The sequence below is a fragment of the Talpa europaea genome (assembly GCF_964194135.1).
Source record: "Talpa europaea genome assembly, chromosome: 7".
In the NCBI taxonomy this organism is placed as follows: Eukaryota; Metazoa; Chordata; class Mammalia; order Eulipotyphla; family Talpidae; genus Talpa; species Talpa europaea.
In genome coordinates this window covers 64,999,178-65,143,356 of record NC_140074.1, presented here as the reverse complement: position 1 = coordinate 65,143,356, position 144,179 = coordinate 64,999,178, and the positions used below count along the sequence as shown (strand labels likewise).

At 45.0% G+C, this 144,179-nt stretch overlaps 1 protein-coding gene across 5 annotated transcripts; it reads left to right on the top strand.

Annotated features, from left to right (window-relative positions):
* Positions 1 to 46,499: 46,499 nt before the first annotated feature.
* TNC (tenascin C) lies at positions 46,500 to 110,606 on the top strand (the record flags this gene model as incomplete). Of its 5 annotated transcripts, XM_084236976.1 has the most annotated exons (27): positions 46,500 to 46,956; positions 49,233 to 50,642; positions 51,874 to 52,137; positions 53,194 to 53,309; positions 54,067 to 54,223; positions 57,504 to 57,773; positions 58,797 to 58,982; positions 59,226 to 59,315; positions 60,871 to 61,134; positions 68,751 to 69,023; positions 69,552 to 69,824; positions 70,384 to 70,656; positions 73,061 to 73,333; positions 75,576 to 75,848; positions 83,870 to 84,142; positions 85,637 to 85,909; positions 91,354 to 91,476; positions 93,121 to 93,264; positions 95,353 to 95,472; positions 97,587 to 97,730; positions 98,438 to 98,568; positions 102,960 to 103,092; positions 104,740 to 104,891; positions 105,553 to 105,649; positions 106,465 to 106,626; positions 108,839 to 109,002; positions 110,496 to 110,606. In XM_084236976.1, the coding sequence occupies 27 exons, from the start codon at positions 46,500 to 46,502 to the stop codon at positions 110,604 to 110,606; spliced, it is 6,606 nt and encodes a 2,201-aa protein (XP_084093102.1). The 5 variants fall into 5 exon arrangements, with proteins under 5 accessions (XP_084093102.1, XP_084093103.1, XP_084093104.1 ...); XM_084236977.1 differs by lacking the exon at positions 70,384 to 70,656; XM_084236978.1 differs by lacking the exons at positions 70,384 to 70,656; positions 83,870 to 84,142.
* Between the last annotated feature and the right edge of the window lie 33,573 nt (positions 110,607 to 144,179).

Here is a 144,179-nt window from a genome sequence, read left to right as displayed (position 1 = left end):
GCATATGACCCAGACATTTGAAGAAAGGATATTATAGCTAAAACAGAGGGTAAAATCAACATTTAGGAGATGGGGGCAGAAGATAAAGGTCAAGAACTTGATTCTTCAAGTATGACCCAATAAGGATTTTAGATTGATAATTCTGGGTGGCCATTGTTAGAAAATGTGAAAAATTTCCAGCCCAGCAATGAATTTAAACACTCTCAAAAAAAATCTTAATTGACCTCTCATTACCTTTCCTCCTTAAAAAAAAATAAAACAAGAGTTCTGAATCTGTGAAATATACCCAGAGAATGTCTTATAATGAGAAGAAACAGAAATGAGCCAAGCATAAGGTAAAAATTATTCATTCTTTTTTTTTTCAACATTTATCAGGTGTTTACTCTGTACCAGTGGTTCTTCACATTTATTATTTATTTTAGCATTTATTGTTACATTTATTATTACATTTTTATTTCTTGATTTTGTTGAGGTGTACTGGTTCACAGCACTGTATATGATGCAGAGATATAGGATCAATCACACCTCTTCAGATGTATGTTATCACATACAACTACCGTCAAAGTACCATAGTCTTCCACCACAGTCCACTGGGTCCCTTCCAGACTCTGCTGTAAACTCTCCTCCTCTCTCTTTGGTAGCCTCAATTCTGTAGTCAGACTTCTTGGGTTTGATATTGGTTCAGATCTCTCTGACCCTTTGTTTTGTTTCTCTATATTCCACTAGTAAATGAAACCATCTAGTATTTGTCCCTTTCCTTCTGACTTAATCATTTAGCATTATCCCACTTGTTCCATCCAGGCTGTTGCAAATGGGAAATGTTGATCTTTTTTATGCCTGAATGGTATTCCACTGTGTATACACACCACGTTTTCTTAATTTGCTCCTCTGTTTTTGGGCACTTGGGTTGTTTCCATAACTTAAATATTGTAAATAGTACTTTAAGAAACATAGGAGTACATATATCCCTTTGAATTAGTGTTTTTGCATCCTTAGGGTAGATACCTAGGTGTGAAACTGCTGTTTCATATGGCAGATCTATGTTTAATATTCTGAGGATCTATGTTTAATAGTTTAAAATTTCCGTAGGGGCTTGACCAGTCTACATTCCCACCGACAGTGTATGAACTTTCCTTTTTATTCACCTGGCCAACATTTATTTTCTGTCTTTTTGATATGGGTTAGAAAAAATTAATATTGTTAAAATTATCATCTTCCCCAAAGCAATATGCATATTCAGTGCAATCCCTGTCAAGGCTCAATGGCATCCTTCAAAGAAATGAACAAATATTACTGAAATTCATATAGAATCACAGACGACCTCAAATAGCCAAAACTATCCTGACAAAAAAGGGAAAGTGGTGGTATCACACTCTCAAACTTCAAACTACACTACAAGCCGTAGCAATCAAAACAGTAAGGTACTAGAACAAAAATAGACATATAGACCAATAAAATAGAATCGAGAGCCCAGAAACAAACCTACACCTCCTGCCCCTACAAGCCAAGAGAACACATTGGAGAAAGGAGAGTCTCTTCAACAAATGCCATTGGGAAAACTGGACAGCCACATCTAAAAAATTTAACTAAATCACCATCTCTCCCCTTACACAAAAATTATCTCAAAATGCATTAAGTGCTTGACCTGAAACTATAAAATACATTGAAGAAAGCATAGTAAAACACTCCAGGACATTGGTTTCAGTGATGTCTTTGTGGATTCGTCTCCAACGCCAAGAGAGACAAAAGTAAATATAAACAAGTTTGTGCCTAAACAACCTAGTCCTTCTGAGGCCAGAATCACAGAGGAATCCTGTTGCTACCATCACCTCTATTCTTGAAATCAAACTCCTGGATCCAAGTGGTGGTCACCCTCAATCTCCCCTAATCCTGTTTCAGTGAGTGGCATTACTATCCACTAGCCCCATCCAGAATGCTGCTCCCTCTGCTACGATACCCACACCCAATCAGTCACCAAACCCTGGCAGGCTGGTTTTCCATATCACTAAAATCTTTCCATTTCCTCCAGTCCCACAGCTCTCACTCTGGTCCAAAACACAATCATTTTTTGCTTAAATAACCATGACAGCCTGACTTCAGTTTGCCTTCTGCACAGTGCTTCACACTGAAGCCTGTATATTTCCAAAGCTTGAGTTTATGCTTGTCCCTGCTTTGTGGATACCTAGAGTGCCTTCTGTCACTTATCTCTTGGAGAAGAGCTTGAAATCCTTCCCCAGGCGCTCAAGATCCTACAATGAGAACCTGCCAATCTTGCCTCTCTCCCCAGCCACCCCCACCCCAGCATTCTCTCTTCCCTCAACCTCCCTCCTCTGACATTCCAAAAATGCAGTGAGCAGTTAGTCCTTGCCACGCTCTGGTAGTGGAAGATCCCTGTACTTCTCTCCCACTCCCTCCCTTCCCTTCCCTTCCAGGTCTGGAAGTCACATTCAAGATTCTGTTCAGGCATAACCCTCTTTAGCAAGCCTTTCCCTTTTCTTCACCCACCTGGATCCATTACTGGCTCTGTTGTGGCACTGATAGATTGGATAAAATAAGTTCTTTACTTGTCTGTCTCTTCTGGGCTATAAGTATCTTAATGGCAAAGCCACAGTTCACTTATTTTTTTCCCAATGCCCAGAACAATGCTAAATACACAGCAAATGATCAGTAAATATGTATTAAGTAAATGAGTAAATATGCTCTCTTAATAGATCTGTGTGTTTGTACACAGGGTGATTGCAAAAGTTAAATGAACTTGAATATTGCTAATAACTCATTAGGGCCATCCTCAGCCTGCCTCACCATACGCTGGTAAAGATGGCTTCATCAGGGCCTCCCTGGTGGTGCAAGGGATTGAGCACCAGACTGTGAAGCTTTCTGTAGCCTTTATGGCACAAGTTCGATCCCCGGCCAGCCAGGGAGCTACCCACATGGCACAGCAGACCTCTCCTGTCTCACCCTCTGCTCCTCTCAGCAGTGTGTTTCCGTCAGTCTGCCTGTTCTGTTTCCCACTCTGTCTCTGGTGAATCCTCTCACCCCTGCACCTCTGGCCTGTGTCCCAGTTCTTGTATGCATAAATAAATAGATTTGTGTAAAAAAAAAAAAAAGATGGTGTTGTCATCTCCCTGAGACTGAATCCCCTCTAGCAGGGGAACAAACTTATCCAGCTCATTGCAAACAGGGGCAAAAAAGATACCCCTTCTGCAATTTTAAAGGTTTGAACAGGTCTTCTGACTTCAGAGAACACTGGATTTTTCACACCTGCTTTTTCAAAACCAGAAAGGAATCCAGTTCAAGCTTTGCAAAAGAAGAGCCCTTGTAACCTTTTCTTTTGGAAGGAAAATATCAATATAGCAGGTCTCAGGCTACTGAGTGGAAATCATTTCCCCACTCATGTCTCCTTTCCCCAAGTATGCACTCATGAGCATGCACACACACACACAAACTCTTCGAAGCAGATGTTTGAAGATGTTCTGCAATCAAAGATTAACCAAGAAAGCGTTGCATTTCATTAGCTGTTTCATCAAGGGGAAGCGACATCGGGGTTGCTAAAGGCCACGAAAGAAGATGAAAGAGGGCAGAAGACCAGGTGGTCCACATGCCACATCATGACACACAGCTGCTTGGAAAGAGAAGTTTTGCAAACCGGATCTTAAAATATATCACATCACTCCACACTCTAGTATGATGAAGCACAGAACAAGATATGTCCAGTGGTAAAGGCCATTGGCAGAAATCTGACATATTTAGTGCTCTGACTCCTTGGTTATGCCATTGTTAAGCTTTCCTGGTAATTTTTTTTTCTAGTATATAATGAGCCTCGGATGGATATTCCACTACTTGGATAGAAAAAAGAAGAATTCCTATGATTTCAGTAAAATTTATTTTGTTGCTACCATTTTCCAGGAGCTGTTGTGCCATGCTGGGAGAGCGCACAAAACTCGATAAAGACATATTTTTAAGTCTTCCAGGAGCTTAACATCAAAGAACCTCCCTTTACTTACTTTAAACTGGAACTAGTAACATCTGCCTACAGTCAACTTGAGAAAATTCCATGAAATAGAACATGTAAAACAAGTATCCCAGGGCTTGGCATATGAAGGCTCATAATAAATGTTACTTTCGTTATTTTATATCTCATGAGAAGGGCACATCTGGAAGCAATTATTTAGGCAAAGATGGCAATCAAAGAATAAAGACATACATAAAGTAGAGAGAATCATTCTGAGTTAAATATTGAGGAATGATTTACAGGACAGGTGGCATTTGGGTTGAGCATCAGAAGATGGAAAGCATTTTGGGTAGGATTAGAAGACGTCTTCCCAGAAGCCTGTGTTCAGTTCATCTTTCCAGTAGAGTGTAGAAAGAAAGTAACACTTCTTGGCTCAGTTACTATTGTATCCTTTGTTAACATTGTCACATCTTTTCCATGTGTCTCTGCTTCCTGTCCAAAAATAGATTACACATCAGAAACTGAGACGTCATTTCCCGGAGCATCTTCCTGATGTGTCTCCTCCAGGAATGCTGGTGGCAGAGGGCAACAAGTCTCGGTGTACTCGCTATACAGAAAATGGAAACAGAAAATGGAAACAGCCATCATCTTCCTGGAGATGGCAAGAGGAAGGACATCATTGTGTTGGAGCATCCCTGGGAGAACAGGCAGTGGTTCCTAAGCGGGTAGAGAATCAATGGCCATTCTGACATGCACCATTGCTATGAGACTAGAATTTGTAACAGAGATTGTGTACACACTACAGTGCCGAGGGAACATAATAAGAGAAAGTTCTTAGCCTAGTGACATGCACACAGGAGTGTTGGTAGTGCCCAGGTCATTGTGGGTAAGCAGCGAATTCTCATCAGGCCAGCTGTGGGAGTTCCATTTAGTCCCATTAGAAGTCTGATTCCCAGTGGATATTGTCTTTTGGGGAGATAAGAAAAGGTAAATAAATTCATACCCCTAGGTGAACACACAGTACACTTCAGGAATTAATTTAACAATGATTCTCCCTTCCTCATGGATTTACTCCCCATCACTCCTAACCCACTCATCACTCGAGTGCCTTTCCGTGCCTCCTTGTCTTTGCACATGTTGCTCCTCTACCCAACTGTCCTCCAGCCTGGGTTAGATGAACCTCATCTGGCCTGTGCCAGTCTCCATCACAGCACTCAGGCCACTGGATTGTAGCTGTTCTGCTCCTTGTCTTTTTCACACTTGGCCTAAACTCTTCAAGAGCAGAGACTGATGTTTAGGTCCCTTGCCTGGCATTAACTAAGTGAATCAATGAATTAGTTACAACTTGGGCAGATTCACATGGAACAGTGATAAGAGGACCCCACTGACTCTTCTTCCCACAGGTTTTACTTTCACCCTATGGGGATATAGCTCAGTCACCTTGTCCTGAGCCCATCACAGTTACCAGGATGGAGGGCTGTAATAGAATTAGCCAACTGAATGATGTGATCTTGGGGTACCACCATATCTGTTACTTATCAAAACTTCCCCCAAATTCCTGACCATCTCTTCCAAGTTCAAGAACAAACTTCAGAGATCCCCCTGTAACAGAGAGAGTCTATACATAATACTCACTTCCTCATCTTCCCAGGACAACAGGGGAGCTACATTTCCCAGCTTTCCTTGCAGCTAAGTGTGGCTCTGTGATTGGGCTCCAGCCAATGGAATGTTACTACTTGAATACACTGCTGCATCAAGTCCCTAAAGCCACCCATGTTTTCGTCCTTGCTTTTCCTGCTCCTGCTGGCTTACTGCCGTTAATCACAGTCTCCACAGAAGCCAAGACATTAAAGCTGTAGGTTGAATCTGGTATCACTGCATGAAAGAGTGCCAACCCCCTAACAGGTCTGTAAATGAGCGAGATACAAATTTCCATTTTGTTAAGCCACTGAATTTGTGTGTCTTCTCTTTTTGTTATAGCAGCTGTCCTTACCCCAATAAATATATTTTGTCTCTGCACAGGTGCATCCTGGAGTCTTGGCACTATTCATCAGATAACCATGACCGCAGGGACACTGAGAGCATGGGCCGCGCTGAGGACTGGTAACACCTGGAAATACCACAGGGGCAGCAGCGGTGGCAAGGCCAGGTGAGAGAGGGCAGTTACTTGGCACTCACTTCACCTTCTTCCCCTGTGCGCTGAAGAGCACTGTCCTAAATTCTTCCATGGCAGTGGTGGGAGGTTTTGGATTAGCCAAGCTTTATGCAAAAGTTAGCTCCCTCCTTACTAGTGAGAAGCACCTAAGTCCCGGGTAAGACCCAAGTCTTGAATGAAGTGAAGCTTGGGTTGGAATCCTGCTTTGCCACTCTGTAGTTCTTGCCTGTGGGTGAACCTCTTTCCTTTACTTTCCAGTATGTCAGCATCCAAGGGCACACGCAGACCTACTCAGTGCTGTTTTAGGATTACATGAGAAAATATTGGCCCAACATCACACAGTAACTGCTCAGTAATTAGTGCCCCCTCTTATTCTTTCACATGAAATATAAACTCTGAGACATCTAATTAGTTATAGATTTCTATTTTAAAAATTACAGACTCCTGGTACCGACCATGAAAAGCACAAGAAATAAACAGCCAGAAATATCCAGTGCCTGCCCTGAAAAGAGGACATTGATGTTCATTTCAGATTTTTTCTATTCTTAGCTTTCTTCTTTTTGATTGCCAGAACTGCCAGAGCACCCCTCTCCTTGCCTGTCTGGGGGTGAGTTTGGGTCGTGAAGGTGAAAGGCCTGCCCAGAGAGTACCAGGCAATCTTGGGTCTTCAGAGCCAGTGCTGCTGTCAATGTAATCCGATCTGGCCACAGAGAATGTGGCTAAGTGAAACCCCATCTGCTGTGAGGTTTCCCTGAACTCCCCTGGGGGACCAGAGCAGGATATGAGGCGGCGGCGACGCCGAGGTGCCGGGGTCTGCCCGGAAATGATGAGATCCCCCACGTGTGATGTGTCTCACCGCAGGCCTGTGTGGGTCTCCCCCAGCATGACATCATTCTGGAACTCACCCCTGGCTCTGCACACACTGCTCCCTCCATGTGTGCTGGGGGATTGGGGGGGGGGGTGAGCTCATATGTGTGTGTGCGCGCCGCCGGAAGCTATAAACCAGGTTCCTCAGTCTCAACATTATTGCCATATTTGTGCTGGATAATTCTTTGTTTGAGGAGGCTCTCCTGCCATTGGAAAATGTTCCAAGGCATCCCTGGCCTCCACCCACCAGTTGCCGGTAGCACTACCCCCCAAGTCGTGACAGCCAGAAATGTCTCCAGTCACTTCCAATTGCCCCCTGAGGTAGCAAAACACTGGCATAAACCAAAGGGTGAAACAAATCAGACCTCCTCTTAGTAAAGGCAGGGGAAAGAATTCAGGGAGAAATAAAATACTACCGTAAGTCTCCAACTCCTTTTTTAGCTTTCGAAATGAAGTAAAAGCTGCAGAGGAAACTGTGTTTGATAGTTCAGATGATTTTTTCTTCAGTAAAGAAGAAAATCTGGAAATAATCATAATGACCAACTGTCTTGTACTTTCAATATTGTAGGCCTGCTCCCAAGTGCTTTGTCTCACTGACTCCTAACAACTGACTGGAGGTGGGTGTTCTAGTCTCCATTTCATGCATAAAGATGCAGAGATTCAGCGGGTGGACAGCCCTTCCCAGGAACATACAGCCCGTAAGTAGCTGAGCTGGGATTTGAACCCAGGTCTGCATGATTTCAAGCCCCAACTCAGCACCACTGGGTTATCTTAGTCCATTATTTTGTAATCTGTTTGCAACACCATAAAAACTTCAAACTTAATGACTTAAATGGATGAATATTTAATAAGGTCTTCCACAATCAGCATCAGCCTAGACAGGAGTGGGTGGGAGTGGGTGGAAGTCAGACTTTCCATGTCCTCTCTTAAGCAAGACTAGCCCACATTCATAAATTAACATGAGATAGTATAGATCAACTCCTCAGTTGGCAGTACATGCTAAAGATATACAAGTAAACAAACACTGAAGAGAAGGAATTTGCTGAATGACTGTTTTTCTAAGACTCTGTCCCTGATTGGGGTGCTCTTAGACCAGGGACTCCTAGTGAACAGTTTGGAGTTGGAAGCATGTGTGGTTCTAGGTTCTAATCCGAGTCCTGACACTTACCAGTCATGTGGATTTGGGCAAAGAACTTCACCACTGGGAACCTCAGCTGACTCTTCAGCAAAATGGAGATGAAAATTCTCATGTCTCAGGAATGAACTTAGACCAGGTAGTGGGAACAAAGACAGTGTCTCACAGTTACTTGGCCTTTTTTTCATCACACTCGTTACTGTAATTGTGTGCCTGTTTGTGTGATTATGTATTTATTAGCTGTCTCTTCCATGAGTCTAAAAGTTCTGTGAGGGGGCACTGCACCCCCTTTACTCACTGTCTTACATAGTAATTAGCACATAGTAGATACTCATTCACGATACAATGAAGAGGAAGATGTGGTATATATACACAGTGGAATACTGCTCAGCTATCCAAAAAAAAAAAAAATTCTTGATATTGTGCCAACGTGGGTAGACCGGGAGGGGATTATGCTAAGTGAAGAAAGTCAGAAGGAGAAAGACAAATACCAGGTGGTGTCACCTGTATGTAGGATATGGAGAAACCAAGCTAAGAACTAACCCTAGAAAGCTGGCTATAGACTGAGCCCATGGGATGGGGATGGGGGCAGACAGGGGAGGTCGGGAATAAGCACAATGGACTATGGTTATCGTGGTGGTGGTGTGGTGTGGTAATAACACCTTCAGGGCAAAGTCCTGTACTTCCAATACACAAACAATGATGTAGACCAATGTTACCTCAAAAAAAAAAAAAAAAAGAAAAAGATACACAGAAGAATAGACAGTTTCAATGTATTTTTTCTCCCTGCCTTTTCTCCTGAGTTTCCTGAGGGTCAAAGTATTCAAGCAGTTCTATTCGCTGTCCCTCTGTGTCCCTGCCTTAACCTTTTATGGACACTTGCATGACAGCAGCTCAGTTTTGCAGTGACCTCTTTCTGCTCCTTTCTCCCCCATGGCCTATTAGTTCCTTCAGATCTGGATAGAACACCTTCAAATGCCCACGACATGCTCCCATTACCTATACCCAAGGTGTGACATGTGCCCAAGCCCAATAAATGTTTGCAGAATAAAGGCATGGATGCTTTAGAACTCATCTTGTTGACCAAATCAGATCTCAAACAAAAACTACCATTCTGTCTTCCAGTTCATCCATTCTCGGTTACAGCAGCTCTCACTGTCGCCAACTCTGCTACAGAACAAAAGATTAGGGTTGTTATTTGTATTGCAATAGGTAAACACAAACCATCAATAATTCATACTGAATTAAATTGGCTGTCTTTACAAGGAAATTTGTGAGCAGGATTTTCTAAATCCAGGTTTGCCCTTCAAAGACGATTAGATTCAACTATAAATAAAATAAATGCCTATTGAGTGCTTACTACATAACAGCCACTGTTCAGGTACTGGTCAAATCCTGTTGGCTCATTCAATACCTAGAAAATGGTGTTGATATTGGACAATCTCATCACCCAGAGGAAACCTGTTTGAGTTAGACAGCAAAAAAGCATTTAGAGGTCTGGGAGACAAACTCTTTATCCTCTGATCTCAGCATCTTTGGAGAAAGGAACATCTGATACACAAAGGAAATAGTTAATTAGCCACAGCTACATCCTCCAAAACAGGTAGTCGCCAATACAGATTGCTTAGGTATTGGAAAGTTTGGCATACCTGTCGGTCTCATCTCTAACCATCATGTAACTTCCCTAAAAACAGGAAAATCTGTTCATTTGTGATTGTTCTCCGTAAGAAGGGGGAAGGAAACCAGCACTTTCTGGTTAGTCATAGCTGGTATTTTTATGTCTGTAGCCTATTAGTAGATGTTGGAGTAGAAGAAACATCCCGTTCCTTATTTCTCTCAACCATGCCATTCTTTTCAAAGTCTTCACCCAACTAGTAGGAAATTTAATGATCTGTGTTGGGGAACTGTTCTCTTTGCCCACCTGTGTATTCAGAAGTCAGGATCTTTCGTGGCCCAGAATATGGGAAAGAGTTGTATGCCTCATTCTTCTCTACCCATGGCCAGTAATGTCATTCAAGACTGCACCCATTAATGCATGTGACTGGCTCTGTGCCTTCTGTACCCACCTGTGGTGCTTGGCTCTTGGCAAGGCCTGGGAGACCACTCAGGGCACAGTCCATGGCTCTGATGTACTGAGGTCTCCTCACTTCCTGGGGCTGTGTTTGGGGAGATGGCTGTCCTCACATCTCACTAAACCTACAACTTCTCACACACACAGTCCCATTGCATGTCTTTTGGGTTAGTTCTCCCCATAGTAATGAATGTTACACAGTGATTTTTTGGGTCTAAGTGCAGGTCTCACACAGTAGGTAATTGTCATGGTCCCCAAATCTCTACATTCTCACTAGATCAGCATTATTCAAACTCAGCATTGTTAACATTTTGGGCCAAGTCATTGTTGCAAGGGACTATTCTAGAATAGATGTATTATAGATTGGATGTCTCCCTGCTCCACCGAGATTTTACGTGGAGCTTAGATATAAATACACACACATGGCAGAAAGGAGTCCATTGGCCAACCATGGTTCACAGAATTAGAGGGCTAAGTTACTCCCTGCCTTCAGAAAGATTATCCCCTACACCAACCTGGCCTATTTTCCTATGACAAAGCTACTTTATAGTCATCCAAGGTCTGCTCTGGAATTTGTCTTTGTCACAGCTTTGGAGATATAACTTGGAACATATTCAGTTGATTTAACATGAAGTGCCCTATTTGTAGGTCAAATGTAGCTGAATACCAGCAACTTCCTATAAATTACTTAATAGATTAACTGTGCAAACAAAATTGCAATTCGCTAAAAAGCTAAAATATTTGCACTTCCTGTAAAAGCAACCACTGACTATTGACTTTTGCTCATTAAACCAGGCCCCCAGAGGAGCTCTCCTTGGCAAAACTTTACTGGCTTAGATAAGCTACTAGCAGAATACAGTTCAAAGCGAGATTCCCCTCAGCTGGTCTTCTACAAGGCAGCTGTCTCGCTGATTCATCCTGGCCCCCACCTCCTCCTGCCCATAGGGATTATCAAGTCTTCACCGTAATTTCCTTATAAAGTATTTCCATGGGGGAAATCCTAAACCATCTGCCTTATGGATGAGTCATCTATCTCTACTCACTGGAGAGCACTCCCCATATAATATTCATCCACAAGTCAAGTCCAATCCTGGCCTAGGCAGGTGTTCCAAAGAATTAAGAAAGACTTTGAACTTTCCCTACAGAGGCTGTTCTCTGAGACATTGTCTGGAAGACTTAGTGTCTCACTAAGGGGCTCCTTCAGTCCCCAGATACCGCAGCTCCACATGATGAGCTCACTGAGCGAAAAGGAAGCCAGAGGGAAGCTGAGGAGAGAGTTAGGACTTGAGAATCGTGCGCAGAAGCACAGAAGGGAGTTGGGAGACTGGCATGTGTCCACTTCCTCCTCTCAACTCCTCTTTTATGTCTTTTCTCTCTGAATAGAAGAACCTCAATGTGTGTGGAAGATTTTTGAAGCAATAAAATCCTCTGGGGTTTGTGGGTCTTCCAGAAATCTAGACAAGTGGCTTCCTCCATGTGAAACATTATGCCAAGAAGAGATCTGGATGTGAGCCTCAGCTCACCACAGCTCACACTGTGTGGGCAGAGCAGACAACTGCCCAGGGCCTCCGTTCCTTGTCTCTCCCTGGAGCACATGCTCTCTTAGCTCTTTTCAACTTGACAAAGTGTGCGGAGGACGAGTCCACAGAGTTATAGATGAGCAGCTACAGATAAGCCTGACACTTATTAGGGTCAGGCTGACTCTGGAATGATAAGGATGTAATGTTTGAGTCCAGTTTTGCTCCTTTCTCTGGGCTAAATCACTCAGCACTGCCAAGCTCCCACATCAAGAGGCCACTTCAAAACTGTCAAGTAAATGATGGGGTTGCTGCTCCCTCTGATTTCTCTTTCTTTCCATGTCTTCCAGCCAATACCTAAAAAACATGTTAGTGGAGCAGTAACAAGAGGTATTTGAAAATCCACTGAAATGGAATTACTATTTTTTGAGGTCCAGTTACACACTGGGCACTTGAAGCATTCCATTTAGTTCTCCTGTTTGTTTCTTAGGATTGCTGTAAGAAATAACTAGAAACTTAGTGGTTTAAAACAACAAATACAGGGCCTCCCTGGTGGCACAGAGGTTAAAGTCTCAGCACTATCAAGCTATCACCAGCCATTGCAGCATGAGTTCGATCCCCGGCCAGGGAGCTGACACACATGGCGCAGCAGACCTCTCTGTTTCGTCTGCTGCTCCCCTCAGCAGTGTATTTCAGTAGATCTGCCTGTCCTTCTCCCCACTCTGTTTCTGGGGAATCCTCTCACTGCCCCCCAGAGGCCAGAGGGCCTACACCACAATTTTTGTATTTATAAATAAATAAATAATAAATCTTTTAAAAAAGGCACCCTCTTACAATTCTGGAGGCAGAGTCCCAAATGAGTTTTATTGGGCTAAAATCAGGTTGCCCATGGGGCTGGTCCCTTCTGGAGGCTCCAGGAGAGAATCTGTTCCTTCCTTCTTTTATTCCTTGCTTCTATTGTCTTCCAGTAACTGCCAGCATCCCTTGATTAGTGGCCACATTACTTTAATCTCCGGCCCCTGCCTTCCCTCCCATTAATCACATCTCCTTCTGCCTTTGTCTCTCCTCATGTCACAACCTTAACTTTGTCATGTCTGCAAAGTTCCTTTTGCCATGTAACATTCACGGGTTCTGGGAATTAGGGCCTGGCCATCTTGAGGGGTTATTATTCAGTCTACTGCTGTCTTTCTGTTCACTGGGTGAAGTGAATAACTTCACTCACATTTTCCAGACAATAATACAGAGGGGGGCTCACAGGAGTGAAGGAATTTCAAATATTTCACACATTAATCAATGCCAGAGCTGGGCCAAAACGCTCATCTATCTCGTTTGAAATACAGGCATCCACTATACCACTGTACCTCATAAAACTGATTAAATCATGTTCTTTATCAATGGCTTCTGCAGTGGAAACCAAAGACCCCAGTATTTTGCAGGTAGGGACTTTCTGTCAAACCACATACTGGGTATGTCAATTTAAGCAAATCTCTTGACCTTTTCTCACCTCAGTTTCCCCCTGAAATATGGGGGCAGTGTAGGTGTGAGGACTGAAATAATGTTAATGCTTCATAATGTTACTAGGAAATACAAGCTGTTGTTACCAGTGCTACAGTTGAAAAGCTGTGGGGCAGGGAGGGAACGGAGGTAAGATGAGCCAGTCAGGACAGAGGGCCAGCCCAGGGGACCCTCCAAGGGAGATACTGACTCGCATAACAGCACATAAATGGCTGGATCTTGCTGAGAAGGCTTCTAGCTCTGAGGGAAGTTATGTTGTCCAGCTGATTCTCAATAGGGGAGGATTTTCCAGCATCACCTGAAGAAATGGATTGTGTAAAGCCTTGGAAAACAATGGGAGAACGGGACTCTAAAGGCTGTTGTTGAATGAATAAGCAAATGTAGTTCCACCTTTCAAAGGAAGTTAATACTGTTTCTCCCAGGCAAGTAATCTCTCAGAACAACACTAACCTCCCTTCAGGAGAACACTCATTTCAGTGAGCTCATGCATGCATGTGCATGTGCATGTGCATGTGCATAGAGTGTGTGTGTGTGTGGTGGCGGGGGGTGGGGGTGGAGGAGGAGGGGGCATTTGCACAGCAGGTTGCTGAGAAAATTTATGAAAGACATTTGAGTAAATAGTGTAACCAGTAACTCAGTTTGGGAATCTCATGATCTATAACTAAAGAAGCTATATATTTTTTTATTTGCTCATACATTTTTTAAATTGGCATTCTTATTTTAGCGAGCACATTTCTGGAACATAGCTCTGAGATGATCTTTTTCATCATTTACACATGACAAAATAAATGCCCACAATAGAATAAGTGACTTGCCTATAACAGGCCATGGCTACTACTTTGAGGTGATAGAATGTGGCAAGTCTAAACATTTGACTGTCTCAGGATTTCCTATAATCCCAAGAATTACTCCAAGAAATATTGCATATTACTGTACCCATTCAAAAATGAGTGACCCATCACAGATGTAATTTTCCCAAGGTCCCACTCCTTTCCATAACTAGTTACTGCTTGAATTAGGGCAGGATACATTTTTTTAATTTTATTTTATTTATTTATTTTTTTTAATAGAGGCATGCTTTATTTATTTGTTTGCTGGTTTTGTTTTTTGTTTGTTTTGTTTATACATGCACTGGGTACAGTCAGAAGCGCGGGAGGGTGAGAGAATTCACCAGAGCCAGAGCAGGGAGCAGAGCAGGCAGAAGGACCGAAGTACACTGCTGAGGGGAGCAGCGGGCGGCAGGAGAGGTCTGCACGCCATGTGGGACCCTCCTCCGGTGGCCGGGGAGCAGCCGGGGATCGAACCGGTGCCGCAGAGGCCGCGTGCGCAGCTTCGCAACCCAGCGCTCAACCGCTGCGCCACCGGGGAGGCCCGGATACTTTTTTTTTTTTTTTTTTTTTTTAAAGCCAGATACTAAAATTCCATCATTAGCACAGACATGGTCTTTTCACTGCACTGCACTGCACCCAGCACCACAGGACTCAAGAAACATAACAAAAGCCCTTCTTACCTCATTGGATCTTTATGCACAAACTCCATGGTTAATCAACTGAGTCCAAGAATGCCATCTTTGCCTTCCAATGATTGTTAAATATATAAGGAAACTCCCCTCAAAATAGGAAATTTGGGTTAGAGGCTTAACCTGGGCTTGCTCTCATTTATTACTCATGTGTCTTGGCCAACTTTCTTGAACTTTCTGTACCTCATAACCCACATCTGCAAAATGGAAATAATGATGGCAGCTACCCAGAAGATACATTACAGAGAGTACAGGACTTAATACATGTAAACTGCTTAAATAGTGCCTACATCACAGGAACTACTCAATAACTGTGAGCGATTGCTATCCATCAGTGTCCATAAAGAAATCTAAGAAAACCAATGAGAGAAATAAGGGGCAAACTATACTTCTTCACAAGTACCTATCTCAGCTGTGGCAAATCAATCAAAGAAATTCAATCCGCATTGACTTCGAATCTGTGTGTTCCCTGTGACTTACATTAAACCAGAGATGCTTTGAATCACTTGTATTGGTCAGGGCAGCCTGGGCTCAGGTCAGTGAAGATGACAACAACCACCTCTCTAATCCTCTCCAGTGAACACAAGTCCAGCCTGTCCACTTATGCTGGTTTTTTCAACACTTCCACTTCAGCCTCCAGTGAAGAAGTGGTCTCTAGAAAGTCTTAGGAGACAAGACAGCACCAGGTGACTTCAACTCCCATTGCCCCCCGCCATTAATCCTTCCAAGAAGCCCAGAAATAGTTTAGATGATGTTGAAACAACGCAGCTATGCAATGTGCAAGCTTTGAACTGGGGTTTTTAGGGGGGAAATCATTCATCATCAGAAAACTTGCAAAGGACATTATAGTTCACCAAGCACTTTCTCTGTTACTCTTAGTTGGTCTTCACACCAACTGTGGGAGGTTCTTAAGGTCGGGATTTTTATCCAGCTCACTGAGGAATTTAAGTTTCAGAGAAGGGACATGATTTTCTCATTCATCTTGTAAATGATCAAGGTGATCAGAACTCAAAACTACGTGTACCAATATTTTGCCCTTTCCACATTTTCTATCACTCAGCCAGTCAGTCATTTCCTGGGAACATTCACTGACTTCCTGGGGCTTTGGGGTGGAAGGCAAAGTTCTTGCCTACATGGAGTTCTCATCATCCCCTTGGGAAATGGATGAATAAATTGGTGATAATAATACAGACCTAAGTCACCAAACAAATCATTTCAAGAAAATTTTTTGTTGGTTTTTACCTCCATAATCCATCACAGGCTATCATAGTCCTTCCTAAAACCATGGTTTGCAGGAATTACTAGATTTCAAATGGTATGGCATAGATGCCAATCCTTGAAATCTTTTTTTAAAGATTTATTTATTTATGCAAAAAAAAAACTGCGGTGTAGGCCAGAGGTACAAGTACAGGAGCTGAGAGGATTCACCAGAGACAGAGTAGGGAGCAGAACAGACAGATTGACTGAAATACACTGCTGAGGGTTGCAGTGGAAAAGACGGGAGAGGTCTGCTGTGCTATGTGAGTCAGCTCCCTGGCGGGGCTGCCAATAGCTTGATAGTGCTCTATCTTTAACCCCTGCAGTCCTTGAAATCTTCATCCTCTAATACAACCAGACAAGTGTGCAATTGCTGAAGATAAAACCTGGAAGTCTGGATGAACAGGGAGGAGGGGCACTTCTCCCTAAATAGAAGGTCATGGAAACTTTCTTTACTATGAAGTAAATCTTGAAAAATAATATAGGAATTTGTCTTGTGTGTTTGTGGGAGCAGGGTGGGGGGTGGGTGTTATCCCATGTATAGAATTGAATGTGCAAAGGCTCAAAGGACTCTGAATTATTTCTCCAATTTTTTTTATTTAAAACTTTAGTTAAGATACTTAATGATGGCTTGTTGGTAACCAGAACATGGAGGGTCAGAAAAAAGGAAGGATTTGCCCAATGTCGTGCAGGAAGTTGATCAGGACTGGAACCCACTCCAATCCAAAGCTCTTCCCATGCTGAGTGGACAGTCTACTTTTGGTTTATTATACAGCTCATTCACCCTATTCCATCAGTCAGGGAAGCTCTCCTTTATCTTGTCATTTATTCAAAGTTGTCTTTGAACTTTTTTGTGCTTTATTGTCTAAAAAAAAGTGAGGTAAGATAGAGAAGTGAGCACTAAACAAAGACATGCAGGCAGCAAGTTGGGAAACTAAATAAATCATTTCACTGAATGACTGGTCCATTGTGTTGGGCCAGAGCAGCTTCAGCGCTTCGGGAAAGTCTCTGGCAGTTTTAGAGTCATGTGGAACGTTTGGATGGGTGTTAGCACACTAGATGAATCCCAAGAAGAAGAAGAGGTGGTTGGGGCGGTGAAGGAGTGAGTGAGCAGGGGTAGGGAGTAAGAGGGTCATGTGGGAAGTAGATGGCAGAACTTAACAAATGGATGCTTGACTTCCTCACACAGCAGTAGTTCTGGCCAATATTCATTCGTTGATAGATCTGGAAAAAAATTGTATGGCATTTCACAGACCTTCAAGGAAATGAGAATGATCTCACCTAAGATGAACCCCCATGATGCCTCTAGTCTCCAAGCCACAGCCTCCACCAGCAACTGTGAATGAGGATTGCAAATGAACAATAACAAAATCATTCTTTGGCTGAGAATTTCGTGCAGAGGTGGTGTTTACAAGCATTCACTCTGCCTTCTCACGTGGAAAAAAGTGCTTACCCTACTGAGAAGGATGCAATAGTAAAAGATCAGATGCCAAGATGTACAGCCTCTGCCAAGGAAGATGAATGGTTATTAGTTCCATAAACATTCTCTGCGTAATATCTAGTGTGGTCCAGTTGATTTGTTCTAACTCTAAAGACCATGTCCATGACTTGGGTAGATCAGGGTCCCCTTTCCTCGTCTGTGTGATGGATGTGTCAGAAACAATAATCTAGTTTCCCTCCCACGTTCTGTGAATGCAAAAGAAAGAATTTACTTATAAAGCATAGTATGTCAAACATTCTCTCATTCCTCCATTACTTCATTCATTCAGTAAACATTTGCTGAGCTTCTACACTACCCCATAGTCTATGCCAGGCACAGAAAAGACAGGTATGATCACTGCCCTCAGAACTCCAGCATAATGGAGGAACAACTAAGTCAACGTACACAAAATTACACCAAGTAGAGGCATTGGTGCCTAACAGTTACAAATTGCTATGATGCACGGAAGCGTAGCCTGTGGGAGAAATCTAGGATACTCCTTGATTGCACTGGCTTAGTGGATGAGAGAAGGTGGGGGTAAGGGTTCTAGGAAGTAGCGCATTAGCAAAGGTTTGGGTAGCAGCGAGCACCTGGCTTATGCAGAGCCATCTGCCTGAAACAGACACTGCAAAAGGCCCATAGTTGGAAAACAAGTCCTCACTCAAAAGTCAAGATGTGGTTTAAGATTCCACATGGGTTTTTAGAGATAGCACCTTTCATAAGCACCTCTTCGAAGGTGCATAAATAAAATCAGTCATCTCTAGGTTATCAGAATACACTTCAGTGATAATTCTTCACTTAATGTTTAATAATATTCTTGTCTGTCTGTTTTACTGGTCTTCCTCCAGCTTCGAGGGCCAGTCTGGTCATTTGGGGCTTTGTTTTCACTGGCACTGGCTACACCATGTGTGTATGCCCTAATTATTGACTGTGGAATACAACCAGGACAGGCGGCCAGAGCTAGGACATCCCCAGAAGCCATATCTGTCATCTAGTTTTCAGCATGTTTTCTAGTCTCGTTTAAATGCACACACATACTTGCAAATATATTTTGATTATGTTATATGCCAATATGGTCGATATAGCACATGACATGTACTATACACTGTTCTAACATTTTGCTCCCTGACCCAAGAGATAAACTCAGTAGCCTTAGGGAAGCCAATAGGCATGGAAGCAGTTACTACTGGTTGAAAAACACAGTCTCAGGCTATCCCGTATGTGTTGGCTAAAACACAGTAGATGAGACTTCCAAAACAACATTTGTATCAGCCAAAATGGTTCAAAAGTTCAAATGAATTGTTTTATGACATGACTATTTATGGACTTTCTTGCTGTCTGGGAGGGTCACAGAGAATCCTAGAATGCCAGAGCCTGAGTGACTCTAAGGGTGACCTAATCTTTTCCCACTTCTTTCAAAAGGGGTAAACTGAGGCCCAGTGCAATAATGATAATAAATGTGATATCTTAATTGAAACTTCCATTATCAGTTGTGACTTAAAAAGCCAAAGATCTCCTTAAATACCTTTGTGGAACAAGGATATACTTCCAGACTCAAATATGACTGATTTTTAGACAAGTGGATCTATAATCAATTAAGATGGAAACATCATTTCAATATCATCTCACATTTATGGTGAGCACATGTGAAAGGAGAAACCCTATACTGTGAAAGAAAAATTAACAAGAATATAAAATAATGGCACCTCATTAAAAAAGAAAAAATAATATGGTCTCACATGTTCTGGGCAGCAATGTGTAATAGGAGGAGCGATGGGGCTCAGTGCAGTCACCCAAACTCTTGCCAGATGTATTCACATGGACAAGCGACATCACTTCTCTGAATCCCAGTTTCTTCATCTGTAAAATGGGGACAATACCCAGCCCTATTGCACTAAGAGAATGTGAGAATGCACTGAAAGAATGTTTGAGAGTACCTTACACAGCTCCTCATACAGACTTCACAGGGAGGGTCCCGTGGTAGCTACAGGTTATTTGGTCTCTCACTTTCCTCCACTACCACAAAACTATGTGCTGTGACAAGCTCAAGCGTGGGTGCCAGGCCCTGGCTTCTTCCCCGCTCCCTCAAATGCCTGTGTGTGCCCTGCGGATACTCTGAGCATGTTAACCACCTAACGAGTGGATGACTCAGAGCTTGGAAGGAATCCACAGCAGGCTGGAGAGCAAAAGCACAGTTTATGTCTCGAAGATTAAGTTGCTGCTTTTTTTTTTCCTTTTTTTCTTTCGTGGCGGACACCTTTCAGCACGGAAAAGAAACCCTATAGACTTTTTACCCAAAGAAGCAACTTAGAAGACAGAACCATGCAGAATGTTAAAAAATCCACAGGGACAGTGATACCCCAGGCAGCTGGACAGGGCTGGCTCCCACATTAGAGAAGCAGGACTGACTGATCTTTGCTGCCAGGGCTGTCCCACCTGCTGAGGTCTAATCCTGGGTTATCTCCCTGCTGGCGGAAAGAAACCCAAGACTCCCCAGGCTTTTGAAGGGCTTTATCTCCTCTTTCCAGGAACTCAGCTCAGTCCCTTTGCTTTCTCCGAAGTGCCACTGAGCAGCTGCTGCCCAGAGCCCAGGCAAGTCTCCTTTCCAGCCTGCCCAGTAACAGAGCCAGGGCTGCCGATCTGCTCCCTCTCTCCTGCCCGGCTTCTGTCTCACAATTACAAAATCCGTTTGGGGAGAAAAGCAAAAATCACACTTCACACAGCTGCACTGTGTTGAGGACAGGAGGCGAGGGAAGTGGGAATTCCTACTTTCGCCATAAATTGTATGCAAATGGGGTTCTCTTCCTGGCAGAGAGCAGGCAGTGAGTGTGTCTTTCATGAGCTAACCCCATTCCGCTGGGAGGGCTGTTCCTTTAATTCAGCAACTGAAAAAGTGGGAAAGGATGTCTGGAGGCGAGGCGTCCCATTACAGAGGAAGGAGCTTGCTATATAAGCCCGCCAAAGCTGGCTGCGCTGGCCACAGCCTGCCCACTGTCACACACTCTCCCCTCGCAGACTTACGCCTGCCTCTGCTCTGCCTCTGCTCCGCACAAAGACGGCGCGGGCTCTCCTGGCGCTGGGGTGACACGGAGGGGCGCGCACGTGGGAGTCCGCTGCTGCAAATCCAGGTAGTCACTCCATGGAGCCGGTTCGCTCAGGAATCTAGGTCTTTTCCAACTCCGGAAAGGTAAGTCTGTTTCACCCCCATCACCAAAGATCCTTGTGATACACTTGTTTGTATTCCTAATAACAGATGTATTGTGGTTTCCAAGCTATCACAACTTTTGCTTTTTAATCTTCGCCACTTTGATAATGTGAAAACTTTTTGCTGAATCGGCAATTGGCAAAATGGGGTGCTGCTTATGATTGGATGCACCTTGACTTTTCTGCCTGCCCCTTCATGGTTTTGCAGATTTGGGTCTGTTTTCGTTTTCTGGAAGGAACTTTTGGTGAGGTTTTTACCTCTTCTGCTCTTAGAGGAAAAGTAAAAATTTTCTCTTCCTGACTGATTCACCTGTGAATATTTCTGCGTGAGGATTAGAGAAGTAGTGTTTGAAGTTTGCTTATGACATTTTCTGGGACAAGTGAGAAAGAGATTGAGAGAGAACTGTAGAGAATGTAAGACAATTTTACGTCTGAATAGCCCTTACCTTACAGTTTACCAGAAGTTTTATATCCCTGCCTCATTCCACAGCATCCACCCGGTAGTCAGCCATGGAAAGGGATAGGGGGTGGGGGGCGGGCCGTTGGGGAAATGGGAAGCAAGGGGAGGCAAGAAAGAAGGGGACTCCTGAAGTCAGATGAATAACTATACGCCACAACAGTGGAGTGGTGGAAACATCAGCCATCAGCTTCCTTTCTGAAGGACAGGGGGACCCCCATGGGAACCTCCTAATTTACTATTTGTGTTGTGTATGTGTAAATGGGGTGCTCAGCACCAGCACCTTATCTTTGTAGGATCACCTCTCCCCTCCTTTCATTGCAGACTGCTATGGAGAAACAAATACCCCCAGGGGTGAGAAGCTCCCCTCGAAGACCGAGGGAGTGCCTGGGTCCAACTCTTCTCTCAACCTTGTTAGGGGCTTAAGACTTCAGGTGTTGAAGTCAGGGGTCACCTTGGTGTCCCTTTCACTACACATAACCCTGATGAAAATGTATAACCCCTCTGGAGCCTCAGTTTCCACTTCTTTAAAAGGGGGCAGTAACTCCTCTTGTAGTGAGGAGGAGGAGATGAGGTGTCCCAAAGGGCTTGGAAGAGGGTGTGCACAAGAACTGGAAGGTTGGATAATCAATGTCATTGCCAAAAAGTGCCATCAGGAAGTTAAAAGAGGCACTCAGCTGGGTTGTTTCTGTGTGCTTCTCCCCTCACCCCCACTTCCCGACAGCTTATCTCTCCAGGTCCGAGGGTGTCTCCCTTTTACAAGCAGGAGATTATGTAGGCACAAGTTGGGAGAAAAGGAAGCAGCCCAAGGCTGGATGTGATGTGTGGGGTTTTGAGTTCAGACATTGCAGATTCTAAAGCTGTTGTCTACAAAGTGCAATGCTGTGGGTGAGGGAGGGACTCTGGAAATGATTTCTGTCTAGAGGGAAATAGGACAGGGAATCCCAGTTAAAAAATGAATGACTCCGTGTTTTTGTGGACCCCCCCCCCTTTTTTAATGGAACTTTCCTCTATGTTGCTTTAGAAATAAAACCTGCTGCCCACCCAGTAGCTTCCTGCGCTGTCCTGCAAAATGGCAAGCCCAGTCCAGGACTGGGACGAGGTGTGTTCAGAGAAGCCGATGGAAAGTTATTGGCATCAGAGCGTCTGAGTCCTTTGCTCAGCTGATGTGAATGAATATACTTTGACCCAGTGTGTTTCGGGAAAGTGATGCTATTTGGGGGGAAGAGCACACAGTAAGAATATTCTCATGTGCTTGCTCGAACAGTGTGAATTGGATACGGGGTGATGGGGGTGATGTCAAGCTTTGCAGTCCTTAAAGATTTTGTTCTCTATACTTTGAAAACCTCAAGTTCCCTATGTCATTTCCCACTAACCACCTCTTTCCCCACTCCAAAACTTACCGACTTTCCAACCCTCAGTTTTGTCACCCCATGACAAACATGATCTAGATACAGAGAATAATCTAGATCCCATGGACTCCTGGGACATTCAAATAAGATATTGTGTAGCAAACTCTCGGCTCAGAAGCTGGCCAGTCAGTGGAGGTGTTTCTTGGTTTTCCTGCGTACCAATTTATAAGGACTTGTCCAAGTCTAATGTTCTAAATGGTTTTCAAACTTATTTTTAACAGTGGAAATACTCATTAAGTGAAATCGAGGGCAAAGCCCTCCCATCTGACAGGGAAATGTAGCCCTGCTATGGTTGAAATGGGGGGGCAAAGGGTCCACATCTTACTCGCTTGCTCTCAGATTCTGGGGCGTGCCCACAGGATCTGGAACAACACATAACACAGTTGAAAATCAGAAAATCAGGTGGCATCATTCGGTTTGCAACTTTGTTCTTCCACAAAGATTTCTGCCTCTCGAGTCCCACCTGTGCTAGGAGCCAGAACAATTCCCCAAGACAGGAATATGTGGAAATTTTAAAATGCATCACAGAGGATGATGATTTTACATAATGTCCATGCTAACAATAGCCAAAATAATGAGACAGCCAACTTCCCAACTTTTAGGCTCTTAATTATACATCATTTCATGAAATATGCACGTTTCTGAAAAACTGACTCTACCGATTAGACAAAAACGCAGCTATAGGAGCAAAGTGGCTGAGAGACTTTTCCAGAGCCCTAGATCTAGGATGGGACCAGTTTTCAGAACCAGGTCCCCACTGCCCTCCTGTGCACATTGCTGCCTCTTGTACTGCTTGGAGAAAGAAAGCACTTCCTTTCTGACAAAAGCCGCCCCTCCAGCCAGACTGTGGCCACCCATAAATGCAGCAGTAGCCTGATCATATAACCAGAATGGAATTTGGAGAGGGAATTCAGGCCGACAGAATGAAAAACATATCCCCCTTCATCCTACCCTTTCTGTTGCTCACAAGGAACTCAAACACCTATTCTCACCACCCCCCGCCCCTGCATTTCTGTAGACATGCTGAACAATATCCTCTGCTGAAAGCACAAGCCCCTCCATGCTGAAGCCATTTCAGTTTGACAAGCAGAAAGAAGGTCATAAACATTCAAGTGACTCTAGATGCACAATCTTCGTGATGATAAAACACACCCACACACCCAGTAGTTCATGATGCTAAGCTTGCATCATGTATGTGATTGGAGGGATTGCCTGTGGCTTCTGACAAATTCTCACTCTACAGTGCCCATTATAAATCCCTAGCTCCGTTTTATGGATGGAGAAATTGAAGTTCAAGGGTGTGAAGTGACTCATCTGAGGCTTTCTGAGTGAGGAGCAGAGTTGATTTTGAACCCAAAAATTCCAACTAAAACCATACTATTCTTTCCAGTATGCTGCCTTGCCTTCTGCAGTCAGCTTGGCCTGCCTTGTGCAGAACCTTGAACAGTGTCCTTCAGTGATTGGCCAAGATGCCAGTGAAGCCCTGATGGGCATTGGTGTCTATTGACTTTACAGAATACCTGCATATATCACATTTCCTGGTGCTCGGGAAAGGTCAGCTCCTGGCCGAGCGATTCTCTGTGTGGAGACGGAAAAGTTCAAGTTTCAGTCCCAGGAGAGAAGAATGACACTAGAGGTAGCTGTCAGGTCATTGCTGCAGATTTTCCTTCCAGAAAAGCTGACACCTGCTTCACCCTGCTCTCTCTGCCTACCTACACCCTCTCTGAGAAGTGAAATGGATACCTGGTTTTTAAAGAGCTGGTCGGAAGATAAAGTCACATTGTGTGCCCAGCCTTGGGAGGGTGAATCCCAGGACCATGAGGAAATGGTAGTAAGTTTCGAGCCACCAGTTTCTCTGATGCCTAAGACATGACGGTTATGATGCAATCCCTTCTGACTTTGAGACAGTCTCAGGGAATCTCCCTGAATCTAATCCAGGCTCGTTTGTATACCTCCAACATGTGCGAAACATTGCAGGAAAGCTCTCTTCCAAAGAACTCCCCCCCCAACCCTTGCAAATTCCAGGCAACAGATGCACCTAGCACAATTTATAGTAGCCTCACCTGCCATAGAAAGACCGGGCTTTCCTTTGACAGCTTTGCAGAGAAGAAGGGCTATGTCCCATGATTCTAACCTGGTGACCAGGCTGCTTACTCTGATGCTGTTATGCCTAGAAATCCCTTTGGAGTTTCCTTGCCCCTCCTCTTGTATTTCCACCTCTCTTTAACATGGAGCACCATGTAGTTCATCACTGTCATTGCTCCTTTGGGGCCTCCATCAGGAATCAAAGCAAAACACCCACGTTGAGCAGATCGTGAGTGGAAAATCCCTTCCATGCGTATTTTTAGTCTACTGATGAGTGAAAATGAAAACAAAATTATTTCATGCCAAGTTTTCTCAGATTTTTTAAATTTCCGGAAATTCACAAGTCCTTAATGATGCATCTGTGGTAACTCAAATAACTTTGGTCGGTCCTTTCGTCCTCCCAAAGCATCCTATGCCAAGAACCAGAGATATTTTGTAAGCTCTCAAAGTAGACAGTTTTGCTTGTGCATTCGCCACTTGTCACCTCTTACCCTGGAGAAGGTGAGTTGGCGCCTGCTAACTTCCATGGGAGCACATCCAAAAAGCGCTGGAGGAGCCCAGGGGGTGATGTGTGAGCTAACATTTCCTGCATGCTCTACAAGCCTCTTGCCATTTAATCATGAACCATTGTTTCCAGTAAGTATGACTGCTGCCCCAAATTCAAAAATGGGGAGCCTAAGACTGAAAACATTTCAGTAGCTACCCCACCAAACACCACGCAGAAAATGATGGGTGGAGCCAGAACTCGAATCCAAGCTGGAGGTGAGAACCATTAGGATAAGCAAGTCATGTTCTGTGCCGACACAGCCAAGCCAGGAAAGACTCAAAAGCACGTGTCTCAGACCCCCATGTTCTCTTCCCTGGGGGTGGCTGCTCTCTCCAACCTGTTCCTTCAGGTTTTGGTTCCTGTGAACACTTTAAGCCAATAAACAGCATCTGAGTTCTAGTGTGAGGTGCTTCCTTTCTGCTAAGCTGCATCCCTCCTGCCAACCTGAGACTAGAGCCTGGACACACTCAAACAGGTGCTCCCTAAATGAAGCTGGGCTTGCTCTGCAGACTGGCCTAAATTCCAGTCTTCTGGGGTCCTGAGAGCTCTAAGCTTCCCACTGACCCCAATGATAACCTCCTCCCTCATCCCATTTGACTGCACCCCAAGGAGGTGTAGAATATTAATGAGGTAAAATCGTATCTTCTAGAATTATTTTTCCTCAGAGCCTAGCCCACCCTGGCACATAGCAGGCCTTCTGGAAGTTATTATTGAAGAAGCTGCTGCTCCGAAGGCAGCAGAGCAACAGAACCTCACCACATTCACTATGCTGAGCTCTGTTTTATGAAGCATTGTACATGCCAGATAAATTTTAAACAAAGAAGAACACAATTATCCATTTACAAAATGCCTTTTCTGTGCCTTGCTCTCAGATACTCCCAGCAGCTATATATCATTTTGCAGACAAGTGGACAGCCTGGAAAGGTCATCACTTGCACAAAGTGGGAAGGGGTGCCGTCGAGCTCCTGAAACTGCTGCTCTCACTGTGTCCCTCAGTACTCAGGTAGTCTCCTCATTTTCCAGGTGAACAAAAAAGTGAAAGACAGCAGGCCACTTGCTAGAGGAATATTTTTGCTTTCAGAAGGTAGTTTAACAAAATGGGCAATGTTCAACTCAACAGAGAATGACCAGCAGTCAACTGTCAGCAAGAGAAAAATCAGGAAAAATAGAAGAGCTCAGATTTCATCCCCCAAGGATATATTCAGGGGTAAAAACCATACTTGGAAGGGAGAGTAAAAGATGGTAGAGACTAAGTCTTGAATGCAAGATAGTGTTTTGGTTTTTTGTTTTCTGCTCAAAGTTCTAAATAAACCTGGACCTGCAGCATAGGGGACCCCTGACTAGTCACAGTGCACTGGGGACTCTGATCCGCACGCAGCGTGCTGAGAACACAAGAAAGCTCATGTCCAACCAGACAAGGGAACCTAGAGCAGCCCCCACATCTGCTGAGACCCGGGTATTTTGCATTAGAAGTCAGTTTGTTTGGCAGCCAATGTTCCTCTTGAATATCACCCCAGGGTAATGTATTTCTTTGAAAGACAAGGTATTCAGAGTGACCAGACTAAAACATCCACTATCACCTCTTCCTTACCTTTCCTCTCTCAGCAGATTTAAGGAAGGTTAAAATCCAGGATTTGTTCCTTCTCCCTTTCCACCTTTTCCCACCACCCCAGTCCATAGCGGTGCAAGCACCAAGGTACAAAACAGCAACCCGTGATGATGATGATGATGATGAGGAGGAGGAGGAGGATGAAGAAGGATGAGAGTACACTAGGAAGGGGAAGCCACCTTGGGGGAAAGACAGCCTGGGAGAGGAAAACACCTAAGGAGCTTTGGTGCAACAGAGGCAACCCACCTGCTGGGGAGCTGAGGAAGCCAAAACTGGCTCTGGAAACTGATAGGTGTCCCTTTAGGGCTGCCCCCAAGGGACGTGACCTGCTCTCTGATGTTCTTATACCCTGCCCAGGGACCATCTCACAGAAGTAACTCGCTGCAGAGATGTCACCAAGGAGTGACCTAACTTGTGGGCAGATTGTTAAGACATTTTTAAATGTTTTAGGGAGTACAATGACTCATAGGTATCCTGGAAGCCAGGGGCTTGAGGTTGGATTTAAAAGACCTCTCCAAGGTGATTGGGGGGCTGCCATGCAGAGATGAGGGGGCAATTGGGACGCCACTCAACTTTATTTCAACTTAAGCCCCCCCTCCACTTTTCTGTTTTGTCTACGGAGCTTCCTTGTGAACTATCATTTGATGGAAGAATTCTGTGGCCAAAAAAAATGTTTTTGTAAATGATTGACCTAGTTTAACTCCCTTCATTTTAAAGATGGTGAAACAGACATAGAGAAGGGAAGAGTCTTTCTAAGATCTCACGCCAATTGGCAACAGGGTCAGGACTGAATCCTAGGTTTTCTGACTCTTGCTCTCAGAAGCCAGAGACAATATAAAATGCAGAAGAGTTAACACATTCTTTAAAGAGTAAAAACTAAACATCTACTCTGAACAGCCTTAGCTAATATGGACTGGGTCCGAGCCCCCATATTAGTTATCTATGGCTGTATAACAAATCCCCACAAATCTTAGTGTTGCAGAAATAAATTCTAGCCTTTTACCCAGGCAGGAGAAGAACAAGCAGTACTTCAGGAATGGTGAGATCAGGAGAAGCTTTATTACTCATGCATTAGGTCCCAGACCTGGGTAGTCCCATAAGGTCTGAGCACTGGCCTAGAGACAGTTTTTTTTGTTTTTGTTTTTGTTTTTTTTACTACATAACCACCTTTACATTGATAAAATTGGTTAGTTAGCATACAAATTCTTGACACAGGAAAAGGGGAAGGATACAGATCTTCCAGGATGGCCTGGGAGATCAATCAGCCTTGCAGGCTGCCAGATCTTGTTTAGATATGCTTATTAAGGAAGCAAACTTGTTATTTACTTTACATTTCCAGGTCTATGACTCTTTAACAGGGCAAGATTTCCTTTTCTTAGCAGTTCCCTTTCTTTCATTTGTAGCTAAAAACAACATATACACTCTGTAATTTGATAGTTTTTGCACATCAGTAATCCAAGCCCAGCTTACCTGAATGTTCTACTTCATGGTCTCATGAGTCTTACAACACAGTGTTGGCCAAGTCAGGGTCTCATCTGAAGGCTCTGATTAACTTCCCAGCTCACTTGTGTGCTTGCTGACTGGATTCAGCTCCTTGAAGGCCATTGGAAGGAGGACTTCAGTTCTTTGCTGGCTGTTGCTCCAGGACCTCCCTCAGTTTCTTACCATATGGGCCTTTCCACCACAGCCATTTGCTCCATCAATACCAGAAGGGAGAGGGCTTGCAAGCAAGATGGATATCACAGTCATGTGTCGTTTAGTTGTGGAAATGGCATCCCATTATCTTAGCCATATTATGTTGGTTACAAGCAAGATACCCCCACCTCAAGAGGAGGGGATTACACAAGGAAATGAGTCGCAGAAGGTTGTATCACTGAGGCCCATCTTAGAGTTTGTCTTCTATTGCCTTCAACACTCCAACACTGATTTCTGACACTTTTTTATCAATGACAACTTCACTCAACCCACCTGTACTTCTATTGATAAACAATCAATAATTACGGCAGCTGCTATGGTGAACTATATCTTATTTTAACTTCTCACCTGTTTATAAGATGGAGTCAGGTATTTTGCATTAGAAATCATTGTTCATCTGAGAGCCACGATCCCTCTTGAACATCACTCCAGGGAAGGGACTTCAAATGTATTTCAATCAAAGGCAAGAAGACATTCAAAGTGGCTAAAACTGAAACTTATCCATTATCACCTCTTCCCAACCTATTCCTTCTCAGCAGCTATAAAGAAGTTTAAAATCTAAGATTAACCCCTCCCCTTTCCCATCTTTTCCTCACTACCCCACCACCCACCAAATCATGTGACTTCTATTACGCTGATGTATTGTCAGTGTATTGTCTCTGTAACCTCTCCATCATCACCCTAATTCATATTGTGACGTCTCCCAGACGTATCTCCATAGCAGTTTCCTATCGGCCCCCAATCCACCATCCTTCTCTTTCAATCTATGCCTCAACCTCAGGTTGTAAAGGTCACATTCCTAGAACTAAAGATTTGTCAATGGTGCTCTTCTGACCACAGGAAAGATAGAAATCCTCAGCCTGGCATTCTGTGTTTTCCATGATCTAGCTCCTGGTCTCTAAACAGATCATATACTTCATGCTGCCCACACCATGTCATGCTTTTCATGTCCTTAAAGTGCTGTTTTCTCTTCCCTATGGTTTTCACTTACTCATATTCTCCTTTCAAAATCATCTCAGGAACTAGTTCCCCCAGGTAGATTAAATATTCCTTTACATCATCCAGTTCTACCCCATGTTTTATTTTATCATCACCTTATCATTCTGGAATTGCCTATCTGCTCATAGATCAACTCCTCCTGCCAACAGTGTTTTTGAAAGGAGAATTTTTATCTGGTTTATCTGAAATTGACCACAATTGGAATAAAATTTGTTGTCTTCACAAAGGACAGGCATCCTTGTAGTGTCCCAAATTTGGACTTCACCTTCTGGATCAGAGTTTATTCAGAAAGCCCAGAACTTGAAATTGTTTTCACACTTTGCCCTCTAGACTCTCAGCTGAGCAGAGTAATGACATAACATGACAGGGGGAAACAAGCCCAGCCCTAGGACAGGAAACCATCTCAGGATGCAGACTTCAAGGAATGTCCTTGTTTTCAGAGGTGGTCTCCAGGGTCAAAGCTTGCGGTTGCTGGGATTTTGAAAAGCCAGTACCAAGGACAGAGAAGGCCTGTCTGGGGATCTGAGGCTGAGTCACAGAGATAGCAGAAAATCTGGAGGTTCCAAGAAGCATCAGTCTATGATTAGTGGGAGGAAGGGAAGAGCTTAAGTCAGGAATGAAGACAGAGTTCACTATCTTTGGAAATAGGGAAATTCACAGTCCGTAGAAAGGATTGGATAATGGTTAAGAGCTTGGCTTTGGCATCAGAAAATTCTGGGTTCAGGAGTTTGCCATTTGCTTGTTATGTGATCTTGGCCAAGGTACTTAATTTCCCTAAGCTTCTTTTTCCTCATCTGTATTTTAGACAAAATGGTAGCACCTACATCATAAGGTTATTGTCATGGTTAAATGAGACAGTTCATTTAGCATAGGAAATGACACAGAATAAATGGTCTATTGTCGTTGTCGCTGTACCTGTGGTTGAAATAGTTCTCAGTAATAGGAATCCACTAGGAAATAAGTTCCCCAGAGTGTGTTGTGTGGGAATAGGTTTCTCATGAGATACACCTAAAAAGTGTCCTGTAACCAAATGATCACTTGACACTGCCCTAGTCTTGGAAATTCAGAGCTTCTATGTCCATTCGATATACCATCCTAAGGGTTGGAAATTCAGAAGATAGCAAGACAGGCAAGGTCTTTCTATTCAATGAACTTATGGTAAAAGTAGGTAGACACTAAAATGGAATCAAATAAACTTGTACTACAATTTCTGGTGGAGATTTCCTAAGAAGAAATATAAAACAAAAGGCAACAGTAAGAAACAGACAACCATGATAGGGAGAAAGATGCTTTCTCCATTGGCCAGGTCACGGAGATAACGTTTGAGCAGAGCTCTGAATGTAAAAAGAAAATGAGCCCTGTAGGGAGGAGTCTGGATTTCATTCTGAATGTGCTCAGAAGCCAGTGGGAGGTTCAGGGTAGAAGAGTAAAGGATCTGATAAATCCCACAACAGTTAATCTTATGTTTAACCCAGTATCCTCAAATTTATTTGACCACAGGGAGCCTTTCCAAGGCATCTACCTAAATGTTGTCTGCAGTGGAGCACAAGACTTCACAGAATTTAAAAGAATGATAGATTTGCTCTCACTCATCTAGACTTACAGTAAAAAGCCAAACAAACTGTTTGGACTGAAACAGGCATGCCCAGAGCAGGAACACCTAGCTGTAAAGGTGGAGACAAGCAGGGTGTCACCCTAATTAGCAACTCTTTTTGGCTAAGATGATTCAATGAGCACAGCCAGGCTTCAGCAAACTGGAATCCCATCTCAGGCCAAAGGAAATTTGCCAGCATCTGCCTGGAAGCTAATAAGCATTTGCAAAAAGTATACCTTGGCTTAAGTGGTCTCCAAAGGGGAAGCCTATGAAACCTAAGATCCAGCCGGAGGCTTATGCGTGGACAGCCACCAGATTGCTCCTTGAAGAGTTGGGAAATGAAAGGTGAAGATGTGATCCTTGGGCTCTAATCTCTCTCTTTATTGAGCCATGCTAATTTACATTACTGCCTTATTTGAATTGCAGAAATTGCCTGATGAAGCAGCTCAGTGTAGTAATTGAGAGCACACATCTTAGAGGCATAAGTCAGGATCCAAAAGCTGACTCTGCCTCTTAATCCAGTTGCTGAACCTCCCTGAGTTCCAATCCAGCTTCCAAATAGGTATCATCATACCTGGCTCACCAGGTAGTCATGACAACTGAAAAGATACACAATGGCATATGTAGGAAAATATCTAGCACAAGACTAGGCACAAAACAGGTATATGGTAGGATCTCAACAACATGTTCTAATAGTTTCCTTTTGTCCATGTCAGTCAGTATTTGGCTTTATAATTATAGCTATCATTAACTGACCACTATATTACAGTGAGGATCAGCAAACTGCCAAGTGGCAGCCTATTTTTGTAAATAAAACTTTATTGGAACATAGCTATGCCCATTCGTTTATGCTGTGTCCATGGGTACACCTTCTATAGTGGTGCATGTGAGAAGTTGTGATGGAGAATACCTAACTGCAAAGCCTAAAAGATTCACTATCTATTCACTCAGAAATATTTGCTATCTGAAAAATTTACTAACTCCTGCTAATCAATGTGTTAAATTTATATACGTAATTTCCAATCTCCAAAACCTAGCAAAGTAGATATTATTATACACAAAGAGATTAAAGCAGAAATAAATGTTCATCTAATAAATCCTCCTCCAAAAACATAATGCCAAACTCTATACCTGAAGGAAACTTCAAAGAATGAAGAAAAGTTTTTTGTGTATATGATTCATCCTCATTTTACCCCTGACAGCCTCTGACTTTTAATTCTCTTAGGCTAAATTTACTGACTTCTCTTCCATATGTTGAATTAAATTATCTGTATAGAAGGAATTTCCCCCTTGTTTGTTTGTTTACTCCTTGTTTATTTGTTTGTTCCGATAAGTCCATTCTTTTGAAAATAAAAGTTGTAGTTTCTAGACTCTCTGAAATGCTAGGCTACCTACACTGACTTCCTGGAAGCCATACTTTTTTTTTTTTTTTTTTAGCTATTAACATAGCATGAGCCCCAATTTTCCAGAAAGGAAAGACTTTGAAGCTCCCCTGTCTGCTACTTCCCACTTTGTCTTGCTCTCACTTACTTACTTTTTCTCCAGGCCAGACTCAAGAAGAGTAAATTGTTTCCAGGGCCTTTAAAGATTTGCCTGAGACGTCACTATTACAGCATATTTGGCTTTAAGTCTCCCCTCAAATTCAAAACTCTAAAGAGTCATGTGTGCGCCTTCCCCAACACCATCTTCCATTTTAAGAACCTCCCACCTCTATATACATCAGTGGTGTTAGGTTTTCCTCCAATATTTATAGTGTAAATATTAATTCTTGAAACTGAACAATGAAACTTGCTTCAAAAGATAATGTGTTATACAGGAAAGAGTGTAGGGTTTGGAGTTATAAGTCTGGAATTTAATTCTGAGTCAAATAATTATGGACTGAATCACTTAACCGTCTCAAGTTTTCAGTTCTCTTATTAGTAAAATAGGACCAAGGTTTCCTAGCTCAGGAAGCTGGTGTCACAATCAAGTGGCATCTATAAAGTGGAAAGCAAAGATGAAGTTTCAACTAATTGCTTTAGGAATAGCTTAAATCTCTGGAGAGCTTACGTCTAAAGCTCTGCATCTCACAGACTGATCACAGTTAGGTCTATCATTACCCCCATCTAGTACATAAGCAAATAAAAGGAAAGTCTAGGATATATTTCAAATCTTCACTCCTACCATGTGTGCCATCAAACCTAATCCTGTGACATACTCCAGACACAAAGTTACCAAGTGAGGGGGACGGAAACACTCTATAAAGTATTTCCCCTTCTTGGACATGTCCAATGAACACACACATTAATGACTCTGGAAAATCCTGAAATAAAGCTGTGGAATTAGTTTAGTTTAAAATAGCATTTGGTTAAAAAGAGCGTTTTTTTTTTAAATTTTTTAAATTTAATTTAACTTTGTATATATTTTACATCATTCTTCCTTTTTGTACAATGCATGCTTTCTTCTCTCAGATTTGGTCTCCATAAAATTCCCACCACTAATTCACCCAGGTACCATCACCGTAGTCCCTTGTATAAGAACACATTCCCTCCCCTGATTTGATCCTTCTCCTTTCCCCTCTGCTGCAGAGCATCACTGATTAATAGGTGCCTGTTAATTTTGTTGTTTAATTTATTATAATTATCTTTTTTCCTGGTCCCTTTTTTGGTTCCCCTACATTCCTCCTATAAGTGAAACCATCCAATAATTTTCTTTTACCTTCTGGCTTATTTCATTGAGCATAATCCCTTGCAGCTCCATCCATGTTGCTACGAATGGCATGAGTTTGTCCTTTTTGATTGCTGAATAGTATTCTGTTGTGTATATGCACACCACATCTTCTTAATCCAGTCATTTATTTTGGGCATTTGGGTTGTTTCCATATCTTAGCTATTGTAAACAGTGTTTAAATGAATATAGAGGTGTAGTTATCCTTAAAAAGAGCATTTTTCAAACATATTTAATTGGGGAATCTTTTTTCCTTGCTTAATACCTGTCAACATGTTGTAGATTATTTTTGAGAAAACAAAATGCTGCTCCAAGTTACACCATTAACACCAAGTCAAGGATGAGAGATGGCTCTATTTCTTCTGCTCTCCCTGTAAGTTATAAAGGCCCTCCTTTGTCAATAGTCATTCTGTACCCTGACCACTGGGTACTTTGGAAATTAGTCCTTTTAACTTATTTTTTTAAAGATTTATTTATTTATACAAGAACTGGGGTACAAGCTAGATGTGCAGGAGGGTGAGAAGATTCACCAGAGACAGAGTAGGGAACAGAACAGACAGACAGACTGAAATATACTACTGAAGGGAACAGCGGGCGAGACAGGAGAGGTCTGCCGCGCCATGTGGGCATCTCCGTGGCCTGCAGGGATTAAACCGGCACTGCAGAGGCTATGGACAGCTTCACAGCGCTGCGCTCAACCACCTCCACCACCAGGGAGGCCCAGTCCTTGTAAGTTAGATGTGCAAATTACCTTTAGCATCATTCATTGATGGCAGCAAAGCTGGTGGCTAGGAATGGGGTCTCTGACTCATTATTTAGTTCACTTGAATTAAACTCCAGCTCTCTTTCTAGTTGTCTGACCTGGAGCTGTGCAAACCTCAATTTCTTTATCATAAACTGAGACAGTAAAGGTAGCTATCTCAAAGGTCTTAGAGAAGATTCAGTGAGATAACCCCTATAAGCTACATGAAGGAGCTCCTGACTCAGAGGTATTCAATCAATGTTAGTTGTTATTGTTGCATTTAAATGACCCCATTTTGAGAAAGAGAAAGTAGATAATAAAAATGTTTGCTTGGCACACATCAATGACTAGAGTAAATCTGGGTTTTCTCTGAGAATTCAATGTCCTGCAATTAGCCTTAGAGGCGTATTTTCATTTCTGGAGTCAACTTTTACCAAAATGTATCAGACACTATTCAGCTTGATTCATGCAGGTGTTCTAGTGGTCATTAATTCTGTCTGGCTCCCTCTGACATAGGCCTCCATTCAGCGGTCTTCCATTCATTTGAGTATCAGCAGATAGGGTTGGAAAATATTGTCAAAGCTATCTAGGGAAGCCATTGCTAATCACTTCACCTTTACACTTTGAGTGCAAACTTGGCCACAGAATCCTTCTCAACCTGCTCCAGGTAGCCTTATCAGCAAATTAAAGTTATATAAACAAACTTAATTGCCACCCCTAAACAATTCAACCTCTTAACTCATGCGTGAAGCACCTCTTCTTTATTAATGTCTCTTTTAAAATAAGTCCAAAGTTGTGGAGCTCCCTAGTAGGTAAAGCAAGAACGAAAAAGAGAAAAAGACAATAGGTACTACCAGTTGAGTAGCATCATTATTAGTTAATATGTCAGACAAAGCCATCACTGTCTCTGGAAAGATCCTCATTTTGCAGTTCAAGAAACCATAGTTCAGGCTCCCCAGCAGGTAAGCAGAATTAGTTCTCAGGTCTTCCTCACCCTGTAGACTGTATTCTCCTTTCTCCCAGCAAAGTGCCTCATTTAGAGTTTCCAAAACCTTCCAGGTTTTATTCCTGGCATTGGGTAGCAGATGACAGTTTTACAGAGGCCTTTTATAGAATATCTCTTATTCAGGGTTAAGGTATGAGTCCATCCATAACCTGTCCTTTCTTAATAATCTCTTTCATTTTTTTCACTTCTATTCAAGACCTCAAGAACCCTCTTGTCTAATATTTGTGAAAGAGTCAACTAGCTTTCTTAAATACTGGGTGAAGGCCAAAACAGAGGTCCTTGCTCCATTGGGAAATGAATTCAAATCTATTTTTGAAATGATTTTCCAGAATTTTACAGGAATCTATATTGTTGCCACTTGGTCAGACCCACTTTTTATTTTCTTTTCTGTCTGGGCAAGAAATCGAAGAGAGAAATCAAGTGCTCTGCAGAATTTTTATTCCAAAAATTGAAACCAGACCACACCAGGCCAGTTTGTGGTCTGAATGTATCAATGGATCTAGTCATATTTCATCTGAGCTTTTCATAGGTATACTTAACCACAAATATGAATCTCATTATTGTGTCTGAATGGAAATATTTTATGGATTAAGACTCAAGAACTTAATTTGATTGGTAATGAATCTTATGTTTGGGGGGATGGGAAGGAAAGCCTTGAACATGACCAAATGCTTAAGGCAAATAAACTCTTAGGACTGGAGGGGAGAGGGGGAGATGCAAAGGTGGGTTGTACTTAATATTGGCCATTTGAAGTGGAATCAAAATTAAATCCAAAGTTAAGTTCAGCAGAAATGTTGCAAAAGTAGCAATGAACCACCAGTCATTGGAATCAAAGAGACTTTAGAATTGAAGTGAAACACAGTTGTTTATTTTGCAGGAGAATATGAGCTCTCAAGAATAGATGTCACACAAAGAGGGGTAAGCAGAACTGTGACTCTTCTAGTTCTCCAATCTATTGTACTTTCTCTGGCCCCAGGAGAGCCTCAAATCTCCAGGAGTTTAAAAATCAGTAATGAAAAGTGTAAGTTCGAAGGAGAAAGAGTTTCTGTAGCTGTGCAGAAGCTTTCTCATTTGATGCTGTCCTATTTGTTTATTTTTGCCTTTGTTTCCCTTGTCATTGGAATCAAACCCCCCAAAATATCCCTGAAGTCCATGCCTTCAAATGTTTGTGCTTCTTTCTATGCATTTTATGGTTTCAGGTAGTCTTTAATCCATTTTGAATTAGTAAGTCCGGGAGTATGATAACTACTTTCTTCTTTTTCTCAGGATTGCTTTGGCAATTTCAGGGTTTGTTCTATTTTCTTAAAACTTCTGTTTGGGGGGATGGGAGGGAGGAAGCATTGAACACTACCAATGCTAGGAAAGTTGAGAAAGCTAATGCCACTCAAGGCCACTACAGTGTCCCAGTGATAAGAGAGATGACAGTGTCTCCAACGTGTCTGTCAACATGCTTCATCTCCTCAGCACCCACTAGGTGTCTGGCACCTTAAGTTCAAGGGCATTATTAGTGTTCCCTTTTGAGTCAACTGTTTGGAAGTTGCATAGGCAGAGCTGATGTCTAGCCTTGAACATGCTGCTTGCATTGGCACTACAGCACAGCCCTGCATGTGAGAGTAGCTCAGAGCACATACTGTGGAATTGGGGAGAGTCAGTATTCAAGTCCTGACACCACTATTTCATAGAGATCTGAAATTGCACCAGCCATCTTTTTTATCCTATCTCTCAATTTCTTCATCTGCAACATGAAAACAAAGATACTCCCTCATATAACTTTGTCAAAATTTGAAATTGGAGATTTAAAATGCATACCACAGGCTCTGGCAAACGAAGCACTGAATGAATAATAGTTAATGATATCTTTAATAATTTTATTTTCCTTGTTATGAATTCAGCCTCTTGCTTATCTTTCCAGGCCTCTTCAACCAATCATTTCTTAGCCCTTTCTCTCCCAAGAAGCTCTCTGTACAATTCCAAGCTGAGTCTGACACTTCCTTGATCCCTTCACCTAGACCAGTACTAGTGCTAAATCTTGCTTGTATATATTTCTTTTAGTTTCTGAGATTTTTGAGACCAAAGACCTTGTCCTTTTTCTGGATACTCTCCCCAGCATCCAGCACATTGTGAAACCCATAGTAAATAAGTAACTCTTGAAAAAAATCTTAATATTTATGTACTTGCTGTCAACTGAGGAGTGTACACCATGTTCCTAATCTTCAGTGACATGTAAGAACATCACAAATATTAAATCCATGGGACATGAATTTAAAATCAATAGCATTATAGGAACTTTCAGGAGGAAATTGTAAGCTTCCTAAGCATAGGAAGCATGCTTATCTTCATTTTTGTATCCCTCATACTTAGCTCTGGGATTGATTTTGTATCCCTCATACTTAGCTCTGGGATTGAACTGAAGAGATGGATGGTTGGATGGATGAATATAGTAATGGAAAACTGAAGAAATCGTACAGGACCAAGAAATCTGGGATCTCAACACAAATGTTCTCCATGATCCCATTGCTGATAATTTTTCTTTGAAGACCTTTGAAATGTACTTATCTTTAAAGGTGTCTGAGTGGTGTGGGGGAAGAGATAAATTTTTATCAAATTAGTTGACCAAGAGGCAAGATGTCTGAGTTTTGATATCAGCTTTACCACTAATTAGCTGGTGAACCTCTCTGGGTATTTCAGTTCAGTTTTCTTTGAAGCTATATACTACTTCCACTTAATTGAATGCCTGGAGTGACACATTCATGACTCTGAAGTGTGCTGTTATTGATTAGCAATGTCTGCCACGTATACCAGAAGGGTGTGTGTTGCCACAGATTTGTCAGCCCGGGACTCAGTGTTCTTTTTACTGTTGCTATTGCTCTCTGCTCAAGTCTGATTCTGATTCCATAATCGAATGTCTGTCTGTGTCTGTATAAAGTGCTGAAAAGTTGAGCCAAACGTTTCCTGTCAGGAGCAATGTCTTGAAAGACCAAACCACAGACAGCCTGTTCTGGACAAAGCCCTGGCTGCACAGCCCTCCCAGTAGCAACACTGCCTCTTGGCCAGAGCACTGGCCTCCCAGAAAAGAGCCCCACCCCAGGCTCATGGACTTAATTTTCTTGCTACTGAATGAGAGTAGAGAGGCTCAGAAGGAACACCAGGGGTATAACCACAGCTTCCTCACTCTCCTGAGACTGCTCTCTCTCCAGCCACACAACAAAGTGAAACATGACAAATTATGCATTTTTGTTGAAGAACAACAGTGGGCAAGAGGGGTCACCTCCAAATTCCCTTGAGTCTTTTTTCCTTCAGAGACTAGCCTCTGGTCCTGCCTTCTCCAAATGAAAGACGCACATCATTATACAATCACGACATGTGCCAGTTACTAAATCTGCCTCCAGCTGGGTGCTGTCCTGAGTGTTTAACATGTGTTATCTCACTTTTCTTACTTGTAGTTGATGGAACATTATTGTGAGGTTGACATTAGTGTTGCTATTTTACAAACAATAAAATTGAGGCTCAGAGAGTCCATATTAGGTACCCAAGGTCATGGCTGCTAGGTGAAACCCTATCCAACCACTTTGTCATTAAAAAAAATGACAATTTCATGTGGCTTAACAGCATATGGCAGAACCAAGATCCCATAGCATGTGACTGAGTCTGTAGCAGATATTTTCAAATAATGTGTAGACTGGTTTTAGGTATTTGTCATTTTTAGCATTAATCATTCTTCTGTGTAAGTGTTTAACAGACTGTGAACTCACTGAGGGCAAGAATTATCCATCATTGATCTTGAAAACACTTCACTGGCCAGAGGTTTTAACACTCATTCAAATTAGCCCTATTGAATGTAAGAATAAATAACAAATGAATTGATTCTCAGGCCTCTGGAATGATTGCTGGTTCCACTGACATCTTAACTGGACACCTGTTAAGCCACCATACTACCAAATGGATAAATGCTTTTCAGAGCTGGAATTCAAACACCTAGGGCTTGGAGGAGCTTTGGTTTGGCAGAATTTTCTCAATTCTTTTAAGACAAAGGTTGGGCTTGAGTCCTCAGCTAAAGGATCAGATGTCCTTGGAAAAAAATCCACACTCTGGCACTTCTCTCTTCCTGATGCATTCCAAGAGGGAATTTATGGATGTTGGGAAGGACAAGGCGTAAGAAATTTCTAAAACTTTTATGAACTCCCGTGTAACCAACTCCATGCTTAACTGACTGTGCACAATAAAATACTCTTGCCTGTAAGAAGGAAGAAAAATTTGGTGTGAACCACCCCATATGTTTCCAGAATGATGTAGAAAGAAATCCATCTACATTTCTAAACTGCAGGAATCCTCCTTGCCCCCCAGACTAGGATATTTCATGTACGTGCCTGAGTCAACAAGATAAATGCAATCTGTGATCCACTATAGATGATGTCATCAGTTAACTAATTCTGAAATATGATCCTAGCTGGTTGGAAATTTTATCTTTACCTAAAAATGGCATTGTTTATTCTCCAGCTGTGGCCAGGGGAAAATTCAAAGATTGTTCATTCCTTCATCAAGTCATGGTCTTTGTCCTGTGTGGTGGGTGCCTAAAAATAGCCCTAAGTTTATTCCGTATTGCTTCCAGAAGGTTAGCTAGCAAACAGCTGTACTGGGAAAAAAACAAAAAACAAACAAAACAGAAATAAAATGAAATGAAAACATGAAACATTTGCTAACAAGCCCAGAGGAATCTTAAGTATAAAGCAAAAGCCCTGGGGGCATGCTGACTGTGGTTCCCCTGCCTGGTAAATGAAGTGTTACCGCACAGTGATGTTCTGAATAAAAATCTGTAATGCCAAAATCTGGATATATCATCCTACACTGGCAACACCTAAGACCAAAGAAATTATTTTTAAAAACTTATTTATATCTTCAGTAATTAAGTACTAACACTTTAATACCTTCCTCCAGAAAAATAAGAAAAAGCCTCCAAGACCTGTGTGTGGGGGGGGGGGGGGGCGGCACGTGCACGCACGTGTGTTAGGAAAAGATGCCACTAATGCACCAGATATTTGGAGACCAAGGGAGTCTGTGTTCTGCCGAGTTTCCATGTTGTCTCAACAGCAATTAGGTGCATCGCCTTACAGAGCTAGAACATTGTCTACTGGCTCGGTACCTGCTCTGCACACTGACCCTTAATGCCCTCCTCCTCCATCGTGGAGCAGCTCCATGTAGTCTGTCCTTCCTAAGCCCCTTCCATTTCCATCTGTGTCTCCCCACTACTGCCTATGGTCAGTGGCCACAAAGGGAAGTGGCTACTGTTACTATCTCTTTTCTCATCGCCCAGGCGTTCCAGTTGCTTGCTTTTTCTCCCGCTGTTTTCTCTTTCAAAATTTGGGTAAGCTTCAAATTCTACCCACCCATGACAGTTGTATCCATCTACTTTTAGATGGAGTCCCAGCCATTTTTAAGCCTATCTCAGATGGCACTTCTTTAGAGATGGCTTTCATGAGCCCCTCAAAAGAATCAAGTCTCCTCCACTGAGAACATTAAAAGACCTAAGTTAACCAATTTCTGTTGTTACCTGTTACATTGTTATGATAGACATCAAGTAGCTCCCTAGGTCTCCTGTCCCTTCTGGTTGCAAAATTTCTTTCTGGTCTGTGCTCTACTTGAACAGTGTTATTACTGTGGCTTCACTGATGAGTTAACATATATTAAGCATCTACTGTGAGTCAGGCACTGTGCTGACAGCTTAACATACATCTTTTCATCCCATCCTCCCATGGCACTGACACTGTCATGTGGATAGTCACGTACCCTTGACTATATGGGGCAAGTGATACTCAGAGGGGACAGTGAATGACCACAGTTAACAGTTACTAAGTAAAAGAGATGGATTCTAAAATAAGTCCATTTTGCTCCAAAAACCAGGTAATAAACTCCCTAGAAATAAATGCTAATGAATGTTTTTTCATGTGCCTCTTGGCCAACTATGTCTTCTTTGGAGATGTGTCTATTTAGCTCTTCAGTCCAGTTTTTAATTGAGTTCTTGGTTTTCTTTTCATTGATTTGTTTGTGTTCCTTTTAGATCATGGATATCAGTCCCTTATTGGATGTATGGTATGCAAATATTTTCTTCCAGTCACTAAAGTGTCTTTTTGTTTTAGTGATAGTTTTTTTTTTTTTTTTTTTTTTTTTTGCTGTGTAGAACTTTTTACTCCCCATTTTTATATTCTCTTTTGGTTATTTTGTTGTTGGAGACACAGCCACAAAGACATCACAACATTATGTCATGTCATGGAGTGTTTTGCCTGTGTTTTCTTCTATGTATTTTATGGCTTCAGGTTTTATATCCAAGTATTTTGCCCATCTTAGTTATTTTTGTGTGTAAGGTATCAGATAGCGGTCTAATTTCATTCTTTTGCATGTGCCTGACCAGTTTTCCTAACACCATTTGTTGAAGAGACTTTCCTTTCTGTACTGTATACTCTAGGCTCCTTTGTTGTAGATTAACTGTCCATTTACATGTGGGTTTATTTCTGAGGTCTAAATTCTGAGCTCTATTCCATTAATCTGTGTGTCAGTTTTTGTTCCAGTACCATGCTTTTTTGCTTAGTATAGCATTGTAATAGAGTTTGAAGTCAAGGAGTGCAATTCCACCTTTCTTCATCTTTTTGTCAGTATTGCTTTGACTATTCAGGGTCTTTTGTGGTTCCATATGAATTTTAGTAATGTTTGTTCTATATCTTTGAGAATGCCATTGAAACTTTGACAGGGATTGCATTAAAATCTGTATATTGCTCTGAATAACATGGTAACTTTAACAATGTTAAATCTTCCAGTCTATCACTGGGGAATATATTTCCATTTCTTTGTGTCTTCTCTTTCTTTTAACAATATCTTATAATTTTCCTTGTACATATTCTTCACTTCCTTTGTTATGTTTACTTCCAGGTACTTAATCTTTCTGATGCACTTGTAAATGAGATTGTTATCTTGATTTCTTCCTCTTCTGGCTCACTCTTTGCACATAAAAATGCAATGATTTTGTAACCTGCCATTTTGCTGATACTGTTTCAATTTTTTATTGGTATCTGGAGTGTTCACTATGTATATTATCATGTCATCTGCAAATAATGATAGATTTATGTCTTCTTTCCCAATCTGGATTCATTCTCTATATCCTTCTCTTTTTATATATAGTGTTTAGTATGTTGACATATCTTCTATCCCCAGTTTTTTGATGGTTTCTTTTTATCATAAATGGATATTGAATCTTATCAGATGCTTTCTTGGCATCCATTGATATGATCGTATGGTTTTTATTTTTTCTTTTGTTGATGTGATGAATTATGCCTTCTTTTCTTCAATCCTCCACCCCTCCCCAACAAAAACATACATAAAGGCTTATCCTGGCATTTGGGGCCACACGGGACAAGCCAGCTCCTGCTTCCCCAGAATTTATACATGGTTATCCTGTCCTACTTGACCTTGACTTTTTCAACTACAGGATAAAAACATGCACAGGTCTGAACTCCTTACTCCTACAGGATATTTGCAAGACCTTCCATGATCACTTCCTGTAGAGATGAGAATCCACTTATTCTTTTTTAAGGGTGTCTATAGAATAATTTTTCCGCTCTGAAATTTTAAAAGCCCTGCTATCAGAACATGCTCTTTCATGTCTATCCTAAATTATAACAAACTGCAATCTAAGGTAATTTTTCCTAGGCCTATCCTCAAAGGAGACATTTAAGAGCAAGTTGTCTGCATGAGACTATTTTGCATTCTTAAAGGTTACTATTTGCCCCCTATCATTTTCCTCTCTGAAATAAACATTCCCAGTTCTAATAAATTTGTCTTCAGAAAGTTTACCCCCTCACCAATCAATGATTTCTGAAGCTCCATTTTGATCTACATCCAAGTTGTTACTGAGTTTAGGTCTAGATTTCAATAAAGTTCTAGCTCAAACCATCGGAGGTGATTGACCTGGACTCATGCTGGGTTTTATTGCTAGAAGGATGACAAAATGGCAGCTACTTTTTAATGTATATCTACCAAGGGCTTGATACTGCACTGTGTGCTTTATGTAAGCTCTCTAAGCCATTCTCCCCTCTGGAAGGGTCTTGATCCCATTTTACAAATGAGATCATGGTTTAGAGAGGATAAATAGCTTGCCAAAGCCACAGAGTTAGTGATTGGCATTTGATTCCAGCTGCAGCTAATTCCAAAGCTTAGGCATTTTCCACCACACTGCAGATATAGTAGATCATTCCCAAAGTACAAAAACATCCACCTGCCCTCAGACCACCATGAGCCAATGAGAAACACACAACCTTCAAGAATTACATTTCCTTGCTCCAAACAATGCACATGTGGCTGTGCCAGTGCACGTCTCATACACACAGTGTAAAATCCCCACTCAACCCATACTCAAGTCATTATTACTCTAGACTCCATGCCTAGGAGTCTCAACCAGCAACTCTAGCAGCTTTTTAGATGGAAATTGAAGTCATTTAGCAACACACACAAAAGTGTTGGATAAAAGTCCAAAAGCTTTTTAAGCTTGGCCTGTGGCCCTTCCTCATAAAAAAAAAAAAAAAGCTAGGGATTGATGGGATGAGGGTGGGAAGGAGCAAAGCAAGTTAAAGTAATTGAAACAGGGTATGCGATCAATAAATATTTGTCCAGTAAACCAAATAAGATGGTTTCTACTAGTCTGACAGAGAGAACTTGCCAAGTTCTCCTCATAATAATTTTCTGCTCACATCACAGTCCATGGATGCTTATTTAGGAAACTAAATAAGAATTGCAAGAGAAAGCATATTCAAAAGAAAACTTTTCTTTTGGGTGTATTTTTTTGTTTTTTTTTCTAGCTTACAGGAAGTAAACACTCTAAGTAGATGTTACATAGCTAGTAAAATATTAAATATGAATATAACTAAGATGTGGTGAGGATTTGGATTCAAAGTACACCCACTGTTTTCTAGGTCCCCACATCCCACTCCATCCTACAGAAATGCTTTTTGAATGAGTTTTCTGACAGTTCCTCTCCAGCTTTTGCAAGGAAGGAGGTGATCGTGTGGGGTCAGGCTGATGCGTTCTCTTTAAGACAAGGTCTTCCTGGGGAAAAAAGATTAGAAAGCTGCTTCTAGGATAAGCAATTCAAATGTCACATCTAATTGACATAAGTAACTCACTTATGCAAGAATAAGACCTGAGTGGCCATTGGAAATGTCTGTTTGTAAAATGACTGATTAAAAACCAAATAGCTCTCAATTATATTCTTGGTAGATGAATAAGACAGCTTGGCAGAGATGGAACTGTCTCACAATAGCATGTTCTCCATGCTTTGTGCATGTAATATTCCTTTTTACTCTCAGGACTCAATTTAAATCCCCTCCTTTCCAATCAGCCTTGTACCACCACTCTTAATAACTCATTATTTTTCAAATTCCATGCACATATTTTGTACACTATCAAATCAAATACATAATACGTATCCCTAAGTATTTAGTGGGTGATTCTACTGTCTGCTAATTCTATTGTTAAGCCCTCTAAAGTTCAACACTTGGTCTTATCTTTATTTTCTACCATCCACAGAACTCTATTGTGGGAAACACAATGTATTATACTGCCTGGACTGTTATTGCTAAATACCACAGACTGAGTGACTTAAACAGCAATTTTTTTTTTTTCCTTCCAGCTCTAGAGGCTGTAAGTTTTAGAACAAGGTGCTGAACAATTCGGTTCTGGTGAGGTCTGTCTTTCTAGATTGCAGATTTGTTCTGGCCTGGCCCTTCCTCTGGACAGAGAGAAACAAAAAGAGAGGCTGGTGTCTAGTGTCTCCTCTTCTTATTAGGACACCAATACTGCAGCCTATGGGGCCACTCTTAGGATCTCAGTGAACTTTAAACATCTCCCTGAAGGCCTTCTCTCCAAATACAGTTATTTGGAGATTAGGACTTCAATATATGAATTTGGGGGAGGGACATAGCGTAGTCCACAGCACTCAGAAATTATAGTGTAGGTACCTGTGGACTGGGGGGGGACTCCAGAGCCTCGCAGACCTCCTTCCTGAACCATCTCTTGCACTGGTCATAGTGTGCATAATGGTTTCAGGAACCTTCTCTCAGATTCTACTAGAAAGTTGACTTTTAAAGGTTTTAAGTAATTCAAGATGAGAAACGGTAGTTCAAAGAGAATACTATTCCAATCATCAAATCATCATGGAACTAGTAAGAAGCTAGGCTGAAATTAAAACTCTGTTTGTCTTCTGGAGTCCTTTTTTTAACCCCTACCTCTAGCAGATGGTGTTAAACTCAAATCAGAAGGTCAGTAATGAGAGGTAGGAGTTACTGAACATATGTTGGGACCACAGCCTTCATGTTACTGTCATGACTCACTCAGTGTGTGTGTTCATTTAGTAAATATTAAAGAGATTTGTGAATATGTGGATAAGTTCTGCTTAATATTTTCCCTTACAATATGTTTTTAACAATGACCTGAGCATAATAGTCTTCACTGGACAAAAAGTGAAATAAGATGAAGAAGTTTATATGTTACCCAAGACCCGTAGGTAGAAATGAGATCCAAACCTACATCTGGCTGTCTTATTGGGTGTCCCCCTTTCCTCTACACTGTCTCCCCAAATTTGCCGACATGGAATAGTGAGTGAAATCACTCCTTCAATATTGCAACATTCTTTTAGAGGCATTTCATGCCAATGCTACATCAAATATCAAAGGAATGTCAGGGAAGTTACAAACACAAGAGATGTAAGATCAGAATTCACTTGGAATACCAGTGGTGTGGTCAATGTAATTAGCAGGAGATATTAATAAGCTTGTTGCTTTCCCTTTTTACTTGTAGAAGAGAATTCCTTCAGGAGATCAGGGACAACAGATTTGGATTCTACTCTGTGCTTCCAAATCCCCAGTTCTGCTTGAGAGTGAGACACCCTAGGACTGCGGAACCCTAGAAACAGCCAGCCAAACCCACCTCCACCATGGGGGCTGTGACTCGGCTGCTGCCTGGCATCTTCCTAGCTTTGCTTGTCCTTCCTACTGAAAGTGGGGTCATCAAGAAAGTCATCCGGCACAAGCGACAGAGTGGGGTGAATGTCACCCTGCCAGAGGAGACCCAGCCAGTGGTGTTCAACCACATCTACAACATCAGGCTGCCCGTAGGTTCCCAGTGCTCTGTGGATCTTGACTCACCCAATGGAGACAAAGATGTGGCCCCTGCATCAGAGCCCAGCGAAAGCCTCCAGGAGCACACGGTGGACGGGGAGAACCAGATCATCTTCACACACCGCATCAACATCCCCCGCCGGGCCTGTGGTTGTGCTGCTGCTCCCGACATCAAGGAGCTTCTGAGCCGCCTGGAGGAGCTGGAGGGCTTGGTGTCTTCCCTGCGGGAGCAGTGCACCTCAGGAGCCGGCTGCTGCCTCCAGCCTGCCGAAGGTACGAGCCAGGGACTGGCCAGCCTCTTGTGCATGTGGAGAGATGATGAGCAGGGCAGATGCCACCATGTGTTGTTTTCAAAGTGGGTACCCTGGGGAACTTGCTTCACCCAATAGTCACTATAAAGGTCAAATAAAGGTGGAGATGTAACCCTCTCTGCTGCCCTTGAAGGTGTTGGTTACAAGTGTTTCTCAGAGGAATTTTCAGGTCCCTGAGAAATCTTGCTTTGAGAAACCCATTTTCCCTTAAATACCAGTTTCTAAATTGTATTTAACCAGGAAATCATCCCTAAATCTTAGGAACATGTTATAATTTTTCCAACCCAAAGATTACTCCCTGAAATGTGCTGATACAGCCTCATCACCTCTTTGTATAAGCAGGGAAACAAAGGCCAAGCAGGAGGAGGAGGTTCCTCCAGGCCCTGCCATATGTGGCTGAGTTAGGATTTAAGCCACAGTGTTCCACACCCCGGTGTTCTTACATAGGTGCAGCCTGCCCTTGGCGGTGCAAAATCTGCGGGAACTAGAGAATTTGTTCCTGTTCAATGCAACAGTGAGGGGATGACAACTATCAAGTGAATCACCTTGATGGACTCTGAGTCATTATCCCATTTGCCCTCAGTGTGTATTTTACACTCACAGCCCCTTGAGATTAGGTGTGCTACACTAAAGTTGAGAGAACTACAGTCTTTCCAACAGCTTCATATCAGAGCTGAAAATCTCTGTCATTCAGGAAAAAAAAAAAAAAAACAGAAAATACTTCAACATGGCAAGTTATTTCAAAAGTAGACCTAATCACTGTAAGTGGAGAGAGAACATAGAATGTGCTCCAGGATTCCAGGGAGAGAAATAGTTCATCTTCCACTCATGTTGAATCCCTCGCACCATGTAGATAGAGTCGGTGCTAGTTTAGCACAGGGCTGTCCAATAGAAATACAATGTGAGCCATCTATGCAATGTTAAAATTTCTAATTGTTACATTAAAGAAAAGGACAGGGGATACATATTTCAATCCTTTCTTTTATTTCATCCAATATATAACCAAATTTTATATATATAACCAAATACCCATCTTATTTTCAGCCTGGAATCAGTATCAAAATTATGAAGTGATATTTTCTTTTACACTGTCTTTGGAATCAGTGTGTATTTTACACTTACAACAACATCGCAGTTCAGACATGTCACAAGTCCAATGGCTTCATAGCCACATGGACCAACCTGCTAGACCGGACTGGTTTAGATTCTTACTTGTCAAATCCACTTTTTTTTTTTTTTTTAATATTCGCTTCCTTCCCTTTGTCAGGAAGAGATAAACATTAATGCAGCTATCTCTAGGTGCAGGAACATGGGAGTGAGTGTTGTTTCTTCTCCTTGGGCTCCATAGAGGAAACACCAATCACTCCTGTAAGACAAGTGGAGGATGATGTGGAGCTCCAGGGACTAGACTCCTGTCCGCTGTGACCACATGGCCCTCAATCCCACCCACCTATCAGCCTTGAGGAAAGAGAGGGGGCAAGGAGTTTTGTGGGGCCAGGGCCAGACTAACAGCTGTCCCAGCAGAGTTTAGAAACCACACCTCAGCTGCCACATTTCAGTTCTGGAAAATTAGAAAGTCTTGGACTCATGAGTACAGGTACCAGCTGGAGGCAACCAAACCCTCTGGGAAAGAGCATCACATTGGGCACCGCAGCGGGCTCTAGTGTCCTCCTCCGCCCCAATCTGCCCCCAGGGAGCTGGGCTAGTGGCCTCACTTGACCAGCGAAGAAGCTGAGCTGCAGAGAATTGGGTTCAGTGTGGCAGTTACTTCCTGGGCACCTCTGATGCCCTTGACCTTGGCAAGGTACCAAAGTGGCAGTCCAGCCCAGCATCCTGCATTCCCGCTGGCAGTGATGTTATCCCTGGGGTCTGCGACTCCTGGAAAATTCTATGGAAATTGTAGATGTTCTCCCTGGGTGGTGGAAAGTGGAAACACTACAGAGCCCATCACCACCTCCACCCCTACTGCTGCAGGCACATGAGCACACGCTTCTTTACACTTGATTCTACAATTTCAGACAGGGTGGGCTGGGGCTGAGAATTCCTACTTCCTATAACTTCCTATGAGTCCCAGCTGATTTCACTCACTGAGCGATGAGGTCTCATACACGAGGCAAGCAGGTGGGACCTGGGCAGGCATGACCATGCTCTGCCTGCATTTCATCCTGGCCTTCAGGGACAGATGCCAAGAAATTGGACTGTGGGTTCAGTCAAGCACCTCGTTTCCCCTCGTTGCAGGCCGCCTGGACACCAGACCCTTCTGCAGCGGCCGGGGGAACTTTAGCACCGAAGGATGTGGCTGTGTTTGTGAACCTGGATGGAAGGGCCCCAACTGCTCTGAGCCCGAGTGCCCGGGTAGCTGCAACCTGCGGGGCCAGTGCCTGGACGGGCAGTGCGTGTGCGATGAGGGCTTCACGGGTGAGGACTGCAGCCAGCTGGCCTGTCCCGGGGACTGCAGTGACCAGGGCCGGTGCGTGAACGGGGTCTGTGTCTGCTTCGAAGGCTACTCGGGGGCTGACTGCAGCCACGAGGTGTGCCCAATGCCCTGCAGCGAGGAGCACGGGCAGTGCGTGGACGGCAGGTGCGTGTGCCAGGATGGCTTCGCAGGTGAGGACTGCCGTGAACCCCTGTGCCTCAACAACTGCCAGGGCCGCGGGCGCTGCGTGGAGAATGAGTGTGTGTGCGACGAGGGCTTCACGGGCGAGGACTGCAGCGAGCTCATCTGCCCCAACGACTGCTTCGACCGCGGCCGCTGTGTCAACGGCACCTGCTACTGCGAGGAGGGCTTCACCGGCGAGGACTGTGGCCAGCTCACCTGCCCCAACGCCTGCCATGGCCAGGGCCGCTGCGAGGAGGGCCAGTGCGTGTGCCACGAGGGCTTCGCGGGGCCCGACTGCAGCGAGCAACGGTGTCCCGCCGACTGTCATAACCGCGGCCGCTGCGTGGATGGCCAGTGCGAGTGCGATGATGGCTTCACCGGCCACGACTGCGGCGAGCTGCAGTGTCCCCGCGGCTGCAGTGGCCACGGCCGCTGTGTCAATGGGCAGTGCGTGTGCGACGAGGGCTACACCCGCGACGACTGTGGCCAGCTGCGCTGCCCCAACGACTGCCACGGCCGGGGCCGCTGCATACGGGGCAAGTGTGTGTGCGAAGCTGGCTTCCAGGGCTTCGACTGCAGCGAGATGAGCTGCCCCAGCGACTGCCACGGCCAGGGCCGCTGTGTGAACGGCATGTGTGTGTGTGACGATGGCTACACTGGGGAGGACTGCCGGGATCGCAGGTGCCCCGGGGACTGCAGCAGCCGGGGCCGCTGCGTGGACGGGCAGTGCGTGTGTGAGGAAGGCTTCACCGGCTCCGACTGTGCAGAGCTCTCCTGTCCCCACGACTGCCACGGCCAGGGCCGCTGCGTCAACGGGCAGTGTGTGTGCCACGAAGGCTTCATGGGCAGAGACTGCAAGGAGAAGAGGTGTCCGGCGGACTGTCACGGCCAGGGCCGCTGCGTGGACGGCCAGTGTGTCTGCCAGGAGGGCTTCGCAGGCCTGGACTGCGGGCAGCGCTCCTGCCCCAATGACTGCAGTAACTGGGGCCAGTGTGTTGCTGGCCGCTGCATCTGCAATGAGGGCCACACCGGGGAAGACTGCTCCGAGGGTGAGTGCAGGGCCTTGCCTGTGTGTGGGGGCGTGATGCGCTCACACCCACTGTGTTGGGGAAGTGTGTGCATATGTGTGCACACACATTGACCTTTGAAGGGGCTCTGGTCATAAGCCTATTGAAAACTCAAAGGTTCCGAGAGGCTGTGACATTGTCCTAATAACACACAGCTAAGACATCACAGAGCTGGTATTCGAATCTGCCTAACTTGCCCAACCTGAGTTTAACACTCACTGCCCAAGATGAGGAAGAGAAAATGATGACCTGCCTTGGGTAGACATCAGCCTTCTTTCCTAGTCCCCACTGACACCAAACCCTAGATCCCTCTACTTGGAGGAAGTCAAAATTCAGCTAAATGGGAAGAACAGTGAGATTACATAAGACAATTTTAAGGACAAGTCAGCTAAAGCCTAAACATGAATACCTTTCAGGCAGCCCCTGACATTATCATTCAGTACTATCTTTTACCCTATGGAGTGTGAGCTCCTTGAAGGAGCACCCTGCTGACAGCCAAGCGTGGCATACAGTAAGTGCTCAGTAAGCATACTGCAAGCACATAAGCATCATGTAAGGAGGTGAAAACAGCAAAGACCCATTAACAATCATGTTCAATGAGCATCTTGTATGTCCTTCCCTTGATTAAGCTAGAGAAGAATAAAATAAGATTAAAGGTAGGTAAGAATCAATAAATGACTCTGCTTAATGTGGCCAAGGCAAGGAAGCCTGGGTGGAAGAACATCATCAGGCTGGTGGGGAGGAGGTATGAGTTGGAAATTTGACAAGGTAAGCAAAGTTGAGCAAGCCCCTCTGCCTCATTCACATCTAGGAAGTGAGAGTTGGACCAGATGAGCCCCAAAGACACCTCCAGTGCTAAAAATGTCTGACCTGGAGCTTGGGGAGGGCATACTCCCAGGCTGCACTCTCCTGTGCAGAGGCCTGAATCTGAACTGAGATCTGCAGGGTGGAGAAGTTGGAGGGGCCTGACCATAAGAGTCCTCCGGGTCATATACGGATCTGGAACTTGAACCTGAAGGCCTGTGGACGACTACCCCACCCCAAGATTCCAAGATGGGTCACAGCACATGGTCCTTGATTTTAGAAAATGGACCTGCATTTAGGAAATGGAAGCTGGATCTGGGCTTCTGTGTGTGAGGCCACAGGCAAATAACCTGGAGAGAACGCAGAGAGAATGTCACTCACCCACACTGTTCCTTCTCCTTCCTGCCAGTTTCCCCTCCCAAAGACCTCATCGTGACAGAAGTGACCGAGGAGACCGTAAACCTGGCCTGGGACAATGAGATGCGGGTCACGGAGTATCTCATCATATACACACCTACCCAGGAGGATGGCCTGGAAATGCAGTTCCGTGTCCCTGGGGACCAGACATCTACCACCATTCGGGAGCTGGAGCCGGGTGTGGAGTACTTCATCCGTGTGTTTGCCATCCTGGAGAACAAGAGGAGCATTCCCGTCAGTGCCAGGGTGGCCACCTGTGAGTGAGCACTTCTCAGCAGCCGCCAGGTCCCTCCCCTCACACCAGAGCCTTGGCCCCAGCCCTCACCACTGCCTTGCCTTTGCCTCCATAACTCCATAGCTGTTCTTCCAATGTTACACCAGTGAAGGGCTGAAAACCCACTGAAGCCCATTGAATATGTTCTTTTAAAGAGTGCCTCACTTTCTATAAAACCTCCCTCCTTGTTCTCCTGTAGCCTCCCTGGCATAGAAAATGGTCGCAGGTAGCACTTCACAGCTGTTCACCATGCAGCAGACTTCATTGGAAGCACTTTGCATGTCCTAATCAGCAACAACCCTGTGAGATAGGTGCTATTGTTAGCCCATTTTACAGATGAGCAAACCGAGGGTAGTGGTTATTCATCTCATCCAAAATTGATAGCAATAGGATTTGAGTCCTGGTAGTATGGTGCAGGTCCATGCTCTGAACCACTCTAGTCTTCCTCTCCCTTCTGATATACATAAAAAATAAAAGTGAAAAGTTTATCTATTTAAAAAATAAAAAAAGTGAAACGATGAAGGTTCAAGTTGTTCCTTTAAGACTCCAGGAGCCTTGTAGTCACCTTCACACCTGAAAGGCAAGTTGTGACTAGAAATTGGTCCTTTTTGGCTTTGAGATGGCAGCATTGGCTTAATGCCAGGCACCATGGCCAGCAGCCTGCATACAGTATATTACTCAATCCTCAGAACATTCCCAGGGGACCAGCATACTTACCTCCTCCTCTCAAGTGAAGAAACTGAGTCTCAGGCTACTTTGTGCACAGGAAAGTGGTAATGGTAGGATTTAGATGATATTCCAAGGCTGATTTGAAAACCAGATTTCCAGGTATAACCATATTTAATACGTAGATGACCCTCATTCATTTTCACACTGCCTTGCAGTAGACCGCATCCCAGAAGAACCCTTAAATACACTCCAGCTCTGATGGCCAGATCCTAGCTGTGGTAGGCATCGACCTTGGGGTTTTGTGGAATCAGGGCTGTGACACTCCCAACACCCATGCTGTCAGCCTCACCTCCTGTGCTCTTCCTACAGACTTGCCAGCACCTGAAGGCCTAAGATTCAAATCCATCAAAGAGACATCTGTGGAAGTAGAGTGGGATCCTCTGGACATTGCTTTCGAAAAGTGGGAGATCAGCTTCCGGAACATGGTGAGGTGTACAAAGGCATGGGTGTATTTAACTGCAGGGATCTGAAAGATGGTCCAAGGACTCTGTAAAGTTGTGTATGGTTTATATCAACTTGCTTTCCTTAGTTTTAGGCAGACAACAAGGCTCTATTTAGCACCTTGCAATTTTGCATATGTATTTTACCTAATTTTAATGACTCAATAAGCATGGCTTTTAGGACTGAGACCTAGGCAAACTGGTGTTAGCTCCAGGTTCTGATTGCCTGTTATACTCTTGCAAATCTCTACTCAGAGGCAAAGAAAAGAAGAAATGCCTCCATGCATATATGGGACTAAATATCCATTCTCTCTGGAGAGAGTAAAACAGTAAAACACATGTGAATGAGTCCAGGAAGTGGGTTCTGAGTTCAAGCCCAGCCTCTTCCACTAACTAGTGAGGAGACTGAGAGCCAATCTCTTCTGTGATGCTGGCTTCTTAGTCTATCGAGGGAGGGACAGAGGTTGAGTTTCTGTAATTATTTTGTCTCTTACATTTCATGATAAGATTTGAATGTCAAAGGGGTGAGTAGAGAGGCTTACAAGAGGGAGAAACATACTTGAGAAATGTCATTATCATCTCTGTATCCTCAGCACCTGCAGTACTGATCTGATGTCAAGTAAGTCCTTAGGGAATAGATGAAAAACTAAAAGAGAAATGAATAAAGGAAGAACAAGTGACTCACATCAATGAAGAGGCTGGCCCTTCCTTTATGTCTTACCAAGGTGTCCCTATCTTTTAGAATAAAGAAGATGAGGCAGCGATCACCCAAAGCCTGAAAAGGCCTCAGACCACGTACCAGCAAACTGGCCTGGCTCCTGGTCAACAGTATGAGATCACTCTGCACATCGTGAAAAACAATACGCGGGGCCCGGGGCTGAAGAGGGTGACAACCACCCGTGAGTATCAGCCTTAATGCCATTTACACAATGAGGAAGCTGAGTATACCTTCCAGCACCTTTTATATAGAGACTTAACCAATTAGCTTGTGCTATGTAAAAAACAAGCCCAAAACTTAGTGGCTTAAAACAGTAATTCTGCACATTGATGATTTGGGGTTGGGCTCAGTTAGATAAATTTTCTGTCTTTGCCTGGTCTCATTTATGGATCTTTGGGGGCTGGGATGATCTCAGCCCTGGGATAGCCTCAGCCAGAATGGGGCCTCTGCTGCACAAGGTCTCTCAGCCTCCAGGGATGGCCCCAAACTGGTGCTATATCACTTCTGTCAAAGCAAACCTCAACCCAGTCCAGATTTAAGGGGACATGGATCCATCTCTTGATGAGAGGAGCTTTAAAGTGACATCAGGCTGACACTCTGACAGTGCAATGTAATGCTATCATCTAGTTCTGTGAAGGAGGTACGAAAAACAGTGATGTTACTCTTTTTCAAGAGCAGAAACTTGGGCATGCAGAAGCTAAGTCAATTTTACTAACCACACATCATGAATGTGATCAGGGCCAAAAACTTAAGCCATTGTCTAGTTTTATCACTTTCACCTCATTACCACTCACATTGGCTGGGCTCTGGTTTATGTAGAATCTTGATTCCAAGTCTTCAGCAGGAACCTAAATAAAATGTCACTCAATACTAATGATGTCAGAACTTCTTGGAAGTAGACTAGATTTGGCAATATTAGATCATATGTTGGGGATGGGGAGGGGTAGAACAGGGGGGTTCAAATTTAGAATTGTTCTACTAGGAAGCAAATGTTTTTTAAAGAAAATAAATAGTAATTAAGTAACTCCATTAAATTATTTTGCATTGCCATTTGGAAAAATCTTCTCTAAGAGAGCAGATGTGCCAACTCTTTATGGAATTGACTCTTCCTGGCAGGGGGTTGTCGGAAAAGTTAAATCTGTTGACTAATGACAAGAGAGAACATCTTGCATTTAAATATTTGCACATTTTGCCTAGCTCAGAGCCAATTCATAGGATTGTCTCCTTTATAAGCAAGTGTTTTCCATCATCCTGACAACATCCCTCTGTGGTAGGTGGAAGGCAGGTACTGACAGGAAAAAAAAATCATTAGCTCACCAGAAAAGCATAGAAAAGAGCAAGTAAATGCTTATTTGCTACAGAGAAGGCACACTGAAAATACAAAAGGCTTTTCTTTTCCTTGCCCTTTTCTTTTTAATCTAAATGTGGGGATTGACCATTTTATTTCTTATTATTATTAAAGGACAAACAACCCAATATTTGAAGTTCTGTAATCACACAACTGTGAACGTTGAGGTAGGGATATTTACCTGTTCATTTTACTGATACACCTGAACTTTTCCCCAGGTTCAAGGACCTTAGAACTTTGATGCCCAAATATGTTTGGCTTCATTCCTTTGATCTCTATGGAGCTCCTAAGTGTGTTGCTTCAACTTATGAAACAGTAATAATCACAGATAATTTGCCATGCTGTGAAGGTGTGTCACAATCATTTCTGGGCATGGGCATGTTGTTAGGAGGCACCCTCATGTAAGGGAGGAAGGGTATGGGCTTCAGCCCTCACATCTTCTTGAGCAGGTCTCCTTAAGCCTCTGACCCACCACCTGGAAGATGGGCTTCTGGTCTTTTCCTCCAGAAGTTGTCATGAGAGTTAAAGGGGACAAAGCAGCATGCTCAGCACATGGCAAGCTCAGGACAGTGCTCATCTCTTCCAGTCCGAAGTCCAAAATCTGGGGGTGATCCCTGTCCTTGGTTGATTCCCCACTTCTCTAAGGAAAGGACTGCTAAGGTACCAGCATGTATCACCCACTACTTGCTAGTAGTGATGCAGGGACATGGTCAGATTGCTCCACTTTCGATTGTGGCATCACTGACACCGTGCATTTTCCAGGCTCACCATCTGCCAGCTGAAACTGAAGTAGCACCACCTAAAAATCGAAAAAGAGACTCTGCTGTTTTCTCACAATCGTCTACAAATTGTTCCTCCTTCTCATTCCCTGTATAAAGCCAAATTCCTTTCATTTGACACTTTTTCCTTAACTGATAATGAAAACACAGACTTCCTTTTTTCATTTAGTTAAAACTTAATTTTAAAATTGTTTTTTAAAAATGAAGAAACTGTGAACATCTAGTCTGTCTTCATTTTAAGCATTAACTGAATGCCTAGCATGGTTAATGTTTGTATTAAAATTGCTTATATAACTTAAAACCAAACATGTTGACACATCAATGACAAAGCCTGACTCTATGCTGAGGATTAAGAAAGATCAAAGACCTACTCTGTGAATGCAGGAGTGACCTTATCTAAATTGAACAATACAGTTTGAGTAAACTCTAGAGAAATCTGTTACAAAACAACAAGAAAAGTATGATATTAGGATGCTGTAATTTTAACACTTAACATGAGACACTATGTCATTAAGTGTACGATACAATATTGTTAACAGTACAGGGATGCACAGTGAAATCTAGAGACTTATTATCTCACATTAGTGAAATTTTATACCCTTGGTAGAGGGAGTATGTGTTTACTAGTTTGCAACAAGGTCAAGAAAGCCTTCTCATGAAGAATGACAGATAAGTGAGGTTTTGAAGGATGAATAGGAGTCTTTGGGGAGGGGGAAATCTCAGGAAGAAGAGACAAAGTAACAGCAAGTGCAAAGACCAGGAGGCGAGAAACAGTAAGGTGTTCTCTTGGGGCCCTAAGGACATACTGTCAGAGCAGAAGCACAGGGTGGAGAGTGCAGGAAGTAAGTAATGGGCAAGAAGAAGATGGACATCAGGACACAAAGATTGCAAACTGGAGACAGCCAGGACTCTCTGGCCTGAATTTTTGTTATCCCAAATCAGTTGCCAGACACTGCCAATGCCATTCTTGCCTCACTTTTCAGCTCCGTAATTCTGATTGAGAAATTATCAACCGTCCAGCCCATGAGTTTGTTACTCCATCTCATTAAACAGAAATAAGAATAATGACAATGCAATGACCATTTATCAAATCTCACTTTTCTTGTAATGTGTTGTAGGCACTATGCTAGATGTTATGCAAACATGCCTTTTAATACTTGAAAAGCAAAGACACCTACAAGGGAGCTATCATCCTCCCTACTTATCGAACCGGAAATCAAGGCTAAAGCCATAGTCAATGTACACCTACAGGTCTGGAGACTGCAGGCCCTCTCTGCTCAGCTCCTGCCACTGACCCTGACCTCGGAAAACATTCTGCCCTCTGCCCACCACAGGTTTGGATGCGCCCAGTCAGATCGAGGTGAAAGACGTCACGGACACGACTGCGCTGATCACATGGACCAAGCCCCTGGCCGAGATTGATGGCATCAAGCTCTCGTACGGGATCAAGGACTCACCAGGCGAGCGCACCACCATCAACCTGACGCAGGACGAGAATCAGCACAACATCGGGAAACTGAAGCCAGACACCGAGTACGAAGTGTCCCTCATCTCCCATAGGGGCGACATGTCCAGCAACCCAGCCAAAGAGACCTTCACGACAGGTAATGGGCATTCCCAGCTAATGGTGGCAAGAAAGGAAAAATGGGGAGACCCCATGTTGGAGGCCTTCCTGGCTCCTTTTACAGGAAGAAGTCTAGAAAGGGATTTTCATTTCCTTACATTTTATTTCAAAATATGTGGCAATGTATTCAGTTTTCAAAGAAACATATACCTTAAATAATTTGAAAAGCAAAAAAATGCTTGCATATGTAGAAGATGCTAGTCTGATAATCTCAGACTGAAATTCTAGTGAAAAATGAAAGTTAAATAACTATTTTAATAATAGAATAGAGTAGATGGAAAACGTGAATGACAAAAAGGCCTTCTAACTTCTGAGGCTTATGGCATTCTTTTAAAATTACCAATGCCGGGCCTCCCTGGTGGCGCAGCGGTTGAGCACTGGGTTGCGAAGCTGCCTGCAGCCTCTGAAGCACTGGTTTGATTCCCGGCTACCGGTCGAGGGTCCCACATGGTGAGCAGACCTCTCCTGCTGCCCACCGCTCCCCACAGCAGTGTGTTTCTCAGTCTGCCTGCTCTGCTGTCCCCTCTGGCTCTGGTGAATTCTCTCACCCTCCTGTGCTTCTGTCTGTACCCAGTGCTTGTATAAATAAATAGATAAATAAATAAATAAATCTTTAAAAAAAAATAAAAGTACCAATGCCAAAGTCATTCAATCAGTAATTATTTTTCCAGAGTTCAGTAACACCTCGTGTGAGTTCTTACAAATAGCTTAAAGGAAGCAGGGCAGTTCTTGGCTTTTTTGTAAGTTTCTTATAGTTCTTTGAAAGTACAAAATCTGAGGAAGAAAAAGAATTATTAAAATATCACCACACGTTAATATTGGGGCAAGTGCCACATGGATGCATTTGTGTAGATTTGCATAGTCACTGTTGAGACACGGGTGTGTGGGTGGTTTTGTCCTTTCTCTACAATGACAGGAGCCTTTAACATCTCAGCTAAATCGTCTGAAACCCCCAGCCCCTGGTGCTCGGTGCTCTCAAGGCAAATGTCCCTCTCCCAAACAGGCCTGGATGCCCCCAGGAATCTACGACGCATATCCCAGACAGACAACAGCATCACCCTGGAGTGGAGGAACGGCAAGGCGGCTGTGGACCGTTACAGAATTAAGTACGCGCCCATCTCCGGAGGGGACCACACTGAGGTTGAAGCCCCGAAGAGCCAACAAGCCACAACCAAGACCATACTCACAAGTGAGCTCCACATCCCAACCCAGCCGGCCCCACAGGACGTCCCCACGTTGCAGCCTTCTAGAGAGGGAAGGCAGTGCAATCCCCAGGAACCCCTCTCACTCGGGCTTTTGAGAGTCAGTCTGTGGAACATCTGGACACTGGGCAAGACAGCCTCCAGGGACCAGTTTGGGGCCCTTTGATTGTCCTCTCAAAGTCTTTCCACCTGGGGGTAGGATCTCAACCAACCCGCATTTTCTCTTGTAGATCTGAGACCAGGAACTGAATATGGGATTGGCGTGTCTGCGGTGAAGGGAGACAAGGAAAGTGATCCAGCCACCATCAACGCGGCCACAGGTGAGGGGCACCTGCATTGTCACCAGCATGGGCTGGCCTGGGCAGACACAACAGCACCCAGGAGGCAGACAACCTACTTACAGAGAAGCAGGAGATGACTCTGCCCTGAGGAGAAAGGGCGGCCAGGGTCCTCTAGCCCAGATGTCTACATTCATCAGCCACCTAAGCCCACCACATCTGAAAAGTAGCAGCTCTGTTATCTCGTACAGAGAAGGGGATATTTTAGGGAGTATTTTAGGAAAAATTGGAACCAGATTTCAGCAGAAATTGACAAACATTTTTTTTTTAGATTCAACTTTTTTTTTTTTTTTACATCATTGTTCATTTTTAAACAGTATTTGCTTGCCCCCACACCCCGCCTGCTCAGGCGTAGTCCCCATAGACAAACTTTTTTAAAATTGGTTATCAGTTTCATTTTTTAAGAAACCACTAACTAATCAAAACACACCTGAGAGGTCGTGTTTCTATTAGAAAATGTGTCTTACCGAGTCCCTTCTGCATGTCAAGCGTAAGCAGCAGAGCAGAGTTATAGGCCAACTTCCCCAGAGCATCCTGAGCTCCAGCCTCTGGGGGAGGGTGAGGAAGGGCTCAGTGAGTTAAGGCTGATGGTTCTGTCCTCCAGTTTTTGTTTTTGTTGTTAATTTGCAAAAAGGAAAACTGTGTCTACCTCACCACCAGCCTCTTCCTCAATTCCCCCAGGCACTGATGAGAGGAGAGGTGGGCACCACGAGGACTGAGATGAGATGTCTCATCTCCTTTCACACTGCAGTGCTGAGCACTTATCTACATGCTCTTTTTACCTTTATTTTGAAGTAACTGGAGATTCACTGCAGTTGTGAGAAGTGATGTAAAGAGATTCCCTGTGCCCTCTGCCCTGTCTCCCTCAAAGGTGACAAAGTTGTAACTATAGACCATGTTCAGCCAGGAAGTTGACATTGATATCATCTATAAATTTTAGTAAGATTTCTCTAGTTTTGCATGCACTTAATCCTGTATATGTGTGTATTTAGTTGTCTACATTTTAATCACATGTAGATTCTTGAAACCGTTGCTATAGTCAATACACAAAATAGTTTCATCACAAAGAACAGTCTTTCTACCTTCGAGAGCCACAGCCACCTCCTTCCCTCTCCCTTCCCCAAACCCTTGGCATTCTCTAAAATAGTCTTCATCTCTATAATTTTGTTATTTCCAGAACATTACATAACAGGAATCCCACATTATGCATGCTTTAGAGTTGGCTTATTCATTGAGTATAATCCTCTTGAAATCCATCCAGATTGTTTCTTGTATCAATAGTCAGTTCCTTTTAAATGCTTTTAATCGAGTAGCATTTTATGGCACAGATAGACTATTCTACTATTTTTAATCTTAAAAAAAAATCTGACAGTAATGCACAGCAGCATTTCACAAAGGTGAAAGCTGAGACCCAGATGAAGCCCCTGAAGCCCATGGCCCCTCACAGGCAGATAGTGGCCAGCACTGGCTTGGTGCTCAGCCCCAGAGAAGCTCTGCCTCACAACCGGGAGGGTGATCCTGTCTGTTTCCCTCCCAGACATAGATGCGCCGAAGGACCTCCGGGTCTCCAAAACTTCAGAGACCAGACTGACCCTGCAGTGGAGGCCGCCGCTAGCCAAGTTTGACCATTACCGTCTCAACTACAGTTTGGCCGCGGGCCAGCCAGTGGAGGTGCAGCTTCCCAGAGACACCACCTCCTACGAGCTGCACGGCCTGGCCCCTGGGCAGGAATACACCGTCCTCCTCAAGGCTGAGAAGGGCAGGCACAAAAGCAAGGCTGTGCGTGTGAAGGCTTCCACAGGTGAGGTCAGCCTCTGAGCTCCCTCCAGGTCTGCAGCTGGCTGGGCAGTGTGGGCCCATCAGCCGGGTTGTCTGCACAGGAGAGAACCAAGAGGAAGATGTGCTGCTTCCTCTACTCACGAAGCCTCTAAATGCCACTGTGAAAGAGCTACTTATGTCTCTCTTCTCATATTAACAGATGCAGCAAAGCCCCCTTGCTGGGCGATCTAGTGGTTTTAACTATTTCTTCTTCGGAGAACTTAAAGCATCAGGGTTTGTGTTTGCTTTTGTCCTTGGTTCTCTTTTTAATTTTGTGCATTTCACAGAATCTTTTAAATGTTTCTTTTTTTCCCCCACTTTAGTATAATGATTCATTAATTTTTTAATTTTATTTCTGTTCAAGATGGCCAAGATGTCGGATGTCATTCTTTAACTGTTTCCCATTAATTGTTTTTATTCCAGGTCTTTTATTCTCTCTACGGTTCCCTGAAAAGTTGCATATGGTCCTCTGAGCCTTCAGTGGGGCTCTCTTCATTTTCTCTTCTCCCTTAGCGATGGAGAGGTAAACTTCCTTTTACCCTGACAGTTTAATCCTGACCACCATTGTGCATTCCAGCCTAATTATCCTGCCCCACATCCCCGCTGCATTGTTTCCTTGATGGATAATTGAAAAAGTAATCAAAAAAAAAAATCAGTTCTTCCTACAGGAAACACAAGCACATTGACTTTTGATCCCAGCATATGTAAGAAGAATAGGTAAAATGTTAATTCTTCAGGGTTTAACAAGTAATACTTTTTAGTTTCAGTTTAATTGTTATGCATTGATTAAGTACCCACTGCGTACAATTCCCTATTTAATGCTGTTATTTTGACTCATGTTACTGCTCATAGTTCTTGGGGAAGAGTAGATATTTGGAATATTTTAGGGAACTCAGTCAAGGAAAAGGGGGATCATGGGATTCAGGAACAGTCAGAGAAAGTGGCATTGCAGAGATGTTGCTCCAGGGGGGATCTTGATAAGCAGGAGATAGGTCATAAAGGTGGGCATATTTAGAAATGCCTTGAAGAGTCTGTCATTTATGAATATCTCCACCTGCATATAACAGAAAGCTCAAATAACAATGAATTCAGCAAGAGAGAAGTTGGTTTCCTCTCTCATAAAATAAACCTGATATTGGGTAGTTCAAGGGTAGCATAGTAGTTCCAAACTGTCAAGGACTCAGGTTCCTTGTATCTTTCCATTCCCCCATTCTTAGCATTTGCCTTCCATTCTCAAAATCACCTCTGTGTTACAATACGGCTGCTGCAGTACAGCCTTCACATCTGTGGTCTAGGCAGCATGAAAAAAGAAGTCCTAAAACCAAAAAGGAGTTCCTCCCATATTTCATTGACCCATTGACCATTCCTAGCTAACATGAGCCTAGGAAAGCTAGTCTTCTGGCTAAAGATGTCACTACCAACAGAATATTGTGGTTGTTTATAATGTAGAAAGAGAGAAGTGATATTTGGTAAACAAAAATTAACCTGTTCCAGGGAATCTAAAAGTAGGCAATCTGTCCACCACGCAGGGAATCCTTCCCACCCAGTTATAAGGTTATCATCAAAGAGGGATGGCTTAAGAATTGATGAGGGCAGGACAGAATAAGAAAGGAAGAAATCTATGGACTATTTTATTTTGTTAAAAGTGAGACAGGAGTTTCTTTCCATCTCCCATGTTTGCTCAGTACCATACTACACCTTTGCTTTGTGCTGAGTTCAGAGCTCCTGGAGCAATTGAGACAAGTCTGCGTTTCCCAGGACCTTGATATCTAGCAAACAGACTGACAGACACGAACCCAACTCTCCACCAGATGTAATGGGGGCTGCAGGGGGCACAGTCGGCACAGAGGGAACAGTAGGATGCCTTTGGGCATCAGAAAGGATTCAAATGGAAAACAGCTTTTGGACAGAGACCCAAGAGTCCAACAGGACTTCCCCCTGTGTTCCCCCGTGCTAGGGGAACATGCAGAGAAGCAGAGTCCACATGCCAGCCCTTGGCAAACGTGGGAAGAAAAAAAGAAAGGAAAAGTGGGAGCCCTCGGGTGAATGAACTATGAGCAAGAGAAATTCCCAGCTCTATACCACAAGGTTCGTAAGAGTAGAAGTCTGCAAAGAGCCACTCATTATCTGTGGGTTTTACAATGATGGGGAATTGGCCATCCCAAGCATTTTTCCCAGGGATTTTCAGGGCTCTGGCCATGGAATTGGGCCAAAGTGCAAGCCTCTTCTTTAATGAAGCACCAAATTTAAAGCACGCAGGACCTAGATGCTGGCATACCGCAAACTACCCAGCCCTACGGAATCGGGCATTCTCAGCTCTCTGACCTCGCTGACCAGGGTCCCTTTGATACCGGAATTGTCAGGCCTAGTCTCCCAGCCAGGAACAGATCACAGGCTGCAGGGCAGCGCTGAGTCCCAGCCACTAGACCCCCATGGGTTGGTGTCTCACGAAGCCGCAGCAGGAACTTCGCAGACGCTCAGGCAAGCAAGCGAGAAGAGGCAGGTTTGTTTACAGAAAGAAAAAGTTTATTGAGGAGAAAAAGAGCAGAAATAAAGTGGGACTCCCAGGCCAGGGAACCAGGCCTGGGAGGGGCAAGGAAGCCAAAGTGGAGTCGTGTCTCAGGGAATATATACCTTTTTTCCCTCATTATTCTAAAGCTCCACCAGTCTCTTTGTGATTGGTTCGTTCTCGTCTGTCTCACTTAATTTGCTACTGAGTGGGGGATCTTCACATTCCTTATCTAACAGCTTTCTCTTTCCCCATTTATTGCATCTTTAAATTTATGGCCCAGTCTTCTGGATGGGCATCCCTGCATTGAAGTTAAACAGCTGCCCTTCTAAGTTGTCCATAAATTAAACCACTCTCCATTTCTCCAATCTCTGCCTCCCTTTACCACCTGAAGGAAACCAGGACCAGCTTTAACAATGTTGTCCTTGGTCCTGGGATGTTTGTTTTTCCTAGTGGAATGGGTTACTTTCCCTGGGTTGTCCTTATCTCTGAAGCCTCCCTAAATTCTTCAGAGGTCCCCTCCTGCACTGTCCCTAAAACTGCCTAATTTCTAGCTTGCCCTGTGTCTCACCTTGCTCATTTCTCCATGATCACCCTAGACTCATTGGTTGTTACGTATGCCAAGCCTGTGCCCTGCATGTACGTTTCATGTTGCCCAGATACCACTGGGCTCCCAGTTCTTCACATGGCATCTCACTTCTTCACTCAATGTAAGCATTTTCTCAAAACAAAGGGTTTCTCTAGTCACCAGTCTAAATGGCATCCTCAGCCTGCTTACCCCCATCATGCTACTCCAGAGTTCCTCACACACTTGCCCGGTCTGATATTGTTCAGTAGTTGGTTCATTTTTCCGTGACTTGCCTCCTCATACCAACCAGAATGTGAGGACTGTCCTTTCTCCAACACTGCATTCCGAGCACCCCGAGATAGTTGAACACATGGTATATGCTTCAGGAGCAATTTGGGGACCCTGACTGCTCCAGGGGCCATATTTCCATTGAATCTTCTGGTTTCTTCCCCAACCTTCTACCCCCCCACCCCCTAGGGCTGCATTAATAGGCCAAGTTCTTCTTCTTGGAGATTAAGGTAGAGGGAAAGTCTTTAATGAGGTATAATCTAGATTGGAAAGCAGGAAAAAAAGAAGTGAGGGAGGGTAGAGTAAGAGGAAGGGAATGACAATCTAGGGAAGAAGGAGAAAGAGACAGAGACAGACACACTATCCCTATTAACATTGTTAGCATTGAGTAACATTAGTGTATTCCAAGTGTCTCCCCCTTGTCTCCACTCTGCATTTTCATCTGATAAACTCAATGAAACCCTCTCAAAATGAAGGCCATAAATTTCCCAAAAGCAGTACGGGACACAAAGCAGGCAGGATAGGTAGAAACACAAGGTGACTCATGAAGCCTCTTTCCATACCAACCTATGATTCAACATGACACACCAGTAATCCTTATGCATTTGGGAAGCAGAAAGGTAGAATTTGTTTTTTAAGTATTATGAGTAACAGAGAACATTCTGCTCTGATTTACCATTTGATTTTCTCATGGAGTAAACTGAAATTTATTTAAATGTTTATCCATTCCGCAAATATTTATTTCTAACAGACTAGGACTCAGGCAAGGCTGATATATTATAGAACAGAAAGACAGAACCCATCTTCTGTAGAAATGTACATTGCAATGAGAGAGAACCAAAACTGAAATTATAAGAATGAAACTAGTCACTTTTACAGGGAAGTGTGGGAAAGTACAGGAGCACAGAGGCTAACCCAGTAAGACCAGAGTTATGGAAATGAAGTGTATCAGAGGAAGTTTTTGGAAGAAGTGACACTTGGCTGAGGCTTTGGGGTAAGTGGAGAAAGGAGTAATGACATTTCCAATAGGAGAACAGCATGTGAAAAAGCTCAAAGGAATGAAAAATTTTAGTGAAACACAAACTGTGCAGTCCTGCTGTGTGACCGAGCAGGGGAATAGCAAGGTACAAGGTCAGAGCTGTCATTGGGGACCAGCTGTCATCGGGGGCCAGAGGAGCAGTGAATATCATCAAGGACTTGGACTCCCTTCTTGACAGTGATGAAGAGTAGCTGAGAAGTTTTAAGACAGATATGTTTTTATCTTCAATTGTCTTATCTCTACAAGACAAGATCAAAGTGATGGAAGGTAGACTTTGGAGTCCACAAGCTTGGCCGTGGCCATCCCCCTAATGTGGGAGATTCATGCTTTCTCCCAACAGTGAACACGGAGCATAAATTCCTCATCAGTCAGCACTCTGTAAATACCATCTGCAATATAGTGGAAGCCCAAAGATTTAAAGTTGGCACTGTCAGAAATTCCTCCAAAACAGCTGGTCAAATCCTGATTCCCCAGGCCCACTGACATTGTTCAGAGGGTAGATGCCAATGCACAGCTGTAAGAAAAAAAAACAACAGCCTTTTCATAAAGAAATGCCAAGCAATTCCCTGGGGAACTACCCAGCGGAAGCACTGGCTTCTGGGGCACTTAGACTACATGGGTGTCACTGGTTATTGAAATGAAGACTCCGCACTTATGTGTCACCTTTTGGTCCTCACCTCAGCTATTGTCTGCTGTATTTATATTCATTCCCTCTCTTTTTATACTTCCTATCCATCTCCTTTTCATGTATCTATTTATTGACGTTGTAGCTTGTATTTATCTGACTAGCATTTGGTTGGCTAGTGAAGGGCTGGGATGAGGCACCATCAGAACCCCACTGCAGGACAGCCACAGCTCTGCAGCACTAGGTAACAAACTGATGCTCTCTCTTGATTTACCTATCAAGAAATTAAAAAGAAAATCTAAAAATTTTGGTGAACATCTCATTACCATGAATATCATTTTTTTCCTGGGCAACATAATATTATGTGAAAATTGCTTCTTTCAGTGCATGAATAGTTGAAGCAGGTGGGTGGGAAATTCAATAATAGTATCACTGGCACATTAAAAACTGACTCAAAGACAAAAGTCGGTGCTCATTAGGAAGAGACATTTTCTGATGTGAATCTCCCCCTCTCTGCTCTCCACCCATCTTTACTACAAAACCTACCAGACAATCCATGATCAACTGCCCCACTTAGCTGATTTCTTTCCACATCTCTTGTAACCTGGTACCTGCAATTTCTTTCATGAAGAAAAGGAAAAAAGAATGTTTTATGTCAAAAGTAGAAGGATGACTTAAAAGACAGTTATACAAAGAGAAAAAGATTTGCTTAATTCATAGAAAGGTATAAATTGTCAGTCAGCTAAGTTCCTGACAAGCAATGACAGCAGGCTCAAAAGGAGGTAAATAGGATAAGAAGTGGAGTTTATGAGCCAGAGGATCAATTTTCTTAATCTGATAGTTTTGCTTAGATTGTTTTTTGTCCTCTGTCCCTCTAGGCCTGAGGATGGCAAGAACTGAATTACTCCCAAATATAGTTGTGTAAATGTTGAGGTCAAGGAAGCTATTGTCTTATCTGCAGCATTGATCCTGGCATCCAAAGGGCCAGTAGGTTTAGGGATGAATGACTCCCCTATTTTTTTTTGACAGATATACCCCAAAGTAGATATCACTTGGAGTTTGTGGTCCTTTCCTCTCATGGAGTCCATGTTTATGTGGTTAAGAAATGTGATGGGATCTTGGATGTGAATTTGGGTTAAGTGAGTCCATAGAATGCAGTTCCAGTTCAGGTATCACAAATACCTGGGACAGATAACAAATAATTTAGACTTTGCAGGCCATCGTTTTCTACTACAAAGACTCTGTCATGCCCTCTGACACATAAGCAGCCACCAACAATATATAAGTGAATAAGTGTGGCTGTGTGCCAATAAAACTTTATTTGTGACACTGACATTTGAATTTCATATATGTTCATGTGCCATGATGCATTTATCGTTCTTTGGGTTTTTTCCAAGCATTCCAAAAAATTAAACTTTTTTTTCACTCAGTCATTACCAAAATAGGCAGCTGGTCAGATACGGTACTCTATGCAGCCCTATTCTAGCTCAGATTTGAGGGAGTGTGCTATTGTGAAACAACTAAAAGAATGTCCCCAGCTGGAAAAGTCTGAAAGAAATAGAGTCTTGACAGAGAATCGTCAATGTAATTAAAAGCTAACATTTCAAGTTCAAATTCTGCCTCAAAGGACACAGAGGGCTCATGTGAAGTGAGCAACAATGCAGGGCAGAAATAGAGAAACAATTTGTTCTTTTGCATGAGCTCAAGGCAGTTCTTGCCCTGTTGTTCACAGACTTATTTCCAGGGGAAATCCTTGCTTCCTTGGGCATTCATAGTCCACATAAGCCTAGCCCTGGGCAAGCCATCACCTTTTAGGCATATTCAGACAAGTGAGTTTTCATTGTATCTTGTGTGTTCAAGAAATGAATGAAGATGGTACATTCAATTTTAATTAAACTTAATAAGCTGTTTCTTCCAGGGCCCCAGTCTTTCTATCTAGGAAGGGGCAGTTTTGCAAGGACTCCTGCCTTCCTCAGTTCCGCCTTACATATTTGTAATGTGTTCTTTTCTCTCTGATCTTTATGAAAGCTTTTTACATAAACTGATTTGAGTCCCAGAAATTGACAAAGAAAACAAAATAAAAGAACTACGGAACAGACCTTCCCAAGGAGATTAAGAATCATGAAAAGGAAAAGGTAGCTAAGAGGAGCTAATTTCCTCAAGATACCAGAGGCTGGATAGCTCAGCCCCCAAGACCCCAAGGATAGCCCCAGGCCGTTCCCTCTGAGCTCATCCTCATGATGAGAGACACTTTGCAATATGGAAACTGAAGGCCAGAGCAGTCCTCACAGAGAGCTGCAGATGTGTCTCCATCCACAGAACACTGGTTTCCAAAAGACAAGCTCCAGTGTGCTTCAGCTGGTGTGTATAAAGGCAAGCGAAACACTCTGTTGTTTTTTTCTGTTGGTGCTTTGATGGTGGCAGCACTGCTCTGGCCCGTGGGCAGCTGCACCACAGCCTCAGGCTCCGACGGCCTTTCTGCATGGACAGCAGCCTTGCCATTTCTAGGTTCTCAGAAGAAAGCATTTTGAGAAATGGTTGAACTGACCCCCATCTCTGTCATTATTCAGACCACAGCCCCGAATTGGAAAATCTCACTCTGACCGAGGTTGGCTGGGATGGCCTCCAACTCAACTGGACCGCAGCTGACCAGGCCTACGAGCACTTTGTCATTCAGGTGCAGGAGGCCAATGGGGTGGAGGCAGCTCAAAACCTCACAGTACCCGGCAGCCTTCGGGCTGCGGCCATCCCGGGCCTCAAGGCCGCCACCCCTTATAGAGTCACCATCTATGGGGTGATCGGGGGCTATAGGACTCCAGTGCTCTCTGCTGAGACCTCCACAGGTACCTTTTACCTTTGTCTCTCTAGCTTCTGTTTTTCTCAACAGGAAACTGCCCAAGGAATCAGACAAACTAACATAACTGGACTTGTGGGTATAAGTGCTAGCTGACAATATGGCATCTAATAATGGGAGTCCATCAGCCTCCAGGGTCAGCGTTCACACTGCATGGCGATGTGACCCACGCCCTATGGCATGTGTCCTCCCAGCCCAGGGACTCTCCACACAGCCCTAGAGTGGTGACCTTGAGCTTCATAAACAGGCTCCATTTTAGTAAAGGGTGTGAAGGGCCAATATTTAAAGGGAAAAAAATATATCACACAATTAATCCCCTCATCGCTGGAATGGAGGGCAGTTCCTTAATAAGAAATTTTTTCCTATATCTCACCCTTTGCTCTGTTTCTCAAATTAGGAATTTGCATGATGCATGTGAAGCTAAACTTGTTTTTAGTTCAAAGACTATTCTAGTTAAAGATTCCCTGGGTCTTGGTGTGTGACTGGATCATTAAACTAGCTCTCTGTCCTCCTCCAGGAGAAACTCCCAAATTGGGAGAGGTCACGGTGTCCGAGGTGGGCTGGAATACCCTCAAGCTCAACTGGACTGCTCCCGAAGGGGCCTATGAGCACTATGCCATTCAGGTGCAGGAGAAAGACATGGCAGAGGCAGCCCAGAACCTCACGGTACCTGGGGGGCTGAGATCCGTGGACCTGGCTGGGCTCAAAGCAGCCACTCATTATACAGTCACCATTCGTGGGGTCACCTCGGACTTCAGCACAACCCCTCTGTCTGTTGAAGTCTCGACAGGTATTTTAGATTAGTTGACTAACTCACTTCATTTCATTGTCTCAGCTCGAGAGACCCAGGCTGGGTTTAGCTCCTAGCTAGCTGGGGGATACCGGTGAATCATTCCTTGCTTTCATCCAAATGTCATTTCCCTTATTTGGCCAAGACCCAGTGGTAGCATAGTGGCCAATTCCATGGAAAATTCCACCTACTCTTCCTTTACAAAAGTGAGAAATGACTTTTCTTCCAAAGTCAGTTTCAGTCATAGTATCTAAGAACTTGGATACACAACTTCGAGTTTGTTTTAAGAACGCACCAAAGGACTCCCCAAAGCTCCATTTGTATGTCAAGAATGGAAGTTGTGAACACTGCCTGGAACTATCTTTTACTCCCTAAGGCTGAATAGAAACCCTGGCTTTGACGCCAGCAGTTTGAATACACTCACCACCATCTCTAAATCATGCATCTGTAATCAACACTAACCAGACCACTCACCCGACCTGAGCCAAAATGCCATGTCACCTGAACCCCAGCATGTAGTTGCCTTTTAGTAACTTAGCAACTCTGTGTCCTTATGCAGAGGAGGTTCCAGATCTGGGAAACCTCACAGTGACCAAGGTTAGCTGGGATGCCCTCAGGCTGGACTGGACCACCCCAGATGGAATCTATGAGCAGTTTATCATTGAGGCCCGGGAGGCTGACCAGGCTGAAGAAGCTCACAGCCTCATAGTTCCTGGCACCCTGCGCTCCACGGAAATCCCAGGCCTTCGGGCTGGTACCCCTTACACAATCACCCTGCGTGGCCAGGTCAAGGGCAGCAGCTCTCGACCCCTTGCTATGGAGGTTATCACAGGTAACACCTCCCTCCCCAAACCAGGGACATGATGGAGCCGGCCTTTCATTAGCATAGGGAAATTTCCCGTGGGGTGGGGTCCTTCTTATTCTTGTTGCTAGGCATCAGGAATACAAGTACTAACTCGGAAAGTCTGGGTCAGTTCCACCTTACTGGCTGGATATTCTTGGGTGTATCACTATACATCTCTTGGCTTTTTTTCTTTTCTCATCTTTAATCAGCGACTATGCCCATACTTCAGAACACTGTTCTGAGTAGTAACTGAGATGGTGAAGGAAAGTGATTAGCAAAGTATCCATGCTGTAGTAAGTACTGGATACAAGTCGCTAAGCTTATTCTCTAGCAACACATCATAACAAAAATAAAAATAGCATAAACAGAGCTGTGGCACAAAAATGAGGTCAGGACTTTCTAGAGAACCTTGTGAGTGCCCTTAGAGTCACAGACGGCCATCCAACTTGCAGTCAGATGTCTATAGTGTAACCTTTGGGAATGATATAGTTACCTGCTGAAATTATCCAACTCTGTCTCCTTAGCAGACACTCAAAGCAGGGACATTTCCCAGAAAGGACAGCTGCATTTGACCTCAATGTTTTCATACAATTTGAGGAGAAAAATAAATTCAGCTCAATTTGTCCCATGAAAATATGCTGTTCCATCTGTTATAGAAAACTCTGTGCTGTTCATGAGGATTTTAAAAACAGCTTTAAAAGCTGAATGGGTAAATGGGCCCCATGTTTGGTAGTAGAGATTTTATGCTGGACCTTAAGCCCAGGCCCCTCTCTATAAATGTACTTGATTTAATAATGTCCCCCAAATTACCTAATTCAAATAAGTGAAATGGTTTGGGTTTTTGTTGTTGTGTATTTTTTTTTTTTTTGCTCATACATATCAAATAATCTGAATCCTTCGCAGAAATGACACACAATTCCCAAAATCAGAAAGGCAATGTTGCAGTATAGCTAGTTGAATAGGTTGCCAGTGTCCTGTGTTTCTGGAAATATCTTTGGACCAAATAAGAGCAAAAAAGGCCTTTGAGACAGGCTGGGTGCAGGATGCTAATGAAATACATATGAAGTTTATAAATTTTTGTTTATAGAGCACAGATCCTTGTGCAAATGAAATCTTACAAGGAACACAGGATTCCCCCTGCCCCCACCATGATAAATCAATGAACAGCTACTCTTGGTGATCTGGGAAGGAGGAGGGGGGTTGCCTGCACCCATGTCCTCAGCCCAGATCTTCCAAAGAAGTCACGGGTCCACATAGAACACAGGCTGAGCACAGACCTCTACAAGGTGAGCTTTGCTCAGGCTGGCTCAGGTCTCAGATACCTGAGATCAAGCACCTCGCACCTTTTTTGGCTGAAATTTCTGTAGTTATTTTCCTTTCTACTCCATGGCCACGTAAGCCTTAAAAAGAAGGCTGGAAGATGGCTTTCGACCCACATTAGCATTCCATCTCTGCTGGGTTTTTCCATATCTGAATCCAAACATTCTAAACCAGCCATAAAAGCTACACTCAATTTCCTTCCTACATTGTAGAAAAATTAATAGTGGGCCCTGCTCTGCCCCATTTACTGAGCAAAACATTATCACTTTTAATTTAAAGGAGGCACTTGTGTCACAGAAATGGCCTTCCTCTACCATGTAGCATTCGTCATGCAGACATCCAGTGCTGGGGGGTGGGGGTAGAAGAGCCAAGTGTGGTGCCAGGACAGCTGAGAGGCATGCAGAGGAAACCTCAGCTTGCCCAAACCTGAGAGCACACGCCTGCAGCCCCGTCAGCTAGCTTGTGGCCAGCACGGAGCTGGGTCACAGTAACGTAGGTGATGTGGTGGTGCCAGTCATTTCCAGGTGATTGAGACTTTCCCAGGAAACACCTAAGCAACGGTCCGGCTGCCACTATGGGCCCTCGCTCTGTCAGGGCTTCTGAGCATCTGTTATGATGCTCAGAGATTTGCAAGTGTTATCGCTGACTTAGCACACAAGTCAGCAAGATAGTCACTGTTAGCTCCATTTAAAGGGTAGGTAGGAGAGGGAGGCTTAGAGATGCACTGGCTGACACACCCAACATGACAGCTTGCCCTGAAGTGCTGGAATTCTACCCAGGGGCCTCTGCCCCCAAAGTCTGCAGTTCTAACCATTCCTACTCCCTTACCCTGACCCAAGACCCCACCTTACTACGGGACCTGCGGGTGCTGGCCGCACAGTCCCCTTTCTGGCCATTTTTAGCTCCTGAAGAAAGCTGTGGTCCAATTTCAAATTGGAAATTCCTAGAGGCCAAGAATGACCCCAAAACCTCTTCTTGCCCTTTCTCTCCCCCTTAGAGCTAGGCTGTGCGACATCGGGTTTCCTTGGTTTGGGTTTGCAAGACTGACAAACACTTCTCTGTCCTTCTTCAGAGGAGCTCCCAAAGCTGGGAGACTTAGCTGTGACCGAGGTTGGCTGGGATGGCCTCCAACTCAACTGGACCGCAGCTGACCAGGCCTACAAGCACTTTGTCATTCAGGTGCAGGAGGCCAACGGGGTGGAGGCAGCTCAGAACCTCACGGTACCTGGCAGCCTTCGGGCTGCAGCCATCCCGGGCCTCAAGGCTGCCACCCCTTACAGAATCACCATCTACGGGGTGATCGGGGGCTATAGGACTCCAATGCTCTCTGCTGAGACCTCCACAGGTACCTTCTTCTCTGCTGTCCATGTTTTCTCCCCAGGGTTCCCTGTGCCTCTCCAAGAGATGGTTCAGGGGATCAGCTTTCTCCATGGCCGAATCCTTCCACACCCCTCTTAGCTGCTGGCCACGCTGCTCAGTTACCTCCCCGTGGCCTGCACCTTGGCCCAGATGCCTTTGCCCTCTTGAGAATGAACAATGCATTTACTGCCTTTGCTGACTGCCGGCCTCCCAGCCTCTCCCATACTTTACCTTCCAGCCTATAACTAGATCTCTTTTAAACTGATGGCTTTCTATTTCAGGAGACAGCCTGCTGGTTTTAATTCTCTTCTCCAGTGCTTGGGTCTAACTAACAGCCGACCTTTCCCATGTGTGAGTTCTGGTGGAGCACAGATTGTTTACTTTGAAGAGTCTTTCTGTTAGTGGAATTGGGGCATTACCATCCCAAATCCCTCCAGGTTATGGGCACTGTGGTTGTTGCCTTTAAGAAATGTTTCTTTAAAATGCACTGAGTATAAGAAAACAGAATTAGCCTCCTCCAGGCAATCTTCTCAGATCCTGAGTCATTGTTAGAACATCAGATTAACAAATAGCTCGACCAAAAAGAAAAAAAAAAAAAAAATCACACAATTATGACTGGAGACAGTACCAAAGAAAAAGGCATTCATTTGCAGACATACACACAGCAGTATTTGAAGCAAGGAATGTCCCAGACTATGAGCATCAGGGATTGGACGCCCTTTTTGCTGTTTTAATCAAGAGTTGTTCCCGGAAGTGTTAGCTCATGCTGGCACACTCCCTACCCAGACCCAACAGAGTGCATTATAGTTTACTTATCACTCTGCTGGGGGGGTAAGGCAGCCAGTGTGTCCCTAGAAGCCTGGTAAGGGAGGGACCTTCCCCAGCCCTCTCTTAGGTCTCTCACCTTTCTTATAAGCCTCGGCCTCTGGAGCACAGAAGAGGCTATGTATGCTGCTTTGTGTTGCACGCACCTCTCCTATTCTTAGATAATTATTGCAAGGAAACTCTTTATCAGACATGTATGTCCTAGTTGATTGTAACAAGAAAGCACAGCTCTTTATTTTAGCCTCCATCATTTCAGTAACTGTTTCCAAGATAAACAGAAAACACAGGCCACCGCTGCATGACGGTGACCTTGAAATGCCTAGAAATCACAGGTGAGGCTGATCTGGAAGGATCCAAGGTTCTTTTTACAAACCGTTCCTTTCCAGAAGGTAGAGAAATCATCTGCCACATCTGATCTTTCCTGCAGATTCTGTGGTTTGGGTGTCCCTTGTATTTTTATGTATTTTTTTTTCTTTTTAATGATAGCAACATTCTTGCTTCTGATGAGTTGGCCTGTGGGGAGGAAGGGCCATAATCCATCTGTGTTTCACCAAATCTGATGGGATGGGAAGGTCACCTTCCTCGCTAGAGTCAGCTTTCCTACCCCTACCTCTGCCTGCCCTCTGCATGTTTTATTCCTGCTGCTCGAATAAGAACTGGCAAGACCATCTCCAAAGCAAAATTTAATTTCTTAGCCAAGCAGGGTTGCCTGACTGCCTTGTGTTGGCTCAACTGTCTTGGCTGGCAAAGCTATTCTGTCCTTATTGGCCCACGTCAAAGCAGTAAAAGGGAGGACAAGCTGTTTTAACAGAATGTGAGAATGGCTGTCCCTTGTCAAAGTAAGTAGAAAATTACTGAGATTTACACTAAGTTGCCAATTCCCTCAAGTCACAAAATCAGGAGCCTGGAGGTACCACCTTGGGAGGGTAATGGCCTCAGAATTAGTTAGTCTTTACTTGAATAGACCAAGCATCCACAGAGAAGGATGCCTGCAGGAGGAAGCCAAGTGGTCTTGGTCTCCTGAGCACAATTCCAGAGGCCAGTAGCTGCCAGCAAGCCTATCTTTTGATCTATCGCCCGTGGGGCTTCCAGAAGCATGGAAACTCCAGCACAAGCAACAGTGCCTGCTTGGATCATTCAGCATGTCTCTCGCACCCAGGACCTTGGCCAGGGACATCTAATTGCCATACCATCCTTTTTTTGTTTTTCCTTTAACAAGTCCCCCTCCTCTTTCCTTCTCCTTGGCACTGACCAGGAGCACTGCTTCCTTTCACCGTAACCCTGAACTTTCAGATCTTTCTACCCAGCTCTGGTCCTAGTAACAACAACCTCAATCTTAAAACACAGCCAAATAATTAACTCAAGTGTATTTGTTTCTTCTGCCCTCCCCCCTCCTTTTTCAGCTGAAGAACCAGAAATTGGAAACTTAAGTGTTTCTGACGTAACACCTGAGAGCTTCAATCTCTCCTGGACAGCAACCGATGGAGCCTTCGAGACCTTTACCATTGAAATTATTGATTCCAATAGGTTCCTGGAGACCATGGAATATAATATTTCAGGTGATGCGCGAACTGCCCATATCTCAGGGCTCCGCCCTAGTAATGATTTTATTATCTACCTCTCTGGAATCACTCCCAGCGTCTGGACCAAAACCATCAGTGCCACAGCCACGACAGGTACATGCTCCTTCTCCCATCTCTAACACCCTCTCTCCAGAATCTTCCTTGCAGGGTGAAGCCACTGCTTCTCACCCACCGAAGCACAAGCAGTGGTACATTAACTCTTCCAGGATGCTGGGCTGGAGCACTGAACCATCTAATCTAACTCTCTCCCAATAGCAGCCCACATGGTGGATTGCCATAAAACCCTTACCTGATCTCTCGCCAGCAGGACATCCACAGCATAAAACATAGATTGGGCAAGATTGCCATATGGACTCTGGAGACAAGTTCTTTCCCTTCAATAACTAAAAAGCCAAAATGAAAGTTTCCCTTGACTTGGAAAGACATTGCCTCAATAAAAGAGGTCTAAAAATGTGCACTTTGGGTTACCCTAGTATCTTCATCTGTCTAGTGCCTTTCACCTCCTGATGTCTGAATACCCCACTGATAGATGGAATTGCTTTGGTGATAGTATATTTATTTCAAGTGGGAAATGCGAAGAGAGAGCAGAGATTACTCATTGCAGGAATGCAGGGAAGGTACGTCATCCAGGCCTCTCAATTCCAATGTCACCCCTAGGAGAGGAGACTCAAATATTCTGTCTTTCCTGCAGAATGGTAGATGGCCAATGGAAAAGTAAAAACAGAATAGTCATGTTGAAATAAGGAGCTTGGTTAACTAGAGAGTAAACTGCTCTCACTTTAACTGTGACTCATACTATATAAGATGCTCTCTTCTGCAAAAGAGAATTCTATATGATCTGGGAAGGAGACCTCTGTCCATTCAAAACAGCATCCTTAGCACAGTTTAGGCAATGCCTTCCCTTGACAGGTAAAGTAAGACAAACTAAAGGGAAAAAGTGGGTGGAGCAAAATAGGAGAATTTCTTCTTGTCTTTCACAAAGTGGGACCCCATTTTCTTGTAGTGTTGGGGGTCCAGGAAAAGGGCCGCCACTGTAGCATCAAAATGATCTCTCACTCAAGTTGCTCACAGCTGAGGAACAGTCTGGCCCTGCTCCATGAGACACATTGCTCTCAGGATGGCCCACAGAAGAGGTAGGGGACAGCAGTAGTCAGTTCTCATCTCTACCATATTCAAGTGTGATGAGACCCAGGGACAAAAACCAGGCCACCATGTAGGATTGTTTCTCCCAGTTCAATCTGGCTTTCAGCCGAGGACAAATTCCCTTGCCAGAGGGTAAAGTCTAAAACTTTATGGATTTAGTCTTACGTGTTTTGATGTTGGCGCTCTAATGGTGTTGTTTTGTAATTGACACATTTTCATATTTTTTCTTCTTGCTTTAGTAGCTGAGCCTGTCCTTAGCCATCTTACTGTCTCAAATGCGACCTGGGGCAGTGTGTCCATCTCATGGAGAGCTCAGCCATCCACCTTTGATAGCTTTCTTGTAGAAGTTAGGAATTCAGACCACCTCCTGGGCACGGTGGTGCATGCCGTGCCTGCAGTGTCTCGCAGCTTTGTCATCACCAACCTCAAAGCTTCTTCTAATTACACTGCCCACCTCCATGGGCTACTGAGCGGGCAGCCTGCTCAGACCCTCATGGTCCAAGCAACCACAGGTATTTCCCATTATGTGTTCACTCTTCTTTTGAACATCCTCAGGAGAGCAGTCCAGAGAATCACCCATTCCCCATTTCTCATCCTCCTGCTTCCTCCCAATCCTTCTCATATTGGAGTCACCCAGTCAGAACTTTAACGTTTGAAAAAAAAATTCTTACCCCAAATGATGGGCCTTCTGTGTGAACCTCTTTTTCCGAAATAGACACTCACATCTGGAATTGTTATATTTGTTTGTAAGGACTTAACCTGACATGCTTTGGTCGAATTTCTAAACAATTCTTTTGTCTGATCTTGAATAATCTATTCCAGTTCCACCGATTATCATCTGCCTGTGGTCTCTCTAATCACAGTTTGCCTGCGCGATACTCAAATAGGTGGGTGCATGCCGTTCTGGTTCCTTGGTCAGAATGATCTACATTCTTTTTCTCTCCATGGAGATTTTACATAGCAGTGCCACCAGCATGCAGAGAAAAGACCCTAAAGCACACCCCAAGACCCACATGAGAGGCCCCAGTGGTCTTGTCTTGTTTTTGAGACTTTCATTTACTGCCTGCATTCCCCAAAAAGATGTGTTTTTTCATATCGACTCTCTCAAGCATGTTAGGCCTCCAGTGCCAGAGTCTTCTTTTGGCCATCATCTTCTCTGAATTTTGGTGCATGTCGTGAGCATTCAGTTTCTGAAAATGTGCATCTTCCTTGGAAGCAGACAGCATGACAATGTATTGTTTCAAATGGTTGCAAGTGTTGAGAACAAAATTCCCCAGCTCGCATGGACTGCCTGCCTCCTACCTACCCTTCTCTTTCTGGGTTTTTTTCCCTTGCATCTCACTGTCTAGCTTGGTTGCGCCCTTTCCCAGACAGCTTGAGGTGAAGCTCACCTTGAGACACTAGGTCTCTTTCTGCATGAAATGTGTGGTCACTGCCGTCTCTGACAGCATGAGGAGAGTCCTTACATTCATGCCTAGTTTAGGCGATTGCTTCCACAGGAAAATATGGGGAAGGGCCATAAAGATTCCCATTTGGAGGATCCTACCTTTGGTGTGGTTGAGCCAATGCTGTGGCTGAAAATTCTAGCATCATTAGCTTTTCAAACTATCGTTAAGAGGGAGAGCCCATGTCATGACTGATGACTTTATTCTGCTTCTGAGCCAGATCCTTTGTGTCCTTGCATGGAGTTTTATGCTCAGAAATCATCCAGTTAAAGTTTGTCCAAATGTGCCCCTTCTTTCCTCCAAATTCTAGAACTTCAGCAAAACAGCTCCCAGGTCCTTGGAAGAAATAGTCTGCTTCCTCCCAATTCAAAGTCCTGACCTTAATATCTCAATCTTCTGGGACTGGTGCCTCTCTCTAAAGTATAGCCTGGGTTAAAGTTATGTTAATGTGAGTAATGTTTGTGTTAGAGAAGGAAGGAGGCGAGTCCGGGTTTGGGGGGAAAAATGCACATTTAGGAAGCCAGCCCATAAGCATTCCAGTTGAAACTAGTTGTGTAGTTAAAAATTAACATTACATGTGTTTTGAAGTACCGGAGGAATCTCTCTATCAATGAGTATCTTTGATTCAGAGATCTTGAGCTATTTGAATTCTTTTAATTCTCCAGGAACTCTTTTTTTGAAGGGAAGCATGGCACTATGTATGAAGGGGCACAAGTAGTACATGATTAAATAATCTGACAGGGGAAAAAAATAACATTACAAATGAGTTGCCCTCATAACTGACTCTCTAGATCTGAAGGAACAAGAGATACTTAACCTCAGTACAGCCATCCATCTTTCCAAATCATCCCAGAAATGAATTTGCTAATCAGAAAAAAGGTCATTCCTAAATATTTTCCTAGAATATTTTCCTAGGGTGCATTCATTGAGTTTCTATATACTACAGAGAATTTCTCTTGAATGGAGATTAGCCTTTCAGTTATACAAGCCAAATTATTCAGAAGATGACTAAATAAAAAACTCCAGGGTAGCATTTTTGAAGCCGTGTTCAGTGGAACACCAGCTCCTTGAGATGTTCAAAGAATATTCCCCAGAAAGGGTACCCGTGGATCCAAAGTTAAGAAGATGCTGGGCTAAGCCAAATTAAGTGTCTCTCTTTACAGAGGCAGCATTTCAACCTTTCAAGTGCTTGCGTGCTTTGTGAGTCTCCAGGGTGGATATAATTCTCAGTGTTTACAGTACATACTTCATCAGAAAGTTGTGTTTTCTTGGAACATCTTACAGAGCCAGTGCTCCATTATAAACCTTTGACAACCTTTTCCTTCATCCTATCTACTGCTCTAATGGCTTGTTCACTGTTCTTCATATGTGGGTTCTAGATTTTATTTTATTTTATTTTATTTTAAAGATTTATTTACTCATTTACACAAGAATGGGGTACAGGCCAGATACGTGGGAGGGTGAGAGGATTCACCAGAGACAGAGCGGGGAACAGAACAGGAAGACTGACCAAATACACTGCTGAGGGGAGCAGCAGGCATGACAGGAGAGTTCTGCCGCGCCATGTGGGACCCTCGCTGGTCGGCCGGGATTGAACCGGTGCTGCAGAGGCTGCGGACAGCTTCACAGTGTGGCGCTCAACCTCCTGCACCACCATGGGAGGCCCAGGTTCTAGATTTTAAAAGAAGCAAACCCACGCCTGCAGAGAAACCAATGTATTCTCTAGCATCGTCATCAATGCAGGTGTGAACAGTGCCTACTACTCTACCTTTCTGCAAATATTTAAAGGGTTGGATACTCTCATGTTCTATGGCTACCTAGAAATCCCCTGCTTCCTGTAATGATGTCTCTTTCTCTCTGCCCATGTTCCTTCTCCTCAGAACCAGAGCCACAGTTGGGCACTCTAATCCTTAGCAATATTACTCCTGACAGCTTCAACGTGTCATGGACCCACCGAGCTGGGCCTTTTGCAAAGATTGTTATCAGTGTGAGCAATGCTCACTCGCTGCATGGGTCCCAGCAACTCACGGGCCCAGGAGACACACAGCATGCTCACATGACAGGCTTGGTGGAGAACACGGGCTATGATGTTAGCGTGGCAGGGACGACTTGGGCTGGGGACCCCACGAGACCCCTCACTGCCTTTGTCATGACAGGTATTCCTTCAGAGGTTCTCCTTGTTGTTTAGAACTCTGAGAAGGGGGGAGGGGAAAGGTGACAGACATTCTACAGGGAAATTCAACCCAAAATAGAGTCTTCAGTGCATATGTCAACTTGGAAGACAGAAGGGAGACATTACTATTGCAAAGCATTCTGGGGCATGGAGCCAGGTACTCCATGGCTGCATGAAGTTGTCCAGATCACTGTGCCCAGTCATTATAGGCAGTCAGATCCATGGTTTGGAGAGTCTAGATGAAGAGTAAGTTCCAAATAAAAGCCTACGGCTAGGAATTTCTTTATAAAGCATGCAATGGAAGGAAGTTCACAAACTACCTACCCCAGAAATGGAATAATTTATCTCTTTTTCTCAAAAAATGTTTCTTAAAATTGACATCGACAACAGAGGAATGAAGTCCAACCTAGGATAGCAGATAAAGCCCATTTAATTAAGCCTCACCCATTCATTAAACTTGACTTCTAACTTGTCCTTCACTTATATAAAGAAGCAGTTTTCTATTTTCTTCCTGCCATTATCCTACATCAATGGCAAAGTCTGCAAGTGGCATCAATTAACTAAATCCCTATCCTGAAAAACCTCAGAAAAGTTTTAGAAGTCTCTTGACTTCTACTAATGACAGTTTTCAGGACATCAACTTTGCCATCTGATTTTCACATTAAACCAGATCTTTCTCTCCCACGGTCTAAATTGCTGTGAACAAGATGTTAATAAGTTCAATTGAATATTTTATTGGAGGCTGCCTGGTGTGCTAGAAAAGTCAGGATTTGGGGATCAGATCTATGTGGTTTCTGAGCCTCACCCACATCTTTTTAGCTGGATTTTAATTTCTCTGAATCCAAACTTCTTTTCGAAGAGATGATGCCCCAAAATACTTGCTGCAGTTTTGTCTCAGGGATTAAACAGATATAATGACATTTAACTGCCTGGCCTCCAGTTGATATTTTAGAGAATCTGCTCTCTCCCAACTATGAGGACACTGGTGTTCTTAAAAAGAAGCAACAAGCCTGGATAGAAACCATAGGCCTCATGCAATCGTGGTTACATTTTATTGTCCAGTTATCTAATGTGAAGTTGATCCTTCAAGTCCAAAATACAGAAAGTGGTAGTTCCTTGGTGGGTGGAGCAGAGGGAGAAGCCAGGCCAATGGAACTTCACTGCCTGAGAGAGGAGGGATGGAGAGACGGGGGATGGCCAGGCGCAGACCCCACTGGGCCCTGACTTGTAGCCTCTTGCAGGACCTCCCATAGAACAGAGAGAAGAAAAGGAGGCTGGGAGAACTGATCATGGGAGTCCTGGATCCAGTTACAGTATTGTCTCAGCTAATCCTTGATGTGAAAGGACTGCACTTTAAAAGAAGCATATTAATGAAAAAAAATGAATGTGATAGACTATAAACAACAGACCCATGATTGACTAATTAGCCTGAAAGCCCTCCTTTTCAATAGAATTTGTGGCTTTGATGGTGAGGAGATGTGAGGTCAGCTATCAAAGGCAGGCCTTATCTAAACAAAATTCAGCAATAGAATTTGAGATCCTTGTGTTGCAGACAAAGAAGCATGTTTGCACAGGATATGTGATTTCATCTTTGCCTTTGATAGAGTTCTGATCTGGAGGAGAGCTTTCCTTGGTTTGAAAAAAAAATGCCTCAGAATAAACACCAAGCCTTCCAAATAAGCACAGGAAGTGCAAGCCACAACAAAATTTAAATCTCTGCTTAGAGGATGAGGATAGCCATTCATTTGCTCATGTAGTCACCAAACACTTCTTTTTTAAACAGTTTTCTTTACATCCCCTGGATTAGCCTCTGGGTATTAGTGTTAAAGTCTTTGAAAGTTTCCACGTAGCTGCAGTGGAAAAGAAGGCTCTAAACTAGATGTAGCTAAAGCAACCTTGGCCATGGAATGAACTCCCCATGTCAACACTAATAAAAAATAAATACGGTCACCATTACTGTGTTTTGTTTTCCTAGAGGGAGGCGCTGGACCTTTGCCACTAACGCAGCTTATGCCTCAGACTTGCCAGCACTGATGGAGTTGACCAAGTAGACAATGGCTTAGGAGGCAAAAAGAACATTTAAATTGGCATCAGGTGACCTGCATTGAATCCTAGCTTAGCCACCTCCTAGATTGTGATCCTCTATTAGTTATTGACCTCTGTGTCCATAGATGTCATGGTGGTGGATGTTATCTGCCTTATAGTGTCGCTAAGAGGATTAGATAGGATAATGGATGTGATGTCTTCTCAGTTGGAAAGTATTGGTAGAGACTTAGTTCACTCCTTTTGGAAATGTCAATGAGTGCAAAGACCCAGTGGCACATAAGAAATAAGAGTGCAGAGGATACAAATGTTGGGTGACTGAATGAACAAACGATGATGAAATTTACTGAAGATCCACACATGTCTTTACCTCCTAACTTTATCCAGGAAAATAAGCCGCTAAAAGGAATCAGCAGATCTTAGTACTCCTTAGTGGGCCATAACTGTAAATTGTGAATTTTGACACGTGAAAATTCTTACATTTTCCCTTTGCCTCACTCTTTGAGGATGGATGTCACTAACTGGCCTAATTGACTTGATTCAAAATGTGAATATTACTTTTTTTTTTAATTTCTTTTCTATTTATTTATGTATACAAGAACTGGGGTGCAGGCCAGAAATGCATGGGGTGAGAGGATTCACCAGAGACAGAGTGGGGAGCAGAACACACCGATCTACTGATATATACTGCTGAGGGGAGCAGCTAGGCGAGACAGGAGAGGTCTGCTGGGCCTTGTGGGTCAGCTCCCTGGCCAGGGATCAAACTCAGGCCGCAGTGGCTTACAGTGCTGGGACTTCAAGCCCTGCACCACTAGGGAGGCCCTGCATATGTGAATTTTAAAAGAATAGAAATGTATGAGAAAAAAGGATATATATTTGAAAAAAAAAAAAAAAAAGGAAGAAGAGAAAAAGCCAAAAGCCAATTTTCTGCAAGACCAGCAGCCAGTGGGAATTCGAGAAAGGGGTCCCACCCAGGCCCAGGCCATCCAATGTTCGGGGGAAAGTTCATGGCATTGGCGTCAGACCCAACTAAAAACCTTGCTCTGTCACACACTAGCTTTGTGATCTTGACCAAGATAACCAGCTTCTTTGGAAGTCAACTTTCTTACTGTGTGATAGGAATAATAGCTATCTCATAGGCTCGATAAGAGAAACATCTGGCACTCAATGGGCTCTTACTAAATGTTCATTTCCTAAGCATATGCCATTTAATGATTGATTGGGTATCTGTCAGTATTCATGGCGTTCGTGCGATCCCAGCAGAGTCAGTGCTGCTAACCTGAGTTATTTTCATCCCTCCCTTCTTTCAGAGGCTCTGCCCCTTCTGGAAAACCTAACCATTTCCGACATTAATCCCTACGGGTTCACAGTTTCCTGGATGGCATCGGAGAATGCCTTTGACAGCTTCCTAGTAACGGTGGTGGATTCTGGGAAGCTGCTGGACCCCCAGGAATTCACACTTTCAGGAACCCAGAGGAAGCTGGAGCTCAGAGGCCTCATAACTGGCATTGGTTATGAGGTTATGGTCTCTGGCTTCACCCAAGGGCACCAAACCAAGCCCTTGAGTGCTGAGATTGTTACAGGTATTTTAATTCAAGTGAGCAATTTTCTCCTCTTCTTGGTTCCCCTCCCATGTATTCCATCTACTCGATCAACATGGTTTTAACATCCTTGTCCATGTTCCTTACTTAATCCATAGATGTGGCTTGTCTTTTATGGGCCCCCACATTCTTTTTTGTCTTAATGTCTCTAATGATTACCCCCTTCTCCCACTCCAGAAACGAGAAGGTCGAAATGCTTCCACTTGGTATCCCGAATCCTTAGATCATGCCTTATCCAGAGCTCTTGGGTATTGACTCGCATCACCCTCCCTTGTGTTTATCCTGCCTGGTTCCCAGTTACATTTCAGCCTTCTCAAAAGAAATATGCCAATGAGTATATTTCAAGAACTTATTTACTTTTGCCATCTGTTGTTTTGACACTTATCAGATGATCTCCTCAACTGTGAATGTGTGTGTTGGTAAACACTAATATCACAGAGTTTCTTCAACACAGACTAAATCCATAATTTTCTTAAGACTAATAATTCCTAGCAATTAACAACTTATAACAGTAAAAAAATCTGTGTTTCCCAAAGTCTTTCTAGAGAGTACTAGTGCTACAGGATGTTCAAAGGTCCTACTTTGAAGATATATTCCATTAGCAAATAAGTTTTAGAAACACCAACGTAAACAGAGTTCCACAGTGGGTCTTTTGACCACAAGGCTTTGCATCTAGAACATCCCAATGTCTCTCCAAAAGGGATTTCCCTAAGCAGTTTGACAATGGGTACCTTTTAAGGAAGCGGTTCGAGCAGGACTAGTTTGCTCTGAGTATACTTTGGGAAACTCAGTTGTAAATTTATCTTGACATTGAGTTTTGTCTAGTTAAGTCTATCCAATATAATATTTGGGTCAGCCTCAGTTTTGCCAACAGAACGCTTACCTAGTGGTTTAAAAACCATTAAGCAAGTTCAGAGTAGGAGCCTTCTTTTATAAAACTTCTCTAAGGAAAACAATCAAAGATATCATAAAGTTTATAAAATTTTAAAAGCCAACTTGTCCAGCATCAAGGGAAATATAATCAAGGGAAATATCATTGTGGGCAGCTCTACAGATCATTAATGTTGGTTTATTTGTCTTTTCAAAAAGAAAAGGAAAAGGTCTCACAGTGAATGGCACTCAGCCACTGGAAGACAGAGAGCAAATGTAAACAAGTGATTGACTTTGAACTTGTTTAATAATGCATGGGAGGGGCCAATGCTGAATCCAGATGTGGATTTATAGAATTACATGTAGACAAAACTCATAGATGCAAGCATCTACTTGACTTTTACTGAACGTGTCAACTCCATCTTTCCCTCTCCTTAAACTCCTAAGCTTGTTCAAATTGAATAATTTATTTTTGCTATCTCAGGACACTTCTATCTCTGAGAGCTGGGGCATCACTGCATATTGATACCCCCACTGGAGAGAAGATTGTACTGGCCGGTAAAATGATGTTTTTTCTCCTCCTTCCACCATTCTCTTCCACTCTAGAAGCCGAGCCAGAAGTTGACAACCTTCTGGTTTCAGATGCCACCCCAGACAGTTTCCGTCTGTCCTGGACAGCTGATGAAGGGGTCTTCGACAGTTTTGTTCTCAAAATCAGAGATACTAAAAAGCAGTCTGAGCCACTGGAAATAACCCTACTTGCCCCTGAACGTACCAGGGATATAATAGGTCTCAGAGAGGCCACTGAATATGAAATTGAACTCTATGGAATAAGCAATGGAAGGCGATCCCAGCCAGTCAGTGCTGTAGCAACAACAGGTACCGTAAATAACCAGAGACCAGAGAAAAGGCATGACTTGGGGTCTTCTTACAGGGCTGGAAAATGACGTGTGCTTTGGACACAGACGAGTTATGTTCAGAGCCTGGCCCTCGATGGTAAAATCAGCAATTTGCTAAATGTTTATGCATAAGAGTATGATGTCAGTTACTTAATAGAGTGGTGAGGACTGCATGAGAGAATTCATGAAAATACCATGGCAGAGGGCTTGGCACACAGCAAGGGATCAGCAAATGAGGCCTCTGAACATTTTCATTATTGTCATTAGTTGTCATCATTATAATTACTGCCTTTTTATAAATTCCAAAGACCTTTTCTTCTCTTTGCAATCTCCATATTTCTCATATTTCTCATTTTATCCAGAGATAAACTTCCTTGTTCTTTGGTTCAATGTTTGAATGACTATGCAGGCTAAGGTGGTGAAGCATTATGTCAACCCACAAAGAGTAATAGTTATAAACTACTATGTGTGAATAATCAATACTCTGATCAGAAAGGCAAAAGAGGGAGCTGGCCAGATGAATCTTCCCTTCATAAAGCTCACTCATTTTTATTTGATATTCATAACAACTCTAAAAGGCACTGGAAGGAGAAATCCAAACCCTTTTTGATATGAGTTGTTTGAAAGAGAAAGACAGTTAACAGCATGACTACAATAATACTACTAATGCTGACATGACTTTTTAGAGGAAAAAAGAAAGTTCAGTAATATATGGGATGAATTCCTTCATGAAATAGGAAATCCAGAAATGGCACTCTCTAGAGCTAACCCCTTCAAAAAGGGACCAGAGGAAGGATTGACAGAGTCACCAGAGAGGTGATAGGGTCCTGTTTGAACATGAAGACTCCGAGGCCCAGAAAGAAAGGTGAAGAGCTTTGCCTACAAGACAGATTTAGGATAGAACCCAAAGTCAACTTACTTTAATACTATGAAATAGAAGCAGCTGGATGACCAGCAGCTACACATACTTATCATCTCTGTCAGGCAGAGGGCATACCATGAGACAAAGCTTCTACTCTTTATCCAAAGATGGACTTTTATGATGTCAAGTTTCAGGAGCAAGTGAGCTCCAAGAAGCCACATGTAAACCCTTAATCAGTATTTGTAGATGTGGAGGAAATGCTGAGATCCAAGCAGCCATTGCCGCAGAGGAAAAAAACAACAACCCTGTTTCTTACTACCACAGACACCCCGTCCTGGGAGAGAGGGCAGGTCTTCTCTCCTCTCTGTGGCTGCCTATAAAACAGCTTCAGATCAGAGCAGAGCTTGCTTTTGAACTTGGTTTATAAACACTGCTTTTCAAAGTTTACTTGTGATCACTGATTTTGTTTTGCAGATTTTTTTTTCTAGAGACCCTTAATCTGTAAAGCTAGAGGACAATTAATATTCATGAGCTTTTTTTTTTTTTTCAAAAAACAAAAGAAAACAAAAAGCAGATACTGATCTTTCAGAAAGGTCCCCTTTGATTCCTCTTTCTGGAGCCTTGCATCTCACAGCCAAAGAGCAGTGTCTGAGTGTGTGACTGTCTGTCTGTCTGCATGCCTGTGTCCTGGTACTGAAAAAGGACACGAGAGGTGACTTGAGAATAACAGCTGTCTAATTCCCACCTTCACCTCATCAGTTACATAAGGTTTCCTTTTTGTTTTTCCATCCCTCACACTGCGGTAGACCCTTGTCTGCATATCCTGTCCCTCTTTTTCCATCTAGAAGTAGCTATGATTCTCCCTCAGCAGCCACTGCAGCCCTAAGACATGGCAGTTAGAAGCAGTGCTGCCTAGAGGTTAAGCCTGCAGCCTGCAGGCAGAGTCCTTGAAGGCTAATCCTACCTCTTACCAGCTGTGTGACATCAGGCAAGTCTCCTATCTTCTCTGAGCTCAGTTCCCTCACCTGGCAAACAGAATTTACTCAAAGACCAAAGAGGTTTAAATAGATTGTGAATGTTGAGAATTTAGCATTGCTTCCTTGCCCATTGCAGTAATATGTTTGGGTATTTAATAGAAATTTTATTTTTAACACATCACTGTATCAAAATTCAAAAGTTAAAGGATATACAGTGAAGTCTGTTCTGTGTCGCTGCCACCAGTTGTTCTATCCAAAGCCCGTATCACCACTTCATTCTGTATTGTTCCAGAAATATTCTGCACAAATAGACAAAGCTAGACGTAAATCTATGCTCTTTATTTTTCAAAATTTTTGGCATAATGGATGGCACACCCACTTTTCCACACTGTTTTCCACACTGTGTGTATGTGTGTGTGTTTCTTATTGATTAATAGATCATGGAGATAATGCAAATATATGACCGTTTCCACCTGATGAGCACTTAGGTTAGGATTTTTTGCTCCTCCTACCTGTCAGTCCTACCTGGGCAATGAATCCTCTTCTCCTCATTCCTTTGAACCACTTCTTTGCAATATCCTAAAACCTCCTCCCCCTTTGAAAGGCCAGACTTGCCAGACACTTCTCTGGCCTATAGGGAGTTAAATGCCACATGCACCCTGAGGGGCCCTAGAATTGACAGAATATGGTTCAAAATCCAGTCACAAAGGTGATGCTTTTATTCTCTCCTGGATGTTCCTAGAGGCCATCTCATAGTCAGTGAGGACCCTGGACCTTCCTAGACCTGTCCCCACTGGCACCCACAGTCATACATGCCTGTGCTCCCTGCAGCTCCTGAGGTTAGTGAGGTAGTCAGTGCCCTTGTCCCAATTCCCAGAACCGCCCCTTCCAAGCCTACCCCACCTTCCCAGCCAAATAGCCTCTCAATTCCCCCACTGGGTTCCAGCTTAGAGGCACCTAGAATCATACCACAGAGAGTTGTGTCCAGAGGCAGAACCAGCAGGTGTATGCAGACACCATGCTTGTAACCACCTTTTCTATTAAACCAGGCTTTTCATGCTTTGTGCTTTTAGCACTTACTCCCACTAAGCAGAAAGATGACAAGCACCAAATAGAGCCAAGCACTTCTTTTGTGTTGTGTGCAGCAGGCAGATGACACACTTTTCCTCATTGAGTCACCACAACACTGCCAGACCCAGAAAGTACCCCACGTAACCCTATTTCACAGATGTGAAAACTGAGGACTAGGGGACCAAGGTGTTTGTAGCCAGTAAGGACAGAATGGGATTCAAAGCCAGGTCAGTCTAACACCAAAATTCTTCTTCTGAAACCATACTGATGATAAGAGCTACCTCCTTACTGTAGCACAGGGCATCATGTATTTTTATTGATCATTCAAAAATGTGAAGGGAGAATACATGTTTAAAAATCATTGTTGGTGGTCACATAATTAAAGACATTTGCTCCAGATTTGGAGAGGTAACTTTTTAGGAGAGGAGATAAAAGCCCCCTTTAATCTCCTTGAGAGATTTTAACACTGCCAGGTGTTTACTTAAAAGAGTTTTAATTGAAAATCAAGAGTTTACTTAGAAAAAGAGACAGAGAAATGGCCTTTCCTGTATCTCCCCAGCTTTTTGGTAGCTATGATGTAGTTTCTTTGTGAGGCCCTCCATCAGGTTCCTAGCAGCTGCCTTGTTTGCTGTGGTGCTGGAGACTTGCAGGCCCTATTTATAACAGAAAGAGATACATCAAGATAACACACAGTCTTCCATGCTAGGAAGCTCTGTTGTGCAAAAATATTACTCCGCTGACCCTGGCATTCCACCACCATTTAACCGCTCCCAGAGGCTAACGTGGGTGTCTCCCTGCTGTCACTTTGTTCAGGCACATCCCTCAGGAGAGTGTCACAGAGGAGGCTATCCATTCTTAGGTCCTCCCAGGCAGAGCAGATACTACTGCCATTTTGAAGATGAGAAAACTGGCACCTAGAGAAGAAAGCTGTGGCCACCCTGGTAAACTGTGCCAGGCCCTACAGCAGTGAACCTTGGGACCAGAGCAATCAGGCTCACAGCAGAAGAGCCTCAGTGGCTGGATTTATAGACCTCGCTGAGGTTTTGGTTTTCTCAGTTTGCCTCATTTAGAGTTTTCCTAAGGGCTACTTCAAAACCCAGGGTGGCCCAGGAAGGAAAGAGTCATGGAGGAAAGAAAATAGAGGATGATCACTTTTTCTGAGTTCCTGCTGTGGGCCAGATTCTATGCTGGGATTTTACATCCCTCACCTCCACTAAACTTCAACATATTTTTGGGGATGGGCTTAATTTTTCCCTCTGGCTAGATGGAGCAACTGAGGATCGCAGAAGCAAAGGGACCTGCACCAGTTTACCCAGCCTGACTCAAGATCTTCCAGGCTCCAGAACCCATGTGTGGTTTCCAAAGCTTCCCAAGGAGAGGGCAACAAGCCGAGCAGTCGCAGAGTCTGGGGGTGGCTTCTAGGTTACTGTAAAAGTGGTAGGAGAGAAAAAGAAATGGAGAGAAAGAAAAATCCCTCCCCAAAGTGGGCTGTGAGTTTCAGGACTTATGATCAACGTGGGTTGGAGAGGGGAAAAGATGAGGAAGTGAGCTCCTTGGAGAGCTGAAAATTATTTCCTGAATTCTCTGGATAAGCATGGTCAGCTGAAGAGGGCAAAAAGCAAGGCCAAAAATCACACAGAGAAAAGCCAAAAGAAATAGGGTTTTTTTGGGGGGGGAGGTATTGACATAGCAGAAATGGTCCCTTGGACAAGGCTTTCCCTGCAGGTAGACCCAATGTCCACGGGGTGTTTGCTTTGGGAATGGGCCTGAGGTTGCTCCCCTGGCTCTGGACTTCTATCCAGTTCTGGGAATGGGTTTGTCAAGGTCAGTTTCCATGTGAATATTATTTCCAGGATCCCAGGGCTGAGCTCACTGTACTGCCCAGTCCTAGAACCCAGAAGGTTACACCACAAGAATGTTCACTGGAGAAGTCTCAGTTTATGCCTCTGTGAAATGGCTACAGTCCCACCTTTCTTAGGGATTTCTAAATGAGGATGAATCCTTCTAAATGTCAAGCAATTGTACAATTTTTATGTCTTGGTATTATTTGATAACAAGAACTAGACTACAAAGATGTGAAAAAATGTTAAAACTCAAAAGGAGGCACGTGCCAAGCTGGGAACCCACTCTCCCTCACTCCCTTAGTGTCAGCCGCTGTGGTGTTGACCTTGAAGGAGACCACATAGCAGCCGTACAGCAACCGGGTCCCCACCTGAATGAACAAGTATTATTTCCATCAAGTCATGACTTGATCACCATATTCTCCATCCTAAAGCTGTGGCTCAGGTGCCTCCCCTGGTGGCGCAGCGGTTTAGCGCTGCGCTGCTAGGCTGCAGGTTCGTTCCCCGGCCGCAGGCAAGGGTCCCACAAAAACAAAAAACAAAAAAAAAAAAAAGCTGTGGCTCAGATGCAGAATCCAGGTGCTCTTTTCCTGGATCAGGAATCCAGGCAGAATCATTGATGAGCAAGATACTTAACTGTTTCTGAGTTTCTCCTGTGCTTTCTCCTTGACAGCCATGGGTGCCCCGAAGGAAATCATTTTCTCAGACATCACTGAAAACTCGGCCATTGTCAGCTGGATGGCGCCGACGGCCCCAGTGGACAGCTTCCGGATTACCTATGTGCCCGTTGCAGGAGGTAGGAGAGGAGACGGGCAGGAGGAGTCCAGGGTTAGGTGGAATAGTGGAAAAGACCTAGGGCTGCACCAACTACTTCTTTATAGTAGTCAACTACTTGAGACCACCTGGATAGACTCCATCGGGAAAAACTATGATGTCCTTGGGAGAAATTCCTTGAGAAGGGTCATATTATAAAAACCCTTTCCAGCCTTGAAATGCTAAGATTCTATCCCCAGTCTTGTTTACACTTAATACAGAAGACGCTAAAAACATTGACCTTTTTCTCTTTCTTTTTTTTTAAGGTTTATTTATTTATGCATACAAGAGCTGGGGTACAGGCCAGAGGCGTGGGGGGGTGAGAGGACTCACCAGAGATAGAGTGGGGAACAAAACAGACAGATTGACTGAAATACACTGTTGAGGGGAGCGGCGGCTGAGTCAGGAGAGGTCTGCTGTGCCATGTGGGTAGCTCCCTGGCCGGCTGGGGATCGAACTCATGCTGCGGAGGCTGCAGACTGCTTCATAGGTTGTGTCCCAACCCCCTGCGCCACTAGGGAGGCCCCTTTTTCTCTTTCTATATACTCATCTGAAAAGATGGTCTTGATCATAATAGACATGGGGCTTTGCTCTTGGTCTCAACACTGTTTGTCTCCATGTGGGATGGGGAGTTGTGATTTAGCAGAGTTGGGATTTCAAGTTCTGAGCACAGGGGCTGAAATGGAAACTCATGGGGTGAAGCATGGTCAGATCTATCTGGAAACACTGGGCAGGTAGTTACGCTCCCTGTGAGTTTACAAAAAGGATAGTCAGAAGCTGTCAGGGGATGCTGTAGCATCTCTGGACCAGATGGACCAGTTGATGTACAAACTCCTTACTAGCCCTGAAATGCTAAGAAGTAAAACATGTTGGTATTTTTTAATATAAGAATACAAACTTAATTAACCATGGCCATCTTCTTTCTTTTTTAAAAAAAAGATTTATTTATTTATTTATTTATACAAGCACTGGGTACAGTCAGAAGCACAGGAGGGTGAGAGAATTCACCAGAGCCAGAGCGGGGAGCAGAACAATCAGACTGACAAAGTACACTGCTAAGGGGAGCAGTGGTCACGGCAGGAGAGGTCTGTGTGCCATGTGGGACCCTCGCCAGCAGCTGGGGATCGAACCGGCGCTGCAGAGGCTGAGGGCAGCTTCGCAGCCCAGCGCTCAACCACTGTGCCACCAGGGAGGCCCCCATCTTCTTTCTTAAACAGACTTTCTGCTAGGAAGGGATTCTAGATACTCCTAAGACAATGGACTAAGTAGATCAGCTCTACATTATATAGTGAGCGTCCCATATTCTTTCTGGGAAAAATAAAGAAGTAACATTTGCACAGGAGGCCAGCTCTCTACTGAACGGAAACTTGCCGTTTTTAGTACATGATGACTTCATGTTTTTTCCTCTCCTGGGTTGAATTTTGGCATCAGCACCAATGGAAAAAGCATTATACAAAAAGTAAGACCTCTTCTCTTATGCCAGAGGGTAGGTGCAAATGAGAAGTCAAGAAAATGGTATTGGATCGAGATAGAGTTTCATTTCAAATCGGATACACCCATTGCTGGGACAACAGTGAAGAGGGTTCAGTGAGGTTCACCATCCAACCTTGCTCTGCTGGTGTTGCAGGTTCACCCTCAGTGGTGACTGTGGATGGAACAGAGACCCAGGCCAGGCTGGTGAAGCTTTTCCCGGGAGCAGAGTACCTTGTCAGCGTCGTCGCCATGAAGGGCTTGGAGGAGAGTGAACCTGTGTCGGGCTCATTCAGCACAGGTACTTCTCTCACCTCAGGGCCATTGCTCCTGACCTAGCACTTGGCAAAAAAAGTTTTCGTTGAAGAAATCCTAGCAGAGAGTGGACTGTATTCAGAGGAATGGAGGCCTCATTTCTGACCTATCCATGGCCTCTCTTATGATCTGGGTGCCCTGGATGGCATCCTTGACCCCCCAGGGCCTCCATTTCCTGGGGTTCTGTGAAAGAAAGAGGACAAGTTTGGGGCCACACTCACCTGGGTTGAATTCCCAAGGCTCTTCCTTCTAGATCTCTGTAGACCTCTTTAGAGACTAAAAGACTAGTTTCCTTCTCTGTAAAATGGGTGCAATTCTGCTTCCTTTGCAATGTGCTCTAAGAGTCACATGAAACTGTAAGCAAAGCACCCATAAGTGACTATGCACATCAGGCCCCCTCCTGCCCTTCCCTGCTAAGCACAGGACCACTGAGAGGAGGCTTCAAAGCAGGGGCTTCCCATAGACCTGTGATGGCTTCAGGGAATGGTGAAGCTCTAAAGCAACTGCTCTAGATTTGGCTGCGATTGCATTCCAGGCATTGTCCCTCCACCCTTCCTGTGTAATGCCTGCAGCTACTAGCTCTCCCATTTCACAGAGGAAACAACTCAGGCCCAGGGAAATTGAATACCTTGGCCAAAGACACTTAACACAGTAAATACTAGAAGCAAATCTGACCTGAGGTCAGTCTAACTCAATACTCTGTGTTCTTCTAAAACTGAAGGATTGTTTTCCTATTACAGATCCATTTGTACAGCACTCTGTAAGGAGGAGGAAATAATGAATTGCAGTGAAGGAGAATGAAATGGAAAATTTCTCTTCAGAGAGCCATTTCTCTTAACAATTTATCCTTTGGTATATGAGCAATTATCCAGTCTAATCCACTAAGGGATCCAAAGAAAAGGCCTCATAGGAAACTGTAACAATATCTTGATAGTCTAAAAAAGCTGATAATATGCATTAAGACATCCCATGTGATCCCAGTGTCCTGCCCACCCTGTCATACAGGCCATTATTTCCCCATGGAAATCTTTCATTCTTGAAATTTCCACGGCAACAGATCACAAAAGCTGGGTGCATTCCCTAAGTCCCCATTGTCCTGGTCAGTCCAACGGGCTTCTGTATGTGGTTGATGAAATGGGAAGGAACTGGCAATGGACAGTGGGGCTTCCAGATGACTCTGCACCTCCTAGTCATTGTGTCTCCTGAGCTCAGGTGCCACGTCTGTGAACTGAGCCTCCGCTAGTGTGCTCATCCTCCCGGGGATGGAGCCAACAATCACTGAGTAGGAAATGCCAACGCCAGAGAGAATTGGTCATGGTTAGGCTGTTTGCTGAGAAAGGGATACTGGGTAATAGAAGCGGGCTGTTAAAAAGGGCAAGATCCTTTGAATATGGTTGTTTGCTTAGTACCACTCACTCAGAAGTTATTGCTAAGATTCAAATCACTTTAATAGTCATATTAAGACAACCGTATTTTTGAGAGGCCTACCCCTAGCGTATCTCACACACATTTTCAGGTTCCATCTAGCAAACACGCTTGACAAATGAGATTTGGAGAAAAGAAACGATTCAAGGGCACAGTGACACTAGACAAAGAAACCAAGGAAGAGCCCGGGACCGGGGGGGGGGGGGGGGGGGGGGCTCCAGAACCCAGCTCCATTTTCTCCTCAGGCCACCTAACCAGAGGGGTGACTCAAAGTCCTGCAGATCGACATGAAGTAAAGATAAACCTTGCCATGTGTTCAGTCCTTTCCAGTTTAGTCGATACCTTTCCACATGTAACATATGAAAATCACAATACCAGTCAGGATAAAGCCAGACAATTGTTATCCTCATTGGACAGGATAAGGGAGGGGAAAGAGAGACCCAAGCAACCCAGGCACCGGAGGAAGGCATTATGATCACACCCAGGTCATCTGGCTCCACACCTAGGACTCTGCTCCATGTAGGCAGCTGACCCCAAACTCCTCCCCACACCAGGTGTCCAGGAATAGTGCAGACAGAGAGCCACTGAGGTCTGATGTCCCCTGTCCCGCGATGACCACTCTCCAACATGTCGCCACCTTTCTTTGCAGGTGTGGATGGTCCCTCCGGCCTGGTGACAGCCAACATCACTGATTCGGAGGCCTTCGCCATGTGGCAGCCAGCCATCGCCCCCGTGGACACTTACGTCATCTCTTATGCAGCAGAGAGAGGTAAGGTCGTGTCTGAGCCGTTCCCCGCTGAGGAGTGTCTGTCCTGCTGTAAATGCTCCCTGTGCTCCCTTCCCCCTGCCACATTTGGTTCAGGATGATAAAAATTCTCTCAATTGCCATGTAAGGTTAGGCTCACGGGTCAGGGCTGGGGCAGGAGGGTGTAGTGTGAAGGGTCCTTTTCGTGGGATGTCCGGGGAGGCCCTCGGGTAAAACGACACAAACATCAGGGAGTCCAGTCGGCCATTTAAGAGAAAATCAAGGGGACATCTGCAGCCTCAGTGTTTCCCCAGCCTGTCAGTCCCTCTGCCTGTGAGTGTGCGCCGCCCTCTGCAGGAAGCAGCATCGTCAGGTCCCTTACAAACAGAGTCCTGTCTGAGAGTCTGGCATCTTGGGCAGGTGGTGCTTGGAACCTGGACTTCTCAGGGGCCACAGAAGAGGCCAATTGCTGCAAATGTGATTGAAAAATCAGAAAGTATTTTTCCTTCTCTTTGCAACCATCTGTGCTAGCGTAGTGCATTGGCATATTAAACACTTGTTTGAGGCATCTGCCAACCACAGTCATCAGAACAGTAAAAAAAGAGTGTCCCACTCTAGGGGCACGGTCCCAGGGGAGAGTCCCAGGGAAAGCCTTCTGGGTGCTAGAATGTTCTATGCCTTGATCTGAGTAGTTTCCCTTGTGTGTGTGCACATGTGTATGTGTGTATGCATATAGTCATAAATTTAAAATTTAGGAACTGAGCCCTCCCTGGTGGTGCAGTCTCAGCACTATAAAGCTATCGCCAGCCACTCTGGTATGAGTTCAATCCCTGGCCAGGAAGTTGACCCACATGGCACAGCAGACCTCTCCTGTCTTGGCTGCTGCTCCCCTCAGTGGTGTATTTCAGTAGATCTGCCTGTTCTGCTCCCACTCTGTCTCAGGTGAATCCTCTCACCTGCCAACACCTCTGGCCTGCACCCCAGCTCTTGTATGCATAAATAAATAAATCTTTTTAAGAAAAAAGGTTAGGAACTTTCTATAGATAACACCTGAATACAATTTTTCAGAGGAAAAAATGCCAATATAAATGAGGGGTATCCCTTTGTAATGAGCTCTCTAGGGAAAAAAGTGACTACTGTAATCTTAAAATAGATGTAAATCTCCTATTTGATGGTTCAGTGTTGTTTTAGTTTCCCTGACAGGAGAGGGCATTATGCCTGGAGCCTCTGAAATCTTAATTCCCCCCTGCAGCCACCTAGGAAAGCCCTCTGAGGACAGAGCAAATGTGGAAGGAAGCAGAGCGGGACAGGGATATTCGGTTTTATGTTTTTACTCTTCATACTTAAATATTCCCCATGAGCAAAAAACTGTCAAGTCAGGGAAGATGTTGTCTCACTTAGATAATTCAAAGTATTGCTCAGGAGAATCACACAAATTTTGGATGGGGGTCTAGCCAAGGATGTAGGCCAGAAGGGAGAGGATAGATCATGGAGGTTGAGATGGAGTGACCAGCTCTTCCAATATTTCCTGGAACTTCCCTAGTTTTATTGCTAAAAGCCCCATGACCAGGGAAACCTCCATGCCTAGCAAGCCAGGTTTGTGGACTGCCTGTGATGAGGAAGTAAGCGTATCGCTGGACACCGTGGCTGGCTCTCAATGGCTGAGCTGGAGAGGCAGTAACCAGGCTCACGTGTGACTGCCACTGCCTAATGATCTGACAGTATTTGGCAAATTACTAGAGAACATGCAAGTAAGTGAAAGGAGGGGAGTACAAGCCATGGTAGAAATTAAGTTTGGAAAGTTGGAGATGTTACCTGCTACTCCCCTCTGGCTGGTCCCCATACCTCAGCTGCAAAGCTGACCCAGCCAACATCCATGTGGAAAAATCTCCTGACCCCCAGTTTCCCTTCCTTCTGATTTGGTGCCTGGAAAAATCCAGTCTCCAGATGATAAATCCTTTGCCTTTGAGGTATGTGCTCAAGAGAACGAGAGGTGTGCGTCATTGAGAGCCAACCTGCTTTCTGCAGGGTCACTGAGAGTTTCTGTGTTAGAAGTAGGTGCGTGTGCTGCAGGCCAAGACCGCCGATGGCTCAGACAGGGTGAGGTAACTGCCCCGCTGTGTGTGTCTCACGTTCAGTGCCAGAAATGATACACGCGGTGTCCGGGAACACGGTGGAGTACGCGCTGGCTGAACTGGAGCCTGCCACAGAGTACACGCTGAGGATCTTCGCTCAGAAAGGGACCCAGAAGAGTTCAACCCTCACCACCAAGTTCACCACAGGTACGAGGACTCGAGAGCCAGAAGGCACGTCTGTAACCCTCGCCACCTCCTCTTGCTGAAGTCAGGTCCTTGCAGTGTGGCTACTCCAGCATCAGCTAAAATCACCAGGACCCCCTCAGTCAGGACCTTAAGAAACACCCCATTTCCTCTCGAACTGAAATGACCTGGTTTTCCCCACAGACTCGAAAAGGATTTTAAGGGGAAGGCTTTTTAAGTGGAAAAGCAGACTGCTCTGACCTAAAGCCAGCATCCAATGATCCATGTTCTGTGCTGGGGAATATTTCTAAGAGGAAGGTTTTTCAGGAAGGTTTTTCTAAGATGCCCATCGGGCTTCTATACATTGAGATGTTTTTACATTTAGCAGCAAGCAGGGAAAGGGCTCGGGGCCAATGTCAGCATTCATCTGTTTTCTTACTGAGGAATGAGGGGGTCGGTAACTATGTTCACAGCTGTCTTTCACCTACGTCACCCGTAGTCAGTCAAGACCACACTGGACGCGGGGACAGTAGCCCATAGAGTAATGTGACGCACAGAGAAGTCGGTGTTTGGAGATCATGTGACTCCATCCTCTCATGTAGGAAGGTTCAGCTCAAGGTCCGGTGGGCCCTATGGTAGGGTGAGAACTTGAACTCACGCCTCTGCATGCCCAGGGAATGTTGTCCTGCCCAGGCTGACTTAGCTGATGTTCAATGTCTTGTCTTTTTCAGACCTTGATGCTCCAAGAGACTTGACTGCTTCCGAGGTTCAGTCAGAAACTGCCCTCCTCACCTGGCGACCCCCCCGGGCATCTGTCACGGGTTACCTGTTGATGTATGAATCCGTGGATGGTACAGTCAAGGTAACCTGAAGTCTATAAACAACTTCCCACTGCTGGTTAAAAGGTTTTCATGATCCTCCAAGGAGGGATGAATTATCCTGTTTCTCTGCTCTAGTGCAAGTAGGGAGCTGAAAACAATTAGGGACAGGACGTCGTGCCAGGCCTTCTGAGTCATATGCTCCAGCCACTCTCATTTTAACCAGACCCCAGTGTGGCTAGCCAGCCAAGGTCAAGCCACTACTCACAAGACTTGAGGACATTTGGGAAACTGGATACTGGGTCCTTTAATGCTGAGCACAGACCAAGAGCTCCTCCCACATCTTTGCCATATACATTATGTTGCCGCTGGCATCCTTCCTTTATGTGCCAAAATCTATCTCCCACATGCTTATAACATCAGCGCTTAATAATGTTCACAGAAATTGTTCACACTACTTGAATTCTCTACCCAGGAACTATTTTTCAATTCCTTCTTAATTTGAAATAACTTTAAACCTTGATTCAAGTGAAAGAGTTTTCCTAAACCTTTACCTTCTGTGCTTGTTGTTGAAGTTCTCATTTTGGATATCATAGTTTATATTTCCAAAACCTTTTCCCTATTCTCTGCACATTCATCTTTTTCTGCATAGCATCTTCTCTTCATTTCCAAGAATATATGTCTTTGGTGGTTTATTGTACAATCTGCACACTATTTCCACCAAGTTCTTTGCTTCTGTTTCACTCTTGAGGTTAATTTGGTTTGGAGACTTCCACCTAGTGTCTGTTGCTCCTTTTGGACTGCAATGAAGGACAAAACAGCAGGTTGGGAATACCTACGGCATAGGCAAGGTTTGTCCACTATGGGGCTCACCGTGAAGTGAGTGAGCAATTTCTTTAGGGAACTCCCAGTATTGGATGTGTCAGCCATTTCTTTAAAAAAAAAAAAAAAAGATTTATTCATTTATGTATACAAGAACTGGGGTACAGGACAGATGTGCGGAGGGTGAGAGGATTCACCAGGGACACAGTAGGGAGCAGAACAGGCAGATCTACTGAAATACACTGGTGAGGGGAGCAGCGGGCGAGGCAGGAGAAGTCTGCTGTGCCATATGGATTGCTCCCTGGCCAGCCAGGGGATTAAACTTATGCTGCAGAGGCTGCAGATTGCTTCACAGTGAGGCGCTTAACCCCTTGCACCACCAGGGAGGCCCAAGGGTATGTCAGCCTTTTCTTTTAAACTAACAGCCTCCTCAGAGAGTACTCTCACCCTTCAAAACAGGCTGCCAGGACTTGCCTGGAGAAGGCAGCTGGGCTCCTGCTGTGTACAGACCTTCACTGCTGTTGCCAGTTAGCACATTGGCCTCCCCCACAGCTGAACCTGGTAGATTTTAATACAGAGTCTCCTCTCTGGTTTAAGTGGTCCAGGCAGTAAACCTCAACCTTTGATCTGGACAGACAAGGGCATTGGCAAGAACTGGGATCTGCTCCTTAAAAAAAGCTTTTCAAACAAATTTTGTTCAGCCGCACCCCACACTGGCCTTCAAAGCATCTTGGTTTTTGTATACATTCCACTCCTGCACTTGCAGGCTCTGCGGAATTTCCCAGCCAGCCTGTCCCAGGCTCATCCACTCAGTCCCCAGCTTTCTCCACCCCACCGCCTCAGTTGTAGTGATTGTTGCTATCTCCCTTGCCATTGCCCTGATCTGTGTGGGTTTATACTGAACATTCCTTTACTCTTATTTTGGTGGGGATCACAAGCAAGCAGAGATAAAGTGGCAGGCCTGATCTGCCATGTTTAACCAGAGGAGACATACATTTCTAGTCACTGTAATGACCTTGCATGAAGCTGGTCTATCAAAGTACTATCTCACTGTGCTGATGGAGGCAAGTCCTTTGTCCTCCCTGGGTATCAGTGTTCGCATCTCTGAAATCAGTGCATTGGACTCATCCAAAATCTAAGAGCCCTTCCCGATCAGGCATTCAGGGACTCAGTATTTACCTGATGTCATGAGTCTCAATTCTATCTTTCCCAACTACCTAGAAAATGATTTTGCACAGCAGCCTAGAGAGAAGACAGGTAATTTTATCCCCAAGTAATTCAGAGAAACCTGCTTCACACCAGATCCTTCCTCAAAAACCATACCTAGAGGCCACATAGAGGTCACTGGGTCTCTGGTATCAAATGGGCGCTCACCCAAATTCACTTTCTCCATGTTTAATCCCCAAAATTATATTTTCTTTTTACATTTTTTTATTATTTTTTTTATATCATTGTTCATTTTTAAACAACATTTGCTTCCCCCCACCCCCTCAGGTGTAGTCCCCATCGAGTTTCCTTCACCAATGCTCCTGTGCACCATCACCTCAGTTGCCTGTGCTCCCCCCTCCCTCCCTCTGATCCCTCTTCCTCCTCCTCCCCTGCAGGATGTCTCTGATTTATAATTGTCTGTATTTGCTTTGTTGTGTTTTGTACTGTTATTTTTTCACACTGATGTCTTATCTGGTTCCCCTATATTCCTGCTACAAGTGAAACCATCCGTTATTTTTCTCCCTCCTCCCGGCTCACTTCACTGAGCACAATTGCTGTGTGGAGCTCCATCCAAGTTGCTGGGAATGGCATGATCCCATCTTTTTTGATTGCTGAACAATATTCCACTGTGTATATATATGCCACATCTTCTTGATCCAGTCATCTATTTTGGGGTATTTGGGTTGTTTTCAGGTTTTACCTATTGTAAATAGTGCTGCAATAAGCATAGAAGTACAGTGCTCTTTTGAATCAATGTTATTTTGTCCCTTGGGTAGATCCCTAGTAGAGGAATTGTCGGGTAATATGGTAGCTCCATTTTTAGTAGACTGAGGAACCTCCACACAGCTTTCCACAGTGGCTGGACCAGTTTGCACTCCCACCAGCAATGTAGGAGAATTCCTTTTTTCCCACATCCTCGCCAACATTTGTTGCTTGTTTTTTTTTTTTTTTATATATATATATATGCACCATTCTTACTGGTGAAGGTGGTATCTCAGTGTGGCCTTGATTTTCATTTCCTTGATGATAAAGGATGTTGAACATTTTTTCATATGCCTGTTGGCCATTTGCATTTCCTCTGTGGAGAAGTGTCTTTTAAGTTCTTCTGCCCATTTCTTGACTGGATTATTTATTTTGTTTTTGTTGAGTCCTGTGAGTTCTTTGTATATCTTTGTGATCAGTCCCTTATCAGTTGACTGGAATGCAAAGATGTTTTCCCTAGCAGTGGGGTGTCTCTCTGTTTTGGTTAAAGTCTCTTTGGCTTTATAGAGGCTTTTCAGTTTGATGTAATTCCAGGTGTTCATCTTTTCCTTGACTTTCTTTGCTTTGGGTGATGAGTCTTTAAAGATGTTATTGTGATGTAACCAACATTATATTTTCACGCAAAAAAAAAAAAAAAACAACCCAAGCTGGTGTAAGAGGGGAGAGTCCTGGAGTGATGTTGGGAGACAGGATGCAAGACCATCCCCTGTCACCATCAAATTATGAGAGCAAGTCTCCTGGCTTCTCAGAAACTCGGCTCCCCCCACTGTAAAAATGAGGACAGCATCACCTGCCCAGTTGTGAGGATGAGGATGTGAGAGAACATTATAGGTGCCCCCACACTGACTCGTTGTTGCCTGAACCAGTCGCCTATGTTTTGAGGTTAAAGAAACCACTGTTGGGTTTGGTTTTATGAATTTGAGTTCTAATCCCAGAAACCAAGGTCACCTGCTAAAAGGTGATCCCACAGGCATTGGAAACTAGAAAGAGATCTGTTGCAAATAGAAACTGATCACTTCCCCAAATTTACTGTGCATCTGAATCTTCTGGGGGGCCTCTTAATACACACCTGGCCAAGTCCAACCTGACACTCCTGGTTCAGTCCATCTGGCTTGGAGCCAGGTATTATATTATTTTGAAGCTACCCAGAAGGCCATGGTTAAAGAGCCATATTTAGGGACTAGTGATGTAACTGTCACAAAGTCTAAACCTTTTGTCCTTTGGTGATTCTGCCACCAGGTTCAGATGGTCATTCACTCGCTCAGTCATCTTTCAGGAATCCTCATTCCTTATAATGAAAAGCTTCAAAATCCGTAGGTTGGCATTTAAGGCCCTTTGTAATCTGATCTTTGCCCATTTTTTCTACCACTTTTCCTTCTTGAACCTGGTAGGGTTGAGGTAGGTCAGTGCCTCCTTGTTTTAATGCACACTGCCCCTTTCTGGCTCCAGGCCCTTTGCTTATGCTACATTCTCCCCACTTCTGACCCCCCAGCAGCGAGCGTGGAACGTGGCACAGAGTGGGATTCAATGGGTTCTTATTAGATAAATGCTTGATTAGATGGATAAAGGAATGAGTGTATCATCTGTTCCCTTAGAATCTACCTGGCCAAAAGATGTTGTATTCTTGTTTTTCTGTCCTTAGAAAGTCATTGTGGGTCCAGATACTACCTCCTACAGTCTGGCAGGCCTGACCCCATCCACCCACTACACGGCCAAGATCCAGGCACTGAATGGGCCTCTGAAGAGCAAACTGGTCCAGATCATCTTCACCACAAGTAAGGGGCTCAGGAAGCAGCTGGGCCTTGAGCTGGAACTCTGTGAGATTGAATCGACCCACTGCTTCTCCTCTGACTGCTACTTTTAAGTTTTTCCATAAAATTTCAGAAAAAGATCAATTCCCTGCTACTGCCTGAGAGCCCAGGAAATGTGGGTGCAGGGGGTTATGGGACCTCATGGTGAAAGGGAAGGAGGAGCAGTTGTGAGACCATCTAGCTCCATCCCATCTCCACCACTTGCTCTGGTGACTTGAGAAAGTCACATCCATTCTAAGAACCTCAGTTTCTTCATCTGCACAATGGGTTTAACAACATCCCTTCCTTACAAGGACCTGGTAAGGCTCCTTGCATTATATTTGAATTCCTAGCCCAGTGTGTAGCCTGTTGTCAGGACTTAATATAAGGCCGGCTTCCTTTTCTTTCTACTCCAGCATGTCAGCAATTACAAAGCCCATTCATGTTCCAAGTCACCAACAGTTCTGCCACCAAGCTGGTAGAATGGGCCAGGATTAGCCTGCCTGGTTTTCTGATGGGAGAACAGAGGCTTCCAGAGATTAAATAACCTTGAACGGCTCACCTCTTGAGTCAGAGCTGGGCTCAGTGTCTCAGGTCCAGGGAACCACTCTGCTGCCTGCTATCACTGGCATGCTCTGCAGATGGCAAAGGTGCACCTTGAATTCAAGGCATCTTCCATTTCTGAGAGAGGGAGGAAGCAGCCTTTGGCGAGCCCTGACCATGAATACACAGTGTACCCAGTACCTTTTCACAGTGTACTCCTGCCCTTTTCATGCCACTGTAGGATTTGCCGAGAGAGATGCATAGGCCAAGGTACCTCTTTGCCAGCTCTTAGGCCAGGTTCCGGGAGCACAAACATAAACGTGCCCTCAAATGCTCTCAGACCAGGACCCAGAGATGAACCAGGAAACAGCGAATGATAGAAACTAGGATGGGGAGAGGGGTAGGTTGAGAGGAGATCAGATCAGAATAAAGAATCACTGTGGCCATCAGTTGCCCAGCCGACCTACTCAGCACAAGCTCAAGCTGACCCACCTCTATTGAGTCGGTAGTGTCTGACATCGCACTGTTCCCCTGGGGAGTCCCCAGCATTCTGCTTTAACCCTCAAAAGTTCCCAGGCTCCCAGAGGTTCAGTCACTTCACTGGTGTCCCAGGGCAAGGCCCAGACTGGAGACCTTGTCTTTGGCTTCAGAAGCCTCTGAAGAGACTTCGATACATGCAGCCTAATAGAGTTCCCTGAGCCACCCAATGGGTGTGAGAAACCCAGCCATCCTGGCTGGTACCTGGGTGCCCAGCAGATGCTACCTGGGTGCCCCCCTGGTGCTGCCTGGCTGATTCAGGTAGATTGAGGCCAGCCTGACACGGGCCCCTCACAATGGCTCAGCTCGCCTCCCACTGAGGTGGCTTCCACCAATAAAATGGGCTGAGACGGGCCACAGATACCCACCACTTCTGAGCCTCTAGGCACTCCTGCCAATAGCTTTATCCCCATCTTGCGCAGAGGGACAGAGGCTCCGGGAAGTCGAGCTGCTTGTCACAGGCATCCAGCCAGAGGAGTGAGCTGTGATGCAAGGTGCCTGCCCCAGGCAGCCCCGGCCCTGGGCGCCTCACCCTGCCCTCTTCTCCCGCAGTTGGACTCCTGTACCCGTTCCCCAGGGACTGCTCCCAGGCGATGCTGAATGGAGACACTACCTCTGGCCTCTACACCATTTATCTCAATGGCGACAAGACCCAGGCTCTGGAAGTCTTCTGTGACATGACCTCTGATGGGGGCGGCTGGATCGTAAGTGTCATTCCCAGGCCTGCAGGATCAGGGCAGAGGCCAAGGGGCAAGGAGCTCCTCCCAGCCCTCTGGGCACACGGAGACAGGCATCAAGTAGCTCAGGAATTATCTCTTCCACAAAGAGATGGCGTAGAAGCTAGGGGTTAAAAAAAATAGTTTTTTTATAATTTATCTCATTTGCTCCCCCGACGAACTCTGTAATAAAAATAGCAGTGGACAAGTCCAGTATGTACAGTAAGTAGCACTATCAGGAATAGTTATCAGACATTATGCTGTTTCATACCAATTATTTCAATACGTTACCATACAGGCTGGGTAGCATCTTTGCAGTGAATAAACTTTTTCTTTTAGAGCACTTTATAGCAAATTGAGCCAAAAGTACAGAGGGTGCCCAGATCCCCAGCCCCCACACACATGCATCCCCAGTATGGACCTGGCCTCACCAGACTGCTGCATTTGCTAAACTGGGTGGTGTCTGTAACCCTAATTTATCAGGTGAGAATCCCAAGGCACAGAAAGGGGGGTGCCAAGTGCAGAGTCACATGCAATTAAGTAAGGAAAGGAGTTAGGGTTAGAGAAGGGGGCTCAGTCCACCTGCCAAAGATGGCCCCTCTCTCCTTCAATAGCTGAGTGCAGCCAGATTCACTGCTCATGTTTGCAGGTGTTCCTGCGGCGCAAGGATGGACACGAGGACTTCTACCGGAACTGGAAGGCCTATGCTGCTGGGTTTGGGGACCGCAGAGAAGAATTCTGGCTTGGTAATGCAGCCCTGCCTCAGAGCACCCACATTTCTGTCCTCCTTGTCATGTGTCCTAACCCACAGTGGCCTCATGGGAGGAGAGGATTAGGAAGGAAACAATGGCACTGGAAGTAGACACAGACTATTACCTAAAAACAAAAATCAGGTCAACAGGGAGAAAACTGTGAGATCTTACGAATGAGCGTGGCTATAAATCATTCCCCGAACCATTAATAGACTCATCTTCACTGACAGCATTAACCACCTTCATTCTGGGCTCCAGGGCTGAAATGGGCTCCTGTAGCAAAAACCTCTAAGCCACAAGCCCCTTGCAAGTAACATAACTACCATCTTGCATGGGGGCAGCAGAGCCTTGGAGAGTTGAAGTCACCGGTCTGTAGGAATCAGGCAGTTGAGCTGCCATTTGTAACCCCCCAAGCCAACACTACAGTACCCCCCTCCATCCAGCCATCCAACTCCCACTTCCTGTAACCTGCCCACAAGGGACTTGGCTCTGTGTGCCTGGACCTGCCCAGGGAGTATCTGTCCTCCTATCATCCTCTGCCTTCTGCTTGTAAGGAGCAAAAGTTTAAAAGCTGCTTCCTCTGCCTTTTTTCTTTTGTTCATCACAATACACTAAGAGATCGGTGGGACAAAGATATCAAGGGGATGTTACCTGCAGCTCAGAAGCCTCAGGTATCCTGCCAGGTGTTGCACCAGTAAGGAGCAGGCTGAATTGCATCCCAGTGTATACAACACCAACCTCCTTAAAGTTGGCTCAGCTGCTGCTCCTACAGGGCAGAGAGGACTTATGGTGTCCCCTGTCACCCACAGGGCTGGACAACCTGAACAAAATCACAGCCCAAGGACAGTACGAGCTCCGGGTGGACCTGCAGGACCATGGGGAAGCTGCCTATGCCGTGTATGACAAGTTTAGCGTGGGCGATGCCAAGACGCGCTACAAGCTGAAGGTGGAGGGCTACAGCGGGACAGCAGGTATGGAGCCCCCCAAGCCGCAGAGCTTCTGGGTGTTTTTAGCTAATTCCTCCAGGTGTCGCTCCTTCCTTCATGAATACATCCTAGAACTCTTCTAGGTACTCATCCAGAAGAACTAGAATTGGACAAGTTGGGGAGACATTTTGGTCACTGAAATGTCGAGTAGGTTGGGAATATGGACAATGGAGACTGATTTTTAGCTACCACCACTCACAGAATGTCTTTTTTTTTCCTTTTCCTTTATGGTATCTGTTGTAGACGGATGGAAAAAGAGTCTCTCAGGGCTTTCATACTCATCTAATCCAATACTTCTAAATGTATTAAGGGCATATGGCCCACAGGGGATCCTGCTAATGTTCAGGTGCTGACGGACATGGGGTACCTGGGTTGAGGGTGAGATGCCACATTTCCTGAATTAAAAGTCCCTGGTGAAGCCACTGTTGATGGTCAACAGCACTCTGAACAGCAGACAATCCCCTCCATATCTATACTGCTTGAATTGCTTCTAATACGTCCCTGCAGGCTATAGTCCAGACTTAGCCTGCACCCCCATGCACAGGACTCACGATCTTTTATGCACCTCTCTGCCCTTGTCTGGAACATAATCTAGCTCAGGTCTTAGGGATTTCTTGACTTGAAATGATCTCTGTGTGCATGAAGATACATGACTTTTGTGCAGATGAGGACAGCCGGGCTCAGAAAAGTGTGATAATCTGCTCAGGATGAAGCACCTGGCACAAGTGGGATCTGGGTGCAAATCTGGCTGCAGCCTGTGTACTTGGTAATGAGGAAGGACCAGGCCTGAGAGTGTGCCTGGCTCATGCCCACACTGGGGTGGTTTTTCAGTTCTGTTTATGAAAACAGATGCCATGGCATATTTCCAACCTCTCTGAGCCCTGCGTGAAAACTTCCAGATAGATGAAAACATCCAGATAAAGACTTGGCAAGAGTCAGGCTCAATCTCAGGAGGGACCAGGCTCTTTAGAGATGGCAGTCTGGTGGTAATGAACAGAAAAACCCAGGGGCAAAAATTGTTTTCATTCTTGCTGCCCTCAAAGAATTCTGACTTTTTATACCTGGCAATAAATACCTCTTTGGTTGAAGAGCCTCCAGGCAAGAAGGATACTGTTACACAGTAAGTGGAGCCACCAGCAGCAGGAATGTGGCCTCCACCCATCCTACTCCCCAGGGAGAGACAGAGCAGCACTGTGCCCTTGCTCAGATGGCCCTTGTCCTGCATCCTCCCTGTGCCCAGGCAGCCAGCCTCACCTCAGCAGAACATCTTGTCTACTCAGTAACCACCTGCCGTCCTCACGCGCTCACTGGCTTTGTCTGGTAGGAAGGCATCTACGTCCTCTTAACAACTTGCTTTAATATGGAAGGAGTATGCCTCGGAGTCTTGACATCCTTATGCTCAGCACCGGCTGTTCGGGAGTCAGAAGACACAGAGCTAAAGGACATTTAAATGCTCCTGTTCAGTATCGGGCACTACACAACCAACGCCAAGTGGCACACTATGTAATGAGCTTCTGGTCTAAGAATTGGGAGCACTGGACAGGTCAATACATTAAAAATGACTGTATGATAGGCAGGTTATTTGTGACATCCGATATCTGAAGAGGTAATTATAAGTATGGCTATAAATACTGATATTGGGGTGAGGGAATGCATGCTGTAATTAAATGCAGATGTCTCATCTTACTCTCTGAGCTCTCTTATGTAAAGGGAATGGAAAAAATAATCATAAAAATAACAGCCATCATAGCTATTTGCATACCACCCAGCCTGTTTAGCATACATCTTTACACCCACTGTCCCAGGTTCTCTTTTATTAATGAGAAAACAGAGGTTCAGCAAGAGCCTTGGCTTGAGCATGGTCAATTGACCTACCCCCAACTCCAGGTCAAATAACCAAGGTCAAGGATAAATTAAGAGCTAAAAAAAAAAAAGTCATGGGACAGAAAGCCAGACCCTCCAAAGACCCCTGCTGCCCCCATCCTACCACAATATGCTCTATCTAGTAGACGGGAGGCCTCAGCATGACCCTCACATCCATCCACTCCAAGTGTGATACTAATTCTTGCCCAGTGTTCAAGGCCAGGCCACCTCAGGGTTCTTTGGTGGTCACCCCGGTTCTGCCTTCACAGTGTCACGGAGTGTCACGGAGACACTCCCACCGGGATTTATCAGGTGCACTCTCTCTCTCTCCCAGGTGACTCGATGGCCTACCACAATGGCAGGTCCTTCTCTACCTTCGACAAGGATACAGATTCAGCCATCACCAACTGTGCCCTGTCCTACAAAGGGGCTTTCTGGTACAAGAACTGTCACCGTGTCAATCTGATGGGGAGATATGGGGACAACAACCACAGTCAGGTGAGTGAACGGCGATGGTCCCAGGCAGGGTTGGAAGCCAGTTGGAGGTGATGGGAGAGCAGTGTGGTCCCTCCATTCCAGCCAGGAGTAGGAGGCAGGAACTCTGGAGTATGTCATATTCCTTCCTGACACAACATGGACAAATTTAAGTGACACGGCAGGTCTGGTCAGGCCATAGAAACAGCACCTGTGTTAACCCATGCTAACCTGGGAGCGCCACTGCTCCAGTGGATTTTAAACATAGAAAGTTTTCCTTGAATAGAATCTTTGTCTGAACCTCAAATGAGAGCAGGTAAAAGAGGAGGCCCTTTCAGTGTGGAGGGATGATACAAGCCCAGGGCACTGCCACCTCATCCTGACCTGGAGCCACTCCAGACCCCAGCAACACTTTGGAAAGACCACATACTAAGTCACTTCACTGTATGACTCATGAGTGAGCCTGGAGGATGACCTCCTGAGGTCAGAGTGGAGTGGGAAGTAGACCCTGAGACCCCCCACTTTGGGTCCTGGCATTTCTCTGTACCACACAAGAGGCTGAACGTCATCCCCACAATGGCAGACACAGAATTTTCTTGTATTATTTTTTATTGAACTAGATAACATTGGTTTACAGCACTGTATGTGATTTAGGGGCCTGGGGTCACACCTTTTCTGATGTATATCACCACGCCGCCCCCACTTCTCAGTTTTGTAGTCAGATTTCTAGGGTTTTTTTAGTTCGTTGAATAGTTTTGTCTGTTCCTTTGCCCTATTTCTTTAGACTCCTCATATGTGTGAAAAAAATCCCATCTTTTTGCTGGTGACTTCACTTAACCTCCTTCCCTCCAGCTGCATCCATTTTGGCAAATGACAAAATTTCTCCTTACTTGAGATTAGGAAAGTAAGAAAGCGAGCACCTACTATCACCCAGTACTGTGGGTAGCTCCTCACAATCTCATGGAATCTTGTGTCAGTCATCCTTGCGAGATTGGCATTATCAGACTGTAGGCTGAAAAAAAAGACAAGGAAGCTGAAGAGGTTGATGACTGTTGAAGATCATTTCTCTCTTAAGGGCGCTAAGCGTTAACCCTATGTGTCAGGGTTCAAACTAGTATCCCAGGAAAGTGCTTTCTGACATTCCGTGCAAACCCCAATCTAAATACTCCATGGAAATTCTTCCCCCACATCCAATTCTACAACTTCCCCTCAGGATGTGAATTCTCTCAGTTCCATTTCTTTTCATGATGACAAGTTTCAGCAGCCGCCATTTTGTTTCCAGATGGTATTTCAAAGTGCATTGAAAATTCAAGCAATCCCAAGTAAAAAAGTGGGTCCAGTTCAGCCCCTATATAAGTTTGCATAGTGCAGACAGTAGACAGGCAAGAAACAGCTGTGAGCCATCACAGAGTCAAGGTCAAACTGAACATGTTTTGTTCTGTGCACTAATCAGCAGTGGCCAGAGAACACCTTGCCTGCCGTATGGACAGTCATCCAAGAGCTTTTCTTTTTCACAGGGTGTCAACTGGTTCCACTGGAAGGGCCACGAATACTCTATCCAGTTTGCTGAAATGAAGCTGAGACCCAGCAACTTCCGAAACCTTGAAGGCAGGCGCAAACGGGCATAAATTCCAGGGACAACAGGGAGGGAGAAGAGTATGGCCCAGAGAGAGAAAGAATTTTACCAAAGCTTCCGTCCATACAGTCCAACCATCAGGCCTCAGCTGGGCATTTGCAGGAGTGAAAGTTGACCATGAATCTTCACAGCTGGGGGCAGCAGCCCGGGGCCCCCACTCGGCGACTCCTTCCTTCGCACCAAAGATGACCGTCTCCAGCAGGTTTCTGTTTTGTTGTTTGATTCAACAAAGAACCCTCCAGTGACAGCATCACATGGTTTTCCTCCTCTTGGGTGGCTCTGGGAACAGGAAAGGGGTAGGCTGTACAGTGGTAGTTTGTTGTAGAACCAGCTGTATTTTACACAAAGCTGTATAATTAATTATGATTATTTTTGTTAGCAGTGATTAAATATGTGTCATTGGAAGTCGTCCCGTTTTTTACATTTCATACAACAGAATCCAGAAAAGCAATACTGTTTTAATGTTAAGGATATGATTAATATTATTAATATAATAATAATGGTGGTGATGAAAACTAAGGATTTTTTAAGAGATCTTCTTTTCCAAAACACGCCTGGACAGTACCTGATTGTTTGTTGTTGTTGTTGTTGTTTTTTAATAAAAGCACAAGTACTTTTCTGTTCGGCTGCTGTTTTGCCTTTTGTTGTTGAGCCTGAGTCCCACAAAGCCGATGTGCTTGAGACATGTCACAAAGGAGAGGAAAGGGGAGAGGGGAGTCAGGTGGGGAGGGGAGTCAGCTGGGGAGGGGAGAAGAAAAAAGCCCAGCCAGGGAGAGAGCCAATTTGATCCAAATTGAATAAGGTCAGAGAAAATTGACATGTGAAGATTCACCTTCTCGTCCTACATTTCCACATCTCATGGTTCGTGGTTTACAAGATGCTTTAATGTCTCTTTTCCAATGCAATCCTCTGTAAAAATTCTAGGTTTTTAAATCTATTTTTCAGTGCAATCTCCTACAAATTCTGTACTGCAGACAGTCACACAAGGAATAAAATCCTCGTAGGCAGACTTGCAAAAATAAAATCTTGGCTCTCCCTCTCCCTGCTTCCCTAAGGTCTCCCTGCCTCTGTTTCCTCATCAGTGAAGTGACAAGACTCACTTATGCTGCCTACTCTCGCAGCATTTCTGTGAAAAATTGATGGCATCCTCCCTACAGGCCGTGGCATGGTGCCTGACACAGTAAGTGCTAACAGGCTTTCCCACTCACTAGCTCACTGGAGGGCAGCCTGGGGGTGGGTCAGAGCAGTTCAATGACCTTTGAGTGGCTACTCCCCTATCAAATGGAAAAGTAGGATTTTAACAGTGGCCTCTGGCCCCCACATTTCTGATCCCTTGGGCACTTGATGAAATCTGTCCTTCCTTGAGATGTGTCCCAGGGTGAGGAAGTACAGGCTGCAGAAGGAGGGGTGTGATGAGGAGGTCTCCCTCGCTCCCTCGTCAGGTTCCCGTCAGCCCCAAGATTTAGGACTACAAAGAAAGTCGGTTAGGAATATCTCCTTCTTCCCAACTCAAAGCCCCCAATGGAAAAGAGCTAATTGGCCCCCAGGCCCAGCCTGAATACTCGTGCTGGTGGAGGTGGGGGCGGCAGCGGGCTTCCGCCTAGCCCAGCCCAGCGGTTCTGTTTGTACTCAGCAAATATGAGTCTGAACCACTCATTACCCTTTGTTCTTTCACAACAAGGCGGGGCAAGGGGAAGCTATTTCCAGTTCATTCTCTTAGGGATTTCCAGCAAATTGACTTATTTAATGAAACTGTTTGTGCTGATAGGCCTCATTCAAATGGAATGTGATGGCTCAGAAGCAAAGATCAGAGGAATCTATGGCTCCAAGGGATCTTTTGCTGCTGAGTTTATCTTGCTTTAATAAACGCTGTCACGTTACATGCACCATTTGCGGTTCCAGATCATGAGACGTGTTGCCTGCGCTGCAGTCATAGCAATGCTGGCCTCCGCTGGGTAACCCAAACAAAGGGCGCCCTCGAACAAGCAGGCCTTGCGCTGAGGCTTAACCCTCAGGCCCTAGATGCTGACCTGGGAGTCTCAGAGGGCCAGACCTACCCCCGCCCAGAAATGAGAGATCCCACTCTCTGATGGTCTCCCTCGGAAGCCGGGCGAGAATGAATTCTGCTGGGGTGGAAGGAGCAAGCAGAAATGGTTTAGCATGGGCTCCGGCCGATCATGCTTGCCTGCATTTGGGGGCCAGGTAGGAAGAAGGGGCTGAAGCTGTGGCCTTCCAGCCCTCACCGTCGAAAGTGTGAGCTCCCCCCTTTTCATACACCCTGCAGTCCCCCCGACTCTGCATTGGCAGCGCACCTCCGCCATTTTAAAAGGGCTGACCTTGCAGCGCTTGGCCAAGGTCCGCTGGGCCTCAATGCGCAGGTGTGTGGCTTTCCTTAGCCCCTCCCGGACCTGCCGAAACCCTCCCAGGCCGAGCGGTGTGAACACCACCAATGAACTTCCATCTTCTCGGGCCTCCTGTCGGGCGTCGAAACCGAAGGCTGAGGCCCTCGGCAGTGCGGTGAGTCAGGGGAATTATTACTTTCCAGCTCTATCTCCGCATCGCCTCCATGGCTGGCAGTTTACCTGATCTCATAACAGTCACAAGGCCTGTCTGTCACTGCCATGTCCACACCAGTCTCTCTTCAGGGTTTGTGTAACTGCTCCTCAAACTGGCCCTCTCTAGCCCGAGCTTCTCTTCACCTCAGAGACCACTGCTGGCCTTGAGGAATCTGACCAGCCCTGTGCTACTCATACAGAACGCCGGCCTCAGTATCCCTCAGCCAGTGCAAGCAAACAGTTTGAGAAAAATAGTTTAATTGTGGAGAAAATGAGGCGGGCAGCAGTTGCCGGTCTGAAAGACCATGGTCCTGCTCTTTGGTAGAGTGCAGGGGTGTTTCCACAGAGGAATGAAGAAAGGAGGAGATGGGCCAGGGTTTGCAGGCATATGGAGAACACCTGCTGCTTAACTTCCTGATTAGCTTGTTAGGAATGGCCTTCCTTGTCTTTAGAATGCGAGAAGACAACCCTGTTAAACAAGGATGGGACATGCAAGAGATAGGACTGCTTATGTGGTGGGGCAGGAAGAGATACCAGTCCTTTGTCACTGCCTCAGGGCTACATAGTGCCCTCACCGGTAGGAATGGTCCCTCTACTTAGACTCTTCTCCGGAATCCTGATGGGCTCCCCCACTCCAGGGAATGCCCCGGCTCCTGGTACCACCACCCTGCCTGCCTGCTTGCTTCATTTCATCGTCACTTCTCAGCACACCTTGCGCGCTGTAGTGAACTTTGGTCATTAACGGCTTGTCAGCATCCAAACTCTTTTCTGGTTTTAGGGAATTCCCCATAATATGAGTGTTACTGGGCAAGGAAGAGGGCTACCCCAGAACCCCAACCCTGCCTGGTCTAAATAGGTTCTGCCCTCCGCTGCATCCAGACAAAACATACTGTAGTGCACAAGACCATTAATGGAAAGGAATTTTAATACAATTACTGTGCAATACAGACAAGACAAAGAATATAGTTTCCAAATCAAGCACCCAAAGTTACCCACTTCCTAGTGGGTAAATGCCCAGCCAAGCAGGACTGGCCCAAAGCAGATCCTCTGAGCTCCAAAACCTGGCCACAAGTCTGAGGCACCTTCTGGTGGGGACCCATAGAAAAGGGTCAGAAACAACCAGACCAGTCCGGGAAGAAAAGAGCAAAATCAAAATCCAGATAACGGCTGCCACTGTGAACCTCCCCACGGGTGTTCAACCAATCCAGGAGCAAGAAGTAAGAACAGCTTCTTCACATGCCTGTCAGCTCCACGTGCCTCTTGCAGGTCTCCTCCGCTCTCCATCCTTTTTCTCTCCTCCTCTTGTCTGCACTGTATCTTCTCCTCCCTTCTCAGCTCCACCCTCCCTAAGGTGGGGCAGGGAACCTGGCACCTACCCTTTTTCTGGGGCCCACCCTGATACAATCTCCCCTTTAATTTGTATTCCACTCTGTGTATGGTGGCACAGATATCAGGGTGCAGTCTTAGAAGACAGTTTTTTTCAAGGTTCCTTTCTGCATGACCCTGCCTTCCACCATAGAAGCCACAGGGGAAAATGTTCTTTCCTCCCTATGGTGCCAGGACATGGACCCCTCACTTGGGCTTTGCTGGTTGGATACGCAAAGAAGGGCTTTGACCCTGAGCAAGGAATGTAAAACAAGGAGCCACTTGTGCAGCTGGTTCCCCGCCACCACCCCAGGTACAGGAGCAGGGCTGTCTGTGGGTCAGTGGCCAGCAGCTGAGAGGGACGTGGCAGTGTTTTTTTCCAAAGGCAGCGTCTGCTTCCAGTGGAGACAAAGGCATACGAGCCAAGGTTTTTGCTACCTGGCCTTCTTTGGCTCCTGAGAAGTTTTCTGAGATAACTTCTCACACTCTGTTCATCTTATCAGTTCCTGAGATCCTTCCAGAAAATTCCTTTTCTGCTTAGCATCAGATGATTTCTGATGCTTACCGTGAGATATCTTGACTGCTCATCTCTTCCCCCAAGCCATGGGCCCTTCCCGTTTACTGTCACAGTGAAGTTAACACTGGGCTTGGTGCTTTAAACAGCTGAGTTCAATTGAGCCACACAGCAATTGAGCTGTGAGCGAGGAAATCCCTCCATTTTTACACAAGGAAACAGCCTCAGTGGGGTCAGGTGACTTACCCACAAGCACACACTGCTAGCGCCAGATCAAGCTCTCTGGCTGGTCTCTTGATTCCAATATCTCTGCAGAAAGGAGATTTTACTGCTTTGAAGAAGCCACACGACAGTGAGAAAGGCTCTTTATTCATTGAACAAACGCTTCTTGAGTGCCTTCCATGTGGAGGGATTCTTCCGTGAAAAAGAGAGGAAAAGATTCCCTGGCATCACGGAATGTATATTCTAACAGGGGATGATGAACGATGAGCACAATAGACGAGCAAATGAAATGGTGCACGGGAAGGTGAGAGATGCTGCAGGGAAAAGAAAATGGTGCAGCAGGTAAGGAAAGAAAGCGCCATAGGGTAGTCAGCAGGGCAGGGCTTCATGAGTAAAGGCTTGGAGGGAGAAGTTGCTCAAGAAATGTTTGATCACTGTGACACGGGAGAGTGTCAGTCCGGAGGGTGATGAGCTCGTCCCAGGGGACAGCACTGGGGGTTCTGCTATGAGCACAGGGGTTCTGCTAAGAGCACAGGTTGCTGTGCTCCCAGGGAGCGTGGGTGACTGTCCTCCAACAGGAGGGGAGTACTGCAGGTGCTCCTCAGCTTGCCTTCAGTGACCTGCCTGCTGTCAAGCATCTACCCACACAGCCTGTCCTTTGGGAATATGAAAGGTCCCAGCTTCTCTTCTCTACTCACCCCTTCCCAGTCCTGGTCCTTCCCACCTTCCCATGCCATCCCTGAGTACCCAGTTCTTGCTCTCATGGATTGTGCTTAGTGGTTCTCAAATTCTCATTTCTTTGTTCTTTTAACTGTCCACAGCTCTTGTATGCATAAATAAAATCATTTTTTAAAAAGTCAGCCAGTAGTAGGCCTAGCACCAAAGGAACAAAGTGATGTCAGACCTGCCCCCTGGGACAGCCTCCAGGTGGGAGAGGCTAATACCAGTCCCCACATTGGACAAGCTAACATGTAATTGCAAACTGAGGGGCTGCTACCAGACTCTGACACCCAGAGACATCTCTGAGGAGGGTGGTTGTAGGGTAAAGAAAATGTCAGGCTTTTCTGCCCTTCCGCCATCAGGATAGATGATGGATCCTTGTCCTGAATGCATGCCTGATGGCGGGCACCTGGAATAGGGTGTGGGGATAGGTAGATGGGATTCACCTGGGCTGAGACTGGGCTTTTTTTTTTTTTTTTTTTATAAATTTTATTGTTATATTCCCCATACAATTGCAGCCCCCCCATTCTGACCCCAATCCCTCCCCTCCCACCCCCGCCCCCCTAAAAGTGTCTCTGGTTCATAGTTTTTTGTTGATTTTGATTTTCACTTTCTTATAGTTATTCATTTTCCTGGTCCCTTATTTAAGTTTTCTAGATTCCTGCTATGAGTGAGACCATCCGGTATTTTTCTTTTTCTTTTTGGCTTATTTCGCTGAGCATGATCCCTTCCAGCGCCATCCATGTTGCTGCAAATTGCATGTGTTTATCTTTTTTGAATGCTGAGTAATATTCCATGGTATATATGTACCACATCTTCTTGATCCAGTCATCTATTTTTGGGCATTTGGGTTGTTTCCAAAGCTTAGCTATTGTAAACAGTGCTGCTATAAACATAGGGGTGCAGGTGTTCTTTGGAATTGATGTTTCTGTGTCCTTTGGGTAAATTCCTAGGAGTGGAATTGCTGGATCATATGGAAGCTCTATGTTTAGTAGGTCCAGAAATCTCCATACAGCTTTCCACAGTGGTTGGACCAGTTTGCACTCCCACCAACAGTGCAGAAGAGTTCCTTTTTCTCCACACCCTCGCCAACATTTGTTGTTGCTAGCTTTTTTAATATGTGCCATTCTCACTGGTGTAAGATGGTATCTCATGGTAGTTTTGATTTGCATTTCCCTGATGACAAGTGATGTTGAACATTTTTTCATATGCCTGTTGGCCATTTGTATTTCCTCTTCAGAGAAGTTTCTTTTAAGCTCTTCTGCCCATTTTTTGACTGGATTATTTTCTTTGTTGTTGTTGAGTCTCATCAGCTCTTTGCAGATTTTTGTGATCAGTCCTTTATCATTAGTGTTGGGTGCAAAAATGTTCTCCCAGTTGGTGGGGTTTCTCTTTGTTTTTGTTGTTGTCTCTTTTGCTGTGCAGAAGCTCTTTAATTTGATGTAGTCCCAGCTGTTTATCTTTGCCTTCACTATCACTGCTTTGGGTGATGTGTGAGACTGGGCTTTTAAGGGCAGCGTCATGGGGACGCCAGCAGCAGCAGTAGAAGTCGAAGCCGAGCCGAAAGAGAAGCCGAGAAGCAGCAGAACGAACTCCAGAGAGCTCAGATAGAGTGAGGACTTGCTGGGGGCTGGGAGGCCTGCCAGCCTCCCAGTCCCCCAGCCAACACCCCTGCCTGCCGTATGTCTGGTGAACTCCAATAAAAGACCTGCAAAAAACCCACTAAGGACTCTGACTCCTTCTTTACCCGGTCTGCATGGGATCAGAAAACCAGCACTGTGTCCTGTCCTGCCCTTACAGTGGTGAAGATGCTCTGTAAACAACGGGTGGGAGTTCCCCAGGGAAGGAGCAAGGGCGCTGAGGTAGAGTCTCTCCAGGGCTCTGAACTGTCAGGCTGTGCAGAAGGAAAACCTGAGGAAGGGTCTGGAGGGGGGCGGGGGAGACACAGGAATCGGTTCTGCAGGCTCCTGTGATTCAGAACAAGGATTTTGATCTTTTCCAAAATGCAGTGAGAAGTTACTAAGGAATCTCAAGCTGGGGAGTATTATGATCATATTCGTTTTTTAAAAAAACCATCTGTTTGTTGTAGTTTGGGAGGTGCAAGGTAGGACTGAGAGGCCCCAGGAGGGGTGCAGGTGAAGGCGATAGAGCGAGCGAACCTAAGTGTGGGGCAAGGGATGGTGCCCGTGGTTCTCAGAGGTTCACAGAGAGCTTCTTCATGTCACACCCTGATGCTCAGCTGCCCTCCATTCCTATGGGATTTTTTCTTAGATGGAGGTGTCAGTTTCAGTGAGACCAGGCTAATGAGGGATGTGGGAAGCTGGGACGGAGGGTCCCTCCACTCCCTGAGCAGGGAGGGCTGCAGGGTCCTGAGCACCAGGGCAGGTCTCCCCTGAATTTTGGAGAAGGGGGTGCCGAAACCAGGGGAGGCTCCTTAGAGGTAGCTGAGGTTGGAATGAGGAATGTGCAATGGCAGGGGAAGGTCGTGGGAGGATGCCAAGGGGGTTGGTGGAAGGAAGACCTGCAAGTAAGGCCTTGCTTGGAAGTCTCTGTGTCCTCTAAGGCAGCTGAGAGTTGGCAAGGAAGTTAGGACAGAGGCAACCTAATCAGCGCTGTCCCTGAGGACATTCACTCCCTCGCTAAGAAAACGTTTTCCCAGGGCTATCTGTGCTCTCTGGCCTGTGACTGGTAGAACGTTCCTTCCCAAGCAGGCCCTGCCAGGCTTTGGGCTGCGGTGGTATATTGCTGGCCAGCAGAGGGCAGGCTCTGTACATCCTCCTACCTCCCCTGGAGCCTGCAAATGACTTTAAGGCTCAAAAAGTGTTCAGGAAATCTGTTGTTGAGAGTCACTGCAATGCCACGAAGATGACAAAGTAGATTTGACTATGTTAGAGAAAACACTCTCAAAAGTGGCTTCCAAGTTACCCAGTTAGGGGCAAAGCAATGATGTTTGAGAGCAGTGAAATGATTTTATCCAAGTTCACCCATCTCAGGGCAGTAGAGGTGGTGGTAAAGCCAGGTCTTTCACCTCAGAATCCACCACATGCTGAGGACCACCCACATGTAATCTATTAGCTGTCCTTACCTTCAGTGCACGTGGAGAGCCTGCCATTTGCTGGGCCCCTCATAGGCCTTTAAAGTTTGCAAAGCCAAAGTGAGCCTAACAATTTCTTTAAAGCGATCATCTTTGTAGCTGGGGTGCTGCTGAAATCTCAAGTGTTGCAAATAGTGGATGATTTTGGTCTAATCACATAATTTTTCTGAGTATCCTTAAAAATGAGAATGAACATGTACCTAAAAGGATTGGCACGGTAAAGAAAAGGAGAACCAGGCTAAGTTTCTCACAGGCGGGAAATTTATTGCATTCTTGGGTGAGGTTCACCAACCCCCAAAGGGGTCGGAGAAAGGGGGGGGGGTCTGGCCTTGGAGGGAGGTGGAGAGTGCGGAGTCAAAGTTGCTTTTCAAAGAAGTTTTTTCTCTCAGAACTGGTTGTTCTTTCAATGCTGCTTATCAGGGACCGTGCAAACCGGACAGAGCCAGCTCCCGGGACACAGGTGGCAGCAGTTTCAAGTTCCCACCCTCTGAACCCCATCTCTGCCCCGGCTGCAACCTTAAAGTACCCTGAAGAGAAGCTTTGAAGGTGTTTAAGAAGAAAATGGACAGCACCTGTCCTGGAAACACTGGTGACACAGGTCTGTCTCCCTGGAGTGGAAGCTGAGCGTGTGGGGGAAATTCTTAAGTCCACCAGCAGGTGGCAGCGTCCTCCGGCCTTGGGCGGGCTCTCTGCAGGCGCCCGCTGCATGGATGAGTGAGTGCCCGCCCTGGCCTCTGTGGGTCCAAGCTCCCAGAAACTTCAGACAACACCTCCTTTGCCATCACTGTAACCCCGACTGTGCAGATGGGACTTAAAGGGTACCCAGGAGGCAGCAGGGCCTGGTGGTCACATCTCTTGTTCCCTTCTGTCCCCCTGCAGTGCCAAGGCCGCAACTAGCTCCACAAGGCTTCTGGCTGATCCCCTCCTGTAAGTATATCCTAGAGGTAGGAATGGGAGGGTCGGGGAGGCGGAGTCTGTCCAGTATCTAGTCCCCAGCGCCCCAAGCTGTGGGATCCCCTGACAAGACCACAGGAGTGTGTGAGGCCCCGCTGTTATTGCTTGCCCACCGCTAATTTATCTGCTTGTTCCTATGCTTTTCTGCTGCTGGGAGCCAGAGGCAGTGGCTGTGCAGCACCTGTGCCAGCTGGCACGGAGAAGCGGCAGCTTTGGAGTCTTGGGTGACAGCAGACCTGGGGGCTGAGTGTGAGCTCTATGTGGGCACAAAGTACACCTAAGTCAGTGGTTCTAGATTTTTATGACTTTAATGCATGTTGTTGTAAAGCCTTTTCAACTTTCTTGTATTTTGAAATGTGGGTTCAAACTAACTTACCAAGTGTCATGTTCTTGTGGTTTCTATTATATAGAAGTATATTGGACAGATTTGTAAATATGCTTATTGGATTGTCTCTGGTTTCTTGACGGGGATCTGTTAGTGTTGGGACACATTGGCTTGGCTCCCAGTTACTGTCTGCTTGGCTTGAGGCGCTTTCCCACCCTGTTTGTTTTGCCTCCTCAGGTGTTTGTAATGTTGAGTTGTGAGTGGAATGCCCTGGTCAGGGTTGGGTTTTTCCTTGAGAAGCCAGGGAGCTGGGTGTTAAGAGAGCGATTAGCTCAGCCCTTTTCCAGGGCCTCCCTGGTGGCCTAGGGGGGTTAGTTCTCAGCATGATCATCACGACGGTGTGAGTTCGATCCCCAGCCAGGGAGCTACGCTGCAGCAGGACTGTAGGTCTGCTTGGTGTGTCTGCCTGCTGTGGGCCAAGCTCTTGCATTCCCACCAGCCGGGAATTGATAACTGCACTACTGCTTGAGGCGTGTCTCTGACTCTAATAGTAGGAGCGGAGCGGGGGCCTCCCTGGTGGCTCATCAGGTTGAGCGCAGCACTGTGAAGCTGTTCGTCAGCCTCAAGCAGTGCGGTTATCAATTCCTGGCTAGTCAGGGAGATGCTCACATACGCTGCTCCCCTCAGCAGTGTATATCGGTCCTTCTGCCTTTTCTACTCCCACCGTCTCTGGTGAATTCTCTCACCCGCCCGCCTGTACCCCAGTACTTGTATATATAAATAAATCTTTAAGGAAAAAACAGCAAACAATGCTTTATTTACCCTTCTTCCCTTTATTTACCCTTCTTCCCCACTAGTTCCAAATCCTGAGTCTTTGTGTGGAATTTAAATCATGTGGAATTTAAAGGGCCTCATGGATATCATGTAACACATATTAACACTGAGGCTGGACATGGATTATATAAGACCAGTAGACAGACTCAGGAAATTGCCTTCCTGACCAGGTGTGTCAGGGGCAGGAGCTATTTCTTTGCATAGCACATATCAGCAGCACCTGGCAGGCAAAACAGCAATATGTGAAATGAATGAAATAAATCAGCGGTTTCCAGCTCTGGCTTTATGACAGGGCTGGCTATGCGACCTTGCTTAAGGTCTTTAAAAAGTTTCCTCTGCCATGGGACCCAGCAATGCCACTCTTAGTGATCTTGCCAAAGAATGTGAAACCAACTCAAAAAACAGGATGCCCTATCATGTATAAGGCACCCTTCCTCACAACAGCCAGGACCTGAGAGCTACCTGCGTGCTCACAGACAGGAGGCTGGATCAAGATGCTGTGGTCTAAACTCACAGTGGAATATTACTCAGCCACGAACAAAGGGGAAATGTTGCATTCTCAGTAAAATGGAAGGAGCTGGAGGGAATTCTAACAAAGCAAAACATCGAACATACACATAGTGACGATTCTGCCATGTTAAATACTTACAAAAACTAGAAGATGCTAATAAGCAAAGGCATTTCTCAGGTTAAGAGGGAGAAGGTAGAAGGATCAAAGGGATGTTAGGAGTGGTGAGAAAAATTCTTAAAGAGTGAAATTAAGGCTCCTATTTAATGTTTACAGTATATTCACTTCAAATATGTTGGGTGAAATTAAAAAAAAAAAAGCTAGGGCAGATGCATGGAGCAGTAAGGCCTCAGGACAGCCATTTTGTTTAAAGTTTCCTCCATAGACAGTAACCAAAACAAAGAGATACCCCACCGATTGGGAGAAAAATTTTGCACACAACACTAATGATAAAGCACTGATCACCAGAATCTACCAAGAGCTAATGAGACTCAACAAAAACAAAGTAAATAGCCCAGTCAAAAAATGGGCAGAAGAGCTAAAAAGAAACTTCTTCAAAGAGGAAATGCTAATGGCCAACAGGCATATGAAAAAATGTTCAGCATCACTTGTAATCAGGGAAATGCAAATCAAAACTACAATGAGATACCATCTCACACCAGTGATAATGGCACATATGAAAAAAAAAATAGCAACAACAAATGTTGGCAAGGATGTGAAGAAAAAGGAACTCTCCTGCACTGATGGTGGGAGTGCAAACTGGTCCAACCATTATGGAAAGCTGTGCGGAGATTCCTCAACCTACTAAAAGATGGAGCTTCCATGTGATCCAGCAATTCCACTCCTAGGTATTTACCCAAAGGACACAGAAATATTAATTCCAAAGGGCACCTGCACCCCTATGTTTATAGCAGCACTGTTTGCAGTAGCTAAGCTATGGAAACAACCCAAATGCCCAAACATAGATAACTGGATCAAGAAGATGTGGTACATTTACACAATGGAATATTACCCAGCAATCAAGAAAGATAAACTCATGCAATTTGCAGCAACATGGATGGGGCTGGAAGGGATGATGCTCAGTGAAATGAGCCAGAAAGAAAAAGAAAAATACCATATGGTCTCACTCATAGCAGGGATTTAGAAAACCTAAATAAGGTACCAGGAAAGAGACTAATAAAGTAAAAAAAATCAACAAGCAACTATAAACCAGAGACACTGGGGGTGGGGAGAAGGTGTAGGACCAAACCAAGGCGGGGGGTGGGAATTGTATGGGGACTATAACCAAGATGAAAATGCATACATTGTGCAAAAATTAAAAATGATGTAAAAATATATAAAATTAAAAAGTTTCCTCTATAAGTCAGATAGTAGCTACCTCAAATAACTGCAATAAATGCAATCACGTGTATATGGTGTCCCAGGGGGCATGTGGCATATAGTTGGTACTCAGTGAGATGTATTAAAAAAGCATCCTTCACACAAAGCAAATAATAGCCATTTGCTTGGCTGGTCAATTGGTGGAACTGGTAAGATGACTCTCAGTTAAGTAGGAGAAAGCAGGTACGTTCATGGGACTTGGGTTCAGTTAGCTCAAGAGTTAGGGGCCGAGGAGTGGGAAGAAAGTCTAGGATGTGAGTGTGTCTCTGCTGTTGGGAGAGGCAGTTAGCACTCCCACTACCTTTCACATACACGTATTTCTTAGTAGGTATTTTAGCTCCAAAAAAGCAAAGTTCCAGTCTTCGAGAGGAGTCACAGAAGATTCACACCATTATCAGCTATTCATCAGAAAAGCAGGACATGCAGACATAGTAAATTGTGCTCATTTACACAGCACAAATCCCCATCATATATACTTTTCTTGCATCTGCCCCCCCCCCACCAATGAGTTTATTCTGCAGGTGATTGTGTATTTGACGCTATGGTCAGAAGTGTGATGAATACATGTCATCCAGTATGTTCTCTCACCATCTTAACTGCAAGAAAAGTAAGGACGAACTCTGCCCACTTATCCCCATGGTCTCATTGTTGTGACCTTCACATAATCTAGTTAACAATCTAGCTAGTACTCTACTTAACAATCTAGTTAGCAATCTAGTCTGTGATCTAGTTAACAATCTAGATAGTAATCTAGTTAACAATGTAGTTAACAATCTAGCTAATGATCTTCTAGTTCCTTCCATGTTCTCTTCTCTTTTTCATCCAGTGGTTCAATGTTGCATTTTATTTACTCCACAAACCATTGAAAATCCTTCTGCCAAAAAAAGTAAAATAGAACATTTAAAACGTGAAACTACACACAGATTTCCCACTTGGAGCCCCCTAGATTGAAAGTGACATCTACCCTCGCTCCCTCAGATCCTCCATCTTCAAATGAGTGATGACACAAAGAATTCACATCAAACACTTAGAATAAATCTGCGGAGATGCCAGGTGCTGTTGTAAGCACTACGTGAAAGGGACTCACTTAGTCCTCACAAATGCCTATACAGTAAATAACAGCATCATGGCCATTACAGGGGAGGAAACCGAGGCACTTCAAAATGGCTCTACTGAGGAGGCGCTTTAGTTAATGCAATTAGAATCCAAACGGAATACTTTAATTTAGAAGCCAGCATCTGAGAACCATGCAGATGGCTGTATCATATTCTGCAGATGCTGACAATGGTATTGGGCACACAGAGCAGACCCTGACTGTGATGAGAAGGGGAAAATCAATTTCCTACAGCCACTCACTCCCATGTCAGGAAGCACAGGACTTGACTATATAAACAATAAAAGTCATTTATTGCTGGAACTGGCTTAGAAAAAGACCCCCTAAGGCAAGAGGGCACACACTTTGTATTCTCTGCCTACAAGGCAGACCCGCGCATGTGCAGGCACTGGCTGACCTAAGCTTTTCGCTCTGAGTGGAAAACAGGTAGAATCATGAGGTCATATCAAAGGAAGTAACTGCAGCCCTAGCTCCTGACCACATAGAGAAGTGGCCACTCTTTACCTGGGACTTGGAAAACTATGGTCCATGAAAGGTCCTGCACTGCTGTTCTGCATCTCCGCCTCTGAAATTCCATGAGCCGCCGCAGGCCACTGCAGGCTGCTTCCCCTTTGAGCCAAGACTCATAAAGAGCCTCTTTCCAGGTCCTTGAATCCATTGCCATTGGGGTTTCAGAGGGAACTGCAGCCAGAGGGCACGCCTCTTCGTGGAGGTGTGCATGAAAGCACCACTTCCCCCAGCCTCTGGTGAGGATGATGTCATTGGTGTGGCCACACCAAGGGAGCAGAACCCAGGCACAGGGAAGTGCCCTTAAAATGGCAAAGCAGGCCCAGGCGGCGGGTGTGTCCTGTCTGTTCCCAGGAGAGCCTCCTACCAGCCCCGCTTTGTCTGCAGAAATAACAAGGGGCTCCTAAGTGCCCCCTCCTGCTAGTGGCACACTTGCCTGCTGAGTCTGCACCCATATCCCCTGCCCACCAACACCGGCACCCCCCCAACCCTTCTCTGGCACCTGCTTCCTGGGCTGGCATTGGCCCCTCTTCCTGAGTCATGACCCTAGCCCATGTCTGATCAAAGCCTTGTGTGCACCCATCCTCATACCTGTTCACGAGCACGGGCAGGTAGATTTTAGGCAACACTGGCCAGGCTGCAGAGAAGGGACACAGACAGAGATGTGGCACGGCATAGAGTAAACAGTTAGGCTCCCTGGGATTGGGTGCCAGGAAAGCCCCTTCTGAGAAGGTGGCGTGAGAACCTCCTCTCCAGTGTGACCCAGGCCCAGCGTGGGTCATGGCTTGCTCGACACAGCGGCTTCAGCAGACACCTGGGGAGTCCTTTGTACCTGCCAGTGGGGCTGCCATGGGTGGGTGCTCCTTCAAGCTGTGCCTCCAGTTTTCCATTTCCCTGCATCAGGGTTCAAGGAAGCCACTTGGGTCTAAGCAGGAGCATTTGCAAAGTGTAGCTGGGACCTCACTGGGGGTCCTCATTAGTTGAATGAGGGATGCATGCACTAGATGAATGCCCCAGGCCTGTCTCCCTCCACAGGATGACCCCACAGGACCTTCTCACAAGTGCTAGGACACTGAGTCACATTTGCCCACAGCCAGAAATGAACACATGTACATGTTGGCCTTTCCTGGCCCCATCTCTGCCTCCCCATGCCCTCACTCCTGCTTCCTGGGACACCTCCCAAGTCTGTCTCGCACTCTGGTTTAGGCCTGATAAGCTGAGGCAGAAGCTCATTGTGGTGATAGTGAGAGCCAGCGGTGCTTTATAAGATCAAGCCAGTGAGGTCAATTTGTACCAGACGGTAACAAGTCATGAAACAGCTTAAGATTTCAGACTTCCGGGACTGGTGATCAAGATGGCGGAGTCCCGCCAACAGGCTTTGAGGCAACAGCGGTGGCTGGGATCTGCCTCGCCGGAGTCTGTGGGCCTCTGCTAAGCCAGCTAAAAGGCCAGGCAGAGAAGAAGGGACATTCCTGTAGCCGCTCCTGAAATGGGGTCACCAGGGAAGCCACAAGTCAAAGTTCTGACTCAGCCCTTCTGCAAGTGCCCAGAGTCATCTCTCACACATGGGATAGGGCATGAAAACCACAGCTTTCCTGACAGCTGCCCATTTTCAATCTGCTAAGCATTTTTCATAATGAGCTCATTTGCTTCTCAAACCACCTTGCAAGCTCCTCTCCCCACTTTACAGATGACAAAAGGGAGACCATTAGGAACCAGAACCAAGACTCTGGCATTGTGGCCTTCCCAACCCCACGTACTGGCCAACCAACCACCCAGCCAGGGGCCAATGAGGCTGCACCCCAGGTCCCAGGCCAACAATTCACCCTGAAGGTGTGAACTTGATGGCTGCTGGCAGGAGGGGCTGGAAAAGCATCACACACAGCGCAGGCTCACCAGCAGCATCTGGGCAGAGATGTGCCCAGTGCCTCGGACTCACAGTGGCCCTGTGTCCTTGGTGGCCCCAGCTTTTTCTGCACACACGGGGACTGTCTCTCTGATCTGTTATCTATTTTCAGGGCCTGAAGGGAAAGGACTCCGGTCAGCGTGGGCAGGATACTCCGCTTCTGGTCATTTAGAAAAAAAGTTCAATATAGAGAAGCCAAGCAAAGCGTCAAAGACACACTTTAAAATAAACCTTTGAAAGCTGACCATAGATCTGAGGCATCCAAGAAGGGAGCGAGAGGGGAAGTAGGGGGGAGGTGCAGGTGAAAATGGGAAAAAATGAAAAGTAAACCCAGCAATGCTCTGGTGTGCAGAGCATGTTCGCATTTAAGGAACACCACAAGTCTTGAGGGCCCTCTGCTGAGGGCAGGCAGAGCAGGAAGTCCAATGCCCATTCCAGAGAGGCAGGACAGCATGGTAGAAATGCCAGTTACCAGTCATGGAGTCAGCCCACGCCCTACCCCCAAATGATTGTCACTCATCACAGGCTCCCTATTCCCCTTGGACGTGGACCTTGCAGATAGTGTGTTGGAGAGGGGGGTGTCTGAAGAGCACAGGAGCCTCACCTCTGAACAGCCCCCATGCTAGAGATCAGACCCGCCAACACCAGCACCAGTGGGCCAGGCTGTGATGTTTTCAATGGGGTCCCGCCATGGGGTGGTATAGCAGTCAGCCCACTGTCACTGCAGTCAAGGCGGCTGTCTCCTCTGAGCTTAATCCAGCAGATTCATGGTCACTTGGAGCTTTCTTCTGGAGTTTTCCAAGCAGGACTTCATGTTCTTGGGTTTCTGTGATGCCCCTTCCTTCCCCCAGTGCTGGCCTTTTCTCACTGCCCAGAAATCTGTGAAACAGCAAAGATACACACCACCCAGCCTAGGTGGAGGAGAGCCAGCCCCAAAGAATAATCCAAAAGACACAGCCAGGGCCTCCCCTGGTGGTGCAGTGGTTGAGCGCTGGGTTTGCGAGGCTGCCTGCAGCCTCTGCAGTGCCAGTTAGATCCCCGGCCACTGGCAAGGGTCCCACAAAAAAAAAAAAAAAAAGCTTGCACAAAAGACACAGCCAAGGGCACCAGACCCAGTCCCAGAACCCAGAAGACCTGCTCTTGGTCTAGCTACGCCTCTAATCCTCGCTGTCACCAGAGCACATATCCTGGGCCCCAGAGCCTGGTTTTCATGTCTAAAGTTATAAGGTCAGTCTTACGGATACCAGAGCCCCCTGCTAACACTACAGGATTCTAATATGTAGACACAAGGCTCAAGAGAGAAGGATGTGAGGGCCTCCCCGGTGGCGCAGCGGTTGAGCGCTGGCTTGCGAACCTGCCCGCAGCCTCTGCGGTGCCAGTTCGATCCCCGGGTGCTCCCAGGCCACCGGAGGAGGGTCCCACATGGCGCGCAGACCTCTCCTGCCGCCCGCTGCTCCCCTCAGCAGTGTACTTCGGTCCTTCTGCCTGCTCTGCTCCCCGCTCTGGCTCTGGTGAATTCCCTCACCCTCCTGCGTTTCTGACTGTACCCAGTGCTTGTATAAACAAAACAAACAAATAAATAAATAAAACATGCCTCTATTAAAAAAAAAGGATTTAAAAAAAAAGAAAGAGAGAGAGAAGGATGTGGGTTAATTATTCAAAGCTGTGGGATAATTAATGAAGGTGATTTCCCCAGACTCCAAGGGAAAGAGAGACTTCACTGAAGGGGAGAGAATCGTCAAAGCTCACGTCATCTTTACAACAGCAAAATATCAACATTTTCCATATCAGCAAATTACACTGTCTGAACAGCAGCAGAGAGGAGAGGGCTCTGCACTTGGATTGACCTGAGTTCGAATCTCACCTCCACTCCCAACACCTGTGTGATGGATCAAACCCCTCACTTTCTAAGCTTCATTTTATCACTTGCAAAATGGCTCTCTCGGGAGGCTGTGGTGGTTAAATGACATACTGTGAGTAATGTGCGTGCCAAGCTGTGGCAGGGAATTCCCTTCATTCTCATCAGGCTGGGGTGAGGGAGGAAGCTAGTTTGGGAAAGCAGGGGGAGGAATGCAGGCGTTTCATTTGTTCACGTAGGTATCATTTATCTCAACATTATGTGTCGGCCACTGGCAAAACAGAGACAAATTAAACAGCACCTGACCTTAGAGAACTCAGCAGCCACAAAGACAGACATGACTGCCCAGACAAACACGTCCAGAGACATCCATGTACAGAGAAATCTGGCTACAAATACAAAAAACTAGGGGGAAAAAATGGCCATCAATAGGAAAACAAGGGCTTCCCCTGGTGGTGCAGCAGTTGAGCGCTGGGCTGCGAAGCTGCCCACAGCCTCTGCAGTGCCGGTTCAATTCCTGGCCACCGGCGAGGGTCCCACATGACGTGACAGACCTCTCCTGCCATGCCCGCTGCTCCCCTCAGCAGTGTATTTCGTCAGTCTGCCTGTTCTGTTCCCCGCTCTGGCTCTGGTGAATTCTCTCACCCTCCCGCGCTTCTGACTGTACCCAGTGCTTGTATAAACAAATAAATAAATCTTTAAAAAAAATAGGAAAACAAAATGTTTGCAGATAACTATCTAGACTCATTAACACATAGTCTCATTAAGATTGAGAGGACATTCGTTCATCAAATTATATATACAGTTGAATATCATTTGATTAGATTTTAACACACCCCAACATATTTTGTAGTTTGCATGGATGCGTGCATCTGTGTACATAGTTTTTAAATGGCCTAGAAGAATTTACATCACATGTGTGAACCTGTTGCTTCCAGAAAAGGTTGGAAAAAAAATGGGTCCGGGAATAATGGTTCAAGGGGACAGAAATTCCATCTGCGTGTTTCAACCATGTTTCAAAAGGCAAGGGGAAAAAATGCCAAAAGCTTAGTCTTTGTTCATTGGGATAGTGAAGATATGTGTGCTCATATACTTTACACCTTTTCTTATTTTTAAAAATCTCTCTAAATAGAAGCAGTGGATGTAAAGGAATGTGTTGCACAAACAGGAGTGATGGGCATGCCTGTCCCTGTTATCCTAAGATGACCAAGGGAACACAGAAGCCACAGCCTGATCATGGCTGGAGGGAGGGGTAGGGAGGACCTCACACAGCATCAGTCAATCATGCTGATGAGCCATGTCTGCAGTCAGCATAAAACCATGGTTTGAAGAAATGAAGATCTGGCTTTCACTCCTGGAGACACCGGTAACTAATGCGACAAGATCTTGAACAAAATCGCACATCAACACTGCAGCGCATGGCTTTGTCAAGTTCTTTGTGTCAGTTACCAGATAAAATGCAGACTGATTTCTATTCAACTTCTACTTAGTGTGAGCTAATAATTTAAATAGGCCTTTCAGGAATTTCTCACTCTCTTGGAGAATAAATTCCCACCTCTAAGATGATGGTTTTCTGCCTGCTACCCCAGTTCCTCTTCAGGATGGCACCTGGGTGCCATGCAGGGAAACTCTGGATGGTAGGGAAGCCACAGCTGCTCTGGAGAACCACCTAATCCTGCTCTGATGAAACCACCTTGCTGAGCATTCTTCTAGCACCCTACCCCACCCATCTAGCACGCAGCTGTTCATAACACACACGGCCCAATGGAAGCTTGAAAGGGTCAAACCTCCAACCTCTCCTGGCTTCCTAATACTGTCTGATACTCTGTTTTGAGGTGTTTTCCCTGACATTAGTACAGCATCCTGTGAGATGCCTCTGCCTCACAGCTCCCTGAGCAGAACAGGAGCTCCACCCTCTGTTCTAGATGTTTCTTTCATTTATCTAAAGCACTTACCTTCCCTTGGTGAGATGTCCACACAGCATTTGTCAACCCCTCTCCATCTTCGTCCCAGACTTCTTTCCACAAAACACTGGGGGATTGTGTGATGGTTAATTTTGTGTGTCAACTTGGCCCCACCCCGGTACCCAGATATTTTAACATGACTGAAAGCATTTTTCTTTTTTAGATGAGGCCTGGAGATAGCTGATTGCCCATCATGTGGGTGGGCCTCATATAATCAGTTGAAGGTCTTAAGAAAAAAGACTCTCTTCATTCAAGGAAGACAAAATTCTACCAGCAAAATGTCTTCAGATTCAAGCTGCAATATCAATATCAAACCATCCTTCTAGTTTACCCTGTAGATTTTGGATTTATCTCTGATTCAAGATATATCTCCTTTATATCTCCATTATATTAGTTCTATTTTTCTCTGGAGAATCCTGACCTACTATAACTACAAAGGGAATGCTTTCTTTAACTACAAAATGCTTTCTTTGGCATTCTGTCTTCTTTATTCCAAGGTTAACCTCAAACTTGAACTTCACTAGTGCACAAGGGTATATGTTCAGTCTACTGCATTTAATCATTGACATGAGAAATGAAAAGTAAAGAAATTTAGCAAATCTTTTTCTCCTTTCTAATGCCCAGTTAGAAGGGCTCTGGACTTGCTAAAGAGGGCAAGTGCTGTCCTCTGAGTGTCCATCTGCCTCATGAGATTGTTCAACACATCAAGATATTAATTATCATAACCAGTGACTCATGTTTTGGAGAATTCTACCATGCACCAGTCACAATGCAAAATTTAACAGGGATTGTGAGCCCTGGCATTTGAGGTTTTGCAGGGGTGGTTAGATAAATCAAAGATCAAGGGACACAGTGGAGGTCATATGGGAATGAATGTGCCAAAGGTAAGTTTTAAATGCACAAATCGTTCCATTCAGTGTCTCGCCCAGGCAGTAGCTTGGCAGTAAGATCCAGGTGGAGGGTGGAGTTGCAACTAACATGTGGTCGGCTATGGAAGACCCAGTGACCTGGGGCAATGAGATTGCCCTAAGGGCCTTTTCTGTCTCTTGTTCTAAAAGATGTGATCCTAATAAGTTTGACTTTGAGTTCAAAAAAAAAAAAAAAAATCTGTGCTGGAATCAGCTTTGCCTTTTGCCCTGCCAGGTAAGGAGGAAACATTCTAGCAACTTCAGCCATGGAGTCTGAGGAGGATGGGAAATTCCCCTGGAAGCCCAGAATAAACTGAGGCCAAACTGGGCTTTTTCTGAGCAAACAGTTTGAGAGAAACCTAAGTGATGATGATGTGGAAGAACAACCGGGGCTGTCCCCTTGCACAGAAGCAAGGTTGATGAAAACACAGGGATTAGTACAAATGAATCATTGCCAGTCCTCTCCTTGAGAGTGTTTACTAGTGGCAGCTAGTGGCAATAAATACCGGATCTCCAAAAAGTGCTGACAAGTCACCCACCGTCCTGGGAGTTAGAGAGGTGGCTTCTGAAGTCAGTGGGAGGAAAAAGCGGGGAGTGGAGATATGGGGGCATACTCCCCCTTCCGGAATTCAAGTTCCTCCTTTTGGTCAGATAATTTCCTACTCTTTCAGAGGTGTGGGTGCTTCTAGAATCTAGATGAATGGTACCCGCCATCCCAAGCTCCCGTCCTCCCGTGTGGGTGTGATTTCTGCCTTGATGATCTGCCTGGTGGTGAGCTAAGGACACAGGATGGGAAGCTGCCTGGCTTCTGAGGACAAAATAAGGGTCCCTGGGGTGCTGTTCTCTCCAGAAGTTAGGGCAAACAGAGTTTTAAAGAGGCAAGGCTCCATTCAGTGTCTCAACCAGGCTGGTGGGTGTTTCTGATAAAATGGATAGAATGAAATACAGACAGAAGTGAGAAAGGGAGAGGGGGAGAGAGCTGGAGGCAGACAGAGAATCAGAGAGGTGTACCAATAAAATTGAAATGTAAAGGGCATAGTGGATTGAGTCAATTTCAATAACCTGGTCTCCATACTCTATCATGCTATCCAGTATGGAGGGAAACTAGGTGAAAGTCAGAATGTCACTCTATTTCTTTTTTTTTTTTTTCCAAAGGAAGGGAAAAAAAAAAAACCCACAGTTTTAATCCTTACCTGGTTGGGGAGATAGCATGATCACAAAGGTAGTTTTCCCAGGGCAAGTCTCCCCCATTGCCCTCCGGATGTGCCGACCCCTGCAATTTCCCTAAATGTGGGAAAATTTGTAAACTAAAACACAAAAGAGGGTTGATTGAGCTGTGATTCACCACACAATTCACTCACATACAGTGTACAATTCAGTGGCATATTCACACATGCATCCATCGCTACAGATGGTTCTAGAACATTCTAATTATTTCCCCAAAAGAAACCCTGAATCCTTCACCCCTCACTCCCAACCCCCATACCTCAAGCCCTCAGCAATACCGAATCTGCTCTCTGTCTCTACAGTTCTGCCTGTTTGGGGCATTCCATGTAAGTGAAGTGACCTGCTGTGTGGTCTCGGTGGCTGGTCCCTTCCCTGAGCCTTCACTGTGCCTGTGTCCAGTCTGCCTTTTCACTGAGGAGCAATATTCTACCTGATCCCATCAATCACCTTTTATTTCTCTATCAGCTTATGGATATTTCAGCCATTTCCATTTTTTGACGCCACCCATAATGCTGCTGTGAAGCGGCAGGCTTTTCTTTGGACATAGGGATGGAGCTGTTGAATCACAGGGTAACTATGACTATTTATCCTTTGGACAAATTGCTAGACTGTTTTCCAAAACGCCTGCTCCATTGGATATTCCCACCAGCAGTGTTTGGGGGCTCCAGTCTCTCACTCCTCCCCAATACTTGTAGAGGTGGTCCCTTTCTGTCATAATCATCCTAGCAGTTGTGAAGTGGCCTCTCACTGTCGTCTTAATTGGTATTTCCCTGATAGTTGATGTTGAACATCTTTTCATGTGTTCATTGATCACGTGTATGTTTTCTTAGGAGAAAGGTCTATTCATATACTTTGCCTATTTTTAAAAAGCTGGGTTATTCCTCCTTTTATTATTTCAAACAATGGCATGTGACTACAAATTCAATACAAGTTCCATTAAAAAATAACTTTGGGGGCCTCCCCTGGTTGCGCAGCGGTTGAGTGCTGGGCTGTGAGGCTGCCTACAGCCTCTGCAGCGCCGGTTCGTTCCCTGGCCACAGGCGAGGGTCCCACAAAAAAAAATAAATAAATAACTCTGCCTGTTCTGTTCCCTGCTCTGTCTCTGGTGAATCCTCTCACCCCACACCTCTGGCCTGTACCCCAGTTATTGTATGCATAAATAAATAAATCTTTTAAAAAAAAACTTGGAGGGGATGGAAAGGAATTCATTTTTTAAACAGGCAACCAAGGGCAGGAAAAGATGTTCCACATCACTGGCCTTTGGGAAAGGCAGATTAAAACTGCAAAGAGATGTCTTCCGTATCTATCAAAATGGCTAAAATAAAAACTAATGACAAACCAAATGTTGATCAGGAAGCAGAGGAGCTGGGTCAGCACACATGGCTGGTGGGGGCGTGAGAAAGCGCAGCCCCCTGAGCAACTGTCTAGCGGTTTCTTATCAACACAAACACTCGCTGCCGTGCAACCCAGCCCTTTCACTCCTGGGCACTGTCCCAGGGAATGAAGACTTAAGTTCACACAAAAACTTGTCCATGGTGGCTCACAGGAGCTTCGACTGTCATTACGCAAAATTGGGACCAATCAGAGGTTGTTCAATAGGTAAATGAATGGCTAAGCCATGAGCCACACTGGAATCAGGTCACAAGCTTTATGGACTTTTGGCACCTGGGTGTGGGGACTTTCCACATGCCTGAGTACAAATCTGCTCTTAACCTTGTAGAGAAAGTACTTCCCCCTGCCGTCTGCTATACAGGACACGCACACCTCCTTTACAAAGCTGGCATGAGGACCACCCACATGAGCTAATTTGGCATTGCCAAAATTCCAGCATCCCTGCACCAGCACCTTCTTTTCTGCCAAATTCATTTAACACCAGAATTTTCACTCATTCATTCATTCTTCACTAAGTCAAGTCTCTTTTTTACTTAAGAAATCTAGTTGTTGCAGCAAACCAAAGCCAATGCTTTTATTCACATTTTCACATCTTTGAAAGCAACATGTTTCTTATAATCAATGGTGTATAATGGTTTAATTAATAGAATTATTTTTTCTTAATGGAATATATAATGATATTTTCATCATCAACATCATTTTAGATTCTATTAAATATGAAATGTCACATCTTTACATAGAAAACCAGGATTGCTTATTATAAATAAAAGGGGCCACTTAAATACATTTTATTAAATTAAATTTTAATTAAATTCCCAACATAATTAGTGTTCAGCTAGAATGTGCTGCTTGCAAATATTTTAGCCTGAGGCTTGCTCCTGATCTATTAAAAAGGGGAAATTTGGCAAAGGGGATTAGCAATCACTATCACTGAACTGATAGGATCTTTATGATGTAACATAGTATATAATTCTATGTTATGCATAGTCATGCTATGTGCCACCTAAAACTATCTCCATTAGTGGGAAATGTCTTTAAAAAGCAATGGGGAAGGGTGGTGAGGTTCCTGACTCCTCTTTGCAGAATCCAAGTAGCTGGACAGACTTAGTGACTGCAGACCAAACCTACACCACTGCTTCGGGGAGTTGGGTGATCTATTTGCTGTTCCTAAAAGAATGGAAGAGGGCAATTGTTCCAAACTGAGAAGGCATGTTGGAAATGTCAGCTGGAAGAATATATGGATGGGATCTTAAACCAATATGGACAGAGCTTTGAAGTAAAATGTGGAGTGAAGGAATAAGAAACTAAGTAACATATGTTCAGCCTCATATGTGTAAATTAAAACCTACATGTTCACCATAAGTACTGCCCATTTTCAAATATATGCACATACTCTTACAGTGGGGCAGGGAGAGAGGAGAAGAGGACAATAGCACAGGGAAAAAAAAGTAATATTAATGACACAAAAATAAAACAAGGGAAGCTCTTTGGACTAATAAATGATACTATCCCCTGAGATGAAGTATATGGGTAACTCGATAAATCATATAAAAATATAACATGAAGTTTCTATCAGCATCACAGGGGTATATGGTAGGGACTCAATGAATGTGGGTCTCTTACCTCTAGGATAATCTACATGAGCTGTTGGGAATGTCCTCAAGAATTCCAAGTGGCACTGTCCCCAGGTAGAACTCCAACTTCCCTGTAGGAGAACCTGGGATTGGTCCTGGTAACCCCCACTCCCAGCCCCCCACACCTACTCCAGATGCCTCTGGTTCAGGAGGCTCCACCACCACTTACCATCTCCAATGCCAAGGGGCATCTGAGGCCAAACTGACTTCCCTGAACAGACTCACAGACCCTGAGAGTTGATCCAGGTGGAGGCTGCTGACGATGGAGCCCACCAAGCCACTGCACAGCTGGGAGGCAAAGCCAGGGGAGGGCTGGAGACTTTATAGGCTCCCAGAATGATATTCTTCAATGTGTACATGCATCCTCCCTCTCCACACACACAAACCAGTGGCAAGGATGTGGAGGTCCAATTTCCATCCTTGATGGGACAGACATTCTACCCAGGGTGCTGCCCACCAGCTCCAGGGGACTGAAGGAGGAGGAGGAGGGAAAGGAGCTGGTGGATAATCTGTTGTAACCTCCAGGGGAGAGTGATTCTGTGAGCCAGGACTTCTCAAAGAGTAAGGAATCACTAAGTCTGTCCAGCTACTTGGATTCTGCAAAGAGGAGTCAGGAATCTCTCTGCCTCCAAGACTCTCACCTTCTGCTCTATCTGCTCTGTCTAGTTCCCGGTACCTATAAGAACCAACAAATAAACATGTACTGAGAAACCCCACATGCTAATCACTGTGCTAGGTGTTAGAGACCCTAAAAGGATAGACCCATCCTTGCTTTCGGGAGCATACAGCCTAGTGGGCTAGGGCAGGGAAGGGCAGGGATGCACAGGAATGACCATGTGGAGAGCTGGGTGCATGGGGTGGGGTGGGGAGCAGAGGAGAAAGGGAGGGGGCACTTCTGACAGGCATGGGGGGAAGAGTCATAGGGGCTTTGGCTCACAGAAACTGAGAGAAGACTAGAAAACCAAGCTTGAAAAAAATTGGAAACGGCAGTTCCAGTTTCTGGGTAGCAGGAAACAATGGCCTTGACCATGCCTTGGGGAGGACTGTCTCCGTCTTGCCTCCTTTGCTCAGGATTCAAAGTCGGAAAGGTTCACTCTTTGTTTTCAAGAAGGCAAGACATCACAAACTTCCCTCTTGGGTGCAAGTTCATTCCAGAAAGAAAATCCAATCAGTGTTGCCAAAAGTGGGAAAAAGAGGTTATTGAAAAGAAAAAAATATCAACTCATAATCGGGCAGATCTAGCTAGTTTGCTACCTAGTCTCCTCTGAGTGGGTTCAGAGTGGCTAGTGCCTTATTTCCAATCTTCTTCCCTCTGTCCAGACCTGCTTGCAACTCAGAGTAGTTGTAAGATCCAGCTCTGGCCCAGGAGATGTGGGTGCTCCTCTGTAGCCCCTTTGAAAGGAAATGTGCCCTTTGACATTTGCTTCTGCCTTTCTTTGCACCTAAAAATAGTCGTGATGCCTGCAGGCACAGAAGCCCTTGTGCGACCTGAAACTAATAGCAGTATTCTAGAGCTGCAGGCCGGAGGGCAAGAGTCCATGATGACTGAGTCCATGATGACTTTGTAACACTACTTAACTTCCAGTGGAGAGGGACTGAAACCCCACAAGTGAACTCGAGAACCTACATTTGCAGTAGAGAGCTGGAAGAAGGCGGTCTTCTAGTAGAGCTCAGCTATCAACAGACTCTACGTGTTCTAGGTACCTGGCCTGGTCCCCATAATAAATCAGAACTCCCCCATGGTTCTGATGGTTCACTCATGGTTCACTCTTCTTTCCCTCTGGGCAGTTAACGAAGCCACAATAATTGAAGCCACCACTTGGTTTAATGTCTATGCCCATTATGAGACTCTGAATTTTGTAAGGGTCCCATCTATGCATATATATCTACATCCATGTCCATCAACCGGCCGATGGCTCAATCGTCTATCTTAAACCATTGATGTTCTGGTGTCCAGCAGAGTTCCTGGTAGAACATCGGTCCTCAGATCTTTGCCCGGTAAGCGGATACACACATGCAGTATGAATGAGTGAACTGAATGAAAGTCACGAGTTGAAACCCTATTTCAGGTTCTTTATCTCCTTTATTTCTACTAAGAAAATCAAGACATGAATAAACAAATTGGGGATTGCCCAATTCTTCATAAGAGCACAGACACCTTTGCAGACAGGGGGCTGGCTACTCGCTGTACTTCTCTCCAGGGACTTTCTTGGAGCCCAGCCTGTCTCTTAGGGTGCACCCAGATTCTAAGGACACGTCCATTTTCCTTGTTCTAAAAGCTTTGGTCTAAGAAAAGTGGTCCCGCCTGCAGTCTGCTGATCATGGGGGGTGTCCAGCCTTGTGTTCTGTGCCATTTTCCCAGTGGCCCTTCAGACTGCCCCCACACCATTAGGTCCAGGGGTTGATGCAAAGAGCAATGAGCCTTTCCACTGCTCTGAATCTGGGCTCTTTGTGTATCATGCATGTCGAAGCCACATCAAAGGCTAGCGCTGCTGCGTTGCTGGGACTACACTGAAAGTCCTCAGGAGCCACAGCAGGGGGATGGGGGGGCACAGGTTCCTGAGGCGCTGCTGGCTCCCTGGGGGACCAGGTACTTTCCTGAAGAGAACACATCATTCAACTCTTCCTGTGCTTTTACTGTAAACTCTTGGTTTATTACGCACCTAAAAGGAAGGACAGAGGGGAAGGAAAGAGAGACAGACACAGGGGAGGTTTGATCTGAAAGAAACACAGCAAATTGCAACAAATTCTTCTAAGTTCAGAGCTGTGAGGGACAGCACCCCCCCCCCACTGCAGAGATGGTGACCCAGAGAGAGAAAGTGATTCCCATGATCCAGGAAGCTGAGAGGGTAAAGAGGAAGATCCAGTCCATCCAGACATCATCCCTTCTCCCTGGTGCTGGCCACTGCTTCTCAGAAAACATAAAAATGAAAAAGCCCACGGCTCTGCTCTCACAGAGACCCTTGTCCAGAGAGAGATCATACATTCAGCTCAAGGAAAGCCCAAGCTGAGGGACAGAGGGCAGACTCAAGCACCAGGAGAAAAGTGCAGGGAGTAGAAAATCCACATGGGTTCCCAGGTCTTTGGGGTGCATGTGCATTCACTGGAAGAAGAGGGTCACCTAGGCAGAGGGACAGCAAAGGCATCTGAGTGGGAAGCACACAGTGCAATCCCAGTGATTCATCCCCTGTCTGAAGCCTTGCTCGGTTGGAGAGACCACTTGCAGCTAACTGACTAGGAAGACAAGTCTACCAGCTCTGAAACCCCCTAGAGCCGGGAGGCACCTGTGCTGGTGTCTGGGCTGAGCACAGCCTGGGCACAGGAGACCCTGCCACTGCTGAGGGACCCCGGGACCCATCCAGGAAAGCTTGAGGCCATAAGGAAGCACAGAAACCTGTTAAAACAAGGTTGTCCTCAAGAGTTTATGTAGAGATGCCCCCCAAGACCACCTGCAAGTTCCCCATATTCTGAAGAACAGGCATTCTGTGTCAAGACTTGAGGACAAGTAGCCAGCGGGACCCCATCACTACTGCAGACTCTGAAAGGACTCAAAGTGAGTTCTTGCAGAGGATGGCGAGATTGGAGAACTGAGGCTTTGAGAGAGAATTTACTGGGGTGCTCAATTTTTCCTCAACCCCAAACACATGGTAGAAGGAAGGGGTGTGATGTACTCTCCCACCTCAACCCCTATGAAGGCCCTCCAAGGGGTTATCCAGAGAGCTCGACCTGTGATCTCTGGAGTGAGTGTGATGGTCTTCATCTCTGGAAGGAAGGAATCTCTACTCAACTATCAACTTCTTTACTCTTTTGTTTCTCTCAAAGTGAACACAAAAAGGACCATTTCGAACATATCTGCAACATGCTGTTTACACCCATCAGGATGATTTTGAGACTCATCATTGCTGCTCCTTGTCAGTCGGGTTCATTCCTTTTAATGCATGCCATATATTTATTCATTCCATTTTTTATTTACCTATTCCCATGCTTAACTTTTCCCCCTACAGTACAAAAGTAGTGCATGATCAAAATGTAAAACTTAGAAAATACAAAGAAAGGGACTCATGTAAAGCCTGTTAGAGTGGTGATAGAGACAGATCACTCCATGACAATGGGGAAGCAGAAGCAAGGGGGTGAGGAGAGTGGCCCAGGCTGAGATAACAATGATATGGTCACACCATGATGACAGGAGCCGGTGCCTCCTCCTGACGTCATGTAATGCACCCACAGTTGATGTCTGGGATCTGCTGAGGGGGTGAGTTAAAATGTTTGCCAGCCCCTTTTTACATTTACATATAGAAAAACAAATCACTTAGAAGAGACAGTTTCCTGGGATCCCTGAGTTACAAATGTAAATGATGCTGTGAGGCCAGGGAGTGGGGAACATAATCTTGTTTTGACTGCAAGAGGGGCCACTTCCAGAGAACTAAATGACAACAAAGCAGCTCACTAAGAAGGAAAAGGGCCAATATATATAAGCTTTTGGCAAAAAGGCCTAGGCATATGGATGTAATTGAAGAGAATGATGAGTGTGGAGACCAAGCAAGAGTCAGACTCTGAACAAGACTGGGCTAACATGCACAGAACTGCAAACAGGAAAAAACCCACAGGGCACTGCCAGTCCGGGTGACAACAGCGCCACCATGCGTCAGACAGAAGCAGGTGCTCTGACTCCAACTTGCTCCCAGATTTGAAATTTAGAAAAGGACTAAGTCCTGCAGAATTGAGTAAGCATCTAAGGTTCTTGGAAAATCTGGGCAAGTGGAAGAGTCTGAAAAAAGGGGAGAGCTACACTTCATTCTAGTGGCTGACAACATAATAATAAGTGTGGCTATTCATACTCTGAACAAGTCATTGGGATTTCTGTAACATCTTTTGCCTCAACCTACCAAGCTCTGCTTTCACAGCTTTACCCAGTTTGTATCTCAAGTCAGATAAAAAAGGTAGAAAGTCATCCTCACTCACTACCCAAAAAAAAATAGCTTTGCAAAAAATTCTACAGTTTTTATTGTAAAATTCCATGCATGTGTCATTCAGTTAATATTAGTGACATTATTGGATTGCTTGATTCTTGAAATCACTGTGTGGAGAGTAGAAAACAATCAAAATCATTGATCCCTGGGAACAGCCTAATATAAGTGTAACTCACTGCTACAATGGTTTGTATACTTAAGTATTTTTGCAGCCAGGCATAAACTCTTCTCACATGGAACAAGTGAGACCATTAAACATTACAGATCTCGTTTCTTATTGACTGCTTTTGCTCTCTGCCCTCTTGCTACCTGCACCTGATAAAAAGAATTTATAGTAGGAAACCAGACACTGATGTTGTCCTCCCTACTGCAGTTTTTCTCTAAATCCTTACTTAGATGGAATAAGAAAGAATGGGATGCATGCAACTGGGTTTGAATTTGTGCTCTGCTATTGATGAGCTCTATGGCCTGAGGCAAATCACTTAAACTCTTAACGCTTGGAAATGAGTATAATCACCACGTAGACTTTACACTAAGTTCAGCACGGGTATTATATGAGATAACATTTACCAGAACACGATGAGCATGCAATAAATAAATAGTGGCTACAAAAGTGTTGCTTATCTGCTCCTCCGCCTTCCTCTCATTCCTCTGGCTCCACCCTAACATCTAATTTGTGGATGACATATTAGGCATGAAATGTTAACGAGGAATGGTGGGCAGCTGTGGCAAGCATTCCTGAACATTCCTCCTAGTGAGACAGGGCAAGCTAGGGTTATTAGGCAGTTTTAGGGACAGTGCAGGAGGGGACCTCTGAAGAATTTAGGGAGGCTTCAGAGATAAGGACAACCAAGGAAATGTAACCAATTCCATTAGGAAAAACAAACATGCCAGGACCAAGGACAACATTGTTAATGCTGGTCCTGGTTTCCTTCAGGTGGTAAAGGGAGGCGGAGATTGGAGAAATGGAGAGTGGTTTAATTTATGGACACATTAGAAGGGCAACTGTTTAACTTCAATGCAGGGATGCCCATCCAGAGGACTGGGCCATAAATTTAAAGATGCAACAAATGGAAAAAGAAAAAGCTGTTAGATAAGAAATGTAAAGATCCCCACTCAGTAACAAATTAAGTGAGACAACCGAGAACTAACCAATCACAGAGAGACTGGTAAAGCTTTAGAATAATGAGGGAAAAAGGTATATATTCCCTGAAACACAATTCCACTTTGGCTTCCTTGCCCCTCCCAGGCCTGGTTCCCTGGCCTGGGAGTCCCACTTTATTTCTGCTCTTTTTCTCCTCAATAAACTTTTTCTTCTTCTAAACAAACCTGCCTCTTCTCGCTTGCTTGCCTGAGCGTCTGCGAAGTTCCTGCTGCGGCTTCGTGAGACACCAACCCGTGGGGGTCTAGCGGCTGGGGCTCAGCGCTGCCCTGCAGCCTGAAATCCAATCCCGGCTGGGAGACTAGGCCTGACAATTCCGGTATCATTTTGGGGGCTCGTCCGGGATCTCACAAGATTTTGGGTAAGTCAGCCGAGAGGCACAAATTGTTTCTATCTTCAGCTTGTCCTAAACTTCTCTTGCTAAACATTTTCTTCCTCTCAGAGCCATCAAAGAGGCCATAAAAAGGACACAGGACAGTCAGTAAATGCCAAAGGGCGACTGCCTTAAAGACTCCTGTGGAAGGATAAACTGGTGACCAGACCAGGTAAGGGGACTAGCCCATCTGCCAGTCAAAGAATAAAAGTCTGGTGTCGTCGTATGAGGGACTCCGGTCTCCGAAGAGCTAGGCACATACGTCATGTAGAGGCCGTCCAGGAGCTGCACATAAGGGGCTGATCTCCCAGCAGTTCGGGCCATCCTCCCTTGCCTTCAGCAGAGGGGGAGCTGCCGAGACCCATTGGAGGATGAATGGTCCCAATGTGACAGTTGGGAAAGTCATTCCTCACTAAACACCACACAGGATCCAACACAAAACCCTACCCTGCCTCAGATCCCTGCTAGGATTATTTGAATGGCTCCTCTTATCTTTCTTTGCTCTCTCTCTCCCTTTCCATTCTTCCTTCTCTTGCAATGCAACTGATTTACTTCTCTGTTACCTGTGGGCTTCAGACAGGCAGTAGACATTTCACAAACTTTTTCCCTGTCCTTTATTTGATTGCAAAAAATTAATGGGCGCCCGTCGGCCCGGTAAAAGCGACTAGCGTGAGGCCGCCATTCTTAAAGTCTCGGGTGACAGGTTTCTCAGCTGGCAAGGCTTCCTGATCCCCCACTTGCTGAGTGGGAATGTCGGGACTCTCTTGTCACTGATTCCTACTTTCCTCTATCGTCCGTGGACTCTGAGGGTGCTCAGAACGACCAAGCTGTGACCCTTGGAACCCTGGACACCCAGGAGATCCGATGGCTCAGACAAGGCGTTCTGCTAGGTTGGCACCTAGGCGAGAGTCACGGAGGCCAAACAAAAAAAAAAAGGGGACTTTCACCTTCTTGATCCCTCCCCTATAGGACGGACTTCTTTCAGCTTCTATCAAGACAACTTATAAACATAAGGTACAAAATGGTCTTATAAAAATCTTGGGGCACTCCTGGGAGCCTTTTCCCTGGTGTCTGTTTTAATCCTGCTGGTTGGCACAGGCAGGAGAGACTGAGTTTCATATTATGACAGGAATGTATGTACAGTTTTGCCTCAAATCCTAGGTCCAGCTAATTAATTATACTTTTGGTATTATAAATTTGTTTCATGGCAGTTTTTCAAAAGGGAGTTTAAGACAAGTAAATATCAGACTCTGGGCTACTGCCGCTTTAAGGGCTATGGCTTAAGAAAAAAGGAATCAGTTTTGTTGTCTGGCAAATGGACATCATTAAAAGTTAGGTCGTAGGACTTGGTCTGTGGCTTGTGTTAAGTCTCTACTGTTCAGGTGTTTTCCGGGTCTCTTTCTTCAGATGAGGAGAATGACTTACTATAAGCTCGCTAGAAGCTTGGAATAAATGCCCTTTGCACAGAGACTGGTTAGGGAACTCCGGTAGGGTCCCACAAAGTCCGGTACCCCACACCTGTCTGTTCGGTGGGAGACAGGCAGAGATACATCGGTCACACTGGTAAGGAGTGGTTAACTCCAGTGGACTTTTATGCGAGGAAACTGTTGATCACTCACAGTTAGAGCTCCGGGTTTAAATGGAGGGACGCCTCCGGTAAAAAGGCAAGGGAGAAGTGGATTGAGAATTGGGTCCAGTTTGACCCTAAATCCATAATTTGACCTGTCTATAGGTTTTCTCCGCCTTTGGGGAAAGAAGCAGATGTTGGATACCTGCTTTCATTCCTTTTTTTTTGCAGATGGGAGCCTCCTCGTCAGCCATGCAAAAGAGGCACTCGTCTCTCCTGCATCTTAAAATTGAGACCAATTTTCAGGAGTAATTGTCTCCTATCTCACCTGTTGCTTCTCTTAGTCAGTCACTTAGACCCAAGTCTCGACAACTCTCCTGGCCTCCTAGAGTTGAGAGCCAGTCGAGAGACCATGATATATGGTCCTGGTCGGATGGGACGACCTCTGACTTAACTGTAGAAATGTCCCCGCTTTGTCTCTGTGCTGCCATTGCGGGTACCTTTCTTTTATT